At 30.9% G+C, this 144,179-nt stretch overlaps 2 protein-coding genes across 3 annotated transcripts; both read left to right on the forward strand.

Annotated features, from left to right (window-relative positions):
* Positions 1-12,639: 12,639 nt before the first annotated feature.
* Positions 12,640-116,962, forward strand: LOC103570362 (retinal homeobox protein Rx1). 2 transcript variants are annotated; one of them, XM_014439827.2, is made up of 5 exons: positions 12,640-12,917; positions 51,443-51,672; positions 115,823-115,920; positions 116,202-116,380; positions 116,461-116,962. In XM_014439827.2, exons 1-5 carry the CDS (start codon positions 12,734-12,736, stop codon positions 116,622-116,624), a joined length of 855 nt encoding a protein of 284 aa, XP_014295313.1. In that variant the 5' UTR covers positions 12,640-12,733; the 3' UTR covers positions 116,625-116,962. The 2 variants fall into 2 exon arrangements, with proteins under 2 accessions (XP_014295313.1, XP_014295314.1); XM_014439828.2 differs by having other exon boundaries at positions 116,441-116,536.
* Positions 116,963-132,057: 15,095 nt separating this feature from the next.
* LOC103570361 (uncharacterized) lies at positions 132,058-133,074 on the forward strand. Its single transcript, XM_008548071.1, has one exon. It carries the CDS (start codon positions 132,058-132,060, stop codon positions 133,072-133,074), a length of 1,017 nt encoding a protein of 338 aa, XP_008546293.1.
* The last annotated feature ends 11,105 nt before the right edge of the window (positions 133,075-144,179 follow it).

Consider the following 144,179-nt stretch of genomic DNA (forward strand, 5'->3'; position numbering starts at 1 on the left):
TTAGAAAAACCAGCGATAAAAAATTTTCAAATTTTTTTCGATTGATTTTTTTGGGTCTGCGGGTGTGGGAAAAATTTTTTTTGCTTAACAACTAAAAGGATTGGATACCTTCGTTATTCAGCTTTAATTTCATTTTTTATGGACCTTTATACGTCCACTTCTCGCCGAGATATCGGTCTTCAAATGGAAAAGGATCCTTCTGTCTTTGATTATCGATTGGGAATTGGTGTTTTGAATTCCCTAAAGTTATTCAAAAAAAAAAAATTTTTTTGGAAAAAAATTTTTTTTTTGGAAAAATCTTTTTTTCTTTTTGGAAAATTTAAGCACTGTCTGCAATAAAAATGTTAACAAAGCTCAGAAAAAACTTTGTTTTCTTATTTCGTTAAAGATTATAATCTTTTCAGAGCAAAAAACGTGATCCTTTAATTTTTTCAAAAATTTGATCGAGTAAATTAAAAAAATGGCTGGTTGGATTAATCTGGCTCTTAGTAGGGTTTTTGTAGACATATTGAACTGTAAAATTCACACTCAATATTATCGATTTCCACAATATTTTCGTTTCAGCGCTTGATTTTACAAAAATCCCTAAAAGCCCTTCTTATGTTGCATTTTAAAATTAATGTGACGATAGGAAAAAATTTTTTTCTTCGAGTAAGCAATGGCTAATCGTTGAAGGAAATTTATTCAATCTTTTGAAACCCACCATCAACTTTCCGTGCGATCATTGGTTGCTGAGATATCGATAATCAAAGACAGAAGGATCCTTTTCCATTTGAAGACCGATATCTCGGCGAGAAGTGGATGTATAAAGGTCCATAAAAAATGAAATTAAAGCTGAATAACGAAGGTATCCGATCCTTTTAGTGGTTAAGCAAAAAAAATTTTTCTCACGTCCGCAGACCAAAAAAAAACAAATGAAAAGAATTTGAAAATTTTTTGTCGATGGTTTTCCTAAGATTACTCAAAAACCGCTGACGCTACAAAATTTTTAAGTTCTAATCCAAAAAGTAGATACTTGGAGCTACAATTTCCTTTTTTTTGTATTTCTCTCGAAGTTACGGCCTGAGTAGTGTAACACAGAAAACTTTACTTTAAATGTATTACAAATATAATGATAGTAAATTGATTTGAATATATTAGAACTATGATAATAATATTTCTTATTATAAAACTAAGGAATGATACTTCTATTCTATTTAAATCAAAGTTATTTTTAATTAATAATTCTGTCATTAATCTTTATTCTTTCGGTCCTTTTTTTTGACTAACTACCGGCAGTCAGCGATTGCAGGTGATGCTACAACTGATATTATTACGCTCTGAGAAAAAATAAACAATAAGAAGTTATGCGGCCGATAGCGAGCGTAAGAACATAACTGTCAGCACTTTTCGAAGTCGCCGTGAAAATAATGTACGGAGGTATAACACCATATATGCCCATTAGGGTGTCTATTATTTCCCAAATTAGTTTTTTTTTACTCGGTCATGATATAAGTCATGTATTTGTCATCAAAAACAAAAAAAAAAAGTAAGAAAGTTTATTCTAATGCCGTTTAATTCTGCCTAGAAGTACTCGCTTAGAAGTAATTAATTACTGCTCAATTGAACAGCTATAACTAATCATGTTTCAGTAGGAAATTTACCCTTCTTCGAGAAAGGTCTTTCGTGTTTTTTTCGTGAGTGCAACAATTTAAGAGATATTAATGCTCACAGTCAGATTAGTTTAAGGGCGGGGGGGGGAGTATGGGCTAAAAATCAATTTTTTTTCCATTTTCTTATAGCTACACAATTTAAGAATATAGTCTCCAAATTTGAAATCGATCAGAGCAAAACTCTCGAAGTTATTAACTAATCGGTCTACTCAAAAACTAGAGGCTGAAGACATCGAAGCTGCTGCCGGAACTCTACTTTATAGAGCTGGAATCAATGATACAGTGTAAGTTAAAAAAAAAAAAAATTTTTTTTTTTTTACTTTTTTAGCATCTAAAATTTTAAACTCATTTTTTTCGAAACTACTTTTTCAAAGTCCGTGAGCACTGCTATTCAAAAACTACATTACCGATTCATTTCAAACTTGGTACACACTTTTTACGTATAAAAAACCTCCCCCCAACGTTGAGTTTTAGAATTTCTTTTTACATATAGGGGGTTTCCCACCCTCAAAATGACGCAAACTTTCATAAAAAAATGGTAGTTTTTATTTAAAATGACCACAAAAAATAAAAAAAAAAACTATCAGGGAACGTTGGGGGGAGGTTTTAATAATGCTTTGATTAAATTTCAATGGTTTTTCTTTTGAGATAATTTCCAGCTGAGATACACTGCTCACCGCAAATCATGTTTTTTTAAAGAAGTTCTGGAAAAAGCTTCATCACCGGCTTGTTTGCGGATACTATTACCTAAAAAAATTACCTAATGTTGTTGAATATAAACTTAATAATGTTCAAAAGGTTTTAATAAAGTGACTCAATCCATACGCCTAAAAAAAATTCATGAAAAAAGCGTTTTTTTTTCACGATTTAGCCCGTACCCCCCCCCCTTAAATAAAACTACATTTCACCTCATCTTCATGATCTAATGTTCTGAATTAAATTGTGTTTAAGTAATTAACAAGCAAAAAACCATGAGTATCTGATTATCAGATTTAGCACAGTGGATAGCGTCCTGGCCTAGTAATCAGAAAGATCTCGAACCCCGGTAGCGCCCAAATAATTTTATTCGTTATTTTCTATTAATTCAGTAATTAGTTAATTACATTCCGATGTAATGCCGATAAAAGTGTAATCAAACTTTTTTCAATTATATTTATTAATTTAAATGATAATATTTTAGATCGAGCATTGGGTGAGCCTTAGATTTTTTGATCCCCGAGGTTTGACCGAAGCTTGATTTTTTGTTTCCCTTCCTTGTTATCATCCTTGGCTTAATGTTTAGCCAAAGCTTGCGCCAAGGCTCGGAACTCGGGCATGATGACTAGCCAATGCCTGGTCCGAGCCTTGTCCAATGGTCCCTTTCTACCAGGGTAGTGACGAGTAAATGTTTATCGTTTTCAAGCTGATTCGACTAATAGTTTCGGAGATACAGTCTTAACAATTATCGGCAACGAACACTCTTTCATCGTTCAAACACGATTATACTCAATTACCAGATGATGTTTCGATTGCAATAAAACCTATTTATAAAGATCTGAGTAAGGATGAGCTTTTCGAGCGGTGTGTTGGTGGGGTGTTTGATTGCGGTGGTTTGAGCTCGAAAACAGCGGGGAGTTTTGGGGCTTGTCCGCAGGGCCAACCGACGCCCAGATTTTTTTTTAGTTTCTGTAATTAATTTTTAAATCTGTATCTTCAAGACAGTAAAAAGTTCAAATTAAATCTTTTATTTTTTAGATTAAAAAAAAAAATTATTTACAATAGGTTTTTTCACGGAGGAAACCCATGTAACCCCATAAATAAAATTTTCGTTAATAATTTAATTAAAATATTAATATTCTACATTCTTTTATTTACTGTGTACTCTTGAAGAAATTTAAATTATTAGTCTTTCTGATTGCACCGTAAAAGTGATTAGTTAATGTTATTTCATCCATATTAAGTGTATGGGAGATTTGTTAATTTTCTTTCCGAACACTTTTGTTATCAAGAATATAAAAAAGTATTAACTTATAATTATTATAGTTTCTGCTTACCCAATAAAAAATGTTTAGATCCAGGCATATATGATTGGATCCAAACAGTTAGATATGCTTGGATCCAAATTTTGGCGCGATCCAAGCGGATCCAAACAGATCTGACGATATCCAAAAAGATCTCACTATATTTAAATATATCCAAACAGATCTCACTATATCCACATATATCTAAAGAAGTTTCACTATATTCTAATGAATGTATATATATATACATACATACTAAAATATAATATATTTATAAATATATTATATTTTAGACCATTCTAAAACTAATACCTACTCACATCTTGGATCTTATTGCTATTACCTCGTAATGCTTTTGATGAACCTATGTATAGCATATATCAAAAGTCAATTGATATTTAAGTTAAAAAGAATAGATAAATACTTCAGAAACATTGATGAAACTGATTTATTTTATTTATTCATTACAATATCAAGTATATGATTTAAATAACTTGTATATCAAAATCAGTGAGAAAAAAAAATTTTTTAATTTTCGTATATAACTTAGATATTCATGTATAATTAGACAAAAAAAAACTCTTTATTTTATGTCTTATTCGCAGTAGAACCCTAACAGTTTGACGATTCAGGAGCCTTACCTGTATCTAAATATTATTGGATCTGACCAAATATGACTACATATAGACACACATTTTTGGATATAGTCATAAATTCTTGGATATACGTATATCAGCATGGATATGAATTATTTTTGCATCTATATACCCACATACATACAGTTGGGTCTGAGCAGATATATCTATGTACTTATATATGCTGGGATATAAGTATATCTGCTTGGATATAAATCTTTATATCTGCTTATATATAGTTGGATCTGAGCAGATATAACTATATATACTTGTATATGCTTGGATATAAGCATATCTGCATGGATCAATTTTTATATCTGCTTATATATAGTTGCATCTCAGCAGATATACTTATATATGTTTGGATATGCGTATATCTACTTGGATATCAATCTTAATACATTTCTATATCTGCTTACATATGATTGGATCTGGGTAGATATAATTATATATGCTTATATCTAGCAAGATCAAATATTTAGATGTATTTGGATATAAACAGATATAACGAGATCCAGACATATCTGGTTGGATCCAAACGTTTTTTATCGGATAATCTCCTCAATAAAATATTCTTTATAAATTATTCATACACCGTGAAAAGAGCGGTGTTCAAAATGGACTCATTTTAACTCCACCCGGTGTAAAAATGAAATTACACCAGTGGAGGAGGAGTAATTCACCGGTGTTAAAAATACCGGTGTAAAAGCGGGGTAACCGTTGTAAAAGCGGAGTATTACCGGTGTAAAAGCGAGATAAACTGCGCCCGCTATAATTATTAACTTTAAAGATTATAAAACACAAAAAATGTCAGTTCTTTTTGAAAATTAATCAAAAATCTCATTCATTTACAAGTTCCTATGGAATCATGGTAACCGTTACCATGTAACTATAATAATGGTTACCATAATATTATAGTAATGGTTACCATAATATTATGATAACGATTACCATAATTTTATGGTAATGGTTACCATAATATTATGGCAATGGTTATCATAATATTATGGTAATGGTTACCATGATATTATAGTAACCATTACCATAATACTATAGTGACCATTACCATAATATTATGGTAATTGTTATCATAATATTTAGAAATTATAATAAATTTTTTTTTGTAATACGCGTTCTTTTTATATACTTAAAATTTTGTAATATACAAAAAAAAAACGCTTCTTACAAAAAAAAAAAAAATTATTATAATTTCTAAATATTATGGGAATTATTACCATGATATTATGGTAACCATTCCCATGATATGATGGTTATATTTACCATAATATATAGGGCTTATTTCCATACACAGGAACCATTACAATGTGGTTATAGGATCGGTTACTATTTGCTTGTGGGAACTATTCCTATGAGTATGGTAATCATTACCATGATTACCATGCGATATGGAAACTGTTAACATAATAATAGGAATTGTCCCCATACCTATAGAAACTTTTCCCAGAAAGTATGGGTCTATATCCCATAATCCCAAGTAATCATTGCCATAACGGTATGGGATGATATTTCATAAACGTACTAGGAGCAGTTACCATAATTTTCTCTCCGTGTGCAAAAAATTATATGGCATGAAGACGAGTACTGAGTATATAGTCAAACGGGAAACTAAACGCATCTAAACCCAATTGGTCATGAGTCAATCTGCTAGTGTTCCTAACATAATTTTAACATCTGCGATGGAATCTTACAACAATATTTTTCCAATAGTCGACAATAAGGATCGTTTTGTGAAATTCGAAGCAGAGTTGGCCATAGATGATAATAAGAATAAACTAAAAAATTTATTTTAGATCTTAATTTATGGCGAGACAAATACGATGGTTCTAGTCCGGATAACTATTTCAGAGGTAATTACTCCAAAAGTACAATTATTTTACTCAGGCACCGGAAGAATTGTATTGGGAAAGGGTAAACTAAATTTTGGTTCGACCAACGCGTTTAATTGCTAAAGGTTAGTTGAATTTGTTAAAATCCTAGATTTAATTAAATTGATCTATTTAACAATAATAATTTTCTATTCCAGAAGTCGTTCACTAAAAATTTGGAGACTCTGAACAAATTAAGAGCTTACTAACTAAACTGAGTACTTTTTTGGCTAACGCAGGAGATAGAAATGGAGGTCGGGCGTAACGCGCAAAAAATTAACTTATGAGGACATTAATTTAAATGATTAGCGCTTACTATTCTATTACTTATAATTACGATTGTTACATACTATCATTACTATATACTAATATTAGGTGCTATTATTTCTTATAACTATTATTACGTACTCTATATTGCTACTTATTGTTTTGTTGCAATATTATTTTTAATTATTGTGTTCTTGTAACAGGGTAAATTTATGAATGTAAATAATTAATTAATTTGAATTTGAATTTCGTTCCCGCCAATAACCGGCCAACGACCTCGTAAGTTGCGAGTTAGTGATACGACTAGTCACCGGGTGTCGCATGGATCACTAAGGCCCGTCCGTTCGTCATTTCCTTAGGTTAAGAAAGTGGGAATAGGTTTCCGGGGAAGTGAACTGAAAGTGAGACGATATAAGGGACTGCGGAACGTGAAATCGAGGGAGTTGTCCAGACGACGACATTCGCAGAACGCAAAAAGGATAACCAAGGTAAATATATAAGTCTACGTCTGCTTCACGTGGAACGAGGCGATTGATTAAATAAAATCTAACTGTCTAATTAATTATCAGGCCTTTGGGCCGATGATTAAAATAATTAATAATTTTATAAAATACTAATGCGTACTGATCATTGACAGGTTATCATTTGCTAAAATTCATTGTTAAGCGAGAGAGTACGGTGAAATTTCGAGCGGCGAAGCAAAAGAAAAAAAACCTAGTTATTTTCGAGAGAAGCCGAACGACCGAGTACCAGCTACGACTTATCTTTGGCTGTTGGAGTTTTCCTCAAGGTAAAATTTATAATTAATTAAGGCCTCTAAATTAATTATTAGAGGGCCGAATTAATTATAAATAAATGACTTAATATCTTTCTGCTGGTTTCATGAAATTAGGTCGGTAGCTCAAGGCCCGTCGGCCGGTTCAACCACGCGTCTCGAAATTTCCGTCAAGTCTTTTGCCGCGTATTCGCCATCTTGTCGTAACTCTAAATTTATTCTATTCGAGGCCTCTCGGCTGGAATAAAATAATTTTTCGCGGAAATTGTCCGATAAATAAATTTAATTAATCTCAATATCAATTACAAAAGTATCTCAGGCCTGTCGGCCACTCTAGATACATTTTTCCGTGTTATAAAATCGTAATTTCAGGCCTTGCGACGCCAATTCACCGGCCGAATGTTCTAGTCAATTTTAAACGTAATTCTAGTCGTAAATTTAGTCATAAAATATTTTTAAAATAATTTTAAATAATTCTAATTAAAATTATAAAATCGGAAAAATCAGAATTTTAAAATACTAGAAAATTTACGGTAAAATTGTGTCGAGTGAAATTTAAGAACGGATTATTTTGTCAGTAAATTGAGTTGAGTATTGAAGTACGTAGTAAGAATATTTATCAGAAAAGATTGAGTAAATTAACTATATAAATTTTGGAAGTAAATGTTAATGGGAAATTTATCAGTGAAAATTAATTAATTAATAATTAAATTAACACCAAAATGAATTAATTAATAAATACAAAATGAATTAAATAAATCAGTGGAAATTAATAAGAATTAAATAATGGTGGAAAATTTTATATTGGAAATTTTATTAGTGAAATTTTTATATTAAATTATCAAGTTTAGTAACTGAGTAAAAGAAAGTGACGTCATGAAATAAAATAGAGTCCAAAGTAGAGTCAGTTATTTTAAGTAAAGGAAAACTGTGTCTGTGATTTAAGTCCGGTGGACAGGTTAAGTTGTTTTAAATAATTATACATCCAGGATGATTTTTAAATTAATAGTAAGGTTTACCGTCCAGGGGACGAGACAATTATTGTGGGTGTGTGGGTGTGGAAAAACGTCCAGGGGACGCGAATATTAGTTTGTCATAAGTAACCGTCCGGGAGACGAGATAAATATTAGTTTGTCATAAGGAAATTTAGTTTGTCATAAGGAAAATTAGTTTGTCATAAGGAACATTAGTTTGTCATAAGTATCTTAGTTTGTCATAAGGTTAATACAATAAAGCAAGGTGCTTAAATTAATTAAAATTTGGAGTAACATTATTTCAGCCTATTCTACAATTCCTCTTCTCACTCACAAAATATTACAAACGACCCTGAGTAATAAATAAATCTAATTTAATTAAAATAAAATTTTACATCCGGTTCTGGAAGGCCGAGTCCATCTTCCAGTGGCGCCTTATCATTCGACTATAATACTAGGTGCGACCAGACTTGGCAAGAATAATCTCTCTGTCATATTCTTATAATTTTAAACTTTGAATATTATAATTTTATAATACCAATTATTTCATGCTTACAATAAATAATAACATTTCTGTTTAAAATAATTATTAATGTGAATAATTGAGACCGAGATAGACTAATTATAATCGATGCAATAACAAGTGTTTTCCGAACACTCACAACGATTAAGATGGATGTCAACAACGTTTATGCTAGTGAGTCATCAAAGGTTTTAGATTCCAAAATTTCCAATTAGTGCTTGGTTAGCACGCAGCTACTATGTATGGCCGATATTCAGTTACTACATTCGGTTGAGTTCCGTTTATTACGCTTGGTCGATCTCCACTTTTTACGCTTGGTCGAAACTTGGATACTATGCTTGGCTGATGTCCAGTTTTTAAGCTTGGCCCTGAATCGTATACTATGCTTGGCCGATGGTTAGTCACCTATATCGGCATAACGTTAACATTCGATGCTCACCCAGTCTTGGCCCAACGATATTTCCTGGTCCTTGGCCGATGCTTAACGATAAGTGGCCAGTCTCGGCCTAAAACTGGGCCGATCCTCATTTCTCGTATGGGGTACTTTGGAGATTGAGAACTGTGTGGAAAGTAATTCCAGTTTAGGCCTCAATGTTGTAGTTATGGGCGATTTTACATAATGGAGAGCTAAACTGGTATAAAAAAAAATTTTGCGTGGACCTCAAAATCCTCATAATATAAAAAAAAATACTGCTCCAGATGTAGGCCGCAATTTCTCAAATGACGTAGGTTCCCTCACTTTTTTTCGTAAGAAATAAATACTTTAGACCGAGAATCTCAAAAAATTGACCAAAAAATAAATGATTCATTACAAATTTGCAGAAAAATTATCGGAATCTCTATAAAGTATAACAAATGAAAATGAATATTTATTTTTATTTATATCCATTCAAAAAAAATATAATGGTTACTATGAGAAAATAGTTAACCAAAAGAAAATTTAGTATACATTTTTTCAATCAAAATACAAAAATTTATTGAGGACAAAATGTTTGATATTGTATTTTATATTACTTTGGAAGTTTAAAAAAAATTTTTTCTGAGACCTCTTACAATTTTGTCCAAAAATATATAGAAACGAATAATAATAATAATAATAATAATAATAAATTAATTAATTTATTTTATTTGATATATAAATTTTTGTATGTATACTCAGATTTTTTTTTCAACTCAAAAATTTTCTAAGTCCAGAAAACGATAATTTATTTTTTGAAGGTTTTGAGAGCTTCGTCAGAATTAAAAACCGATGAAGAGTTTGCATTTAGACCTCATAATTCTCACTGGAGATTTAGAGTGCCCATATCGTATCATTTTTCGTCCGGTAAATAAAAGATCAAAGGAATTTAATTTTTTGAAGTCCAAACTAGAATTTGTTTTTTGACTCGGGTTAATAGTAATAATTTTTTGGGACTATGTATACAGTAAATATTCACTGATTAGAGTTATTTCTTCTGATTCATTTTAAAAAAATCGAAGATATATCATACATTGAATTCAATAAAGCCCAGAGGTGTCTTGATTTAAATATTTAATATAATATGAAGGGTTACTCTTAGTTTAATACGTTCTCTCTAAAGATGAATAAGTGGAATCAGTGAATATTCACGGAAAAAAAAATATTGCGCTCATCGCTCACCAACGGAGAGTGACAGTTGTATCGTGATTAGTTTTAAATTGTTACTTGATTTTCACAACATATATATCGGTACGAATGAAACACTAGATACTTATTATAATGATCCTATAGGATCATCCGTATACGGATTGTGAATATACTTAAATGTATAGTGATCGTCAGTTAACGTATCCATATCGTACCAAAACGGATCGTGATTATCGCGATCTAATTCTCAAGCGCCACCTCTCATAATCAAGTTATTAAACTATATAACGCATTTCTTGCAAGGAACAAATGCGAAATTGTTATAAAGTGTTTATTTATAAAATTATTAATTATTTAAAGCGCACACAACGACGATGGAAAAATACGAATTATATATTTAATGCAAGAATTTCTTTTTTTTTATCGATTAATTTTTTAATTTATCTTTGAACAAAAAAAAGACTCTAAAAAATTTACATCATATGATTAAATATTTAATTACGTATATTCTATTACTTTACATTTCGTGATATTAAATAATAGTTTTTTATTGCACTTATTAAAATTATAACATGTAATTATTAATTCCAACTAAAAATAAAATTATAATGAAATTAAAGTTAAAAATTAATCTATTTTAACCTCAAATTTTTTATGGTCATTTGCCTATATAAATTATTTAGATTTTTGGCGTATCGTTGACAGAATAGTTTAAAAGATAGTTATTATAACAGAACGGATCGTTACTATAGCAACACGATCTTATGATTTCGGGATCCGCCTGGATCGCGATAATCACGATCCAATAGACCAACACTTTCCGTATACAAAGTATAACCAACCGAGGAGAGTGAATATCACGATACCGTTGAGTGGTGAGCGCAATATTTTTTTCTCCGTGTTCACTAATTCTGAGTCTCAACCAAACCACTTTTTAAAATTAGTGATTTGATTTGCACTTGGAATTAGTAAATATTCACTTATTTTCACTTATTCATGTTTAGAGAGTTCTTTTTATTATTTATATACTTGAAATTATGATAAACAAACTAATTTATCTCAAAAACAAAAAAAAATAGTAATAATAATATTTTTCTTTGAATACCCTTAATTCAATTGAGTATAATATAATATAGGGATAAAAACAGTATATATAGTATAATTGAAAGAGCTAAAAATGTAACCATAAGTAGGATAAAAAGTCTAAAAACATTTTAGTGTTTATTGTTGAGGAAACAACGGGAGTATAACAGTGTACAAGCGGTAAGCTTCACCTCGTTTCTGGCAATTACAGGGGATGCCAGAATCCGCCACAAGAATCGTCATCTCACACCGACAAAGTTGTAGCCGCAGGCTTGCGTGCATCTTCCTCCCTTAGTATACTCTATTTCCTTGTTTATCTCTATAAACATGGTATTCTACTCTCTTTATTCCACTTGGCACACACTAATGTGGTATCACAGAAGCCCAAACACCCGGACAACTTTGACTCCGTCGCGCTCATTCGTACATACTTGCCCATGCAATCGTACCCTCTCGCACCACAAAATTAACCCCTCCCTTTAGTACAAAGAGCTTCGGGACTCGTGGATCAATTGGTGCAAGAGAGAAATCTAAACTTTGAGGTAGTTAACAAAGATAGTGATAACAGACACTCCCTTTAAGAGAGTGAAATTGAGCACCACTGACTCGCCATGTTCGCCGCGAAATTACGCCATTGGCTGACAGCTAATTCACTTCTATCACCATTGGCTAAACCCAGATACGCCTACTAACAAACAATTCCAGTACTGCCTTTCAGGTTTTCCCTCTCTTTTTTAATTCACACGACTCGTACGGCTTTGCTCTTGGCATACTCTTAGTTTTCCCCTCGAAACCTCTGCTATCAACCGGCTAGTAGTGCACGCTCGCAAACAACATACGGATCATCACAATTACGATTTAATAATCTTTAATTCATAAATCATAAGTGGGTCATAATTTGTTTGCTCTAAAAATATAAAAAATATTTGATAGATGGATTATTTCGAAAATAGTTATCACAATAAATTTTTGCATTACTAATTAATAATCAAATAGCTTTTATTAAAAATGTGGAATTTGTTATTACTTATAGAAATTTTTAATTAATGTACGTAAATTTTAATTATTTACAGTGTGACCAAAATTATAAAAAAGTTTTAAGGCATATGAAAATATTTTGTGACAGATTCTTTTATGTGATGTGTGTCATTTCATGCTTGTTTTACAATGTGCATTTAAGTTAAGTTTTAAATAATCAAATTTATTCAAAACAATGTATGTAGCTAAAAAATAAAATCTTAAAAAGTACAAAAATTATATGTTGGTGATTTAATGTACTACTAGTGAATTAGTTTAATTAAAAAAATATTAGTTAACTGATTGATTGATGCGATGGAGTCGCAGCCACTGATCGAGACTTCGTCGCAAAATAGCCAAGACATGGTTTTACCAAAGCCTGCAACGAGTATTCCGAGACATAGCATCGATTATATTTTGAAACGAGCCGGACAAAAAAGGACTCATCAAGAGAGTGAAGAAATTTCACTAACATCGAGGGACACACAAGAAAGCACTGGTACTCAATGATTTATTTTTATTTACTTGAAATAAAAAAATTATAATTTGTTTTTTCTTTATACAAAACTAAATTTTTCATGTTGAAAATATATTAAATTAATTAAAATGTTGATAAATATCATTTTAATAATTAATGAATAATTCATAAATCGTGTTTCTATAAGTTAATTAATTCGTGATAATTGCATGAGAAAATTAATTTTGAGGGGTTACGTAACATAATATAAAAGAAGGTATATAAAAAAATTGTGCTTGAAAATATATAATTACCGAGCGCTTGGTTAAGCGAGTGCATGGCATTACATACACACGAATACTTTGTATTGTATATCATACAGTATACAATGTGTATAGGGAGTAAATAAGCGTCCGACGGCGACTAAAATGTTCGTCTGCAATCTAACCCTCTCCTACACAACACGCGTATGCTTTCAACCCACACCCAAAAGGGGCGCGCGACGCAATTAATCACGACGATAATCAGAATTAGGAGTCCAACCGCGAGACTAGATTGCTGTATGCGGTGAATCGAGACTAAAACAATCGGACAACCACTTGTAAATAATTCATTTTCAATTAAGGCATACAATTTTTCTAATTTATTTAATAATTACATTCATTGTTATTTGTGGTGGCTATTATTACTTATTCTAACAACAATCTATATATATATATATATATATATATATATATATATATATATATATATATATATACATATATATATATATATATATATATATATATATACATGTATATATATATTACTCTATCGAATTATTAAGTGTAATTCAAAGAGTAATTTTTTAAAATTAAAAGTGAATTAATTAATGAAAAAAAGAATGTAAAATAGTAGGATATATAAACATACAATATATATACGAAACACGTGATGTAAACTTAAACACACGGTAATGTCAACGTATAATTGGAAAATCGTTACTATCGTATAATAGTGATCTCTAATGTAAAACCCGCGTCTGTTACCACACGACTAATTTGTTGTCAGTGTGCTATATAGGTATACGAGTAAAGCGATATACCTTCAACAAACGAATCGTCAGTACGTGCAAGACCATTAAAAAAAATTACCGTCATTTTATCATTACTTCACTCATTTAAAACTAATTATAATTATATATTTATACATGTACACACATATATATATATATATATATATATATATATATATATATATGTACGCGTTTATATACATCGTAATTTAAAACTTTGTTATTAAATTCAATGTAACTGATTGAAAAATTAATGTTTAAAAAAAAAAAAATTCTTACGTTTTTTATCTTTCCGTAATTAAATCATTAAATATTTTACTTCAATTTTATAAATATTGATTATTATTTACATTTCATCTTTTATTTTTTTCTGCAATTTAATCACTTAAATAAATGATAAAACTACACGTGAAAGCAATTATTAACGCATATTTAATTCAGTGCTTTAATAACTAAATAAGGCCTCACGTTATACCGCGATCAATATAAATATAAATATGTGATTTCTCAGGAACGAGTTGAACAATCGACTTCAAAATCTAATCAGCTCTAGAACTTCATAAAACGCATCGATTGCCGCCTCAACCATCAAAACCATCAATTAATTCGTTCGCGAGATATCGTGGGAGGAAGAAATGCTAAAAACGGTTTTTTTCAAAAACAATGATATACAAAAGTATTTTCGAGCTCGAAAATGTATTCACAACAATGTTTTCGAGCTCAAGGAGCTCGAAAACCGCGGGAAATTTTGGAACTGGCCCGCAGGGTCAACCGATAGACCGATTTTTTTACTACATGATACTAATAAAAATATTAATATTTCATTGTACTCACGAAAATGCGATTAGTACATAATTCTTTACGATTTTATATTACTCTTTCCACTTACACCTCAATTATCAACGCATATAATCTACTTTAACGCGTGTATTTTAATATAAAATTATAATACATTTAATACAGAATAAAAATAAAATAATAAAATTTTTAATTTAAACATTAATAAGCTAATAAGCGAGTACACGAGTTAAAGAATAAAATTATGCAAAAAAATAAGTTCGAATAGCCAAGAATCCAATCTTGTTTCACTAATCGAATTATCATTAATTATGATACCGCGCACGAGAATAAAAGAGAAGCTAAAGGCCTGTATACTTGCTAATAAGGATTATAAAAAAATAATAAAAATTGAAAAAAATAAAAAAAAACGAATGAAGAGACAAGACCGCACTTTAAGAGCTGAATTGACGTGTCTACTAATGGATCGCGTTTCTCCCTATATCTCCCTTATACTTTTTTCTTTCTTCATCATCATCCTTATTTGCTTCTCCTTCTTTTCTTGACCTGTATAATCTTAAAACCACGCACCGTCACTTAGCTCGATAAGTCTTTTAGGATAGCAGAGAATTATTGGTAGCAAGAAGCATTCGAGGAATTTAACTAAAAAGTATACATACATATAGATAAGTGAATATATATATATATATATATATATATATTGAAAAAAAAAGAAAAAAAAATATAAAATAAAAACCTAAGAAAATTTTAGGAAGGGATAATGTCTGTATTGCAGATGATAGTATGAAACACAAGTTCCACGAGATTAGCTAGGGTTGCACCATGAGGAATAAGTGGTAAAAGTACAGGCAACGCTCTTAAAACTCTTTGTTAGGGGTAATTCCGATCGCGTGACAGTACCACAGGGCCACTGAGCAATTACGTGTAATTTCATACCTGTTTATATTGCGAATACCTTGTTTTTCGGCCGTAAGTCACACTCCCGATGCAAGCACCCAAGCTAAAAAACGAAAAACATTTAAAAAAAAACAAATGCAAATGAAATAAGGATAACAGGCGGGTAAACTGGTTGGCTGGCAGACAGGCAACGTTGTGTTCAACGACTTATAATGCGATCAAACTTCTCGAAGTAAATTAATCCGATCGCTTTCAACCCTTTTACTCTAAATTCATTGCGGCTGTTCATTAAACTGCTATTGTATTTTTAAATTTCTCCATTGTTTTACGTTCAAACTATAATATTATGTTTTGTTATTAATTAAATCTAACCAATTATCCATACTTATAATTTAATGAGGAAATATTTTTTTTATTCAATAGAATTTTTTATAAATTTAAATAAAAATAAAAAATTCTCTACTTTTTTCCATATCTTTCTACTCTACCGATGATGAAATAATAATATTTTTATTTCAAGATTTTAGTTAACAAAAAATTTACTTATTCTCACTATAATTTTAAATTAAAATTTCTTGTATAATGGATAATAAAATATATATAAAACGTAAACACTATGTACACATACTGCAGTAATACTTGAGCACTTGTAATAGAATAACTTCCTCTTCGTTGCTAGGACACGTGGCGAAACGGAAGCAAATCGGTAGGTTCTACTCGTGCATGGTTGTGAAGGTGGTACGGCGTGCCAATGAAATCGATTAATTTATTAACTCTATACTTTGTACATATCTTTCGTAAAATCCAAATAAGTTGATAAATTTATACAAACATTATTAAAATGGTTAAATTTAATTTGGCAATTAGATATCATCTATTATTACAATGTTGATAAATAAATACATAAATTGATGCAATGTGTGTTTAATAACCCGACAAATTGATTTCCGTTTTATTTGTTAAATTGTCTTCGTTATCTCGACGATCTCGCGAACGATTTAAGTGAATTATCGTCTCGATCAACTCTCCCAGGTGAGGATGTATAGTTACATCATCATATGTATGTACACTATCTTTCTCTCTATAAAGTATATTTACGGTATGTAACATATATGTAATAGTATATATAAACATACATAGAAGACCATCAATCGGCACAATTATCGTGTATATCGCAATGCACTGCTAGCCGTGAGTATTGGAGTAAGTGGTTTATTAATGTACGACTTCGATCTAAATTGGCTTTATATACTTTGTTTTGATCGTATGCTTGATATATTCGATCATATTGTATATGTATATGCATATATATATATATATATATATATATATATATATATATATATTTATATATATATATACTGAAGAGAGTTAGAAAATCGAGTAAACTCGACACATCGTCGGCAGCCTGATGCCGCTAGAGATATCCCAATAAAGCTCGCACGCCACCAAACAATTAAATTATTAACCAACAGCGATAACGAGGCACGGTAGCGCTGATTACTATTATAATGAACGTCGCTTGTACCTTTATGTTATTTCTTTCCTTTATATTATATTCACTCTCTTTACACTTTAGTATATTTATTTACTCTGAATAAAAAAAAAAACAATTATGAATCAATTATCAGTTTGATTAAAAGTAGAACTTCTTTGTTTTTAAATGATAAAATAATTAAATTTTTTAAATCAAGATGAAATTGTATTTGACATTCAATAAATACATGTATATTTTTACAAACAGAAAAAATGGGTAAAGGTCGAAAAAAATGTAATAGTTCATGAAAAACGAAAAGAATTTCTGAAGAAAAAGATATATTCTTTGAAATTCAGAGGTATATATATTCAATTTTGTATAAGGAAATCGAGACGCATGCCATGAAAGATTGTTTGTCTGTGACAGTTTGATTTTTGTTGGGGACACATGTTTTATGTTAAAGAAAATAACTCAAGTTCGAAAAGAGAAAATATTATCAGAAAAAAACTAAAATTTGTTTTTGTGATAAAAATGATAGTCTTATTTTTGATAATCTAAGAAATATATTGAATACACCGAAAAAAAAATATAAATAAATAAATAATGCTGATGACAGCTTAAGAGCCTTTTCACAAATGTATCTGATATCAGCATTATAGCCACACTCTAATTATATCTAATAGTTTATTAAACCTGTTTAAAGTAATATTCGATGATGAAAACAAAAAATAAATAATCAAATTTGTTAAACACTTTTATTAAGATTACCTTCCTGGAAGATTGGCTGTTGCTTTTAGCAAGATTGTGAATAAATAAAAAAAACTAAAGAAATATATAAAAAAAAATTTTAAAAATCACTAAATTCCATATAATCCTCTTTGGTCTTTGATGACGGCAAGTCCCGCTCACTGTTCGACGGCATATGCTTTTTGTACACTTCAATTTAATTTTTTTTTAATTTTAATCTCTTTCGATACTAGTTTTGAATGCTGCAAAAAATTATACGATCGCTTGAAACGCAAAGGAAATGTTGTATAAAGAAAATTATAGATTGAATGATATAGACGGTTGAATATTACTTGAAAGGAAGTTGGGTACAGTACACAAACATGTCGATAGGTGTTTTCCTCCTGCGGGAAACTCTGCAATTACACGCGATAAAGCGATGGTAGATAGTTACTGTTAGTCGATCGCTAATGAACCTTCAATTAATAAGCCGCGAGTCGACTTTAATATGATTAGCTCACAGACATCAATTTACTCGAAAGTGAGAAGTGTGTTGTTGAGGAACACACTTTCGTATGTTACTCAATATCATCACATCCGATCATGTATAATAAGGAGTAATAAAGTCTCATAAATTTATAAATACATAAGTAGAAAAAAAATTTAACTGAATCAAGAATTATTTTTCTTAGATATGGAATTCTTGTTTCGACTCATTCGATTTTTTCAATTTCTCAAAATTGTTAAGTTGTTTCAATAACAAAAAAAATCTTCTTCAAGTACCCATACAAAGTCGCCGTTCATGGAAAAAATGCCGTAGATCGGCCGATGTCTGACTGCCGTCACTCGGCCAAGCATTGGCAATTAGTAATGGCCCAAGCATGGTTAATTACCAGCAGCCGTTTAATATTTTAAACAACACTGCCGATGGCTGGCCAATTAATGGCTACATATGACTGGCCGATTATCGTTTCGCAACGTTGGGATACTGTTAGTGAATCAGTGGTCCATGACTTTGTCAAATAAAAAAATCTACTAATCAATTATTAATTATACAAATATTATATAATAATTTATTATTATAATTTTCTTCAACTAATAATTATTTTTTTTTTGGATTTAAATTAATTTTTAATCAACAATATATTTTAATTTTCCGATTAAAGTTATTTACACCTAACAATTAAAATATTTTTTAGTTCGTTATTATTTGCAACCAACAACCGCAATTTTATAACTTTACTTATAAAAATTAATTGAATAAAAAAATAATACATACATTTTTATAATACATGTCATTTTTAATAATGGTGGTAGAGCAAGATAATTCAACTGGGTTCTTGATAAATAATCAATTTAATTTAATAAGTTTTATTTTAAAAAATTATGTAATTATAATAAAATAGTACGAAATTCTTATTTTTATTTATTTTTAAATAATCGAAAATATTAATTAAATTGCTCTTTATGTTTTATAAAATCGAGTTGTTGTACTAAAATAAATATCTAGATTATTCAAAAGTGTCAGTTCAACATAAGCAGTTTCGTCCAGTAGCCATCATTCGGACCCAGTAATCAGAAGGACGGCAGTTCGCGCCCAGAGCCCAGCAGAATTTTCACCGAGTTTTTTTCACATCATTTACCCCACTTAAATAATTTAAATGTTAATGATCATAAATTCTATTAGGTTAATAAAAAAAAACTCTTTTTAAATTACATTCATTTGCATGCTTGGCTGATTGCCGGCTGTCATTAATCGGCCGATAATCGAGCGCCATTAATGGGCTGGGGTTATCATTTGAATATTCAGCCGTTCATGGGCCATTAGAAATTGTCAATGACCGGCCGTTAATTATCATACTTCGACCGGCGATGGGCCATCCAAGGGCCGGTTTTCAAACTTTGTATGGATATTTTAATCTCAGTGAATGGAAATTTATTCTTTGATAATAAATTTTTTAATATAATCTATAATATAATATAATCATATAACATTTTAAACTAAATTATTTTATTCTTTTAACAATAGCGCGATATTCTTGTCCGAAAAATAGCATTCTCTTGGTTTAAGACACTATCGACTTGATTCAAGACGGCACTTTCTCATGCTATACATACACTGAGAAAAAAATTTTCTTCTAACAACTAAATTTTAGTTATGACAACAAAATGATTTGATTGTCCATTGCCAATCATATATTTAGTTGTTTTAACTAAATATTTGATAATCCACCAACAAAACAAATTATTAGAAACTAAAAAATATTTAGTAAAGATAATTACGTGCTAAGTAGCAAGCATAAAATCAAATTGATTACCTGTAGAGCTTATAAAGTAGTCACAATGGTGGCACGTGGCTCTATCAGGACGATAGCCAAAAAGGAACCAAAAAAAAGTAGTCACAATGAAATATATTAGTGAAGCTCAGAGAATGAGTTATTAATAAGAATTAAATATTATATTTAAAATGATTTATCATATTTAAAAAAATAATTTATTTCCTTGGCACGTACTTTTTCTTGTACTATCACAAAAATTGTTCTGGGAAACATTAATATTAAACATTACCCTGGTTGGAAGGAACCATTGGCCAAAGCTTGGACCAAGCCTTGGCCCGTCGTCAGCCAATGCTCCCCGGCTTAGCGCAAGGCTTGAGTCGAGCCTTGGCTGACCATTGGGCGAGCCATGGTTCAAGCCTTGGGAAATAAAATATCAAGCCTCGGCCGAGCCTTGGGAAACGAAAAATTGAGCCTTGGCCAAGGCTTGGGAAACAAAAAATCAAGCGTCGGCCAAACCTCGGGGAGCAAAAAATCTAAGGCTCACCCAATGCTCAATCTATAATATTGTCATTTAAATTAATAAACATAATTAAAAAACAGTTTGATCACACTTTTATCGACATTACGTTGGAGTGTAATTAACTAATTACTGAATTAATAGAAAATAACGAATAAAATTATTTGGGTGCTACCGGGGTTCGAACTGAGATCCTTCTGATTACTAGGCCGGGACGCTATCCACTGTGCTAAATCTGATGTTTAGATAATCATGATTTTTTGCTTGTCAATTATTTAAATACAATTTAATTCAGAAATATTACAACGTAAAGATGAGGTGAAATGTAGTTTTATTTAATGAACTTAAAATTGTCTGATGAGTAATGACATATATATATAGATATATGTATATATATATATTTGTAATTTTATGATTTGATATAAATGAATAAATTAAGAGTAAGATCAAGTAGCACTACTATATTGTTTATTGAACTTTAACATTTATGTTAACTAAAGATTTGTACATAGCAATAACTAATCAAATAAAAATTATTGTACATAAAATAATTTTACTTTTTAGAAATTTTTAACTCTTGATATTAATCGTATACTTGATGGACCGTTGTACCCTGGTCTTCTTTATATACATATATATAGATACATGTAAAGTTGCTAATTTTAATATTAAATAAAAAGTTAATCGAGGCTGAGGCATTGGCCAATGGTCAGATGCCAAGGCTTGGCTTGACTAAAATTAAACCATAGGGTCTAAGCTTGGACCAGGTCTGGCCCCATGGTCATTTCCAAGGCTTGGAAGATTACAACTGGCCCAAGACTCGGCCAATTGATACCGTTGGTGATTCCTTCCTGGGTGATGTCATAGCATAATACAGGATACCCCTACACTGTAAAAAAAGATTCCTGACGTCAAACCAGATTCGTTTGGCTGAAGTACTCCGTGCGTTTGGATACAGCCAAGCGCGTCAAGCGATTGAGTCTACCGCTCTCTACGTTTGACAGTATATTTTGCTCCAACTGAGAGTTTCTTGAGGAAAGGTATCGATTCGTTTGAACTAACTCTATAGTATTTGATGTAACTCAGTAATTTTTTTCCTTTAAAAAAAATAGAAATTAGTTCAAGTCATTAATGCTATCGATACAATAATGATTTTTGTTTAATATAAAATAATTAAAAATTTCACTTAAAGTAAAGTGTAAGGTGATTGAAGGTATGAATTTTCAGTTAAGTCTAAATTTTATTAAAGCAAATGAATCTTAGTGTTAAAAGTAATACTTTTTAAGGTCCATAGAAACTGCCTTTGCAATTGATTCAATAAAAAATCGAGTTATTTAAAATTGCTGTATTGATTGATCCAAAAAAAACAGTAATCTGAATCAAGTGAATATTGCCTTTAACTATTTCATTAATAATTAATTAAAAAAAAAATTTATTTTTCTTATGTATTTATTTATTTTTAATTTTATTTTATTTTAATTATTATTGTTTTTTTTTTGTTATTCAGTATTGAGACAATTACATTATATTATATCTATTACACTCTAGAAATCATCCTGACATAGTCACAATTTTTAGTGAAAAATTAAATAATTTTAATATGGGTATCCGGAGGATTCGAACCCAGCACCCTACGCGCGAGAGTTAGGCGCTTTGCCGCTATGCTACGGAACCAGTGGGAAAGTTTTAGTTTAGTTGTGCTTCTAGTACTTTGTTTTCATATTGAATGGATACATACAATCAATTGCTTATACATTAATCTAATCGAAAAAAATATGTGACTGGTTTTATAAATAGATTTTTTTATCGAATCGATAATACAAAGACTTTCATTCAAATGTACTTCGATATTTTGTAACGAATGCATTTATATTCTTATCGAATATTTTTCAGTTTTAATGTGAGTGCGTGAGATTATCCCTCCAACTTCATCGGATTCTCTCCCCAAGAAACTCGTCGGTTGACACGACACGTTCGGTATTATAGGAAACTATTTTTGTTTCAATGAAATATGTAAAGTTGTCAAACCAAACGGTTCAAAGAGTTTCAGTTAAATTTCTAAAAATTTTAAAGTTCACTTCAACAAGTTTTTATTTTTAAGTCAAGTACATCCAAACTTTAATTAAAATATATTGTACTATTTAATCAAATGTTAGCTTAATTATGGCCAAACTTAAAAACTTTAATATAAACGCTTAAGCAATTTCTCATAATCGAGTAGAGATTTTCATTCAATAAAAATGATTTTCTTGAGACAAACTAGTTTTCGTTGGTTCAAACGAATTTGGCTTCACCGAAGAGGAAATTTGTCAAACTCACACTGAGAAAAAAAAAACTGTTCTCAAGTATATAAATGGTTGTATCGTACCGAGTAAATATTTGTTTAATTTTAGTAAAAATGTACTCCAATCAACTATATTTTCTTAAAATAAGTATCGAAATTCTTAAATCAAGAAAATATTACTCGGTTGAAGTACATATTTACTATGATTAAGAATATTATTTGGTTGTATAGTACTGAGTAAATATGTTTTAAATGGAGTATTTATACTTGGGAAAAGTTTTTTTTTTCAGTGATAGGGAGTTTGATGTCAGGACCTTATTTTTTACAGTGTATATTACAATCAAAAGTGGGTTATCGTCACTCTGCTAATTTACAGCGAATAACCCGTCCCATAAATGCTTCAATTTGGGAATATAATAATTCTGAAATTATTTTCTTACCAGGGACACTACAAATGGTGGGCGCGATCTAGTGGCGAGCACCGAACTACTCCCGCTGTTGCTGCCTACCACCATAACTTTTTAAATCAATAATCATTAGGTTTAAATATATATTTATTAAGAACGTTTCCACCGAAATCACTTTTCTTATAATCTTCCTGAAATTTTGAATATACATACACGAAAAGAAAATTCTACCACAATTTACGATGTTAACATCGTAATCGTAGACTAGACTTTTATTAACGTCACTTTTGAAATGTCTTATTTCAAAATTTACTATGTGGGTTGTATTTTTTACTATTTAACATCGTAATTTTAACAAAGACTTTTAGAATTAAAAATTACTTAAAAAATTACAATTTAACACCGTAAAAAAAAAAATAAAAAAAAAAATTACACTTTAAAAACTATATTTATTCGTATATTCAATATTTCTATTTACTTTTTAATAAAGTAAATATTATAGTGCTGCCTCTGTTATAATACGATGGAAGTTATAAAAAGTACGATGTTACATCTTAATTTATAAATAGTAACTGCGTTCTCCGCAAGAGGCGCTCTCGTGACTTGACTGTTTATTCAAATCGTTTATATGGATCTTAAGGTAGTTCACTCACGACATTCGTAGCCAAAAGTATAGCGTTATCGTAACTACAAAAAGTTAGAGATACTCAATGCGAGAATATTTTATTTTTGTGAGAGACTGTATCCAATACATTTTAGTTTTAAATATACAGATACACACTAATACAATCACCTTGATGAGTACAATAAATGTGGCGAAGCTGCAAATATTTATATTGAGTAGTCTATAGATTAAACGTATAGGTAGCAATCTTTAGATAGTGTGAGTTTAGTATACATGTAGTTTGTTATTATTGACAATCACAAATTTTTATGCATATTTTCATAATTTTTTTTTTAACTTACAAGAAAATCGCAATTAAAAAGAAAAAAATTGTTCGATGTGTGCTACTTTTAATATCATAATTTTTAATAATTCTAAAACTATTAGAAAAACTCGGCTGACCAATTTCAAAACACAGTAACTGACATAAATAAAATTTTTGAAATATGTATAGAATCATGTTCACAAAACTCCATTGGAACTAAAAAGACTAAAAAATCGATTTTGAAAAATTTGTCACTTACTGTGTTTTGGAATTGGGCAGCCGAGCTATCATTAATATAAGTTAATATCAAAAAACAATTTTTTTGTTTGTTTAAAATCATTGAATACATGTTTAACATTCATGAAAATTATTTCGAAAAATTTTCCAAAAATTTTTTGACCTCCAATACTTTCATGCTCCAAAATTAATCTAGCTAAGTGACATTTGAATTTCCGCGGATTAAGTATGACGACTGCAACGTTGCCGAGTTGTGATTGCTGTGCCCCACCACACGTCAAGTATTTTAAAATTATTTATATTTTAAAAATCAATATTTTTTAAACAAATCGGTCAAGGAATTCAGAGTTTTTTTTTAAAAATTTCTAATTTTTTCATTTAACATTGGATAAGTTTTTTAAAAAAATGGTAAGAACCGTTTCCAAGATATTCAGGAAACTACATGTTTTTCTTATACTTGGTAGGTTTTCAGCATGTTAATTATGCACATTTTGATTGTTAATATCTCGTTTTACAATCAGTGAAAAAATTTCGTTTTTTTTTCATTGAATATTAGACATTTTTGTTAATCTCATGTTTTCAAAATAGAAATTTTCTTACGATTGTTTGAAGAAACTAAAAATCATTAATAGAAGATATGACGAATATATTTCTGTGAAAATAAGAAAAACAAGCAGTATTTATTTTGTTGTAAAAAATGCTAGAAGTTAGCTACTCTTAACAGTTTTTGAATTTTCTGTCGTTGCTTGAACCGTGAGATATAGCGACTTCGCAACGTTACACTGGGCGGGAAGTTTGAAATCTAGAATTTCACGTTGAGCTGTTTCATGAATTTCTTCTTGATTTTTTTTTGTTTTTAGCCTGACATACTTGCTAAGGTTTTGATTATATTAGCACCCATTTTTTTTTTAATAAGTATTTATTTACAATCACTAATATAAAAGTAACCTCTAAAAATTTTTCAAAACATTTAAATTCTACAACACGCGTCTTCACATAAATATAAACAGAGAAAAGAAAACCACGTTGCTAGATCGGAAAATCGATGCAATGAGAATATTTTTGGACTTCTGCGCATGTGAGAGTAAGTGAAAAAATGTACCGTACCTTAACTGGTTTTGATTTTATTAATAGTACTTAACATAGGGAGAATTGTCTTTAAAGTTGAGCAAGACTGCTCGGTGGGAACGCCCTTAAATAAATATTTTCTTAACTTTACGAAATGAATTTATTATCTTAGAGAGAGAAATATTAAGGTCAATCAAATAGAGTATTAAATCATTTGTTAACAATGACAAAATAGATTATGTTAACGTAATAAAATTTAGTTGTCCCAAATAAATTATCGTTTAACAGAATTTAACAAAACCAATTTAATTGTTCGAAGATAAATTTTTTCTCAGTGTGTACTTTTTTTTAACGTTTCGCGAAGAAAATCGAAGATTCTCGAAAAATTCGGGAAGTTAGTGTTTTCACTCCGATTATTAAAAATTGAATTTTCACCAGATGTCGACGTTTTGATGTCCTAGAAAGTTATTCTGACTATGTGTGTGTATGTTTGTGAACGCTCTATAACTGTTTAGCTAATTAACCGATTTGGATAGTTCTTGCGGCAGTCAAAAGAGCTTGTTAGCTATCAACTTTCCTGTAAATTTCCTGAAAAAATACGGAAAAAAAATCGTTCTTTTTTTTTTTATTTCTTAAAAAAAAACCTGATCAATCAATTTCAGAATCAAGTCAGCTCTAGAACTCAATGAAGCGCGTAGATTGCCGCAAGAATCATCTCAATCGGGTAATTTATTCAAGAGATATCGTTGTAGAACGGAATGGTGAAAAACGGTTTTTCGTAATATCAAAAAAATTGGATCGATCGATTTTCAATTCTAAACAGCTCTGAAACTCAGTAAGCCGCACCAATTGCCACAAGAACCTTTTCAACTGGTTAATTGGTTCGAGAAATTTCATTGAAACAAAAAATGGTAAAAAGCGTTTTTTCCCGAATATCTTTGAAAAGATCAAGTTGATCGACTTTTAAATTTGATTAGCTTTAAATCTTAATAAAACCCGTCGAATGCTATCTTAACCTTTGACATCGGAACGTTTCTTCACGGGCTATCGTTGCCGAGAAAAATTTTAGAAAAGTGTTTTTTTCTAATAAATTGAAAATCGCTGAACTGATTGATTCCAAATATTTTTGTGAGTTGAAGGCTGAAAAACTGAATCGAAAAATGCCTCGAACTTTAAAATCGGTTAACGCATAATATAATTTCCCTTGTAGGAAATTGAGAAGGGCTCAAGATTGGTTGAGAACTTATGGCTGTTTGAAATTTCCCCGATTTTTCGAAAAATATAGTTTCTATCCACTTTCAAGTTCACATAATTTTAAAACTAATATTCATAGACAATTTCTGTGAAAAGTACTTAAAAGCTTGACTAATAAACTTTACTTTATGATCTTGATTTTTTTACATTTACAGCTATTTTACTTTTCTAAAGTATTTCGTTTATTACTTATGATGCTTCAAACGTTATCAGAACATTTTTTTGAATTAGGATATCCTGATGAGGTCCTGACAAACAGCTTGTCAGGTTGACCCGACAGCGAATAACTTTTTTTTTAATAAAAATTTGCTGACGAGGTCCTGATAAGAAACTCGACAGGTCCACTTGATGGCAAATAACTTTTATTGGAATAAGGATATCCTGACGAGGCCCTGATCAGGAACTCGTCGGGTTGACCAGATGGTGAATGACTTTTTTTTAAATAAGGATTTCCGAACGACATCCTGATGAGGAACTCGTCAGGTTGACCCTGTGGCAAATAACTTTTTTTGGAATAAGGATATCTTGAGGAGGTCCTGATAAGGAATTCGACAGGTTGACCCGATGGCAAATGACTTTTTTTTGAATAAGGATATCTCGATGAGGTTTTGATAAGGAACTTGTCAGGTTTGCCTTAAAAAGGCAAACCTTCTATTAACCTGACAAGGTCCTTATGGTACTTCAGGCAAATCAGGAAATAATTCTAGTCAGGATTAATTAATAAAAAAACACATTTTATTTGAACCTACAGTTGCACACTAACTGCAAGAAATTGATATTTTCTCTTAAAACGATCAATCGGTTTTCAATAGTTTATAAAAAACTATAATAGTTACATTTTATACCGGATTGTTGCGGTTGTTGATTTCATTCTTGAAATATTCAATTCATTGTTGGATTTTATTTAAATTACAAAAAATATGTGTCATTCATTTATAATATAATGAAAAAAATCCACAGTAATACAATCGCGGTAATACCCACACTTACCCTAGTCCACGATGTCCTTGATTACGATGTTAACATCCTTAATTTTAGTGGAATTTTCTTTCCGTGTAGCATAATAATAATTCCGACGTTAACATAGCGAGATTTCTTATGTCAATATTAAAAAAATACCTGTGTGGAATTAGAGAAGATAGTTTTTTTTGTCTCCTTATAGAATACGTTTCGTGTACAATATACTCCATATACACCCTCATTTCAAAAATCTTAAGTCTAGGCGCTGTAAAACTCTTCTTCTATATATAGGTTTTGTAAAGTATTCAAATTTGCTATACACGTTAATTGACAATACAAAGTCTAATTTATAACTGATAAATAAAATAAGAATATTAATAAATATTTAAGGTATCTTCAAAGTAAAGAAATTTGTAAAGTTATGTCAATTTTTGAAATTACATTTCATCGCGTTTTAATGTTGACTTTGATTTTTAACTTCCCGCTAAGAAAATCGACGATTTTCAAAAATTTCGGGAAGTTATTGTTTTTCTCCGATTTTTGAAAATCGAGTTTTCATCAGATGTCGACGTGTGTGTGTGTGTGTGTGTGTGTGTGTGTGTGTGTGTGTGTGAATGGTCTATAACTTTTTAACTAATGAATCGATTTGGATGTTTAAGGCGGCAATTGAAGGAGCTTGTTGGCCATCAACTTTCCTGAAAGTTTCAGATCATTTGATCAAGTTGACTCAAAAATATTTGCGAATTTCGAAAAAAAAAAAAAATTTTTTTAGTTTTTTAGTGATTTCTCAGAAGTAACTTGAACGATCGACTTTAAAATCTAATCAGCTCTAGAATTTGATAAAACGCGTCGATTGCTGCCTTTGCCATCTTAATCGGTTAATTTGTTCATAAGATATCGTTGGAGAAAGAAATGGTAACGAACGGGTTTTTCCAAATATCTTTAAGACGGCTGAATCGATCGCTTTCACATTCTAATCAGCTCTAGAATTCAATAAAGCGCGTCTATTTTCACCTCAAATGTCAAAATCGGTTAATTAGTTCAAAAGATATCAGCGTTGAAAAGTTAAAAAAATAACATTCTATGTTATTTTTTCCAGATAAATCATAACATGATGTACTAAAATGTGTCTATGTGTAAAATCATACCAACTCTTCCTCTTTATGATTTTCTTTATCATCATATAATGTCATCTAACTTGTTTTTTAGTTTAAATCATATTATCAACAAAAAATTGGAAAAAACGCAATTTTTCGCGATATTTCATATTTTATTGTTTCTGACATAAGTCAAAATTTATTTAAATTTTGATTTTGATCCCTGACATTGATTTTTGCCTCAATACACTGATTTTATTGAACATAATCGGGAATTAAATTTTAAAAACCGCTCCTTTTTTAATGATTTTCGATTCTTAAATTTTCAAACTTTAGCATAAAACGTAACTTACGTTACGTAAAACGTTAGAGCTTGAAAAGATCATAAAAAACAACCGCATGTAATAGCATTTTCGAGCTCGAAAATACATCCGTACTAATGTTTTCAAGTTCCTTGAGCTCGAAAACAGCGGGAAGTTTTGGGGCTGGCCCGCAGGGCCAACCGACGCCCAGATTTTTTTAAATATGATGCATTCTTCGGAGTGATAAAAAAAATCCTTTATAAATTTATTATCAAGTATTAAAAAGCACTATCTGTAAGACACAAATTTTTTCAAAAGTTACGCGTGTCCTTTATTGACGTATAACTCGATTAAGACGAAAAAAAATCACGATAAATTTAAAGGCGTTCCGAATTTGTAAATCAAGAATCAGTGTGTTGACCCATTGGATTCGCTTCGACAAGAGTATTTCAGTAGAGGAGACTGTGGTCCTAAGTGTTCGTCCATTACGTTATCTCCACGTGTCAATCTCTTAAGTAGCTAGAGAACTCAACTAAGACCCCCTTCACATACTACCGTTGATACAATCTTTCGTTTCTCTTTCTTCACGCTCACTGTATATATCATAATGTATAGCCTTGAAAAAGAAAAAAAACCAAGTCATAAAGGGAAATATTTCTTTGATGTTATCTAAATTATTTCACAAATTGTTAAATATATTAGACATATAACAGTCAAAGGAATTTAATAAAACATTGGAATTAATGGGATTTACATCTAATGAATAATTTAATGAGAAAATATTTTATCGAAAATTGATTAATTAAATTACAATGAATATAGCACGTAATGTAAATATTACAGCAATTAATATGCATATATTACTGTGTACTGTAACTATTGATACTAGGAGTATTATGCCACATTATTGACTATTTTGCTGATAATTATCAGACACTCAAGCGTCTATCAACATCGCCATGGAAGGTTAAATTATTAGCTTGTTGGTTAACTAACGTGGCTTTGGGAAGTGAACCATAGGATGCTATATAACCTCTACTCGGTAGCTGTTTATAACCCCACAATTCGATACGATGCACGATGAGAGAAGGTTAATTGTGCAGTTAACGAGATCCCGGTAATTTGTCCTCACTACATAAATCTTCCCTGTAACTGCAATTATGGTAGAATTAAGAAAATTAACATTTTGGAATATCTATAATAGTCAATTTTCTCGATTACACTTTACTTATGATATTTAATTTAAAAATATAACATCATATCATTTCATTGTGGATAAAATATAATCTTGATAATTATTATAATTATATAGCTACCAAAATTATTATACTACAGAAAAGTAAAAGCAAACGAGAGAGATCCAAAGATGTATATACTTAATTTCGTTTATGAAAATATTTTTTGTTTGTTAATATATGGATCATTCCACCAAATAAAGTTATTTTTAACGGGTGGCCCTCATCGATTTGGTTTAAACTTTGTGGAGCTGTTCTATACATCCAAAAAAAAAAGTTCTCTGAAAATTTGAGCCCTTAGTATGCAACTGTTTCAAAGTTATGATTTTTTTAAATTATTTAAAAGTTTTGTTATTAAGTTTTTCACTAATTTTTTTGAAGGAAAAATTGTTTTAAAAAAAATGAGCACATGAAAGTTTTTTGTAGAAAAAATTCTCAGCTTTCCTATGAATATATTCATTTATCATTTTAAGTTACAGAAGACCCTTTAAAATTCGATTAAAGTAACAAAAACTATTTTTAAACAAGTTAAAAATAATTAAAGCTAAAAAAAAAAAAAATTTTCCCGTTGTAACGGTGTAAAATTTAATTTATCATCAAGGAAAATCGTGATTTTCCACGGCTGGTCAGTTACCCGAGCTGAAACCCTAAATAAGTACCCATTAGAGTTTTTCGACTTGTCGCCGGGTGCGCTAATTGAAGAAGCTCGGACTTCTGTCCCAAAATTAATTAAGTGGGGAGGCCATTTTCCGGAAGTTGCCAAAAATGGCCGAGCTAAAAATATATAACCACAGGACCGCAGCAAAAATCGCAGAGAGTCGGTCGAGCCGACAAGCCTAACGGACGTCCATCTGCCGTGAGCTTTATCCAGAAGACCGGAAACCAAGGAAAGACCAAGGGAAGCTAGATAGACACCAATGGTATCATCCGGTGAACAGGTGCAAAGTTGAGTGTTAACATCGTACTGCTGTGCGTAAATCAATTCTCGGCAGGTAAGCCAGAATTAATAAACTAATTAATATCGAGTATGAATCCATCGAAAGTATTAGTAAACCAGCGTCTCCGATAGAATAAATTCTCGGCGGGGGAAGCCAGAATTTATTGTAAAGAAATAAAATAATAATTAACCACGTGGTTGATCAAAGAATTCTCGGCAGCGAGGCCAGAACTTATGAATCATTAATTGTAAATTAAGGAGTGAAATTTCTCCGCAGGAGGCCAGAAATTACAATAGTTATTTAGTCATTGTAATATAATAAATTAATCGGTATTTAATAAGATAAGATTTACAAGACTGAAAATCAAGTGCTGTGAAAATCGGGATAACGATTGAGATTTTAATTAATTAAATTTGAGTAATAAGTTGATGTCCGTAAATTGTTAAAAGAAATTTAAATTGAATGCGAAGAAAGAAAGACACGAAATAGAGAGAGATAGACTGAGACGCGTGAAGTAGAGAGAGATAGCATCGGTCGCTCGAGTCAGTGAAATCTATCATTTGATGGAAAAAATATTAAATACTGGGAAATTTTATGAATTAAAGTAAATGATTATAAACAAAGGAAAAATTAATAGTCACTAAAATTAACTCTTAAAATCGGAATTTGTAATTAGGAAAATTTAAATTGTGTGTGTGTGTGTGTGTGAGTTAAGTCCAGTGGACAGTAGATTGATAAAATAAAACGTGTGTGTGCGATATAAAATGATTCCAGGGGAATTTTTAATTAATTATTTTGAAATAATTAGATCCAGGGGATCTGACAAGTTGCCAAAATTGCATAAGTCCAGAGGACTCAGTTTTAAATAGATCCAGGGGATCAGGCAGGTTGCCAAAATTGTATAAGACCAGGGGACTCAATTTCATATAGATCCAGGGGATCAGGCCGGGGGCCAAATTTACGTTAATAAAGTCCAGGGGACAGTTTTATTAAAAGATCGAGGGGATCAGGCCAGTGGCCAATTAAATATTTTAATTCATAAAGTCCAGGGGACTAATTAATCAGTGTAATAAAGTCCGGTGGACTTCGTTAGTTGATAAAATAATTATAAGTGAAACAAAACCCGGTGGGTAAAATTGTTTTGTGATAAATAAAATTGTTAATTATATTAATTAAAATATTGTGTAGTAAATTTAAGTCCTCATCCTTCCTCACTCTTGTAAAATTCGACGACCCTGATTTCAGAATTACATCTCCGGTTCTGGAAGACCGAGGTTTAGCTTCCAGTGGCGCCCTAATTAAGACCTATTAATTAAGGGGCCAAATTTAGCAAGGTTGAAAAAATACCCTGTTACACCGTGTTATTTAAATAGGAAAATCGAATTTTTTAATGAGCTAGGTCTGTAATCGACATAGAATTTTTTTTCTTGCGCGAAAATTTTTTTTTTGTGTTGAACTATGGTTTTTTCCACATGCACTTAAAAAAAAAAATCGGTCTGTCGGTTGACCCTGCGGGCAAGCCCCAAAACTTCCCGCCGATTTCGAGCTCCTTGAGCTCGAAAAATTGTCGTAGATACATTTTCGAGCTCGAAAACACGTTTGTATGCCTTTTTGACTGATCAGATTTTGAAATTGATTTATCGAGTCGTTTTTGAGAAATTTCCAAAATACTAAAAAAAATTTTTTTTTTCAATTCTTTCGACAACGGTTTCTCTTGAAAGAATTAACCGATTTTGATAGTTGAGGTGGCATTCGACTCGGCTTATAAAGCTTCAGAACCCAGTTGATTTTGGAATCGATCCATGAAGAACATAAAAAGTTATCCGGAAAAAAACATTTTTGAAAAAAGTTTATTTTTGGAATATCTCTGAATGAACCCTACCGATCAAGCTTAATTTTTTTCAGCTTTAAGATTTTCGCAAGCCGCGTCGAATGACACCTTGACAATCAAAATCGGTTCATCCGTTCAAAAGTTGTAGATATTTACATACGTACGTACGTACATACATACATACACTAGGACATCATCGTGAAATCAGTCCGAATAGCTTTCTAGAACCTCAAAACGTCAAGATCTCTTGGAAATTGGATTTACGAAAATCGGACTGAAACCAATAACTTCTCCAATTTTTGAAAATTTGCAATTTTCTTAGCGGGAAGTTAAAAATGTTGCTCCGAAGTGACGTACCCTAATATATGTATATGGGTTATTCCATGTCAAATCGACCAATGGTTTTTCCAGTTTTTCAACTTTATTCTTTCAATATCTCGAACACTATGATAGTTACAATAACGATCCAAAGTTTTTTTTGAAAGGGATACTTGAGGCTATGAAAAAAAAATATTCCAAAAAAAACATTTTGAAAAATGACTAATTTGTCGAATTTTCAATTCTTGGAATTCGTCAAAAATTACGATCGACATAAAATTTTTGGCTCAGTTTTTTTTGTATAACACCTTGTACTTATTTTGAAAAGATTCTGAAATTTTCAGAACTTTTTTTTTTGTTTTTGCAAAAATATGAATTTTTGAATTTTATTAAAAAAATTTTTTTTTTTCCTGATTTTTTAGTAAGTAAAATTAAGCAATTACGTAATTGAGTAAATTTCAGCAGTAAAAATTTCACTTATTGTCATAATGTGAAAAAGACCATCATTGACGGTTATATTCTTATTTATTTGATATCTATCGATTGTATTTTTCGATTATTAAAAAATATGAATTTTCGAACTTTATTAAATAACTTTTTTTTATTTTTTATTTTTAGTTAAGTCAAGTTGAGAAATCGATTAATTTTGTGAATTTCAGCAGTAAAAATTTCGCTTATTGACATAATAATGTGGAAAAAGACCATTGCTGACGGTTATATCCTAATTTATTTGATATTTTATCAAATATAATTATTATATTTCATATAATAATATAAAAAAAGACCATAAGTGACAGTTATATTCTTCTTTCTTGACATCTATCAAATAAATAAGAATATAACCGTCAATGATGGTCTTTTTCACATTATTATGACAATAAGTGAAATTTTTACTGCTGAAATTTACTCAATTACGTAATTGCTTAATTTTACTTACTAAAAAATCAGGAAAAAAAAAAAATTTTTTAATAAAATTCAAAAATTCATGTTTTTGAAACAACAAAAAACACAGTTCTGAAAATTTCAGAATCTTTTAAAATAAGTACAAGATGTTATACAAAGAAAATTGAGCCAAAAATTTTATATCGATCGTAATTTTTGACGAATTTCAAGAATTTAAAATTCGACGAATTAGTCATTTTTCAAAATATTTTTTTGGAATATTTTTTTTTCATAGCTTCAAGTATCCGTTTTAAAAAAAGCTTTGGATCGTTAATGTCACTATCATAGATTTTGAGATATTGAAAGAATAAAAACTGGAAAAATCGCAAAATTTTGGATTTTGCATAACTTTTGAAGAAAAATTTTCAATATTTTTTCCTTTGGCAGAATTGCGTTATATGGTAGTAGAAAACTTTTGACCACAATTCGTCCAAATCAAAAGGGGTCAATTCCAACCATTAGTCGATTTGACATGGAATGACCCATATATATATATATATATATATATATATATATGTAATATAACGCGCCATGTTGCGACGATAGCGGCCATATTTTTTAATGGGTCTTAATGAAACTTGGCACACTATTCTATGAACGATTAGCTCGGTTAAGTTCGAAGATGAGCAATATTCGTCAATTAGTTTAGAAATGGTGGACATTTGAAATTCTAAAAATAACGAAAAATGCGACTTTTTTGGCATTTTCATGAGTAACTTTTTAACGGACATCTCTATCTTTACTATAGAAAAGAAAACTTGATAGCTGATAAAATAAGCTATATTTTGCATTTTTATATCTCGTTTTACAATAATTTTTCCAGTTTCAATAAGGGTTCGAAGTTTCATAATTCACTCTTGCGTTATGGTGAAAAGGTCATTAACTTATCATTATAATACCTTTGAAAGTATTCGACGGATGATTATAAAATTTTGAATACTGATTATTCAGGAAATTATAATGATTAAGATCAAAAATTTAAATGATTGGTTCAGTATTTGGGAAATGGTGGCAATTCAAAGTTTTCAAGTTAATGAAAAATGTTGTTTCGATGGTTTTTTGCTTTAGTATCTTTCTAACGGGAACTTATATTTTTATTATGTATACAGAATGTCGAAGCTGGGAAAAAAAAGCTTTTTTTTTTCCTTTTTATACTTCATGTTTCAGGTTAATTTTTAGATTTTTGATAAAGGCCTACAGTTACATGACTGAGTACTGTTTTGTGGTTGAAATTCCAATGTTCCATCTTTGACAGTTCTCGACCCCGAAATTCATTAAAAATGTCAATAAAAAATTAATTTATTTTTCAATTTTATCTACCAATGCTCGGTCGAGCGTCGGTGTTCTATTATCTGCCTATGGCTGGCACACCATCGGTCACCCAACTATATTCATAACAATGAAATATGATCATCAGCCTATTCTCGGTCCATGATATGAAAAATTTTCTTTTGCGCATGCGCACTAAATGTCACATCCGCCTTTTTAAGCATTATTTACATGTACACGGAAAAAAAATATTGTTACTCGAACGATCTAAAGTATAGCGACTCGTAGATTGTTACCACAACGATACGATACGTATCCTTCGAAAGTTATTCAGGTTATTTAAGTCGTTTTTACTCAACTTCAACCTTGAATAACTTTTGAAGGAGTGAATCTAGCAAAAAATATTAAGAGGCCTTTTTTGTAGAGCATTAAATTTCCTTCAAAAATATGTATCTTAACGAGAAAAAATTTTAATGTTTTTAGTAGTTACAAAAATCTAAAATAAAAACAAAGAATTTAAAATATAAATCAATATTTAAGGCACGATTACAAGGAAACGGCTCGTTTTACGTCAATTTACTAAGAGAGATTTTTCGTAGGGAATTCAATTTCCTTTGAGAATATGCATTGCTCAAATTTTTCAGATAGATGATTTACGAGTTTTGGGTAAAAAATGAAATTTCTGTCAAAAAAAGAATATTCGTAACGATACACCTCTTAATATCAATATAAAGGGCTCAAACTTGCACGATAATTTTTTTTGGTCGTTAGGAATAATATTTTTACAGTATCGAAAGAAAAAAAAATAGTCGATTTTTTTTGGCCAGTCTAATATATATATATATATATATAACCTCAAAAATTAAAAAATATAGTTATATTTTAAATTTATTCAGACTGCAAATGATAAATCAGTTTCATAAATTATTTTATTTAATCAAAATTATTTATTAATGATAAAGATTTCCAAACGTGTGTTAGATAGGGCTCAGAACGATATGGTATAGGTCTCAGCTATCTACCGTATATTTGTCAGAACGATACAATAGATTGTTCCAATAACAATCTAGTAGATAACTATTGCGTATTGTTACTGTAACTATACAGTATACTTCTCAGAACAATATTTGTTTCTCCGTGTATATACTTTTTATTAGACAGAAACAATCCTTACTGAATAACAGAAAATAAATATATCGTTGTTATTAAAAAAAATTTTGTAATTTATAAAATCATGTCTGACCGTATAAAAAAACATCGGGCGTTAAAAAAAACATGTATAAGATCCCAATCACCTAATACACCCTCACTGTTAATTTTTAATGATCATATTACAAGTGATCGTGATCATGATAATTTACACAGTGAAACAATTGTAAGTAATGTTCTAAATAAAGAAATTAATTATAGTGTATTTAATAGTAATAATGAAAGTAATGAGAATAGTTTTAGTGATTGTTTACACTGAGAAAACATTTCTCTTCGGACAATTAAATTGATTTTGTTAAATTCTGTTAAACTAAATTTTATCACGTCAACATAATCTATTTTGTCATTTTTAACAAATGATTTAATAGACTCTATTTGGTTGACATTAATATTTCTCTCTCTAAGATAAGAAAATTATATGGTAAAGTTAAGAAAATATTTATTTAATGGACAACTAAACTATTTTATAGTGCCAACAAATTCAAATATTGAAGCAAAATATTATTATATTAACTCTAATAAATATTACTTACACACAAAAAAATATATTCATTTAGAATAAATATATATATTTGGTCGAGGTTAATAAATATATAATTAAGCCTAATGATTATTGATTTAAAAAGTTATGGTGCTAGGCAGCAGCAGCGGAAGTAGTGCGGTGCTTGCCACTAAATCGCGCCCACCAGTTGTAGTGTGTCCCTGGTAAGAAACTTATTTCAGAATTATTATACTCTCAACTTGAAGCATATATGGGACTGATTACCTGCTGTAAATCAGCAGAGTGACGACTACCTATTTTTGATAGTAAAATAGAGGTATTCTGTATTACACTATGACATTAATGTTTCCCTGAACATTTTTGTCATAGTATTAAAAAAAGTACGGGTAAAGGAAATAAATTATTCCCGACGAGAAATTTCAGTTCGTTTTTTATTAGTTCCGGATTAGGCATGCCGAATTCCAAGTTAGCGCCGAATGAGGCAACCGCATAAGGCTCGCATCACGAAAATAACGCACTTCCGGATCTCTGCATAATTAGGAAAGCCGAATTCGGCGCCAATTCAGAAACCGAAGTCACCCCGAAAAACCGTAATCTATCTGTGAAAAATGATTCTACATAGAAATTGGCAATATATGGTCATGTATGACTGTAATAATCTAATTTTGTTTTACTAAATTAAAGAAAAATTTTCTTTTTTTTTTTTTCGTTTAAAATTATTTCGCGGAGCAGCTTATCATCAGATGTTTTAATTTAATGTTACTTTAATTTCTAATCGAATTAGAAATTTTTAATTTAAGGAAAAACGAGAAACTTATTACACTGATAGAAGGATTTCTTAGTATTAAAAAAGATTTGTTAATATTTAACAAATTATTTCTTAACGGAGCTTTATTTAAGAAATATTTATTAATATTTAACAAATCATTTCTTAAACATCATTTTTTTGTATTTAATAAATATTTCTTAGCATCTAATAAACGATTTGTTAATATTTAATAAACGATTTCTTTCCATTTAAAAAATGATTTATTAGTATTTAATAAATCACTTTTTAACATTTAATGAATCACTTTTTAATGATTAATAAATGAATATTTTATATTTAATATATTTTTTATTATTTGAACAAATTTTTTTTTTATATTTAAGAAATTATCTATTAACTTATTTATTAAAATTTAATTCATAAAATCACACAGTTCAAGAATATATATCTATATATGTTTTTGCATGCAGCTACACACATTCATTAATATTTGTATTTATAAACAAAAATAACTAAAACAACCATCGTATAAAATTTTCTGTTCTTTTAATTTCAAAATACAATTTCATAGTAATTAACACTATAACTAGAATAAACAAATTAAAATTTCTTATATTAAACTACGCTGAGAAATAACATAAAATCCGTTTGATAGTACATGTGTTTTTAATGGTTTTATATTTGATTAAAATTGAACTGAATAAAATTAACAAGGCTTCCATATTTTCATAGTTATAATATGGATGACAATTTACAAAAAACTTCTGATATAAATATTATTTAAGTATATGAGAGCTTCAGTTGTAGGTTACGTTTAACCAACAATGCAAGCTAGAACGGAGTAAACAATATGACGTCGCAACGACACACACATATAGCTTTTTTAATACTTGTACACCACTACAGGCTCGTGTGTAGCCCTCTACCGACAAATTCGTCTAAGAAATATTTATTAAATATTAACAAGCCTTGTTTGGTGCTAACAAATATTTCTTTTATGTTAATAAGGCTTTGTTAGCATTAAAAATATTTCTTAATAATAAAGAAGTTACTTATTTCATTATAATAAATATTGTTAATAATTACTAAATATTTGTTAAATCCAAAAAAGTCAGTTGAGAAAAATTTAATAAATCAATTTATTACTCCTAAACAAATCCTTCTATCAGTGTAACGACCGCTGTGATGCGATTCGAACCCGGAACCTTACGCACGAAAGACCGACGCTTTGACTACTAGGCTACTCTACCGATTGTGGCTCCTAAGTTTAGTTATGGTATTCAAATATTATTCGTTACCAGTCAGGAATTCTAAAGATATACCTAACTTAGGCAATGACGAAGACTTTCCTTATAGTAGCCGAATTTGGCGTACCTTACTTTAGCAAACCTTCAGTCATCCCGATTCGATTTTAGTCAGGAATTCCAAAGATAAACTGAACTTTTACGCCCTTCCGAAACTCCTAATGACAAACAAATTTGGAAAAGTTTTGGTATATCGAGTTTCGGTTTTCCTCATAAAGACGGGACAAGTGTTAAATTAGGCTTGTTGTTTTTCGAAAAGCCTCATTCGTCCCGAATTGGTATTTTGGCATGCCACACTGGAATTCTAGTCGAGGCGCTGGTTTGGCATATCAAACTTCGGCAAACTTTTGGTAAACACCATAAGGCAGCCGTATCAATTTCCGAAGATACGCCGAAGTTAACTTTACCAATAACTTTCCTAATAACTACCTGATTTGGCATACCGAAATTTGGCAAGCATTTGGTCATTACTATTAAATATCAGTCCAGAATTCCAAAGGTATTCCTAACTAACGCCATGCCACACCTTTTCCCAAAAACAACCAAGTTTGGAATGTTTTTGGCATTCCGAGCTTTAGTTTTCCTCATGGAAATACCATAAGATTCAAATTCAGCTTGCCGTATTTTGGTTTTTATTATGAGGCTGGAAGAAGGTCCGAATCGGGCTTGTCGTATTTCGGAAAGCCTCATTCGGTCCGAACTGGTCTTTCGGCAAGCCTGACTGGAATTTCTAGCCGGGTATTTGTCTAATATGCATTTATTTAATTGTTAAATAAATATTCTGTGATATTTAAATAATATTTAATTATTGTTAATAACTCATTCTCTAAGGCTCACTAATATATTTCATTATATCAAAAATTAGTTGTTAGAAGAAAATGTCGGTTACTTTCCTTGGCCGATGCTCGGTTACTATCCTCAGCCGATGCTCAATTAGCAGTCTTGCGCTGATGTTAACATCCGATGCCCAGCGAGCCTTGATCCTATACATATTCCGATCATCAGCCGGTGCTCGAGGATTGGACGGCGATCATAGCCCGATGATCGACAGATCAACGTTCTTTGTATGGGTTATAACTTAAAAATAAAGGGAGGATGAGAAATCTACTTCCATTTCGGATGCCTAATGGCCATTTTTAAACATTCCAAAATCACTTTTGTAAATATAGTTGAGTATTATTTTGAATTTTTTGTGTCAAACTTTTTCAAAAATTGAGTGTCAGTCGAAAAATGTTAAGGACTTTGGTTTTATGATAAACGCTATCAAAAAATTTATCTTCTTCCTCTGTATCCAATAATCATGTAAAATATAATTTTTATTTTGTAAATTACTTTTAAAAAAATTTAATTCAATCAAATTTATTTTACATCCAGAAATTTTTTTTCACCTTTTTTAGGGGGTAACCCATTTTGCCTGCAAAAATGCAATTTTTATTTTTAACGGCAACTGAAATTTTTTCTATTTACTTTGAATATCATTAAAAAGAAAGATTTAATGTATTTGAGTCCTCGAAAACTTAATATTTTCTTAAGTACTCTGTCTTACCACCCCCCCCCCTATCCTTATATGTCCCATAATCGGTAGGAGTTTCGCTCCAGTACGTTAACGGACATCAACAAGGCTATGTACTAAAGTAATCTTGCCTTGGACTATACACCTTATACTAGTGCAAATCTAGTTAAAATCACTAGTTACTATAATCGTAGAGAGAGGCGGATACCGCCCGAACTACTTACAACTCTATGTTAGGTGAGCTGTTCCCGACTAGAAATTTTGGTGAGGCTTGCCGAAGAATCAGTTTGGCCCGAATTAGGCTTGCCTAACTAAGGCCAGCCTAATTCGTATCTTATCTGATCTTTATGAGGCAAAACGAACATTGGCATGCCGAAAAAATTCCAGATTCAGCTGTGATCATGAAACACTATGGCATTGCCGAAGTACGGCATACTATTGGAATTCCTGACTGGTAGATAGCAATGGTGACCTAAGCTTTGCCGATGTTTGGTATGCCAAAGTCAGACAAAACTAGAAAAGTCTGTGGCAAGGCCGCACTCAGGTCTAACATTGGGATTCCCAACTAGTCGGTAGCAATGATAACCTAAGATTTGCCGATGTTTGGTATGCCAAAGTCAGACGAAACTAGGAATGTCTGTGGCAAGTCACACTCAGGCCCAATATTGGAATTTCTGACTAAAATCGGATTGGGATGACCAAAGGTTTGCCGAAGTAAGGTATGTAAAATTTGGCTATTATTAGGAAAGTCTTCGTCATTGCCTAAGTTAGGTATATCTTTGGAATTCCTGACTGATACCGAATAATATTTAAATAGCATAAATAAACTTGGGAGCCACAATCGGTAGTGTAGCGTAGTAGTTAAAGCGTCAGTCTTTCGTGCGTAGGGTCTTGGATTCGAATCCCACAATGTCGGTCCTTCATAAGTTTTGCGTTTTTCCTTGAATTAAAAATTTCTCATTTGATTGGAAATTAAAATAACATTAAATTAGAACATCCGATGATAACTGCCGTGCAAAAATAATTTTAAGCGAAAAAAAAAAAAAAAAAAACAAAACAAATTTTTTGATTTAGTTAAACAAAATTATATGATCATTACAGTCATACAAGACTATATATTGCCGATTTCTATGTATAAGCGTAAAGCTCGTATGCGAAGTATGGTTTCTAAACAACTGCCTAAGAATGAAGCTAAATCAGGCAGGGTCTCGAAACTGCGTTATTTTCGGAATTTCAACCTAATTTGGTTGCCTCATTTGGCGTGAACTCGGCTTAAGCTATTACCAGCAAGTATGGTTTCCAAACCACTGCCTAAGTAGGCAGCCAAATTAGGCAGGGCCTCGCAACTGCGTTACTTTCGGGATCTCGACCTAGTTTGGTTGCCTCATTTGGCGCAAGTCTGGAATTCGGCATGCCTTATTCGGGCCACACCACTGCCTAACTAAAATTTCTAGTCGGGTTATTAGTAAAAGTTACAAACTAATAGAAGTATGACTATTTTCAAGTATTACAAGAGCTCCCTAATTATTGTAGCTGTTAGATCGTTCTTTAAATCTCCGCCGATCATCTTATGGCTTTATATAAAAATTATAATTAATAATTAAAAATCTATTTTGGAAAATTTGTAAGATTTCATGTTATTTTCATCAATTTTTTCCGCTTGAGATGCAAGGCCCGGGTAGGTATCATGTTAGAAACAATGTTAATCAGATTCAATCGGAAATATGTTTTAAAAAATTATTATTTTCCGATTGAATATGATTAAAACTGATTAAAATATTTCAATCAGATTCAATCGGAATATAATCGAGTAATAAATTATTATTTTTCGATTGAATCTGATTAAATTCAATTGAACTTTTTTTAATCAGTTTTAATTGGTTTCAATCGAAAAATAATTTTTAAAAAATTATTATTTTCTGATTGAATCCGATTAAAACTGATTGAATAATTTCAATCAGATTCAATCAGAAAATAAAAAATATTTTTTTCCGATTGAATCTGATTGAAATTCAATCGGAGACCTCGAACGCTCCCGACCATTTCTGATTGAAAATTTGTTTCCGATTGAAACTGATAGAATTCTGATTGAGTTTCAATCTGATTTAATCGGATTCAATCGGAGTTTTTAATCAGGGTATAATAACTTCACATGAGACACTCGTGAAACAGAAGACTCTTATTGCTATAACCTCTAATATTGAGGCAACGGTCTTGGCTAAATGCAATGTGCACTCATATATACTATTTCAAAAATATTTACTGAATTTTTATTTTATGTTTACATTTTAAATAGTAAAAGTTCGTGATTGCTAAGGCATTTATGATCCTTGACAAAGAAATTTTTAAAATTACAGTGTGAGATGTAATAGTTCCATTTTCTACATTAAGGTTCATAATTGAATGCCCATACTGTAAATCGTCTCGAACCACTCAACAAATTTTCTTATTTGATATTTTAATTTTTACACAACGGCTAAACTGTAATTTTTACAGTTTTGAAGAGAAATAAATGAGTTTTAAAGAAACAAACTTTCTGTGAGCAAAAGGTAATAATTATTTTACATTTTGTTGTGTACGATTTACATTTTCAAACTGTAAATATTACTGCTTAAATTGCAACTTTTATTTTTACAGGATAAAATTTGAAAATTACAGTATACACTTTAACTTTTGTAATTTTTAATATGACGGGCTGGTTTTTATATTTTATTCTGTAACTATTCCAGTTTTCTTTTTTCCGTGTATTAATATTACTTTCATTATCAACAGCATCCCATTCATCACAAGATATATTATTGCTCACAAAGCATGAATTATTTTCTACTGTTTCACTTTCATCACTAGATGAATTTTCAAAATTATGTAATTTATTTAAAAAACAACGTATTCGTTTATTTTTTTGATCTTTACACAAATTTTAAAAATTTTTTCTTTTCCACATTTTGCTATTGTATTTATAATAACTAATTATATGTAATTACTTTAGAGCAGAATCAATAAATAATGTTTATAATCATTGGTACTTATAGGTTCCAATGACATTAGCTAACGAAAGTTGAGGTTATAATAGTCTCATAGGAAAGTTATTTTTTTTTATGTTCTAGAGACATCCATAAATAATTATCATTTTTCTAACTTTATTTATTTATTTATTCATTTAATTTTATTTTCAATCGTAAGGTTTGACCTCTTTCGATCATATACAAAATAATTAGTACATGTAGTGAAGTAGCTTAAATTTATAACTCATAACACATAACCCAGACTCAACTTTAATCAGTTCAACATATTTTTAACAGTTCCATAATTATTAATATCTATAAATCATTTGATTCTTCCAAATCGATTAAATAATTAAAGCATCTTTGACGAAATAAGTCTAGTGATTCTGATGACGTAATCTCAAACGGAAGTGAGTTCCAAAAAGTACAACCTACTATAATAAAAGACTTTTGATAGCAAGCTGTATGTGCAAAAGGGACATGGAGTGTATCCGTTCGCAATGGATTTCTACGTGAGACTACATTAGATCTAAGTTTTAGTTGATGATTAAATAAACTAGGTCTCCTAAGACACAAAACTTTATAAAACTCACATGCAATGAGGTATAATCTTCGATTCCTCAACTTTAGCCATCCCAAATTATGTCTGTGGTGTGATAGATGTTCATTGCGTCTCAGACGCAAAATAAAACGCACACAATTATTAAATGACACTAAAAGTGATCTTTCAAGATCATACGTTAAATTAGTAAACACACTCGTACAGTAATCATATATTGGGAGGATCAGACTGACTATAAGTCTACGCTTTAAATCTAAGTTTAAATTTGCATCATTCATCCTAATTCTATATAAAGAATATGCAGCACGCTTTTTAATATACGCTACTTGAGCACACCATGACAATGTGTTATCAAGAATCACTCCAAGATATTTGTATGATTGAACGAACTCAATCCAATTATCATTTAAAAATAATTTGAACATAAAATCATTCTCATCTGATTTCAAAATATTCAGTTTACATAAATTAATAGAGCTTCCAAAAAGCATTGCCTTAGTTTTAGAATAATTTGATGTTAATTTATTCCGTGTACACCAATAATAAATATTATTAATGTCTCTATTAATACGCTGAGTACACTCTCCAACATCTTGTAGTTTACAGCTTATATAAATTACCAGATCATCTGCATATAATAAGTATGAACAATGATTAAGGCATTCTGAAAGATTATTTATAAACAGACAAAATAATAATGGGCTCAAAACACTACCCTGAGGAACACCTGCATCTAAATGAATACAATCAGAGTATACATTATTACCATATACAGATTGTAAACGACCTTGAATATACGAGTAGAGCCATTTTACAGTGTTTGATGATATTCCAAGCTTTAATCATTTTCTAATAAGTATTAAATGATCAACTGAATCAAACGCTTTGGCCAAATCAAAAAATACTGCTACCGTAATTTCTGCTGAGTCTATTCCAAGTCGTATATCATCTGTAAACCTAATTATCGCAGATTGAGTTCCTAAACTTTTCCTAAAACCTGTTTGATTAGGGTCAAAAAGGTTGTTACTATTCAAATAACATAATATTTGATTGTACACAACTCTTTCTAAAACCTTTGACAATGCACATAGTAATGCAATCGGGCGATATTCAGAAACAGAAGTCGGATGTTTCACCTTTGGCAGTGGCTTAATAGTAGCAAATTTCCATAGCGACGGAAAAGTGCAATCATTTATTGACTGATTAAATATATCAATAATATAAGGCAGTAAATAATTAATAAATTTCTTATAAATCTGAATCGATATATTATCAATACCACAAGCGTTGGTGATTATACGCCCGATCGCACTTTTGACACTTACTGCATCCGTATTACACAAACTGAATTGATCTTGGTAATTAACTGGACAATCAATTGGCAAACACTCACTGAAACTTAGTAAAGGTTCTCTTGCTGAAATACTGGCAAAAAATTTATTTAACTCCAGAGGCGATGCTGCAATTGATTGAAAACATTGCATGCCCTTCCTTGTTAGTCCAAGCGTATCAAACACCTTCCAAAACTGCTTCGTTGTTCGAAATACATTAAATTTGTTCTGACTATAGTCATTTTTGACTAAAGATAAACGACGTCTAAATTCTCGACGCAATTCAACATATCTATTAATCAAATTAGCAGACCCATAGCGTTTTGAAGCCCGATAACAAACGTCTCGTTCTTTTTTTAGCAGCTTTAAGTTCAATGAAAACCAAGGGATCGATTGACAACGCAACTTGATTGTCTTTAATGGAGCTACTTTGTCTAAAAGCTCATTAACCATTAAATTGAAGACCATTTACTTTGAGTCAGTATTATGCTGTTTGTTAAATATAGTACTATCAAAAGAATTCATATAATTATCAGCCTTTTCAAAGTCGACATTATTTAGCTGTCTGAATGTAGCAGTTCTTTGTGTAGACTTAACAATTTCATAATTAATAGTTAAATAAATCAAATCATGGCCCGATTAAAACGGCTGGGCAAAGTGTCCCCACTTGGAAACTACTGTAGTGTTACTAACAGCACAAATATCAAGCCACATATCTGATGCTTTAGTGTGATGTGTTGCACCCAGTTGTAAAACTTTAAGCCCATGAAGTAGAAACAGCTCATTAAAGTCAGAAGACTCAATTGATGGGCTTAGTAAATTAACATTGAAATCGCCAAGAATGCAAGCAAACTTGTACTGCTTAACACATGCAAGTTCATTACGTAGAATATCTAAAAAGTTGACTTTTGGAGGCCGATAGATTACCGCAATTAAAATTTTTGGTTGTTGAGTGCTCCACACTTCAACAAAGGTGAATTCTGGAACTCCTCTGTTTGGTAGTGCCATCAACGACGAGAGAACATTTGACTTAAGGTCTTCACTAATAAATAAAGCAACTCCCCCACCTATTCGTCCCTGTCTATCTATACGACGCACATAATAATGCAGTAACGGTATTTAATCATCATCTATTTCTGTGTTTAACCAAGATTCTGTAACTGCAATAATATCGTATTTATTACAATAAAAATATTGTCGGAATTCATCAATATGAGTAGATGTTGCTAATGATTGAGCATTAAGACAGCAATTATTAATGTAAGGTCGCCGTAGTAGCAAGTCAAATTCTATGTTGACTTCCGAAGTTGATAAAGGTGATGAACAAGAACTGTGGGGCTGAGTGAGTGAGTCTGAAAGTGGTTATAAATCAACCTTTGATAAATCCGATGCAGACAGAATCTTGATGGGTTTTGAGGCTGCATCTTTACGAACTAACACCGCTTCATTAGAGATCCAAATAAATTTTGAGCTAATATGCGGAAACTTTTTACAAACATCAGATCGAAGACGGTATAGCTCAGTTGGAACTTTGCGATTGATATTAACCGTACATCCACGAAGAGCCTTGTCAATATCTGAAGCAAGTAACACTGGCTTTGACTTTTTTCCTTCGATAAACTTGCTACAACTACTAGTGGATACTATTTCAATAACAATTGCTCTTGATCTAATTATACTACTGTTAGTAGTTGACACAGAATTACTTGCAGGCACTTTTCCTAAACGTTGAGCACGAATGACATCTCCATTTGCCAGAGAGACTCCCAAAGATGAAGCTAATTTTGGTACAAAGACAGATGCAAGCGTACGTGGATTAACAGTGCGCTTTCAACTTCAGGAACCCCAGTAACAATCAATTGATTTGACACGCGATCGCAGACATTACGCAAAAGCATTAATCGATCAGATGCTGACAAACTTTCTAATGGTGTGTCTGAAAGTTTCTTTTCAACAAACAAAAATCGAGAATCGTGTGATTTAACTGTTGCTTTAAGAGATTTTAATCCCGATGTGTTTGTCGAAATTTTATTGGTCATATCCTTGATGTCTTGTTTCACTTCAATAACTTCTGTTTTTAGATCATTAATCGCTGACGAAAAACTGTTAATTTTTTCAACAACTTGATTCAATGTTGACGTAATATTTGACAGTTCATCAAGCTTACCTAATTTTTGACTAACAATGTCCAAAATTTTTGTTGTTTCATCAGCAATTGAGCACAAAGGGTACTTGTTTTTTAAATAAGATGAAACGTTATCCGTGAGATCTAAAGAGCATCTTAATACAATACAATTTGCATGAAATTGATGATTACATGTCAATCGCGAGGTAACGCAATCAATCTGCTTTTGTATTTCGGTATAACGGAATGCACAAGTCGGTTTCGGCATTTTGCAGCAGTCGATAAATTAGTAAGCAAATCAATAAACTTGACGAGCAATCGATAATCACAGAATTGATAAGCAACAAAATAACCACAATATATGACCGCTACAAAGTATGTGGTCTATGACTAACTATCAAGTATAAATAACCTTATGCACAAAAAATTGAACACTAAAATAATTATTTAGCAAAATTCACTCTGATAAACATTGCAAATTTATGATTAACGAAAGCAAACAAACTTTATGCATAAAATGTAAAGTACCAGAATAGTTCTTTAGTAAAATTCACTTTAGATAGATACTTCTGTTAAGAGCGAACGTAAACGCGTCTTCACTACACGATGGCCATCGATGATAATTCTATTTTCAGATTTCTTTTAAATGACCTCAACACAAAGTTATCAAAACGATAAATTTTTCTGAGCTCGTAAAGGTAGCATTTTTTGAGTAACATTATGCCATCTCTTTGACATTGATGCCAGACGGGTTGCTATAGTAATTTTTTAAACATGGTTATTTCAATTTGCGTAAGGTCACCAACATATATGTCCGGCGTCATTATGATACCGTAGCAATTCAAATGAAAATAATTGTATCGTATGGTTTATTTATTCCTTAAATTGATCTAAGATTTGGAGATTAGAATTTGTTTCAATAATTAAATATGTCATTGAATAGTAAATTTCAATATAATAACAAAATACCAGAAAATTACAAGGTAAATATAATTCTAAGCCAAAATCCGCCCTTCCAAAGTGGAAAAAGACCAAAGTACGCGACCGGACAGACAAGTAAACAAACAGACGTTCCGAATGACTTAATTAAAAGATATATATATATATATATATATATATATATATATATATATATATATAGATATATTTATATATATATATATATATATATATATATATAGATATATATATATATATAGATATATTTATATATACATATTAGGGTGCGTAATTTCGGAGCAACATTTTTTTTTAAGTGCATATGGAAAAAACCATAATTCAACACAAAAAAAAAAACAATTTTCGGGTAAGAAAAAAAATTATATGTCGATTACAGACCTAGCTCATGGAAAAATTCGATTTTCCCATTGAAATAACACGGGAAAATTTTTATTTTTAGCTTTAAGTATTTTTTACTCGTTAACAAATCAATAGATCGAATAAACTAATACATGTTTTTGTAGGAAATTGAACGCTCTACAAAAAAGTTCTATCATTTTTCGATAAATCCAAACATTCAAAAGTTATTAGAGCTCAAAGTAAAGTTCGAGATCTTTTTACTTTTCCGGCGAAACTATTAGACTTATCATAAAATGTTGTAGAGTCTTTTTTTGTTGACAGTTTTATTCTCTACAAATTATTATAAGTATAGTTTTTTCAAATTCCGCATTGTTTTCTAGTTATTTTAATTTTAATTTTAAGCTCTTAAAAAAGCGGTTCTGATCGATTTTCAAGAGCTCGCCATTGAAATGAAAATAACTAGAAAACAATGCGGAATTTGGAAAAACTTTACAAATAATAATTTGTAGAGAATAAAATTGTCAACAAAAAAGATCCCACAACATTTTATGATAAGTCTGATAGTTTTGCCGGAGAAGTAAAAAGATCTCCAACTTTACGAGCTCTAATAACTTTTGAGCAGGTGGATTTATCAAAAAATGATAAGATACCTTCTTTATAGAGTGTTCAATTTTCTACAAAAATATGTATTAGTCTATTCTATCTATTTATTTGTTAACGAGTTAAAAATACTTAAAGAAAAAAAAATGGTCTATCAGTTGACCCTGCGGGCCTGCCTTAAAACTTCCCGCTGTTTTTGACTGGTTATCCGTTGAGCACTAGATTTGTTGACATCTATGATGAAAATTTGGACTTTGATCGAGGTATCGATCGAACGCATGATAGACTCAGATCCGGTTGCCCATACAAAATCACCGAGCTTCGAAATTTTCCCATACATTAGCCGATGCCTGGTTTGCAATGATTGGCCAATGAATGGCTAATTATACTGGCCCGTGCATGGTGAGTTATTGGCAGCCGTCTTTTTGCTAATAAAAACGGCGCACAATTAACCGCTGTTCATTGGCCAACGGTTTGATCGAGTGCTGTTGATATCAAGCTTTGGCCGATGATTGATTGCTACGATTGGCCTTAATAAGGCAATCCTTACATTAACCTGACAAGGTCCTTATGGTACTTCAGGCAAATCAGTAAAAAATTCTAGCAGGAGACAGCTGAGTCTTCGCCGCGTAAGGTACTCTGACGTCACCTCTCAAGTATATTTTTTTTGTCAAGACGTGCAGTGTATGTGTGTGTCGGAGAACTAAAATAATAGTTTATTTCTTTTGTCAACCAAAATATTCGTATCGAGTTGACGCAACTGACTTTAAAATTTAGATCAAGTATGATTATCATATACTCAAGAATTACCAAGCGTGCGGATTCCGATTTATATCGATTCGTTGGATGGATTGTACGTTAAATGATAGCTGAATCGTACCAATGATTAAGTAACTTTTTTTTTGGGGTGTTGACTTGTGTTTATATCGAGTCTTAAGCTGAGTTCCGGCAACTTTTATTTTTTTTGCTTTGTAAACTGACTGTGGTTATTTGTTATATCGATCAATTTAGTATTTTGTGTTGAATATACGATAATTTTATTTTTTTGTTGAAACTGAACAATTATTTAATCGTAACTGTAAGTGCCTGACCTTTCCCCGATCTGCCACCCTGAGTCGTGTTATAGAACAATTGTTTATTGGTGGTTATTAAATCACCTGGCGCCATACTAATAATAATTGGAATAAGGCTGCCAAATAGTACGTGTACTCGGACCACTCCGGTAGATCCCCGGTATTGAAAAATCCGTTACAATATGTACTACTGTATATAATATTATATAAAATCGGCCAAAATCTCTGTATGATTTTTTATAATATACAATATAATATACAATAATATACAATATAATATACAATACAATATATCATATATTTTGTTGTTCCAAACATATATAATTTTATATATTTCAACCATATATGGTTATTATTTCAACTATATATAGTTTTTTCATACGGGAAGGTATTCGTGGACAAAATGAATCTTATTAGTGTTTAAATAATTATAAAAACATTTTTTATTAACAGGAGAAAACAGTTGTAATTCGACGGGCGGTGGAAGTGATGAAGAACTTGGAACTGGATGTGATGATGCTAATGGTACAAATAGTAAAAAGAAACATCGACGTAATCGAACGACTTTTACAACTTACCAGTTACACGAACTTGAACGAGCTTTTGAAAAGTCACACTATCCTGATGTTTATTCTCGAGAAGAACTTGCGATGAAAGTTAGCTTACCAGAAGTTAGAGTTCAGGTGAGTTTGATCGGTGCGGTAATTATTAGGTTATACAGTATATATAAATAATATATATAATGGTTAGATCAGAAGGATTATATAACAAGCTCGGTTAATCAAAGAAAATTTAATTAATTATATCTGGTGACAGTGATAAAACCACGCAATCGCGTGTATTTCAACATATATCGATCAAAGTTATATTAAATAAAACTCTCTACCACATTCTATCGTAAATTTTTTTTGTCCATTGATTGATTATACAAAATGCAAAATACTATTTGTAAACAATCATAAATTTTATTATAATATATTCATTGTATGAAAGCATACTTCATTCTATAAATAAACTTACCACAAAATATCACAATTAATTAACCAGATTGAGTAACCACAGGAACCGGTAGCTGACAAACCAAATTTTCCAAAGTAAAGAGAGAAAGATAAAGTGAAAAAGAGCGAGAAAAAATATTAACGACAAAAAAAAAAATAAAGTAGTGCGTCTGTTACGAGGAAAAGAATAGTAATTAAAATTTTTAATTGCATTTAGAAGCTGCCGTTGAGTTCATCCTATCCTCCTTCACTATTTTTTTTACTTTAGTCTTTCTGTTTTACCTGCCACTCTATACTTGGTTCCAGTCATTGTGTGCCCGTGCCATACTCACCAACAACGATGAGACTTTTTCCAATTTTCACTAAGTGGAGACCAACTTTTTTACTGGTTTATTTTGTCCGTTCGCCGATGCAAGCGCGGGTACTCTTGATCTCTTAAGCTTATTACCAAAGAGAGTAAGATAGATTTAGAGCTGAGAATGAGTAAGAGAGAAATAAAAAATAAAAATAACACATGAGTTTTATCATTTTTAATTGACAACATGCTCATGTCACTCATTGTCAGATTTATTCCCATAATAACGTCCAACCAAATTACTAATTCCCAAAGGAAACAATTATCCGTCTTTAACAATTGCACGTGACATTCAGCCAATATCGTATAACACAGTAATCTACCAATGCAATATCACCAGAAACTAATATAGATGATTACGGATATATATCTCGAGGTTAAATGGCTATCTATGCTCGCCTAAATTCAGCTCAGTGATTGCGTACACTATCGACTATAGTATAGTCATCAAGACCATTAAATCGCCGCGCGATCACCACGCTAATTTATTCAGAGTCGGCGGCTGTGATAAAACCCCTCTATAACTTGTGTATTGGCCGTTCAAATGGAATCCACTCTGTGCGCACGTTCATCTCATCTCAATAAATATATATATATATATATATATATATATATATATATATATATATATACATATATATATTCCACGATCAGTTGTCTGCAAGCCCCGCCCCTTCTATCACGCCTGACGTACTCAATTGTTCTCGTGGTAAATCTATTTTAGAATTTGTCTGATCACATTTTACCATAACTAATAACAACCTGTTATATGTAATGTCAGCAAGTACACTATTATGAACAATAATCACGAATTGGTGGAAGCTTTATGACTTAATGCACCAAGTACATGTAGTAAAGTATAGCAATATATTAATAAAACGTAACAATGATGATTTCTGCATAAAGTAAGAACCATTAAATGGCATTTCTCTGTCATCGTGATGCGCGAGAGATGGCATTATATAATATAAAATAAGCTTTTCTACTTGTATTGGAACTACCTCGACGCCGTTACATTATATTATGAGCCTATTGTCGAGGCCACGTACTACCCTTCCTGTCACGCGATCACTTATTCTGACTTTCCCTTTTTCTCGTTTGCTTTTACTAATATACTTTCTCTCTTTTCTGTTCATCGTATTACAGAGGGAATATACAAAAGATAGTAGATATCCCATGTAACTAATTTGACGATTTCGTTCCTTGACTCTCGTAATCGATACGTCGTTCATGTTCGTGAACATTTTTTTTTTTTTATTTTTTTTTATTTGCACGGAATCATTATTTTATGATAGTTTAGTTTATATACAACACTGAATAAATTTAAATAACTTTATGCTGTATAAAAATTATCAAGATTCAAAATTATTAGTTGTAAAAATAAATTTTATTTGTTTTTCGGAGTTCGTTACGAAAATACGATAAATAAATTTATTATATATATATATATATATATGAACATGTATTCATCAGTTAAATTATACTTGTTATTTTATTTTTGATTTTTATCTGTACTGAGAATCTATATTGAAATCGAATCGTTCAGAGAATGCGGAAATTAAAAGGTATTTCCTCCATCGTGAACAAACTATTTTCAGAGTGGACCTCTTTTATTTTGGTCAATGTAAAATTGGCAATGACAGGTCTGACGGGTTCGGGAACGCTCGGAAAAGAGCCATGAGGAATGAGAGAGAAAAAAAAAGGGAGATTGATTTTTCGCGGTATCCCAACTAATTTGGCGTCCAATCGTTTAGCTTTTCCTTCTCTATACTCTTCTATTTCTACCCTATTTGGTCTTTTTTTGTGATTTAGCAAGGCACAATCGACAATTGGAATACATCCGATTGCCTGAAACACTCGATCACTAACTTATATATATATATATATATATATATATATATATATATATATATATATATATATATATATATATATATATATATATATATATATATATATATATAAGGCTGACCCAAAAAACCCGACTATTTTTTTTTCGAGTCTCTTATGAAAATTTTCTGGTTTACGATGTTTTAAGAAGTCTCTCCATTATAAAATAATATTTTTTAAAAAAGTAAACAATGTTGTCTTGTAACTTTATGCTTTTCGTCATGATATATACATTGACTCAATAGCCAAACAATAATACAACATTCTCATTTGAAGTTTTACTCTTCTTAACTCGCGACATACCATTGAGGAATCACGCAAAGTTATAGCTCGAGACATCGTGCGATAATAGTATACAAAAAAAAAATAAAATAAAATCAACACAAAAAAACCAAAAAGATCGTTGGTAACAAGAATAGATATTTATATTATTTACCAGACAGTTGGCACGGTAACGTTACGCCCGAATTTATATTAAACCCATACGAAAAAAATGTATATACGGGCAAACTACATACATGAGACATACATGAGGCTCATATATGTCTCATATATGAAATTTGCCCGCATATATACTTTTTTCGTACGGGAAGTAGTCTAACATTATACATACTGACTTTCTTAATAATGACATTAGAAGATCATTAACCATGACGATTGTTTATAAACTAATCAAATTACTAAAATATACACAGTAAAAAAAGATTCGTCAAAATTGACACTTGCCGCATGTAAAACGGTAGGTTTACACTTATTAATATGTTATTTTAACATACGTCGTTTGTATAGAAAAAGTTACATTCATGAATATTAAAATTAAAACATATGAGTGTCAACATTCTCGAAGATCTAACCTTCAATTTCTAAACACTCATATGTTATTTGTAACACTTAAAGAGTATCAAATTTGATAATCGATGTTGTGTTACTTGAACAGTTCTTAAATATATTTTTTACATTATTTAATTATAATATTAAAGTTGAAATCAATGAAACACATGTACACGGAGAAATAGTATATTAGGTTACTAGGGAGGGAAGTAAGACATTGCAACCCGCGTTGTATGTCACCCGAGCGATGTCGGCTCGGGTGACAAAAACGCGGGTTGCGATGTCTAACTACCTTCTTGTGTAACGTATACCATTTTTCATCCCACCAGGATCGAAAGTCCGATTATGATGAAAATAATATACTGTTAATAAAATTAACAAAATCACCACAAAACAATGGGGGACCGGCGGCGGAGCTCCCGACCTAAAAAAATTAATTTTTAATGTTTTAAAAATCGATTATTGAAATTTTAATTTTTTTGTACTTATCGGAATGGTTATTTTATATAATTGTGTTTTTAAAAGCCGAAAAAAAAAAATTATCACATACTGAAAAATGATGCAAAGGTTAATTTAACTCAAGATTTCTTTATTTAATTCAATTTTGATACATTAGGATTAAGAATTGAATATTCTACTATCATTTTACTACTACCAATTTAATATATAGTGGAAACCTAAAACATGCAAACCTTCTCAATAAGACAATTTATAGATAAATTGAGAAAAATATAGATAGCCCGAACTGGGAATCGAACCCAGACCATGTCGGTAACGCGCCGAGTGCTCTACCAGTTGAGCTATCCGGCACTATACTATATTCTGTTCAATTTGATCTATAACTTACTGAGCCACACCGTCCATTGTACGGTATTACACCAATTTAATATATAGTGGAAACCTAAAACATGCAAACCTTCTCAATAAGACTAATCAACTACTAAAAATTATAAACAATAAAATCTAAAAATAATTAAAATTATTACCAACTAACGTTTATCGTATTTTTTTTTTTTGGTCTTAATTTTGTTATTTTTTTTTTATTGTCATTGGCATAAGTATTATTTATGATTATTTGATGAATTTTCAATCTTTTCAATTTTAGTAATCCAGAACTGAAATCAAATAAGTCGATAGAGTCATTGCGTACATGATTTTTCTTAGAACGTTTGTGAGCTTTTATTTTTGTAGATCTAATACGTATTTCATTTTCAGTCGCTAAATTTTGAATTTGTTTGAAAGGCTCGTGATCAGGTCCAAGTGATTGCGGAACATAGTATTCATCGGTTTTCGGAGTGGATGTAAATCTGAATCTTGTGTTTCAGGAATGTAAAATGGTGATTCTTCTGGTTGATTAATTGCTAATATCCCGGTTATCTCGAATGTTGACGTTGATGGTAAATCTGACGTTGCGTCGGATGGTATTAATTTTTTAAGTGATGCTGTGTTTAGTAAATCCAACGTCGAAGATGATGGCAAGTTGGTCGTTATCTTGGCTGAAATTAATTGTTGGTAAATTTTATTCCGATTAGCCAAAGAATTTTCAATGTAGCCTTTGGCTACAGAACGTGACTTTCAGCCCCCAAGTTGTTATACAGCTGTTAAATTTGCTCCTGAATTAGCCAGCAATGTCACGGATGTTCGGCGGAAGCAATGACCAGTATAATTATCAGGTTCAGTTAAATTTAAATAAACCGCAATGATCTTTGGGACCTCACCGATTTTATTCTTCCCAATAACTTGCCTCGTGCATTTTCCTCGTTGGTAATTTAAAAAAAGTCGTTTACTCTCAAGGTCGCTGGGTCTCAATAAAATATATTATTTTACTTTATCGTAAAATTCCTTGCCAATGACAAAATTACGCGGATAATAATTTTTTGTATCTTTTATTAATACAATAAATTGAGATCCTGTATTTTCTACATCTTCAAGATAAATATTTGTTATTTCTATTGTCCGTCAAGCGGCGCAAATCCCACAAGTAAGAATTACCTAATAAAAAAAAAATGGTAAATATAAAAATCAATTTTTTATAATTTATTTATTTGTATATATATATATATATATATATATATATATATATATATATATATAAATGTTGTAAATAAATTTTTTGATTGTAAATATTATACAGAAAACTGTTGTAAATGAGTATATATTAGACTTACTTTTTTATCAAGATAAATAAAATCGTCAGATTCGTTTAAGAAGGCGTTGATTTGACTCAATGTCAATACTCGCGCTTTCTTTGACTTGTATCCTTTTGCGTCATTTTTCATTAGATTTTTTAAATTGTGATAGTCATTGATATTAATACCATGTCTCAAATTCAATGTTGTTCTGAGCATAGACCAACAACTCCATAAAGATGAGGATTTTTTTATTTCTGTTAATTCTTTAAAATAAACAAGAAGTACATTTTCATTTAGCGAATCTATTTTTTTTTTTGCTTCCATTTAATAAATTCATCATAGCATTGATTATAACAAGCAGCAGATTTTGGCGGAAGCAAATTATTTTTTATGACTTCTGCTTGAGCATCAAAACTTTCAATATTAATAATTTTAGTGTTACTGATTTCACTATCATCCGAATCTTCAGATGACATTTTTGGTGTAGATAGGTTGTATTAATTATCAAAAAATTATTTGACTTATTTTTTATTTTTTTTTTTTATTTATTTATTTATTATTAAATTTTTCGAAATGTATTTTATTATTATAGTAAATTTTATTTGTTAAGAATTTTTAATAATTTATTTTATTTTTTCACTTTATTTTTTATAATAAGATATATTTTAAATGGTTTAACAACTTATTTATAATTTTACAATTAATACTTTTAATTAAAATGTCATTTAAAAAAGTCACCGTCATATTTAAATGATAAACACCCGGGAAAAAAAATTTTTATATAATTATATAAAATTTTATATAGATGCTTAGATAAAATTAGATATGAGTTTTGGTTTGATCTAATTTTATATAGTTATATATAATTTTATACAATTATATATTACTTTATAAAGTAATATATACAATAATTGTCATGAAAAAAAAATCCCGCCGGCTCATAGACTCGAACCCGGATCCTTCTAGTACGAAGTCTCAGTTGTTTTCCACAATGCTGTATCTCGCACTTGACATTATTAGTTAATTGTATTTATTTAAATTCAAATGAACTTAAGAAAATTAAAGACATCAATTAATGATTGATTTTGTTATTAGCATATTGTAGTAAAATATATCATTGTTCATAGAGTAAAGAAAAAATTAGCGGTATACCCACTAATAGCGGGTCAATAATGAGTTCTTTTAGTAAATTAAAAAAAAAATAAGGAGTTAAAATTTTTTAAACTTAACTAAAATTTTTTAAATTTTATATCTTAGTTTTTTATAACTTAATTCATTGTTAAAACTTCAAAATTTTTTTGGTGTCATACTATTTTTGGTTTTGTTAATGTATTTCTACAAAATTTAAAAAAAGTTTGTATACTTTATAACATTTATGAATGCCATAAATTAAAACAATTTTATAGACTTTATAAGATGTTATAAATCATTGTTAAATCAGTTCTTCCGAATAATCTTACATTATTTGATCATATCTAAATTATTTCAAAAAATGTTATGATTCTACCCGCACATCTTAATATTATTCACTCAGAAATTCCCATTAAATAGAATTTCTTAGACCTCAAGTATAAAAAATTTGATATAATTACATAAAATTATATAAAAAATTACAGACCGAATGTATAAATATATACGATTATATATAAAATAATATAATTATTTATATTTATATAAAATTGTATACAAAAATATATAATTGTACATACTTTTATATAATTAAATTAGAAAGATTTATATAATTATACATAAATATATATAGTTATATAAGACTATATATGAATTTATATAATTATATATAGTTATATATAATTTTATATTTTTATATACAATTAAAAATACAAATTTTTAAAAAATTAGATATAATCATATAAAATTATACAGAATTATATAATGCATAATTCTGTAAAGTTATAAATAAAAATATCGAATAGTTTTTTTTTTTATTTAACAAAATGCAATCACGTAACTAGTGAAAACATGTCATACGCAACCTCGTATCTCAAAAATATCAGATAGCGAATAACTAAGTTTGCTCGTAGCAATGTGATTCAATTTGCTGTTGTAATTAAAAATTTTAATATTTAGTTAGTTAAATTATCATTCAAAGTGAATAAACAATAGTTAAACAATATACTTTTTCATTGTGATTGTACACTGAGAGAAAAAACTGGTACTCTGAACTATGAAAAATGTAGTTCAATGAAGCCTCGACTATTACCTTCAATTCAGATAACTATCATATAGTTGTAAAATGTATGATGATATTATAGTTGTTTTAACTGTGTTATAGTTCAATGAACAATGATAATAGCAAACGTAACTATAAGTAAAAAGTGGTATTCTTATAATAAAAAAATTATCAAGAAAAATCCTTAATTATATTCGTCGACAACTTAAATGATGCTAAATTAATGAAATTATAATCGTACAATTGCTGAAACATTTGTAATTCTGCTAAAGTATCAGTTCTCAGAAATAATATTAAATAGTTACCACAACAAAACAAATGCTTAGTTAAAACTACTACTTTCAAATAGTTTCGGGCACTATGATATAGTTCAAGAAACTAAAATATTAGCTAAGATGACAGTTTTTTATTACCATTTTATTTTTTCATTCCCATCTTTTTCTAGTTCCCACAACCATGCACTTTTCTCTCAGTGTAGGAAACAATATCACGGTAAGTAATAAACATAATCGAATATGAATTATAACCTATCACTGTCATAATTGTGTTCAATCCACATTTAATTTTATATATTTCAGAGAATGATATCAAACAATGTAGTTATCCCTATCAAAAACATTCATATGAGAATCCAGCGTAGATTCCTCTACGGGTTCGAAAAAATCCCCATGCCGAATCCATATGAGAAATCTAGTATGGATTCCCATGTGGATTCTTGCGTCGCTTTCTCATTGAAATCTGATGCACCATATCACAGTCCATATTGAAATCTTGTATGGATTAGGAATTAGAAAAATTTACATAAAACATCACGTTATTGATACAAATATCATAAGCAGAGTATGTGTTTTTATAAATTTTCCTGGAGTACAATGCCTTTGTGCCATTCCTAATTTAGTGTTTGATGAAAAATAATCGTAATTTCTAGAAAGATGTACAACTTCTTGAGTTAATTAATAAATTAATAACTTATTACAAATACTGATATAAACAACATCAATTACTCAATTTCTTGTTTAAAGATTTCCTGCCATTAGAATACTAATCTGTTCATCTATTTAAATACGCGTATCAATAGACAGTAGACATAAAAATCCCGATATACACGGAGAGAAAAGTATCGTAAGAATGACTATCCAATGTATCCTCAAATGACGTATCGTCAACATAACGATTCGTATACCTAATTTAAGAATACTCACATATTAATTTAACAATCTATAGTATCGTTAATTTAAAGATATTCATTTAGGTTAGGATGAGTATTTATTTATTCAATTTAAAAATACGACGAATAGCCTTAGTAACGATTTTGAGTTTCGTTGATATAGGTATCTGTATCGCCAGCGTGAGGATCCGTACAGCTAAATTGGCTATACGTTTCATCGTTCTCGGTTGCCGTATGCCTAAATACAGAGTTTATGCAATAGTCATGTCAGAGATACATAAAATGCCTAAAATAAGGATGCGGATCGTCATTTTGATGATCCACTATGAGAATACTTTGTATAGTTGAATTGGCTATACGGTGTACCTTTAAGTAAGGACTATACAGCGTATAGCCAAAATGACGATACGTATACCCATTCTGACGATATTTTTCTCTCAGTGTAACCCGGATTCTATAGAAATTACTGAGATAGAAACCCAAATTCCTATAAAAATTTTCCCCAAAGAAATCCATTTATACAAGTTCCTATGCCAATTTCCCATATAAGTATCCAGGTACTCACAATTTTTGTTATCGGGAATCCAGATACCTATGATTTCCTACGTGGATTCTTATATAAATCCATACACTGTATTCATTTTTATTGATTCTTACATAAATCCGTATTTTCCTATATGGATTCCTACGTTTTCCAATGCCATTCCTCAAGGATTTTTTTGATACGGTAGTCAAAAGTACAAGGACCTTTTGTCTTTGAAATCTTTGATACCCAAATATTATAATGCTTTTTATGATAATTTAAATTATTCTTTCAGAAAAAAAAAACCGTCTATAAAGCACCCTCAGCGCTTTCGCCCTTGAGGTGTGCAAAAATTTCCGAAAAACGAGATAAAACGAGAATTTTTTTACTTTTTTTTTAAGTTTTACTAGATTTTTTTTCTTTTTCGTTTTTTGGAAATTTTTTTTTTCTTGTCTCTTTACCTTACATTTACTGAGTAACTAACGCAAAAATGAAAGGAAATCCAAAAAAAATTAAATTTTTCATTTTGGTAATGATTACACAAATTAAGGAACAAAACTTGTTCCTTCAATTGTTTTGTAAAACTTCCAGCAATCGCCCCGGACAAACGGTTCAATGGATCAAGTTGAAAATTGCTAGGGTTTTTGGGGATGTATTATGCTGTAAAATCACCTGGCAACATGAACGTTTTCATCAATATTTGCCAAGTAGTGATGAATTAACTAAAAAATCATAAAATGCCCATTTTTTGTGGGTTTTTCAAATTAATATTAAGGATGTAAAAAAATTTTTTTTTTTTTAAATAGAAAATGGAGCTTGTGGGGAATTTATTCATGTTTCTCAAACTGCCCTTTGACTTACTGGGCGACCATTAGTTGCTGAGATATCGATAATCCAAGACAAAAGGATCCTTTTTCATTTGAAGGCTGTTATTTCAGCAGCAAATTTTTGTACAGAGAAACAAAAAAAAAACGAATAGTAGCTGAATAAATTTCCTAAACGACCCATGGATTGGTTTTTCGGAAAAAAATTTTCACCGCCCCGTAAACTCAAAAAACAAAACCAAAAAATTTAGAATAATTTGGTCTCGAGCTATTTCTTATGATTCTGCAAAAACCGTGGCTCTAATAATTATTTTGCTGGAAGATCTTTGAACTAGAGATTTCAAGCTTCAATTGCGTTTTTTTATTTTCTCGATACGATCATTTTTTACGATGTACAGTCTTCCAAAAATCATTAAGAAATTTATGAAATTTTCTTGTTCCTTTAATTTTTTCAATAAGTGTACGGTAAATGTCCCAATATCGGAACGACGATGGGTATACGACTGATTTTTATCGATTTAAAAATATTCAAATAAATTATAAACCATAATAATTTATTACATCATATAGAATAGATATTTATCTATTTAAAAATAACTAAATTGGTTCATTTTTTAGAAATTTAATACTAAAAAAAATTTTTTTCTGACACCCAAAAGACCCAATACCGGAACGCTGAAATAGCCTTGTTCCAATACGGGAATTCGGTTGTCCTAATACCGGAACCGTAAATAAAATGAGTTATTTTTTGCATTTATTCATAGTGAAAATATTAATCATTATTAAATAATATTAATGTAAAACGAGTATGAATGTAGCAAACATCAGACAATTTTAAAAACATAAATAATTAAAAAAATAATATTTACAAAAAAAGCACTATTAATTTCAAAATTTTTTGAACTCGCCTTATTTAAAATTTTATATTATTAATTATTTACTCAATTTATTAATAATTTTAAATTTGTCTGAGATCTGCTATATTACACCCATAATGTAGAATGTATTTAAAATTTTTGAACGATCACATATTCAATGAAAATAAATATTTTGAACTAAAGAATAGAAACAAAATAAATTATTTGAGGTTATACTATAAAAATAAAAAAAAAAATACTGAAGACAAAAATTTATTTTTTATAATATAAATTAGAGTTTATCTATATTTAATGTATTTTTTATAACAATCATACATACTGCATTAAATATTAGGGCTCCAGTAATAATTAATATTGTACTTGATTTAGCCAGTCAATAAAACTCACCGTAAATGTCTATCGATAACATTAATATGATTGGCTGTTCCGGTGGTGGGCACGGGTTCACTTTGGTGTACCAACCCTGCTTAAAAAATCCGATAGATTCTCATAAAAAAATTTTTATGAGAATGAATCGGTAAAGTGTCCCATCGAAAAATGATAGTCCATATTAGAACCTATGAGAATATTCAAACCCGAGCATAATCCGATAGAAACTTACCAAATCCTTCAACTTATGTCTCATTCATTCTTATATAAAATTTGTTGTACATGTTCACATTTTTATCAGAATGATTAGGAATGCGTCGTACTTATACATTTCGTAAAAGAATCAATTGGAAATATAGACGTCTTGTTTCTTCTTGTTGTGAAAGAATGAATGGGAATAGTTTTATTTTTTCACGTGAATTCGTAAGCGACATTCTTATGGGAATCTATGAGATAATAATTTGCAATGCGTCAATTTCTTATAAGATTCTATGAGTACAAGTTTATATCACTCTTACCGCTGTATAAGAATGAATGAGAAAATAGTTTTATTATTTTTACGTTAATTCGTAGGCGACATACTTATGGGTCTCTATGAGATAATAATAAAAAAAATAAGAGAAATATCGTATATTTTTGTTTCCTAAGATAATTAAAAATTATTTGGAGTAATTTAAATTTTGAAATTATTTTCAGTTGAATTGAATAAGAAAACAAAATCATTTATTTCTTTGTTTAAAAAAATAATTAATTAGTAGTTGACAACTCATTTTAACCCACTGAGAGTTATACAGTAGACTCTGGTTATAAGTTACATCGGACGCTCTACTCACTCTCACGTCAATTTCATTATTTCCTGTAAGTAAAAGTATAGACAGAAATATAACTTATAACCACCAGAGTCTACTGTATATTATTTATCAACTTCGGTAAAGAAGAAATCTTTAATTATTTTCCAACATGTGATGGGACTCGAACTGATGACCCTTCGATTGAAGCTCTGAAAAACAGTTCAAGTTAAGAACGGTTTTCAGATAATTTTGTCCCAGCTTTTCTCTGAAATAAAAGCTCTAAACGCAAAATAAAGACACAGACCCGATGCTTTACTCTACGAAATAGCGAAGTGCACTTGAATTTTTTGATAACTTCCATTTGTTTACGAGAAAAGCTTGGACAAAGTTCCTATTTAATGTACAAGTGTAACAGAGATAGTACCGTTTATCCAGTTGAGTGCGAATAGAGAAACAAATGAAAACGCGTCTTAAGTGCTTTAGCCCGCTCGGCCACCACATGCATTTGGAAATCGAAATTTATTCTTTTACTTAAAGCTATCCAGTACTATATATGGCCAAGACTAAGCTTAAAAAAAATTATTTTTATTCATTATTGAAATTTTGATAATATGATGTTCTCTTTATTTTTTGTAATAGTTTTAAATTCATTAAATGCATTTTTTTTAAAGAAAGTTACTCAATTGTTTCTTTTCTTTTTTCATAATCTTGAAAAATGTCAGTTTTAAACTTTATTAAATTGATTAAATTACACGAAAAAACAGATCAAATTCGACTTAAATATTCCTAAAATGTTTTCCGATAAAAAAAACACATGGTTGTTTTTAGTATTTTTTTTAGTATTTAAAAAAAAATATAGCGTAAAAATTCATTTGTTTACAACAAATTGTTTGTTTAATAAACAAATGAACAATTATTAGAAAATTATTTTTTTATAAAACAAGAGAACATGATAAATTATGTTTTAAAAAAAAATTGTTCATTAATATTAATACTAAGCAACAAAAAAAAATTGTTAATTAGCAAATGCGCTTTTTAGCAATAAAAACATTTTTCTAAGGGACGATTTTCTTCTTAAAAATCATTATTTTCATCAAGCATCTTATTCCCAAAAAAAAATTTTTTTTAAATCTTATTAACAATGCATTTGTTTATAATAATTATTTGAACGATGTAAGTAAAAATTTTTTTAAAATTATGGTTAAGTAGCTTTTAGCAATAAAAAAACAAAATAATCAAAAAAATAAAATTCCTTGATTGCTTTATTTACATTTTTAATTTTTCAATTCCTTAGATCGTAAATAAAAAGTGAAAAATCGAAATTTTTTAATTTTTCCAACGGCGATTTTTTCTAAACCCTTTCAAGAACAGCTCTACGAAGTGAAAAAAATCCTGGATTCTTAGTTTAGAAATAATCAGGGTTTTTATATAAACTTTGAACGAGTAACAATGAACTAAATAACAAAAGCATAGTTAATTGAGGTAAAATTTTTTTTTCGGTGGATTATTATTAATCCATGTGTTTAGAAAGAACCAAATTTTTTTTATTTCTTAATATTTATATTTAATCGGTTAAAATAATTTTTTTCGATTATGCTATTGATTCTATTAACGCGCATGCATGCGCTGCTACCCGTTTTTAGTCCCATTTTCACCGCGAAATTACAATTATAAATATTGCTGGTACAGTTCGGGGAGACAGGACTTTTTTTTGGAAATTTCCTGCTCTTTCAGGATCTTTTTATAGATTTTGGATATCTCAAATAGTTGTTGAACCATTTGTAAAAAACCAAACCACTTTTTTTTTTTTTTTACTAAATTGTTATATAACTTACAATTTTTGCCAGGCCCAAATTTCCACTTTAATTTTTTTTTATAGATGCCATTTCGAATCAAATCAGACCTTAATCATAATTTTCGGTGATCTAGGACAGATTTTCGTCAGAAAGGCACTTGTTCACTAGACTAATATGTTTATATGCGTAAATACCGTAACTTACATGAGACAACAAGTCATTGAACATACAAACAGGAATATGAAGAATTTTATTATTTTCTCATAAAATTCAATTATTAATGACAGGATCATTTTCTCATGCGTTCTTATTAAAACAGAAATTTTGTAAATTTTATTGTTTTCTTTTAGAATCCAATTGTGACTGATAAAAATATTTTCGGATATGTTCTCATCCAAACGGGAAGTTTATAAATTTTATTATATTCTCATAGGATCTAATTGTTAGTGACAGGATCATTTCCTCATACATTCTCATTAAAACAAAAATTTTGCTAATTTTATTAATTTCTCATAGATTCCAGTTGTAAGTGACAAGATCATTTCCTTATACATTCTCATCCAAATAGAAATTTTGTCAATTTTATTATTTTCTCATAGAATCTCATCATCACTGATGGAATGATTTCCTCATACGTTCTCATTGAAACAAAAATTTTGCTAGTTTTATTATTTTCTCATAGATTCCAGTTGTTAGTGACTAAATCATTTCCTCATACATTCTCAACTGAATAGAAATTTCGTAAATTTTATTATTTTCTTATAGATCCTTATAAATCCCGTGAATATTTCATCCCATCCAACCTTATAAAAACTCATTTTTTATAAACATTTGTATTTTCCGATAGATTCTTATAAAGAATCCCTTATCGGAATCTATGAGAAAATAATTTTTTAAATACCCCCTATACAATCTTATAAAATTCAGTAAGTTCTATGAGAAGAGGACTCCCGCTTCCCATAGAACTCATTGATTCTCATAAAATTCTTATGAGAATTTATAAGAAGCTATCGGATCTTATGAGATTTTTTAAGCAGGGAACTGACGATTAGTAAAATTAATATAATAGTACTATTTTTTTCATATTTTTAATATGTTTTCTTGAATTTTTCGTCATTCAAGATGCATGTACAAAAAAAAAATTATTGAAAAGTAATTCTATACATTTTCTATAAGCTTAAGACCATTGACTGATTTCTTAGCAAAACCATTAAGAGACATGAAAAAGTCATGAATCCGAGGCTATTGCTCTAATTAACATTTTTTTTTTTTTTTCATATTTTGAATATATTCTAAAATCTATTTTATATATCCTATTTTGTAACTAAAAGATTAAGGTTTTAAATAAAGAAAGTTTCATTTAATTTCATCGTGTACGAGTTAAAATATAATATAATGATTATCAAATCGTTCCGGTATTGGGACATTTACCTTAGTAGACTGTGTCAAAAAAAAAAAATTATTTTTTATTTTAATTAAATAATCTCAAAACTTACTTTGATAAGAAAAAAAAATTCTCCTAAAATTTCATCTCTATATCTCAAAAATTGAGCTGGCGCACGGGGGGAGGGGGTCCCTTTCCTATGTAAAATACATTGATGAAAATTTGTTTTTTCTATTTTGTAAATAACTATGTCAAAAAATTTTTTTTCCGATTTTTAAATTCATCAGTCTTACAGGAAATTAAATTCTCTACAAAAAAAGTCTCTTGAGTCATACGCTTAAAGTTGATAGAAAAAAAGTTATGGAAGTTGAAACTTAAGGGAAAAAAAAATGAATTTTTAGGATAAAAAAATTTTTGTTTTTTATTCGTTAACTAGCAGGATTTTCAACCGATAATTTTTATAGAATTCGGGAAGTTATTGTTTTTACCCCGGTTTCGGAAATCGAATTTTCATCAGATGTCGACACGGAAAAAAATGAACTATATAAATTAAGAAGTGACAAATAATATAATAATAAAGTGATCAGTAAATACTATCATTCTAAATAGTAATTCTTTAATTTATATATTAAAACGTAAATAATTATAGAATGAATATTAAAATTTAATGTATATGCAAAAAAAGTTACTATTTCAACTTTAAAAATCATAAGTGAAACTTAGAAAATTGACGACACGTATTATAAAATTTATTATTTAGAATGTTAAAATTCCCCATATTGACATCCGGGTTCCGGGTTATAATTTTAAACATTACTTTTTAAAGTTTATTTTTTTCCGTGGACGTTTTGAGTTTATAGGAAGCTATTTTGACTATTTTCAGAATGATGCCCGAGTATCTGTATGGATGTGTGTGCGCGCACGCGCGCGCGCGCGTGTGTGTGTATGTGTGTGAATGGTCTATAACTTTTTAACTAATGAACTGCTTTAGATAGTTAAGTTGGCAATCGAAAGAGTATGTTGGCCATCAACTTTCCTGAAAGTTTCAGTTGATTTGATCAAGTAGACTCGAAAATATTGGCAAATTACGGAAAAAAAAATTTTTCTTTTTTTAGTTTTTTTAGTAATTTCTCAGAAAAGACTAATACGATCGACTTCAAAATTCAATCAGCTCTATATCTCAATAAAACGCGTCGATTGCCGCCTTAGCTATCTTGATCGGATAATTTGTTCCAGAGTTATCGCAGGAGAAAGAAATGTTAAAAAACGGTTTTTTGCTAATATCTTTGAAACAACTTAACCAAACAATTCCAAAATCTGATCAGCTTTAGAACTCAATCCATCGATTGCCGCCTCATCCATCAATATCGGTTAATTCGTTCCTGAGATATCGTAAGAGAAAGAAATGCTCCTATTGAGTTCCAAAGCTGATCAGATTTTGAAATTGATTGATCTAGTCATTTTTGAGAAATTTCAGAAAAACAGGATCTTCCTATTAAAATTAAGTGCTCATATTTGTTGAGAGTTTTTTTTAAGGTGTCTAGCAACCCGTTTTTCCGTGTCACTTGTAAAAAAAAAAAAAATAATTACTTTTTTTGACCCACCCTAACTGATACATTTATATGATCTACTTATTAAACCATAAGTATAGCCAAACTTGGGTAATTCTACCTTGACCCAAGTCTAGGTTGCCACTGGACGGCCGAGGCAGGGACACTCAGTCTTGGCCTGAGCCCGGGTAATCATTGTAACGGCCAAGGCTGTTACCCACTACCCAGTCCTGGCCCAAGCCTGAGCTGCCATTGAATGGCCCAGGCTAGGTTACCTAGTCTTGGCCCAAACCTGGGTAATGATTGGGATGGCCAGGACTGAGTACCTAATTTTGAGCCAAGCATGGGCCAATATAGGTGTGCCAAAGCTAGGGTCCCCAATACTGGGCCAAGTACGGCCCCGTCATTCGACTCTGGCAGCTCCTGCATGGGCTCCTTGTTTCTGAGATAACTCAGAATGTAATTTATGAAATGGTCCAAAAATCCCATCAGCTTTTCGTCTTCATAGTCTTTTTCGATCACCACGTCATGTAATGCAACTTGATCTTCAGTTTAAATAAGATTATCATCGAAAAAATTGAACAAACCGCTTTTAAAATTTTTTTCGGACATTTTATACATTAACGCTCTGTTCTGAATCAAAACTCGTTTAAATTCTTTATTTTGGTCACTTTCACTGGTTTCTGACTGAATACATCTATTTTATTGAACATCATCGTAAATAAAAATTTGAAGAATGCTTGTTTATTAATTATTTTCGATTCTTAAATTTTCAAAATTTCACATATAACGTAACTTATTTGAACTGCAAAAGTTCATAAAAACAAGTGGATCCAAGAGTATTTTCGAGCTCAAAAATGTCAAAGTGCTTCAAGTTTATTTCAGCAATCAATTTCACAGTATATACAATTTTCATAATTTTGAAATTAAATTAAATTTCAATAATTATTTAATCTATTATTTAGAATTATATACGATTGCCTTTTTAAAAATATCTTTTTTGAAATTAAAGCTAACTTAAACCTTTTACTTTCAAGTTAATAAAAAATAATGATTAACAAATAAAAATTTAAAAACGTAAAGTAGGTAATTGAGCTTTTTCAACAATCTAAAGCCTAAGTCGAAAAATGTTAATGAGTTTTGTTTTATGAAAAAAAATGATTAAAAATTTGTTTGTCTTCCTGTACATCCAATGATTATATAAATGCCCTGCTTTCTTATGTAAATTACTTATAAGAAAATTTACTTTGATTAAATTTATTTAATTTCCAGAAATTTATTTTTCTTTTTCACCTTTTGTAGGGGCTACCCCATTATGTCCGCAAAAAATGAAAATTTTTTTCCATAGCAGCTGAAAATTTTTTTCGTTCGCTTTGAATATCATAAAAAAAAAATTTAACGTATTTCAGTCTCCGAAAACTAAGCATTTTCTTTAGTACCCCGTTTTGACCCCTCATCTATTTGATTATTGTTTTGTAAAGAGGAATAAAAAAAATAAATTGTGAAAATATTATTGTCGAAAAAGAACATAAGTCTTCATCACCTCGGAAATCAACTTAATCTTCGTAGCTTTATATCGATGATGAACTCCAGACGTTGTTGTCCAACCATGAACGATAAGCTTCATGCTTTAGCAATAATAATGATGCCAGTACATACACGATAAATCCGTTTAGGTTGGAGAAATCGGTGAGAACAGGCGCACTCGACGCGTCTAAATTCTTACCCCGATGCGGTTATGCATGCTATGAGTATATGAGACGGGTGGAAAGCGTGTATAAATCAAATTAACGTTCGAACAATGAATTGTCGTATACATTTATGCATTACATAAGTAGTGAAACATAATAAATGTCACGGAAAGTAATTTTTCTTATGTTTTTTTTTTTTTTTTTTTTTTTTTTTTCTTACAAGCAAAAAATATTATGAATTACTTGGATGCTGAGCTAATTGTTCGGGTACTTTTTTTTTTATAACGTTAGATCCACGCAATTGTTATATATTTTTATGTTTTTTAATTACTATGACCAGAGCGATAAGAAAAATTATTGCATACAATATGTTATAAAGTTCACCGAGTATATATTTATAAATTTTTAAAGTTTGTTTTAACACTTGCTGTTTATAGTATCTTCAGCATAAATTTAAGTAAGTAAAAAAAAAAAAAATATTGTCATAAGCACATTATGATATTATGAGAATATGAATATATATGTTTATAAGTATCACACTAAAAATTAAATTTTTATATTTTATAAGTGACGTATATGAATTTATAAAAATGTTTTTTTTACTATTAGAACGCGTGGGTGAACAATGTTTTCATGCGTAAAATAAGATAATGGCCGTGTATAGTAACAGGCGCGAAAGTTTGGGGTGAGACGTTAGAATGTGCCATGGTGTGGCGTATTATAGAACGAAGGGCGTGAGGGTACGCAGTCGAAAAACAGCAAAGACCGTGAGACGACTGACACCTGTCTGGTCGAAGGGTGAGCAGAAAAAAATATAACGAAAAACGGAGATATCTACTCAACGAATAGGGGTTGTCTCCAGGAAACTGTGAGCAAAAATATTTATCAAAGTAAAGAAATAAATTATTTCAATAAGAACGAAGAATGAGCTAATCGCCAATAATATTTTTTTTTTTATCATCTTTTATTAATATGATCTTCAATCTAAATTGTAACTGAATTCCAAAAGATTAATAGCTATTTTGTCATTCAATAAATGGTCTGTATTATATCAAATATTATGAGTTTGTTTTATCAAACACGGAAAGAAAATTCCACTATAATTTACGATGTTAACATCGTAATCGAGGACTAGACTTTCATTGGCGTCAATTTTTAAATGTCTTATTCCAAAATTTACTATATTTTTTGTTAAAATTATGATGTAGGTTATATTCTTTACTATTTAACATCGTTATTTTAACAAAGATTATAGTAAAGTTCCAAATGAAACATTTAAAAATTGACGCCAGTGAAAGTCTAGGCTACGATTACGATGTTAACATCGTAAATTTTAGTGGAATTTTCTTTCCGTGTACGTTGTCTAAAGTTGCATTATCAATGATATATATTTTATCTAAAAATGTGAATTTTCTAGCTTATCGAACTTTACAATAATTGTTAATCATAAAAATAAGAGGAACTGAAAAATTCAAATCATATTAAAATAAACCCAATTTTTAACTTCCCACTAAGAAAATTGTAAATTTCCAAAATTCGGGAAGTTATTGTTTTCACCCCGATTTTCGAAAATCGAATTTTCATCAGATGTCAACGTTTTGATATCCTAGGAAGCCATTCTGACTATTTTCAGGATGATGTCCGATTACCTGTGCGTGCGCGCGCGCGCGTGTGTGTGTGTGTGTGTGTGTGTGTTTGAGTATGTGTGTATATATGGATGTAAACTCTTCATATATTTTTAATGAATTTACCGATTGAGATGGTTCTTGCGGCAATCGAAAGAGTTTGTTGGCTGTCAACTTTCGTGAAACTTTCAGATCGATCGACAAGAGAGACTCAAAGATATTAAAGAAATACAAGAAAAAAAAAAATTTTTAACTACTTGATAAGAAAATTGAAAATTATTAAAAATTCGGGAAGTTATAGGTTTTGATCCGATTTTTAAAAACCGAGCTTTTATCAGATGTCGATGTTTTCAGGTACTAAGAAGCTATTCTGACTAATTTCAAGATGATGTCCGAGTGTATGTATGTAAATATTCTGTAACTTTTAAACGGACCAACCGATTTTGATCTCCAAGGTGGCATTCGACGCAGCTTATTAATTCCTACGAACTGTAAAAAAATGAGCGTGATCGGTAGAGTACGTTCGGAGATATTTCAAGAGTAAAATTTTTTCAAAATGTTTTTTTTTTTTGGATAACTTCACAGAAAAAAAATTTTTAAATTTACTCGAATTCTCAATATTTTTGATTATTTCAAATATTACTGCGGCATCCGGGTGTGATTTTGTTGTATGTTATAAGGTTCAAGGTTAAAATATATGAGTGATCTATCAAAATATACTTATGGTCAAAGATGAAGAATTTAGACTGACTATGGTAAAAATTAAAACTTAGACCTTAAATGTTAAAAGTTTAAAACAATAAAAATCTCCAAGTCGATATGTATAATTTCATAGTCGGTCGCTATTTTATCTTGGGCAACCATACAAATATTTTTTGTTCTAAACCCTTATTTTTATTATTTGAAATAATAAAAATATATATATTATATATATATATACTATTATTATTATTTATATATTATATATATATGTATACATATATATATTTTTTTTTTCGTTTTATTTTATATTTGTTTATTTGGAATTATTTACTTCTGGCTTTTACCGTTGCTCTCGTGGTACAAGGTTACATTCGGGTTTCTGATTTCACTTCCTCCCTCCCCCTTCTTCCATTATCTGTTTTTTTTATCGTCGTACATCTAATTGATTGCATCCTTGTCTATATTATGAATAACTCATTAAGTCGGTACATTATATAGTTGTTCGAATTTTTACATGAAAAATCATCAGAAAAATTTCAGCCGAACCACCGAGCCTTTTGTGAACAGAGTCCAGTCCCTGGCACTTGGAGCGCCCGGCCACCGCATGCGTTTGAAAGTCGAAAGTTATTTTAGTACTCAAATAGATGATGGTAGTGCATGAAATTTTACTACATCAAACAATAAAATTTGCTGATGCTGATACATACTTTTTACAAATTGATAAAGTATAATATACAGTTTCACGTAATCAATATTCATTGATTTCAGTGGGAATGCTTATTATTTGCTTTAATAATAAATATCCGTGAAAATTTATTTATTTCCGTTTATCCCATGCAGGAGCTGCCGGAGTTGAACGAAGGGGCCATCCTTGGCTCAGCACTGGGGAACCTAGCTTTGGCACGTCTATATTGGCCCATGCTTGGGTCAAGAATGGTTACTCAATCCTGGCCATTCCAATCATTACCCAAGTCTAGGCCAGGACTGGGTTCCCCTATCTTGGCCATTCAATAGCGATCTAGGCTTGGGCTAGGACTGAAGAAACACCGTTTTTAAAATCTTTCTCATATACTTTATATATTAATGCTTTGATCTGAGTCAAAACTCATTTGAATCCTTATTTTGATCACTTCCATTGATTTTCGCCTGAATACATTGATTTTGTTGAACATAATCGTGAATGAAATTTAAAAAAAAGCTTGTTCATTAATTATTTTCATTTTTAAATTTTCAAGCTTGAACATATAACGGGAATTGATCGAACTTGAAAAGCTTATCATAACCAATTTTATGCAAGAGTATTTTCGAACTCGAAGAGTTCGAAATTTCAGGTTCCGCATTGAGATTAAGGACGATTCATGACGATTAAAAATTTCAAATCATCTTGAATCGTAAAATAATATTCCGATTTCGAGTTCCACATGAAGATTAAAGACGATTCATGAAGATTAAAAAATTTTGCTTGTCATGAATTGTCTTTAATCGTAAAATAATATTACGATTTCGGATTCCACATGAAGATTATAGACGATTCATGACGATTGGAAAGGATTAAAACAGTTTTAATCGTCATTAATCGTGTTTTTTTAATCAGGGATCGTAATGCCAAGAGCAGTAATGATCATAGGACGTAGAGGTACATTTGAAACATCATAAGTTATGAGGAATGAAAACCCTACTTTCAAAATTTTTTAATTCTATTCAAACTTTCAAGACTAACAAATTATTGGAAGAAACGGTCAAAACATAAAGTTTTAAGTCTAAAGTAAAGCTTATTAGACAAGCTTTCAGATAACTTTTACAGAAATTATCTAAGAGTTGAAAGTTGTAAAATCTATAATTAAAATTAGCTTCTTATACAATTTTATTAATTGCCACAAGACTCGACTTAATCAGTTAATTAATTTGGAAGACGTGGATTATACCCAGAGATAATAAAAACTCAGTCATCCTAAAAGTAGGCTTCCCGGAAAAAAATTTTTTCATGAAATTTTATGCTGAAAATGGCCTAATAACATTTCATAAAAATTTATAGTTTTATAAATTTTTATGCTGAAAATGGCCTGATAAAATTCTATGAAAATTTATAAAATTTTACAAAATTTCATGAAATTTCATAAAATTCTACAGTCACCATTAATTTTTCGAAAACAATATTCGATCACGAAAAAAAAACTGCAATTAGATCTTACACATTGATCTAATGGATGAAGGCATTACTGAAACATACTAATTATATTTTTTATTGACGAAAAAATCTTGGCGACTACTGGGCTTGAACCTACGTCCTTTCGATCTGAAGTCTTTGCTGCTACTCACTCAGCCGATCCTCGTACATGATCGCGAATGAATAAGTAGAATATTTATTGAGATATGGAGTTTTGATCTTTCATACGGAATTTGATATAATTTTATAAGATTTTATTAAATTTTATATAATTTTGGAGGAACTGATAATTTCATAATGCGGTATATAAGATATCGCGTTACAGATGCCATAAGGGCGTATAATATTTTTAACTTCCCGCTAAGAAAATCGACGATTTTCAAAAATTTCGGGAAGTTATTGTTTTCACCCCGATTTTCGAAAATCGAGTTTTCATCAGATGTCGACGTTTGACGTTGAGGTTCTAGGAAGCTATTCTGACTATTTTCAGAATGATGTCCGAGTGTGTGTATGTGTATGTGTGTGTGCGCGCGTGTGTGTGTGTGTGTGTGTGTGTGTGTGTGTGTGTGTGTGTGTGTGTGTGTGTGTGTGTGTGTGTGTGTGTGTGTGTGTGTGTGTGTGTGTGTGTGTGTGTGTGTGTGTGTGTGTGTGTGTGTGTGTGTGTGTGTGTGTATGTATGTAAACTCTTTGTAACTTTTTAACTAATTAATCGATTTGGATGGTTGAGGTGGCAATCGAAAGAGCTTGTTGGCCGTCAACTTTCCTAAAAATTTCAGATCATTTGATCGAATAGACTCGAAAATATTTGCGAATTACGATAAAAAAAAAATTTTTTTTTTAGTTTTTTATTGATTTCTCAGAAACGACTTATACGATCGACTTTAAAATCTAATCAGCTCTAGAATTCAATAAAACGCGCCGATTGCTGCGTCAACTATCAAAATCGATTGATTAGTTCAAAAGATATCGGCGTTGAAAAGCTAAAAAAATAACATTTTATGTTATTTTTTCCGGATAAATCATAATATAACGTACTGAAATGTGCCTGATATCATACCAACTCATCTTTTTTATGGTTTCTTTTGATCATATAATGTCATCGAACTTGGTTTTTAGTTTAAATCATATTATCAACAAAAAAATCGATGAAACGTAGTTTTTAATATTTTTATCGGATATTTTATATTTTATTGTTTCTTACATGAGTCAAAACTTATTTAAATCTTGATTTTGATCTCTGACATTGATTTCTGCCTCAATACATTTATTTTACTGGACATAATCAGGAACTAAATTTTAAAAACCGCTTCATTGATGATTTTCGATTCTTAAATTATCAAACTTCAGCATAACAGGTAACTTGTTAGAGCTTGAAAAGATCGTAAACAAACAATTGCATGTGATAGCATTTTCGAGCTCGAAGAGCTCGAAAATATATCTACACTAATGTTTTCGAGCTCTTTGAGGTCGAAAACAGCGGGAAGTTTTGGGGCTGGCCCGCAGGGTCAACCGACGCCCAGATTTTTTTTTTCAGGAATTGACGCAATTATACTTTAGAAGTATAACAGAGACAAAAACAAAATTGTTTCCAAAAATTAAATTTTTTTTATACGCCTTTATGGCTCCCGGCGTTGGTACCGGGAGCCGTGAGGCCGTATAAAAAGATTATTTTTCGGGAATCGACGTAATTATGTTCTAAAAATATTATGCTAAAAAAAAAAAAAAAAATAATTTTCAATATTTCGTTTTTTTCTCATACTTAGAAAAGAATTTTTTTTTATTTAAAATTAAAACTTTTATTTAATTAACGAAAATAATTTTCTTAAGTTCAAACGTTTGCTATCATTCTTATACGGCTGCCCAATTTCAAAACACAGTAACTGAAAAATTTTTCAAAATCGATTTTTTAGTATTTTTAGTTTAAATGGAGTCTCGTGAACTTGATTCAATAGATATTTAAAAAAATTTTTTTTTGTCAGTTACTGTGTTTTGAAATTGGGCAGCCATATACTGTAAGGTCACAATCACGTTGGTTCCGGGCACTAAATTTTTTTCTTCTCTATTATACTTATAGAACATAATTACGTGAATTTCCGAAAAAAAAAATTTTATCCGCCCTTATGGCTTATCAGCGGTATATTTTACAGGTATATGTCCTTAGGGCATCTGTAACGTGATATAATAACCCGGAAAAGAATATTTTCATGAAATTTCATAAAATTATACTATAGAAATTTTATAGAATTTTAAAAAATTTTATAAAAACTTATCAAATTTTAAAACATTTCATGAAATTATATTGGAAACGACAAGATAATTTTATAATATTTTATGTGATTTGATCAAATTTTGTAAAAGGAGCCAAAATCTCGAAAAATTTCATAAGTTTGACATAATTGTTATCAAGATTTCACAGAATTATTGGTATAAACTTTCATAAATTTTTTTTAAATTTCATCAAATCTTATAAAATTCTGTAAATTTATAAAATTATGTAAAATATCATAAAATTTTTAGATATTTATAACCAAGATCTAAAGAAGTATTGGTAAATATTTTTCTAAAATATTCTGAAATTATGTAGTTTCATCGAACTGTGGAAATGTAAAAATACACTAGTCCCAAAAATTAAGGGATAGAAAAAAATTTGAAATGTTTGGGTGATTTTCAACATGCTGTGACTCGGTAAAAAATGATCGTAGAATAAAGATAAAAAAAGCAAATTGTAGCCTCAAGTTTCTAGTTTTCAGGCCTGGACTTTAAATTTTTCTATCATGCACGGTTCCGGAGTAATCTGAAGAAAACCGACGAAAAAAAAATTTTTTAATTTTTGCTCGCCTTTCAACAAGTCTATGGGTTTCAATAAATTGTTTCGGATAATCTGACCTTATGACTTTTTTAGGAAATTTTATGCCTTTTAATTTGGCGACCTCAAAAAGTCTCTACAACGATTTGGCGCCGAGTTATCATTGATTAAAACAAAAAAAGTCCATTTTGGCTTTGATAATCAATAACTCTAGACGTATTGGTCGTACACAGGATGGAAGTAGGGTTTTGAAAACTGGAAACTATTCTCTGTAAGACAAAATCAGTGACTTTTGATGGAAAAATTTGTTTTGAAGCGATAATGTTTATTAAAAAACAGGTAAAAATTCGCATAATTAAAGATATTCGGAAATCTTGCTATAACTTGCTATAAAAACAGAAAGTTTCCAAAAAATGTAAAAAAAAATAAAAGAAATAAAAAAAATTGAAACTTGCTTTTTTAAGGTCAAAAATTTTTTTTTGACGTTTTTTGGAAATTCTTCGTTTTTTTTCTCTTTCCCTCATATTTACTAAGTTACCAATGCAAAAATGAAAGAAAAGTAGAAAAAAAATTATTTTTTCATTTTGATTATGATTACATAATCAAAGAAACGAAAAATTGTTCTTTTAATTGTTTAGCAAAACTTTGATCGATCACCCCCAAAAAGCGGCTCGATAGATCAATTAAAAAACTTATGGGGTTATTGGGGGTACATTAAGCTAAAAAAGTCTCTGGCAACAATATTTTTTTTATCGATATTTGCAGAGTAGCGGTTGATTTACTAAAAAACCAAAAAAAGTCATTTTTTTTTACTTCATCTAAAGGATGTTAACAATGAGAAAAATTGTTTTTTCCAGAAAATGATGAACGCGTCTTGTAGAAAATTTATTGAAGTTTTAAACGCCGCCCTCAAATTTATTGTGGAATTATTGGTACCTGAAATATCGATGATCAAAGCCAAAAGGATCATTTTTTGTTTGAAGGCTGATATCTGTGCGACAAATTATCCTACGAGGTTAAATAAAAAAGCCAAATTTAAGCTGAATAAATTTGCCAAATGACCTATGCATTGGTTTAGTTGACAAAATTTTTCCACGGTCCGTGGGCTCTTTGGAAAAAAAAAACAAATTAGAAATTTATTGTCTCGCGGTATTTCTCATGTTAGCGTAATAACCAGACCTTTTAAACAATTTTGATAAAAGTGCACCGAAACTAGAGGTTTCAAGCTATAAAATGCTTTTTTCAAAATCTCGATATGATTTATTTTCACAAAGATACAGCCTTCCAAAAATTACTAAAAAATTTATAAAATTTTTCTGTTCCTTTAATTTTTTGCGTTAGTGTATATGGTGAATATGTGATAAATATACAGCGGCAAAAATATCTATATTGAAAAATATATGTTTTTTACATATATTGGATTATATATTTATAATAATATATTTACCCATTCATAATGTTTTGTATTTTTCTATATATATTATCTCCTATAATGTTCAATATATTCTTGCCATATATGGATAGTATATATATAATTTATACGTATAATATAATAATCTTGATGTATACTTCCATATATTTTGACCAATATAATTAGTGATATATGGTCCCTATATAATTGATTATATATGAAAGAGTTTATATGTTTAAATATATGGTTCACAGTATATTGGAATTATATTTTTCCAATATATTAAAACTTATATTTTTCGCAATGTATTGAAAATTTTATTTTTTCAATTTCTACACAATTCCACAAAAAAAAGTCAAGTTTATTATTTTTTTTTTCCTTTTCATTGAACTTACATTTACTGAATAACTAACGCAATAACCTAAGAAAAGTAAAAAAAGTGCCATATATATTTTACAATATACTGGAAACCATATATTATGCAATATACTGGAGAATATATATCAAAAATACAAAATTACTATATACTAATTAATATACTACTTTCAATATAATATATCAATATAAAAAAAGATATATTAAAATATATATGTAAAACTTACATAAAAAAGTCATATGTTAATAAATATATTGGTAATATATTCTAGCAATACAAATATTTTTATTCAATATATTATCATATATTGATACGGCAAAAATATTAATATTATTTTATATATTGTACAATATATCACATTATAATAGTCATATATTTTATCATATATGTTTTCACATATAAAGCTTTTTCATGCTGGTATTGCCAATTTCCATATATGGCCATATATGTCGCTTTTATATATGGCCGTATATAATTCGTTTTTCCTGGGTACTGAGTCCCATGCTGAATAGCGTGAAAACAGTTTCATATTAAGTGCTGTTATATAGTATATATGTCCAATATAACCTGCACATTTATTAATCTTAATTACTACTTATATCAGTGAATATTGTTTTAATGAAAATTATTAACCATACGAAACTCAAGTATTATTTGACAAAATATTATTGTCTATTGTATTCTGATTTATAATGTTGTTGACTGATTTAATATATTTTTAGATAATTCATGTTCTCAGGTCTAAGCATTATCAGATTTCAAATACTAAATCAGGATATAGTAGACCAAAATAATTTTTTTTTTTTTTTATTTCAGTTTACGACGTTTCGTCAGCATAATTCTGACTTCTTCAGGAACCTGAAAAGGTCAGAATTATGCTGACGAAACGTAAATTGAAATAAAAAAAAAAATAAATTTATTTTGGTCTACTATACCCTGATTTAGTATTTAGATAATTGTTAACTTCCTCTGCATTAATAATTCATAATTTATAATTTTACTTACAATAAAATATTGATTAAATGTATTTTCGATAAATAATGAAATTATTATAATATTTTTCTATTAAAAATAACCCATGTTAAAATATGTTAATGTTAATATTTATCATTTTATTTAAAAATTTTTTAAATCAGTTAAAAATTTATTCATTACTTATTAAATAACCTAATTTTTTAATTATAAAACCTTATTTTAATATTAACCTTTTTCTACCTTCAATTGAAAGCAGCTTCATCGAAATTGTAATAATTCCAATGTAGCATAGGAATGATTCCAATGTAGCATGGTAATCATTTCCATGCTAGCATAGGAATGACTACCATGCTAGCGTTACTATTCAATATCGAATAATTAATATGTCAAATAAATAATACGGCTAAAAAACTTGCGTTACCAAGCTACATAGTAATAATTACCATGCTACATTGGAGAATATACCATTCATTTCTCTTCGTGCAACATGTAATATTTTTTTTTGTGTTAAGCTAACAAAAATAATATGTGATAAATCCTCGCCTCATACTGTATAAATTCTTGGAATTTAGTCAACCGTTATTTTGTGTTAAATTTGAGTTAACACAAAAAATGTGTTGTATTGATTATTTATAAAGTTATTAACACAAAAAACTTGTTAACCGTAGGAAACACATTCAATTTTAGTTAAATTTACACTCGACGGTGTAAAATAATTGCCACAAAATATTCAACCATTGAATTTTTATACACAAAATTTTCAACTGTGTACAATTCGAAGGTTCTAATGATATTTTAAATAAGAAATTCTGATTTAATCGAAATATTTTTATAAATAATCATAGATCATTTATAGTTATTGCTATTATTACTTTACCCAACACGAACAATAAAAAAAATATTTTTATGATCCAAATATTTTTTTCAGTGTAGCAGTCAGATTTATGAATTTAACTGTTTTTCCAAGGTGATATACAAATATGGTTCTTGTACGGTCATATAAAAAATTTCTGTAGTAGCATAAGCGGATACCGATCCATTTACAGATTTTTATGAATCTCTATGGGATCCAGTATGGGGTCCCACTTAGATTTCTATTTGAAGTTTTCGATATAAAATTTTTTTCCTATGGATTTTAGTAGATCCTTATGAGATTCCATACATTATTGTATAGATTTCCCTAGAATTTCATGGAAATCCATGGATTCTCATATGGATTTTTGAGACAGTGTCGTTATAACAGTTTTATCCTACTGTCACAATACTTGTTTAACTACTAATAGTTTAGTTTAATTAGGAATACTGCTTATAGCCAACATCGGAATTCACTCACCAGGGAATCGCTATATAGAGTGATTATATTTGAGATCACTGTCTTTAACTAAGCGTGCTTGATCAAACGGTGAATCGCTGCAATGGCAATATTTTTTTCTGTATATTCCCCATAGATATCATTTTTATAATAAATATTTATAAGATCCTGTTTCTTACTGAAGCAATTTTAATTGTTGCAGACTTTCAATCCAATAGTATTTAGGTCTACGTAAATTTAAATTCTTCGCAGGCAACAATATTGCATTTTTAATTAATTATATATTTGTAAATAATACTTTTTAATTTTCACTGTATTATTACATTCTAACAAAATTTGCAATAAACGGTTAACATAAATAAGGGAGCTGTATTTATCCTTATTCTGATAAACAACACATATCATAGAATTGATAATAACCGGAAAATAAAAAATCAACATTATTGAAAAATTCTAAACTTCAGTTATATTGAAGCCATTAGCTAAATTAACAAGTGTTCAATTATAATCTTATTAAAAACCGCATTAATAATCTTCAAGAGGACACAATAATTTCAAAATATAGTTTAGTATATAGAAGCACACGAGCGTATACCAGGCTTAACTTTATGCAGTGTCGTCTAACGAGTATTATAATCACTGTCGCGTAACTCAATATTGCCCCCTCGATATGCTAAACTTGGTGGAATATAGTGTTAATAGGTGTGGAATAGTGCAGGACAACACTCCCCCGCACCTATTAATTGCGCTTCACCCCAAATGCAAATTGTTCGAAATTGAGCAAGGGCTCCTCGAATATTTGGAAACTCCATTACCAGGCCAGTGTTCACTCGTCCTTTCGTAAAGTTACCCAGACCACGTAGTAGGTACTTTCCAGACTACTAACATCCTGTGGACGTTAAGACTAAATTAACGTTTTAGGTATAACATTAACATCATGTTTCCTTTCATTATCCACTATTACACTACATACCCACATGTTGAATATAAAAATTTTAATAAACTTGAGTTATTTTTAGTAAAGTTTTCAATAATATTCGACTTTCAATAAATTTAATATATCAGCAAGCGATTAGAAAATAAGTAAACAAGTGGCTAACAACTTGAAAATAAGCTCATTTCACTTGGCAACCCATGAAATACAAGAAACAGGATAAGAAATTAAGCCAAAAGAAAATATACGAATACCGGAAGATTAGCTGTCCATCAAAGTGAAGAACTGTGGCTCAATTAAGTGCTTCGTTCAGCGCTTGGCTAAAAAGGGTTGGTCATGGACTATTCAAACCCCTTCAATCCTCTACGCTCGTTCTCTCTCGCAGTCTCGATGCCGCTATATAGCCCTTCAAGCATCAATCATGTCGGCAACCCTTTACCCAGAGCGGTTTTACTCTTCATTCAAACGGAGTGTTGTGCTCAAACACAAAAACACTTCATTTGGCAGATTAGCTGTTAAACACTGTTGGGCATTGGTACACGTGTCGTAAAAGAGCTCTAATATACCTCTCGACTGTTGCCATTTTCTTAGACTTTTTTTATTATTTTTTATTGCACTTCATTTACAACTTGTTCTGTTTGAATTAAATTAAAATAAGTTAATTTGACTTGTTTTTTGGTAGATAACCCACAAAATTAAACAATGCTGTAAAAAATGAGAATCGCTGTGATAAAATCATCATTGACTGTATTTGTAAGAGAGACCAAACTCTCGTTTTAATATTTTTGACAGTTTACAGAGCAAACGTTGCTCAAATGTACTTTGTCGGTGTCTACGTACATATAATCTGGGCCGGCAATTAACAATTAGCTGGCGGTTCTTGTAATCGAATTACGAGCACCATTGTCGGTATCCCAGGTACAAACGTATTCAATTCCATTCGACCCTAGACTTGGTTCCTTTTTTTTTCATCTTTTTTTATTTTTTTGTTCACTCCTCTTGTTTGTCTCTCTACCATCCTCGTTTAAGATCAAATTTCTTGCCGCTGATCGCAATGCAAGACGAGCCTGGCACTTTTAACCAAGAGTAATATATATAGGGACGTAAACGTAATGCAAGCGAACTGCATTTATAGGCCGGTGCGATCTTGAGAAGGATCTTTTACAAAGGCAAGACCCGCTCATCTCAGGAGTCCCTGAATGAATGTCACTTTGTGAAAATATATCCGTTTCAAAGTTCGAGGTTTTTCGGGTCGTTGATACCCTTGTGTGTAATAAAACATCTATAATATTCACTACATACTGTGTATACCTGGACATAGATATATATATTCGCCTATGTAACCTTCATTATTACCCTTGACATTGCGTCTTCACTCTGTAGTTCTATACTAATAATTCGAGAGGATTAGTAATGCAATGGGTATTTTCTCCTTGAGAGAGTTATCGGACTCCATCAAGAAAACCGATCATTTAATTTACAGCTAATTATTAGAATTTCAACCAACAAGTTTTCACATTTCTTCCTTTCTCAATCTCCCTTTTAGCCAGTTTATAGTCTATCAAGGTAATAATTAGTATAAGAAATCATGGAAATATACGACTGTTGAGGACGTTGGGATGTTGTCAAGTGCAGAGAGAACCTTGTGGATGGCAAACATCGAATTATAAGATATCCTACGGTCACAACTATTAATTTGGTTCCCAGGCCGCCAGGAAATCGACGGGAGAGCAAGTAAAGAGGAAAGAGACAGCCTCCGGGTCTAACAGATTACTGTCTACAGCTTACTAGTATACTACTGTACCCTCTCTAGTTCTTTCTCGCTTTATATGTATATATACACTCGTGCTGTATGCTATACTGCCAAGTTAATAATCATCAAAAGTCACAGTGTTTGCCGAGGGCGGGCGCCCTTTGTGCCCGCACGCGTGCTCCTGACGCTAATATGACTCCGTTGGGATTTATTACGAGTTATTATAGCGACATTACATCCTCGGATTTCACGCTGATAAAATACACAATGTGCAATATATATATATATATATATATATATATATATATATATATATATATATATATATATATATATGTTCTCGTTCTGGCCTCTTTGTCATTGTGCTAAATTAAATAAATCAATGTAACGCAGACAAATATATGAGTTATGAATTTTGAAATAACCACAACTAAAATTTAATAGACAAACCATTTAAATTATCATTACCATATGTATTTTCCATTATATATATTTATATATAATCGTTTTTATAATATACATGATTCTATAAACAGCATTATATAATTAAAAACTATAATCTAAAAGCTATGACCTAGGGTAACTGTTAAGTGGGCACCCTCTATTCCGTGACTGGGGCATACATTGTCTTGACGTTTAACAAAGGGTGCATTGAGTCAAGTCTTTGTAGAAAATGCACGAGCGCGGTGTCAAAATACGTGGGCCATACGGCTAATTTAGTGGGATTAACCGCGAAAGCCACCAAGGTCTTTTATTTTATTTATTGTCTTTTTTTCTTATTTTTGTTTTGTCAACTAACATTATATCAAAAATTTTTCCAATACGAGTAGTAATGCAATGTATATGTATAAACACATTGGGAAAAAAAGAACAATGGATACCCGTTAGTAAACATTCGGGTGAGATTATCCGCCCTTAAACATAAGGCATACTTGAGAGTTTTATTATTATTTTCCAGTACTATGCATTTTATCCTCATTGTAAAAGCGCAAAAACGTATCCTGTTTGAGATGTCATTTGTAGCACATTAGTATTGTATCGCGGACGTTATACAAGACCGGGTTAGAACGCAGGGCGTTGAAGTGTTTAAGGGTGATTACACCCATTGATAGGGGTGGCTTTATATTGCAATAGTTTTGTACCAGTGATTCTCAATTGTACGTTATACTAATATTAACCATTGACATTACTTTGAATTTATACAGCGGCATTAATATCGTCATAAATACGATTTTTGTATAGGATATTAAGTACAATATAATTTAGTTGACGATACGATGTCCGTTAGGCTTCAAAATCACATTGTACAAAAAAAAATTCGGTAAACATTATAAACAGGAAACATACGAGAAGATAAAATCTTATCAATTATATTATTAATGTCACATACAGCTTATCTTCATACAGGCAACACAAACCCTGAGTTGACGCGCGACTACATGAAAAATAAATTGTGTAGATTGAAGTATCTCAAATATTGCTATACACTAAACAAAAAATTAGCTTTTACAAAAACAATATTTTTTTAAGTATTAAATCAATAAAAATTATTACATTATTAATTCTAGACTTACCTTGAAGAATAATTTTCATGATAGAAGAAAGTCGAAATTAATTTACCAGTGCTCGAAAAAAAAAGATCAGCATGAGGTTAGATTTCTTCGATTAAGAAAATGTCTTCGAATGAAGCCATCAAATTTTTGCACTAAAAATATATTAGATTAAAAATTTTCAATAGCATAATTTCTTATAAGAAAAAAATACAATATTTCTAAAAGTTATTATTTCTTTCAGTGTGTTGGTTTCATTAAGGTATGAGTGATCTATATAGATACCGTAAAAAGTCATTCTAGTCACATTCACAATATTATTGCCACCATTACTATACTGTATACCTAACTTAACTTACCTGCGTAAACTTACGTTTAAAAGTGTTAAGGCGTATCGTAACAGTCAAAAAGTAGTATGGTGCTGGTCACAAAATTTTTTTTATGTTTACGCAAATATTTATGCATAGTAATCATTGTATATCCTATTGATAACAATTCATCGAAAAAGTTCTTGTTAACTAGCTTAAATTTTCATTCAAGTTAATTAGTCCAATATATTGGTGTCATGTTTAAAATGAAATTCTATTATGATAACACTGAGACTAGAAGTTGATGAAAGGCACGTGTCAACAAATTAAAAATTCCAACCCATTTACTATCACTATTCAAATAATTTTTATCACTTTTATATTTCTAATTTTCTTTAAATGAAATTTTAATTTGTATTGAATTTAAAATAAATTAACTCTACCTGCTTAAATATATATATATATATATATATATATATATATATATATATATATATATATATATATATGCATTATATATTAGCAATTACCCACCCGCTTCGCTGGGCATTTTATATTGTTAGATGAGTCTATACAGTAGATGCTCAATAAATTTACGCTTTCAGAAGTTACCTTCCCGTTAAATGAGGCCCCCACTCTATGTTGTTTTTTGAAGGAATTAAGGAAAAAATTAGTGATGGGCGATCTTTTTTTAAATTGTGTGGTGAATGTATGTAAGTTGATAAGCTAGAAGTCTGACATGGATAGTAAATAAAAGCATAGCCTAACTTTTATTAAAAATTAAAATGCGATATAACTGTAGAACGTAGTTAATACTTGTTTTTATTAATTATTGGTAATAATTAGTCATATCATATGATTGTTATAATAACAAATATATTCTAATTTAACGTTTCCTTCTTTGTTATTTTTTCATACACTTTCAAATTTCGCGGGAATAAGCACATATACAAGTTTTATTTAGGTGTGTTAGTGAATGCAGAGGTTATCGCTGGCTATTGGCCACAAAATCGTTTGCCACGCCTCTCAAGATCCGCTTTGAAAAGTTACACTACTCCCGAGAGTGTAAACTTTATTGAGCGTCTACTGTATTTTGTTTTGATTATTGATATCAATATCCTAGTATTAACCGTTCAAACATCCGTAAATATACTTATTCTCTCACACTTTTCTATGTTAAAAAAAGTTTTAAGTGGTAAAATAGGTAGGAGTAAATTTTCAATTGACTGCCTCCTGTTGCAGCAACAGTAAATTTTTTTCCGTGTAGGACTCTTGGTCATAAAACTTGAAAATTTTTTTTTGTAACTCCTGCTTCCAAAGTTCAATATTCGAGCCTTGTCTAGGAACCGGAAAGTCGCATATTCCCGTGATGGTTGTATACACTATAGTAGCGTGCGGGAAAGTAGGCGGAGTCAAACTTCCCAACTGATTGACCGTGCGGGAATGAAAATTAACTACAAGAAATGTATACGATTCATAGAATGTACGTGTTCACCATTACCATTACATTCAAACCATCAAATGTACTGAGACTAATTCTAGCGCCTGCGTATACTTCCTGATTACAAGATTCGATTCGAAATGATTTGCAATATTAAATGCTCATAAGAAGGGTGATTCATAAGTATTCGAAGTATTCAAAAGCATTAAAAAGTATTAAAATTTTTTTTTTCCTAATCGTCTTAAATCCTTTTTTTTATTAAGGGCTAAATAAACACTCATAAAAAGCAGTCTGTCGATCATATGTTCAACTCTATGCAATTCCTAACCATAACTGCGTGTATTATTTATATTATTTATAGTAATCTATCACTTAAATTAAAATTAAAAAAAAAGTTGTTCAAAATCTACGTGAACAATGAATGAATTAAGGAGACATTGCATGCCTCCAGACCGAGTATCTGCTGCTCAAAATGTTACGCATAATTTATCATCGGCAAAATCTGGACTAAAATACAAAAATGAATGAATATGATAAATTTGTGACCTGGCAAAAATTAAATAAAACAACATCTTTCTTTACATTTAATAACTGGACGGTTAATTTTCATTTTGACGCTAAACAATAATATTATTTTTGTTCTATTATCAGTAATTAAGATCTAAATTTGAAATAATGAAAATAAAATTATATGACAATTAATTAAAAACTTTATTGAAAATGTAACCCTATCATGGATTGATTAAAATTTTTTGATAACTAATATAGTTAAGCAAATTACAATATTTATTTGTAAATGAATAATTTCTCTCTATTGAACTTTGAAAGCAGTCGTTACAAAAAATATTGTTCGATACATATGTCCCAAATGAGATATTCACAGGTCTTAATTGAGACACTCGCCAAAAGAAACGGCGCGCTTACAACGAGACCGAGTACGCTTACCCCCACTCGCCTAACGACTCGTGGGGGCAATCTGCGTACTTGGCCCCGCTTTACACGCGCCGTTCCTTAGGCTCGTGTCTCAATTTTTAAGCCCTGGGAATGCCTCACTTCGCATATATGTATCGAAAATATCTATTTTCGTACGCCCCCTCGAACTCCTATAACAATCGATTTTTTAAAAAATAATTGAGCTTTCGATTTTTTTCTATCATTGGTAATACCCAGGTAGGAAAAAATAGCAGGTCCAAGCTTGCGCCAAGCCTCACGAGGCTTGGGCCTAGCCCGGCAACCAAGATTGGCACAAGCTTGGTTAAAATATGCGATGATGGCCTCGGGTCAAGCCTGGCAGCCAGTCCTGGGCTAATCCTGACAACCAAGCCTGCGCCAAGCATGGGGAAAAAAAATTACCAAGCGTCAACCAAGGCATTATTTAAAATAATATTAAAAATTAAAAAATAAAATAATTTAAACAATAATACCGATGCATTAATATTTGAATTAGTTAGAAACAAATTAGTGAACATTATAATTTTTTTATAATTAAAAAATCTTTGATTGTCGTCGGGTTCAAACCCACCCATGTAGGAACTTACAAGCTCTGACAACGGGGCTAAGCACGGACCAGGACTGGGCAACCTAGCTCTGGCTTCCCAATGTCGGCCCTAGCTTAGGTCCAGTCGTGGGAAACCTAGCGCTGGCTTTCCATCCTTGGCCCGAGATTAAACCAGAACTAGTAAGCCCAGCTCTGGCTTCCTAGTGTCGGCCCTAGCTAAGGCCCAGTCGTGGGCAACCTAGCTCTGGCTTCCCAATGTCGGCCCTAGCTTAGGTCTAGTCGTGGGCAACCTAGCGCTGGCTTTCCATCCTTGGCCCGAGATTAAACCAGAACTAGTAAGCCCAGCTCTGGCTTCCTAGTGTCGGCCCTAACTAAGGCCCAGTCGTGGGCAACCTAGCGCTGGCTTTCCGCTGTTGGCCCCAAACGAGACCCAGTCATGGGTAACCCTGCTCTAGCTCTTCAATATTGGCCCAACCTTGAACCAGAACTAGTTCACCGAGCTCTGGGTTTCCACGGTAGACCCTAGCTAGGACCCAGCTATGAATAACTTCTACCCATACAGGAAGCCCCCGAGTTGAACGACGGGGCCATGCCTGGGACATTATTGGGAAGCCCGTCTTGGCAAACCTATACTGTCCCATGCCTGGGCCATAACTGGTTAATTAGTATTGGCCATTCTAATGATTACCCAGGCTTGGGCCAAGACTGAATACCCTAGCTTTGGCCAACCCTAGAGTCACCCTAATATGGGCCAAGATTGAATAACCTAGCCTCGGCCGTTGGATGGTTACCCTAACATCGGCCAACACTAGATAACCTAGCCTTGGCCAAGCCGAGAGTCACCCTAACTTGGGAATTATGGTGGTAGAGTAAGATAATTAAGCTGGGTTCTTGATAAATAATCAATTAAATTTAATAAATTTTATTTAAAAAAATTATGTAATTATAATATAAATAATACGAAATTATTTTTTTCTTTCTTAATCGAAAATATAAATTAAATTGCTCTTCATATTTCATAAAACCGAGTGGTTGTAGTAAAATGAACAAGTAGAACATATAAAAGTTTCAATTGAACGTTAGTAGGTTCGTCCAGTAGCCAGCGTTCAAACCCAGCAATCAGAAGGACGGCAGTTCGCGCCCAGAGCCCAGCAGAATTTTCACCGAGTTTTTTTCACGTTATTTACTTCACTTAAATAGTTTAAACGTTAATGATCACAAACTCTAGTACTTTAATAATAATAAATTTTTTTTTGAATTGAATTTATGTGTTTTTTCGATGCATGGGCCAAGTCTGGCAACCAAGCATGGGCCAGGCCTGGCAAGCAAGCATGGGTCAGGGCTGGCAACCAGGCTTGGCACCCAGTTATCATTCCAGACTTCTACCAAGGCTGGAACAAGGCTGGCTTACAAGCTTAGCCCAGAGTTTAACATAGTTGAACCAAGCCTGAGCCAAGCCTGGGCCCGTCGTACTTTCCTATCTGGGCAGGTCCATAAAATTACTAGACTAGACTACTGACCACTGCCCTGACTTAGGTGGCTTGAAACTAATATTTTGAAACTGCTAACTTATTCATAGGGTCACGACCAATTGATTATTTTAGGTAATACATTAATATTCAATTAATAAATTGATTAATATTAATAAATTAATATTAAGTTGTTTTTTGAATATTTCTACACGCGCAGCAACGGACACGATAGAATAATTTAATACTAGACTAAAAGTAAATCCTCGATTAAAAATACTAATTTTTAAATTTTCTTGGACTAGTAATAATGAGCTATTTTTAATCTGAAAGAAAGAAAATAAACACCTAATAGGGGAAACTAGTGTGTATGGACTAAGGTACGGACCATCGGGCACTACGGACCCCCCAAAAAATTTGGAAAAAGTAAAAATTTTTTTTTTCCATTATGTAGATTTATGAGTTTGATGTTATTTGCAAATTTCCTTTTCAAAATAAAAATATTTTGTGATAAAAAAGTAATAAAATTTTTGTCATTCAGATTTTAGAAGCAATTTACGAACGAAACTCATAGTATCTTTAGTTGGTGTAAAATGAAATACTTTAAGTTTTACTAAAAATAAACGTATTTTTTTTATTTAACACAGCAATACAACCTATTGTAATTATTCTAATGAAACATAATAATAGAGATATATTAATGATATAAAAACAGGTTAATAAATTATAATTTATATCGTTGGGCCCTGGCTATTGCGTGTCTAATAACCACGAACCACAGTTAAAGAATTTTCCCGAATAAATTAATTTAATTAATAATAAATTATTAAATATGATTATAAATTAAAGATTATTTTATTGCTGGTTCAGAAAACGGGAAAATAGATGTCAGGATGTAGGTAGACTTGTTCTGACCGGACACGCGGCTGAAATATAACTTATTCTAAGTGACGCTGGTGATAAGAAAATTTGACCAAAGAGACTCAATTAAATTATAGAAAACAAACTTTATTTAACCAAATCCCAAATTTTATATACACAATAGTTTCCCCTTTTATTAATTTTATTTTATAATTTATTAGTTGGGAAAGGAGCGTCCAGCAGTAAATTAATTTATTAATTGAATGTGCAAATATTTCTTGGACGTAGTTGGGATTAAATTAATCAGTAATAAAATTTCGAGCTACGTTGAAGAGAGAGAAAAGGTTTGTGAATAATTTTCCGTAACTTATCTGGTTGTACGTGGGTTACTGGTGATATCTGTCTCCGATTCGTTGCAGGCTTCTAGGACTCGACGTCGATCCTCTTCGGTAAGTCTTCACGGGCTCGTTGGACTCGAGGTCGATCCTCTTCGGGTAGACGTTGCACACCAAATCACCACACTCACTTAGCAATCAAATTTGGTTTACTTTAACCAGAAGAAGGAGTCGCAAAATCTCCTTATTTAATTAATTCGAATGAACACAAAAATCACTTATAATAAAATTAATAATTTTGTTTAATATAAAAGAAAAGTCTCAATAAATAAAATTATTCAGGTAACAGACTGACCGAAATAAAACTGAGTGTTGGACTAAATGACTAGATATAACAAACTAATAGACTAGGTATCGTTAGGCCGACTTAAATAAATTGTTATGAGTCCTGGTGCTAGAGTAGGGACCTCGCTAAGCGTCCTTAGTCCACTCTAGGTGATGGCCAGGGCCTAAGTCTTCGAGCAAGTGTTTGCTGGCCCTTTTATATGTTCCTTTTGGAGATGTGGAACTACCCCACTGTCGTCTAAATTCAAATAGAATTTGATCTAGGTGGCCTCTAACATGGCCCCGACTGAGAAGTGTTAATTGATGAACAAATATCAAAATAGATGACTTTAGAATCAGTGAGATTTTGCGCTCGATTTTCAAGTCGTAAAATCAGAAACGCACGTTTACAAATTTTATTTGAAAAACTGAAATAAATTATACGATATGTAACACTAAGAAAATATTTTATTTTACACGGAAAATAAAAGATTTTCTTGTCAAAATTATTGTTTTGGGAGTAATGACAGAAGCCCTCCTGTCAGAAATAAATTGTTTATTTTAAATTTGATATAGATAAAACTGAGAGATGCAAAGTTATTTAAAAAAAAAAAAAAAAATTTCCAAAATTTATTTTATCGGAATTTTTCAGAAATAGTCCGTCGTGCTCCAAAATTTTACTTTTTTTTTTTTTTTGTACAAAACTTATAATGAACGACATGGTTATAGCTTGGTATTGCTACAGAACCAATCTTCGGCCAGGCTTGTTTACCGAAGCTTGGTTCTAGCTTGGGTTTACAATAGGGCCAAGCTTTAGCCATGCTTGGCTATCGAGACTTGGCAGATTAAAAAAGGGCCAACGCTGGCCCACTTGTCATCATTGGCAGTACCTGGGTATTAATTTTAAATTTCAAATCTGTTGGTCCCTTCGCCAAAAAAGTGAAAATTTTTATTTTTAACGCCCCCGCAAACCCATAGAACAATAGATTTTATAAAATAAATAGAGCTATCGATTTTCTCGTATCGTAGGTAATATTTATTTCAAGTATGTAGGTCTCTTGGGCAAAAAACGTGAAAATTTTCAACTCTTACGCTCCCGCAAAGCCCTACGGGAGTCGATTTTTGGAAAAGAATTTACATCATTTATTTCCTCGTATCGTGGGTAATTTCTATTAAAATTTCGGGTCTGCAGGCCTTTCTTTGTAGAAACGTGAAAATTTCCATTTTTTACGCCCCCGCAAGGCCCCATCAGAATCAATTTAATAAAAAAAATTTGCTCCATTTACTCCATCTTATTGTATGTAATGTTTGTAACTAGTTTTATGTCTGTAGGACTTTTGACCAAAAAACGTAAAAATTTTTATTTTGTATGCCCCGCAGAGCCCCCCGTGTTAATTAAAAAAAAAGTACACCATCAATTTTCTCAGTTCACCAGTAATTTTTAATTTGCTACGGCAACGGTTGCTATGACATTTAGTAATAGCCAATCAGAGAAGCGCATTTGATAGCCAGCCAATGAGAAGAGAGGAATCGATAAATTGCTAAAAAGTAAACTTTGAGTAGGAGTTTCATAAATCCCGTTCCTTGTGAGCGTTTACGTTGAGAAAGGAATATGTATGCTAAATTTCAAGTCAATAGGACAGAAAGTATAGGAGATCTCGTGATGACTGAGTCAGTGGTATTTCGCTTATGTATATATATATATATATATATATATATATATATATATATATATATATATATATAAATATTTATATGTATGTATATATATATTAGGGTGTTTTGTTTCCGGCGAAAGTATTTTTTTTGTTGCTCATCAAGCAAAATATTGTTTTCATGATATCAGTATCGAAACTTGAAGTTTTAGTGTCTCTACGGCCAGTCGAAACAAGCTAATTTCAAGTTGATGCTGCAAACAACTGCTAGCAAATTCGTAATTCATAAATCCCTCCACAGCGAGCAGAAACATGCGTGTTTCTTCCCTTGGAAATAGCCAGAGTATTTTAAATTGTCTTTATCCTCCGGTTTCACTACTTAAAACTATTTTTTACATAGAAAAGTACAAGAAAATAAGTATATTTACGAAAGTTTAAACGGTAAATGTTAAGTTATCGCAATCAATAATCAACAAATAAAATAAAGAGTCATCCAACATTACGGAATGCCCAGCGAATCTAGCGGATAACAGGTAGTATGTATGGGCATTCCGTGCCAACTCGTCCTACCAATGGATTTTGCATCTCCGATTTCGCTGAAATTGGGGTACTTTTTTGTACCCTTAGAATAGGTATTTATGAATTTTTTCAAATTTTTTCATCCAGCCAATCGGGAGATATGAATTTTTCAAGATTTCGGGGAATTTTTTTTTAAATAGCCATAACTTAGTATAAAATTGTCCGATTTGAGTCTTTTTTTTTCAAAATTCGTATTTTTTGATGAATTTTATAGAAAATTCATGCAAAAAATTATTCATTGTAAATTTGATTGATTTTATTTTATTTCAAACTTAAAACGGCGATTTTAAGATTGTTTGTATCCTTCGATTTTTTTGAAAAAATTTTTAAAAATATTACTCCCCAAAACACGAATTTTGAGCCTAGTCTCGTAATGGGATAATGATGGCTTATAATTTTTTTTTTTTTAACTTTTCGCTAAGAAAATTGAAAATTTTCAAAGATTCGGAGAGTTATTGGTTTCGGTCTGATTTTCGAAAACCGCATTTCTAAGAGATCTTGACGTTTTGAGGTTCTACAAAGCTATTCTGACTAATTTCACGATGATGTCCGAATGTACATATGTGTGTATGTACGTCCATATTTAAATATCAGCAACTTTTGAACGGATGAACCAATTTTGATCGTTAACGTGTTATTCGGCGCGTCTTGTTGATATCTAGAATCTGTGGAAATTTGAGATTATTCAGTAAGGTGCGTTCGGAGATATTTCAAAAATAAAATTTTTTTAAAAATGTTTTTTATAGAACTTTTAATTTGCTTAATAGATTGATTTCAAAATCTAATCAGCTCTAAAACTTTATAAGCCGCATCGAGTGACACCTTAACGATCAAAATCGGTTCATCCGTTCAAAAGTTACTGATATTTACATACGGACGTACATACACACATACATACACAGGCATTATCGTGAAATTAATCAGAATAGCTTCCTAGAACCTTAAAACATCAAGATCTAACAGAAATTTGGTTTTCGAAAATCAGACCGAAACCCTGATTAAATAACTGAGTTCAGCCGAATTCAAAATTTTAATTCTGTTATTTTCTGTCGAATTCTGCAAAACAGAATTCAAAAGATATCGGCGTTGAAATGTTAAAAAATAACATTTCAAGTCATTTTTCTCAAGTATATTATAATGTAAGGTACTAAAATATATTTAAAATCATACCAACACTTTATCTTTATGGTATTTTTCAATCACCACGTAATGTAATCTAACTCTTTCTTCAGTTTAAATAATATTATCATCAAAAAACACCGTGTTCAATATTTTTCTTGGATGATGTTTCATGTATTAACGCTATGATATGAGTCAGAACTCATTCAAATCCTTACTTTCATCACTTATATTGAATCCTGCCTGAATATACTTTTCTTTCTTTATTGATCATAATTTTGGATAAATATTTAAAAAACGCTCACTCATTAATTATTTTCGATTCTAAAAGCCGCAATTTTAACATAAAACGTATCCCTTTTAAGCTTGAAAAGCTCATAAAGAAAGGGGAGCAAGGGTATTTTCGAGCTCGAAAATCCATTTACACTAGTGTTTTGAAGCTCCGTAAACTCAAAAACAGCAAGAAGTTTTGGGGCTGGCCCACAGCGCCAATTGATGCCCAGATTTTTTTTAAATCAATACTGGTGGGGCTGCCCGAGGGTGTTGTAAATGAAAAATTCTAAGTTTCTTGGCCAAAAGACCTACATACTTGAAATTTTAAATGAATATTACCTACGATACAAGGAAATAGGTTAATTTTTTTTTTAGAAGATCCATTTTTACAGGGGTTTGTGAGGGCATCAAAAATTAACTCTGTCTAATTTTTGGAATGAAAGGAATATATATAGTCATTTAACATAACAAAAGGCCCGGCGAAGCGGGCTAGTAACAGCTAGTAAATAAATATATATAAGCTTTTATTTTCTGCAAATTAAAACCGTCAAAATTTAGATCCTCACGAGGTACTGCTAAGACCTACGTATAGTTGAACTTACAAATACTTATTCAAAACCTAATGCATAAATGTTAACAAAACAAAATTGTAAAAACAAAGAAATTAATCATTATTATTCAACTCATATAAATTATATATTCTTTGATTATTGAATAAATAAAATTAAATATATTTTTTGTAACAATGTAATAGTGAATGAGAACAACTGCAGAAGATTGAATTTAGTCGACAATTTGACATGGGGTGTATAAAAAGAGTGGTGAATAATAGACTCCAACCCTCTACAAACATCTCCCTCTTCGAGGCGCATACCATTCATACTTTTTTTTCTCCCTCTATTTGATGCAACTACGGAATCTTACTTTAGGCTTATTTTAGCATCTACCTCTATTGACAACATCGATAGCTATTTAATGGGTTCATGATAATTACATGTTAGAATGGGTTATGCCTCTGTGGACTTTCGCACATTAACAGCCATTTTAAATTTCTTAGGCATTTACCGTTTTATTATAAACTGAAGATAAGCTAGATGCTTATAAAAGCTTAAAAACACATTCCAACAACTCTTTCAAGAACCCATTTTGTTATATACGACATATATTCTACAATATTAATGGTAAGTGTGTCTAACAATAAAGAAAATCGGGTAATACATCGCGGTCAGGACAAAAGCTTGTCTCTGCATGCAGTTGTTACGAATACCTTTTACCGTCGCTAATCCAGATACGATGAGGCCACGCGAGCTATAAACATAATGTGATCGGTGTCCTGGAAACAACGTGAGAAAAAAGGATTTAGGAATCGAAGCAGAAGAAACAAAATAAAAGTAAACTGATTTTTCGCGCGATATCAAACAACGTGTAGCTCTTGAAATGAATCTATCAAGGACCGTATGTCGTATGTTAAAATATTTTCAATGACTTGATGAACCCTGCGCAATAAAAATATGTCATCTATATAATAAAAATTATTTGTTTGGTACTCAGAGGCATAAAATCTACTCAATATGAATAATTTGAAAATTTTTTTTTAAATTAGTATTTTTTAGTCATCATTCACGCTTGTTTCACTTTAACTAATTAAGTGAACAAATTAAAATTGATCAAATATCTTGTTCACATCACCTAATAATAGAAATAATATTAAATATTTACCATAACAAAACAAAAAATCTTAGTCATGCTTAGTTGATATTACTACTTTCATATAGATTTTGGCACTATGATATAGTATAAGAAATTATAAATATTAGTTCATATTACTATTTTTTCATGCTCATCCCACATGCACGTACACATTCGCTCACGCGCACACGCACATTCGCACACACGCACACATTCGCACACACACAAACGCACAGTCTCCACCACACGCACGTACCTATCTATACACGCGCACACACACGCACGCATACATTCGCGCGCGTGACACACATACCCGAACGCACACATTCGCACACGTGCACACACCCTCACATACACACGCACACACTCTCTCGCACACAAACACACTCCCGGGTAAAAAAAATTACATATAATTCAATATAATCATATATAATTCTATATAATTATATATAACGTTGAAAAAAATCACAGTTGATTATATATAATTATATACAACTATATATAATTTTACAAAATTAGATATAATTATATATGATCATCTGTGATTTTTTCACAGCGTTATATATAATTATATATAATTCTATATGAATCATATCTTAATCTATACAAAAATAGAAAAGAAAGAAAAATAACTTGGGAGTGAAGATATATATGTAAATATGGGTGTTTCAAAAAAAAATTTTTGTTTGTGGTATCCAAAAATTGAAAGTATAAATAAAAATAAAAATTTTAGTACCAATCTGGGCTCTTAATAATGATATTAAGGTTAGCATCAATCCATTTTTCTATTCTATGTTTAAGTATCACGGGAAAAAAAAATAATTTTTTTTTTAAATTTCCTAGCTCACAAACTAATCAACGAATTTTATGTACAATTTATGTTTTCGTAGGAAATTGAACGCTCTACAAAAAAAGTATCTTATCATTTTTTGATAAATCCCACTGTTCAAAAGTTATTTAGTACATTAATTGTGCATAAAAATCCGTTGATTGGTTTGTGAGCTTGAAAATTTAAAAAAAAAAAATTTTTTTTTTCTGTGTTATTTAAACGGAAAATAGAAAAATGAATTGAGGCAAACCTTAATATCATTACTAAGAGCCCGGATTGGTACCAAAATTTTTATTTTTATTTATACTTTCAATTTTTGGATACCACAAACGAAAAAAAATTTGTTATTTTTTTTTTAACCTCTTATGAGCTCAAAAGTTACTTTATATTACTAAAAAAATTCTCACTAAATTTCAGCCAGATATCTTCTAAATTGAGCTATCACAAATGGGGGCCCCCTTTCCCATTTAAAATACACGCGAAAATTTTTCATTATTAAGACTGTGAAAAAAATTTTTTTTTAAATTCAACCTGGTATCATTTTCTCGGAAATTAATTCTCTGCAAAAGTGCTTATGCGTTATGTATGTCAAACCAACTGGGAAAAAGTTACGGGGCTTCAAAGATCGACAGAAATTTAGTCTCCTTAGTGTTAAATTATTTTTTGTTATTTTTCATTTTTATTCTTTTAAAAAAATTTTTTTCAAATAATGACAAGCACAGACTTGTAGGAAATTTAATTTCCTACAAAAAGTATTTGATATCATACATACGTTAAATAAATGAAAAAACAGTTACAGAGATATTTAAATATTAACGAAAAATTAATTTTTAAAAATATTAATTTTCTGAACTTAAATGTCAATGAAAAGTGAACTTGATTTTTCGTTGATATTTAAAACCCATTAACTTTTTTCACATTCATTTGACGTATATATGATATCGAATACTTTTTGTAGAAAATTAAATTTCTTACAAGACCGTGTTTGTCATTATTTGAAAAAAAAAATTTTTTCGATAAAATAAAAATGAAAAATAACAAAAAGTAATTTAACACTGAGGAAACTAAATTTTTGTCGATGTTTGACGCCCCGTAACTTTTTCCCAGTTTGTTTGACGTACATATTGCATCAGCACTTTTTGTAGAGAATTTGATTTCATACGAAATTATACCAGGCGGAATTAAAAAAAAATTTTTCATAGTCTTAATAACGAAAAAATTAAATGAAAAATTTTCGTGTGTATTTTAAATGGGAAAGTGGTCCCCCATTTGAGATAGCTCAAGTCTAAAGATATCTGGCTAAAATTTGGTGAAGCTTTTTTTTATAATATAAAGTTACTTTTGGGCTCATAAGAGTTTAAAAACAAAGTATTCGTTTTTTTTTGGGACACCCCAATATATATGTACGTAGGAGAAGGAAATCACCGGTGCTATAAGCAACAGCGGAAGTAGTTCGGTGCTCGCCACGAGATCGCGCCCACCACTTGTAGTGTCCCTGGTAAGAAACTTATTTCAGAATTGTTAAATTCCAAACTTGAGACTATTCCGGCCCGGGTATTCCTCCGTTATTTGACAGAGTGAAAAGTACCTTTTGTGATGGTAAGATAGCACATTCTATATTACATAATGACAAAAATATTTATTATCAATGTTTCCATATATAATTTTTCTTAGAAATTAAACTTAGACATTAAAAAAAAAAATTTTAATAAAAAGTATAGAGCCTTTACTATATAAAAATTCACAATTTATTTAACAAATTGCATAGGAATTCACTTATATATAGTTCTACATATTTATATGTAATTATATAGGGCCATTTTTCATATAATACATAATTATATATAATTATATATAATTTTTTTTACCCAGGCTGTTTAACAGTTTAATATAAATTCATTTTAATGTTAACACTTTGGACTGGAGTGAATTGGGCGTGAAATAAAATTCGCGTTACTCCGCAATCACTCCGCTAAAAAAAACTCCCAATTCACTCTGTATGTGGAGTGATTTTTTTTAAAACTCCGGAACTCCGAGTGGTAGAGTGAATTCGGATTTAATTTTATTCCGAATTCATTCTGGATTTTTTGCAGTGTAGTACATCCCTAATACTTAAACTTAAAAAAACATTTATTATTTAAAAAAAAACACATAAATTACATTAAATTGTTTAATTATAGTAATCAAGATGAAATATATTCAGTTATTGATTCATGTAAGAGAAGTCTTATTGCGTTAGAAAAAGTTCTCGATAATTTTAGTTACCACAACCATGCACTTTTTTATCAGTGTGCTTTCTACATTGGTTTCTGAGTTTATTTTAACTCCATCTATCATATTTTTCAAAATTAAATATTATTCGATTATTATTTAACATTGAAAAAATTATGCTACCGCTGAGAGAAACGTTAGAAAAACCTGTGGCTGCAACTGGAATTAGTCCTGTGGACACGATAGTCCAGTTTCCTCAGATTGCGACAGGAATGGTCTTGATGTAGCAGGATTATCTAACAGAACTTAGACCAGTTGCAGCAACAGATTTCTTTTTCAGCACAAAAATAACAGACGTATAATCTCAATTATTGACTAAGATACCAAGAAGTTTCCACTCACCGTTAAAGTTAAAAGAATTTTAGCTGCCAAAGTACAATCCTCGTCTTTTTGAGTTTCAGGAATTTAAGGTTTTAATTTGTCTATAGTTTTTGTGGAAAAATTTAAGCAAACATTTTGTTTTTATATTATTAAGCTTAATTAATTTTTTACGAAAAGGCCCTGGAACGATAAGAATACCGATTCGGCCCCAGAAAGGAATCGGGCTCATAACTTCAGGAAATATTCATATCCATGAAATACTTCGATACAGCAAGTTTCAGATTTTTATCTATTACCACGTCTTAATAAATCGAAAAATACTGAAAATTAGTAAAAATTGTTATTCTCTGCGTTTTGTTAGTCAAAAATTTCCCTGAGGCAAGAAGGCCCCCCTCAAAATTTGATTAAAAAAAATTTTTTTTTTAACTTAGGGAAGGGTAACACGAGGGTTGCTCTGATTGACTTGAAATTTTAGGACAATATTCTTGGAATGTTTAACTATAAGAAAAGCAAAATAAACAAAAAACCGATTTTTCAAAAATGCTAACCTTTAACCCCCCCCCCCTCCCCTTAACTGCTCTAAATTATTTGTCAGTAATGAGTATCAAATCGATTAAGTTCAACTCACTTGAAAAAGTTATTATTTTTATCATCACTTGACGTTTCTGACTGGAATTAGTCTAATGTTACTTAATATTACATAAAAAATTACTAACATTTAATATTACTAAATATTAGACAATTTTAGTCTGATCGGAATCTATTTGATATTCAATAAATTATTTATGATTGAATTCAAGTAATAATTGCATTTTATAATTAAAATTATCTAATTCGTTTAATAATAATTATAAAACATTCAAAATTTCGCGCTATTTTGCCTCAGATGCGCGCACATGACAGTAGGTATCGATACTTGTAATATCGATACTTTTTTCGACTTGATTGTTTTTTCGACTATTTTCACTAATTTCAAGATAATGTCCCAGTGTATGTATGTGTGTATATTTGCATATGTACGTACGTACATATGTAAAAACATGTAACTTTTGAACGCATGAGCCGATTTTGATCGTCCAATGTTTTTTTTGGATAACTTTTAGTGTGCAAGGTGGATTGATTTTACAATCTAATCAGCTCTGAAACTTCATAAGCCGCTTCGAATGCCACCTCAACTATAAAAATCGCTTCATTTATTCAAGAGAAACCATTAACGAAAAAATTAAGAAAAAAATTTTTTTTTAGTTTTTTTAAAATTTCTCAAAAACGGCTAGATAAATTAATTTTAAAATCTGATCAGCTCTAGAACTCAATAAAACGCATCGATTGTTACTTTAACCGTCTCAATCGCTCAATTCGTTTGACAGATATCGTTGGAGAAAAAATGGTAAAAGACGTTTTTAAGTTCCCGCTAAGAAAATTGCAAACTTTCAAAAATTCGGGAAGTTATTGGTTTCAGTCTGATTCGTGGAAATCGAAATTCCAACCGATGTAGACGTTTTGAGGTTTTAGGAAGCTATTCTGACTAAATTCAAGATGATGTCCGAGTGTATGTATGTACGTACGTACGTATGTAAATATTTTGTCACTTTTGAACGGATGAACCGATTTTGATTTTTGAGGTGTCATTCGATGCAGCTTGTTATTTACCGTAAACACTGGAAATTTGAGCTTGATCGGTAGTGTACGTTCGGAGATATTTTAAAAATAAAATTTTTTCAAAAATGTTTTTTTTTGAATAACTTTTAAATCGCCCGATGGATTGATTCCAAAATTTAATCAGCTAGACTTTGTAAGCCGCGTCGAATGCCGCCTCAACAATTGGCGTCACAAGGCCTGAATTTAGGATTTTATAACGCGGACAAATTTTGTCTAAAGCGGCCGACAGGTCTGGAATAATTTTATAATTAATATTGAATTTAATTTAAATTTTTTACTGGACGATTTACGCGGAAATTTATTTTATTCCGGCCGAGAGGCCTCGAATAGAATAATTTTAGAGTAACAGACAATATGGCGGGACCGAAAGTGAGACGCGATCAAATTTTCTAGAACATTACACGAGAACCTACACGTGGTTGTAACGGCTGACGGTTCTGAGACTTCCAATTGATACACGAGACCAATACAAGTAATAACTTACAATTCATTCGGCCAATTAATTATTTATTCCGGGGCCTTAAATTATTGTGATTTACCTCGATACCATACTTTGCAATCAACCGATGAGCTGCTAGCTGATGTTCTGCCTTTCTTCTCTATAAGCTGATGGTTGACTGGATTTAGCTGGTGGTCTGCTTTTCTGAACTTAGTTGGTCTCGTCTCGTTCTCTCGTCTCGTTCTCTCGTCTTGTTCTCTCGTCTCGTTTCAATTAATTTATCCTTAGTGTTATAATCTGTCAATAATCAGTACAAATTAGTAATTATAATTTATTAGAGGTATCGGCCAAAGAGGGCCTGATAAACAAAGTTAATATTAAAATTTTATCGCCTCGTTCCACGTGAAGCGGACATAGACTACAATAATTACCTGATCTTAATTTATGCATCCATCATCTTCAGTTGTCCGACTCACTCTCTCGATTTTTGGTTCCGCACACACTGATATCCTCTTCGATTCGGGTCTCTTCGATTCATCCCTGGAAAACTCATCCCCACTAATTAATTAGCCAAGGAGAGGGACAGATGTTCGGGTCTCACTGATTAGCGACACCCGGTAACACATCGAATCACTTATTTTATTAGACCGACTCGAAGAGCTCGAAAATGTATCCACAACAGTTTTTCGAGCTCAGGAGCTCGAAATGGGCTGGAAGTTTTGGGGCTGGCCCACAGGGTCAACCGACAGACCTTTTGTTTTTTTTTCGAAAACAACGACATACAAAAGTCGTTTCGAGCTCAAAGAGCTCAAAAATGTTTTCACAGCAATTTTTTCGAGCTCAACGAGCTCGAAAACAGCAGAAAGTTTTGGGGCTGGCCTGCAGGGTCAACTGATAGACCGATTTTTTGATCTGAAACGGATTTTTTTGTTTTTTTATTTCGTGCAAAATTATTCAAGTGAGCATTATTATTAAATATGAATATCATAATGTATTGTATAATATATTATAATCTAAAAAGGTACTTGTCACTCTGTAAAATGACAGAGAAGTGCTCGAACAAAATCATGTCCAAATTCGGAATATAAGAATTCTAAAATACTTATCTTACCAGGGACACTACAAGTGGCTGGGCGCGGTCTCGTGGCGAGCACCGAACTATTTCCGCTGCTGCTGCCTAGCACCAGTGACTTTTCCCTTCTCCATATCAATCTTTTCTCCCAAGAAATTTTTTCTCTTTGCTTAAGCAACTTTTGTTTTCTTGATCGGAGAATGCAAAAATACTTGCGTGAAAAGTATAAGTACTTGTTCCAAGAAATTTTATTTTTTTAAACAAAAAAATGCAATATTGCTTCAAAAGAAATATGTGTTACTTTAGAAATATGAACTCTTGAAACGATTGATAATTTTTTTATTTAAGCGTAAAAATATGTTGAGATAAGAGAAAAAATTTTGATTCAAGATAAAAACTTGTTAATGTTTATTTGTTAATCACAATTTATTATTAACTTCAGAGTAAAAGGTTTAAGTTTGTTTTAATTCTAAACAAGACATTTTTAAAAATTGTAAATATTTTCAAGTTGATTTTAGACTTTTCTTTTATAAAAATAAAAGTTTTCGAAAATAATAAAAAAAAATCGGTCTGTCGGTTGACCCTGCGGGCCAGCCCCCAAACTTCCCGCTGTTTTCGACCTCAAAGAGCTCGAAAACATTAGTGTAGATATATTTTCGAGCTCTTCGAGCTCGAAAATGCTATCACATGCAATTGTTTTTTTATGATCTTTTCAAGCTCTAACAAGTTACCTGTTATGCTGAAGTTTGAAAATTTAAGAATCGAAAATCATCAATGAAGCGGTTTTTAAAATTTAGTTCCTGATTTTGTTCAGTAAAATAAGTGTATTGAGGCAGAAATCAATGTTGGGGATCAAAATCAAGATTTAAATAAATTTTGACTCATGCAAGAAACAATAAAATATGAAATATCCGATAAAAATATTAAAAACTACGTTTTATCGATTTTTTTGTTGATAATATGATTTAAACTAAAAACCAAGTTCGATAACATTATATGATCGAAAGAGACCATAAAAAAGATGAGTTGGTATGATATCAGGCACATTTTAGTACGTTATATTCTGATTTATCCGGAAAAAATAACATAAAATGTTATTTTTTTAACTTTTCAACGCCGATATCTTTTGAACTAATCAATCGATTTTGATAGTTGACGTAGCAATCGGCGCGTTTTATTGAGTTCTAGAGCTGATTAAAATTTGAAATCGATCGCGTCAGTCGTTTCGAAAAAATTTAGAAAAAACCGTTTTTCACTATTTCTTTCTCTCACGATAACTCTCGAACGAATTATCCGATTTTGATGTTTGAGGTGGCAATCGACGCGTTTTATTGAGTACTAGAGCTGATTAGATTTTGAAGTCGATCGTATAAATCGTTTTTGAGAAATCAATAAAAAACTAAAAAAAAAAATTTTTTTTTTTTCGTAATTCGCAAATATTTTCGAGTCTATTCGATCAAATAATCTGAAATTTTCAGAAAAGTTGAAGGCCAACAAGCTCTTTCGATTGCCACCTCAACCATCCAAATCGATTCATTAGTTCAAAAGTTACAAAGAGTTTACATACATACATACACACACACACACACACACACACACACACACACACACACACACACACACACACACACACACCCACACACACACACCCACACACACACAGTCGGACATCATTCTGAAAATAGTCAGAATAGCTTCCTAGGACCTCAAAACGTCGACATCTGATGAAAACTCGATTTTCGAAAATCGGGGTGAAAACAATAACTTTCCGAAATTTTCGAAAATCGTCAATCTTCTTAGCGGGAAGTTAAACATCTGGGCAACGGTTGGCCCTGCAAGCCAGCCACAACACTTCCCGTTGTTTTCGAGCTCCTTAAGCCTTGAAACGAATTGATTGATCAAGTCATTTCAGAAATATTCGAAAAAAACCGTTTTTTACTATTTCTTTCTTCAACGATTTCTTTCGAACGAATAAACTGATTAAGATCGTTTTTGCAGCAATCGACTGGTTATATAAAGTTCTAGAGCAAAGTTGCTTTTTCCTTCGTATTTTTTAACTATCTCAAAGTCTATTTGATCGAATGATCTAGAATTTTTAGGAAAGTTGACGGCTAAAAAGTTTTTTTGATTGTCGCAAGAACCATCTGGATTGGTTCATTCATTAAAAAGTTATAAAAAGTTTACACCCCCCCACACACACACATACATACATACAGACACTCGGACATTTTTGTGAAAATAGTCAGAATAGCTTCCTAGGACCTCAAAACGTCAACATCTGATAAAATTTCGATTTTCTAAAATCGGGGTGAAATAGGGCTGCACTCAAGATCGAGATTATCTTGATCTTGTCTCGATCTCATCTCAACTTATCAAGACGATACTATAGATGGCAGTATCGAGACCTAGACCAAAACCATTAAAAATCTTGCAATGTCTTGATAAGAACCAATCTAATATAATAAAGATATGTGAAATAGATTTATTAAGATTTTGTGTTTACACATGACTTTAATTCGTGAAGTTAATCGTTGTTGTTTACGACAGTGTAATAGAGCTCTATTAGAAAAAAAAATTGTGCACGGAAAAAAACGGAGCTCAAAATTAGATGATATTTATAGTCGTCAAATAAAAATTACTTTCCGAAGAGAAATTTACAATCCAAGCCAAAAATTACTATTAATAATGGAAAGTTGCAATTTTTTGTTAATTCTTACAATCAGTATTGTAAATTTTACGATTTATAAAAATTATAATGCAGATTAGTAAAAATTAAATAAAGAACGGTAACAATCCATAATTATTTCACAACGATCATTCTGGAAATAACAATATTCAAAAATCTCTTTGATAATATTACAATTCTGAGTTAAAAAGATTTGTAAGCGTAGAAGTTGAATATTACAATTCATTAACAATAAATTACTGTAAAATTTATATTTATTTTTATCTATTCTGTAAAATTCAGTAGATAAAATAAAAAATATTAGTATAGAGTAGATAGTGATTTTTTCTGGAAACAACAGAAAAGTCACACGTGATTCAAGTTGTTTTTTTATGAATTTCGCAAAAATTATTCATTTATATCCCGATTAGTACAATTTGTAAGATTATTAATTTTACTTCATAACATTTTAGAACTATTATTGAAAACATTGTAAAAAGAACTAGAGTATTCTGAAATTTATAATATCAAATAGAATTTTCTTGAGGTATTGTAGTTTTTAAAACGTTAGTAATGTGAATCGCCACTTAGCGGGAAAAAATTACTATTTGACAATGTAACTTTCAATCCGTGAGATATAATCTCGAGTTCATTGTATTTTATTTATATTTGGCCCCTTACCCTCTTCGCCGTTTTGTCCCTCCCTCCCCTATATCATAAAAAGTTCCCATTCTCTACATTATTTACAATACCAAACTTTTCGGAAATACTTCAAAAATAAAAAAAATTCTTTTTTTATTAGGTTCAAAATCAAAAACTTGCTCTTAGTTTCACACGTTTAAAAAAAAATCATCTAAACTTTATCTTACTTTAAAGATATCCTTAAATTTTCTAAAAATCACTAAAATCTATGATAATTTACTCTGTATTTGAACCAATTCCGACAAAATTAAAACTCAACTGAAATAAGTTTATTCCACAATATCATTGGGAACGGAGAACTTATACTAAGGGAAGTACTCACTTAAACTGATTTATCGCATAAAAAGGTTAAGCTGCGTTTGTCCGGTTCTTTATATTTCCGCAAAAAGACGAAAACGACAACCTCCACCGGCTGCTTGATATAATTCTCTTTTTTTTTCTGGATTCTATCTATATTTTCAGTACTCGCGTGTCTATCAACTCCTTGTCAGCAAGCAAAAAGCATTGAAAAAAATGGTATCGATGTATATATATAGATAAATATGATATAAATAAGCGACGACAGTTACTTCTCATTCTATCCATCGCAATCTCCCGACGCCCACCGCTGTCATACCGTCGAGAAGATAAGAGAATAAAGTAAAATTTACTTATTTTCTCATCATTTCAGCGTGGCATCTTGTCCGTAGTCTTTTCTCATTTGCTGAACGCTGAAAGAAAATTGCCTCTCGTCATAAATAGAATATCATCCTGATGAGCTCGGGAATGTCGTCTCCAGGAACATCCTCCTTTATTTTTTTATAATCTCTCATTTTTTTTATCTATTATTCTCTCTTTTCTCTTTTAAACTCTTGCACTCATAATAAACAAGGTATATATTCAATTTGCTCCAAGTTGTTATATAAAAATAATATTTTATCTTCATATGCTATTAAAAATTATCCATTTTTTACCATTTTAATTAAAAAAAAAAAATTCATTCATGATGTTATTAGAATAAAATATGAATATTTTTAGATCGAAATTTCTAACATGTTGACTTTTTGAGAATTCGACTACTACTTCCAGTCGTCTGTTGAGAAACGCGCATCGAGACTTTGACGCTGTGGCAGCCTGCCAACAGCAGCAGCCATGTTACAATGAAGAAATCAACATGGCCGACTTACAACCCCTCCTGCTAAACGTCCAAGACCCTCTTTTGATCTCTCGCTCACTTTCGATTTCACCCTCGAGCTCGTTACCCTCCTGATCTCGAAGGAAGGGTGGACCGACGTGATCCCCTTGCTTTTCTTACAAGCTAGTTTAGGGGTGGATCAACCCGCTCCGCCCAGGCGCTTTGCCTCGAGCTTTCTACTTTTCTCGCCCATCGGCTTTCTTCAGCTGTGTTCTTCACACTCAAGAGAAGAAAATAAAGGACTCTTCACTTATATTACATATATACCTTATTTCTCGCGGCCCCTAACTGTCTCGTTATCCTACCGGTTTCCTCACTTATTCTTTTAATAATCAAATATTCATAACATTTTTCATTATACTTTGTGAAGAACTCTTCCGAAAATTTTAATGACTATATAAACCTTATAACTAAGTCTTAATAGCACGTTTTTACTAGCAATTACTCAGCAAATTTCATTCTAGTTATATGAGCATCAAATGCAGTAGTCGGTTTTAAACTATCAATTAAAAGATAGAAAAGAGATGCCGAGATATATTAATATTAATATTTCAAGATATTATTTAATGCATTACCTCATTTCAAAGTGCTACCGTATCTAATTCACATATTTTATAATAAGTTTACCATCCAACATTTTACCGCTTGCTTTTTATGAGTCATTTTTTTTTTCTTTTTTTGTATAAGCGTAATTAAAAAAATTTTTAACTTATCACCCGTTCGGCAGAAAGATGACATACAGAGCTCTTAAAGATAACATTTTTCTGATCTGACATCCGAAATAGTTATCCCGAAGATAACAGAAAGATATCAGAAAAGTCTCTTACGCGCCATCTGAAGATATCTTTAAGAGCTCATCGGTTGGACGTCGAAAAGATAATATTTTTTAGAGATCTTAAAGAAATCAGTTTACGGAGATCATAATGACAACACTTTGGGTCTTTCATATCCATGATATCTCCTAATTACAAACGCTGAGAAACTCCGGGATGAATTTGCGCAAGAATGGGATAAAGTAGACTCATCGAACTTTTAGCAATCGGCAGCCCATCGATATTAATATTAATGACAATCAAATCCGGTAGAGTATAATAATCAATAATTCTCAATTGATCAGTCAAGGCATTTTTTAACCCGTAATGAAAATATTGACGAGGAAAATATTGAAATCAGTCACCCACTGAGTTAGTTTCGATGATAAACTTGTTTCATTGATAGCTAGCTACCAAAGCATTCTTTTTCAATTGATTACAGATCGATAATGTACGTGAGTCAGAATAGCCACTAATTTCACTGTCAGAACTGTAATTACTTATTCTGTAATTTCCTTTTCATTAAGTTTTTCGCTATCATTATTATTGTCCTTATTAATATTTCTTTCATTATCAACATCATTCGATTCATCACAAGATTTATTATTACTCACAAACCATGAATTATTTTCTACTGTTTCACGTTCATCACTAGATGAATTTTCAAAATCATGTAATTTGTTTAAAAAACAACGTATATTCGTTTATTTTTTTGACCTTTACATGAATTTTTAAAATTTTTTCTCTTCGACATTTTGCTATTGTATTCATAATAACTAATTATATGTAATTACTTAAGAGCAGAATCAATAAATAATGTTTATAATCATTGGTACTTATAGGTTACAATGACATTAGCTGACGAAAGTTGAGGTTACAATAGTCTCATAAGAAAGTTATTTTTTTGATGTTCTAGAGGCATCCATAAATAGTTATCATTTTGCTAACTTTCAGGTTTCTTTTAAGTGACCTCAACATACAGTTATCAAAACGATAACATTTTTCTGAGCTCTCAAAGGTAACATTTTTTGGATAACATTATGTCATCTTTTTGACATTGATGCCGGACGGGCAAAAGCATGTATGGAAATGATAATAAATTAATGGCCATTGTTCTTAAAAATTTGTAATAAATATTGAACAAAAAATTTTTTTAAATACTATATTGAAGAAACAAAATATTTTACGTCGTTTACATTTCACTTTTACAAATGTATCACACATCTTTTAGTATGTTATAATGAACACCGTTTTTGTTAAATCTACATTATACGTCAAATTTGCCACTGTTGTATCTGAAACTATTTATAATTTTTCTAATTAGACCATTTTTCAAAATCATAGTTTTGAAATATTGATATTTCTTTCGATAATAACTATTTATGCAATAGGTTGAAGAAGGATCAATTTATGAAATGCGTTATTTCCTAAATAAGACGTTAGAGTGTATTGTGTTATAAAGAGATCGAGTGTAGGTTATTCCCAAACGAAGTGAAGGTGATAATAAACACGAGTTCTCTTATAATGCAACACAACAATCAGTCGTTGAATTACTCATACCCAATTCGCCATTTTGGAGACCTATTACTCACAATATATTATGCAAACCATGATTTGACTGTTCAACTTCAAACTTAATGTACAATTTAAAATTACGTATATTTTGATCTTATTTTTGTCAAAAATATATGTATCGGTGTGTCAAGTGAAAACAGATATCGTATTCAAGGATACCAAATAATGTCACTGCCGTACCAACATTTCACTTTAGATCTACACTTTACAATACTCTCTAACAATGAATTTGTGAAATTTAATGCGAATTAGTGAATAGTCAATTTTGCCTTCAGCTATAAGTATACCACTAATTTAACCAGTGGTATGCTACTTATAGTCGATTTCTAGTGCATATTTACTAATTCACAGTGAATTTCACTATTTCATTTTAAGCTCCAGCTCTGTACGTTTTGATATGTTCTGGAATCTTAATCTTTAGGCCCTTAGGGGTTTCTATGATATTATCCATCTTGATCACCGCTAGCGTTTAGATTCAATGGGCTGCACCTAGAGCCAGGAGCAATACCAGTTTCTTAGATAACTTTTCAGACTAAGGGTTTCAATGCCATTTTTCCGGTGTTAATTGCTCCATGACTGGCCGCCTCCTGAAATCTTTTCGTTAAAAAGATCAGGGCCTTAACAGCTGAGATTTCAAGAGGATCCGCGCCTGACTCCTGATTAAACTTCCATCAGAGTTCGTAAGTGGGATGATATTGTTTTAACGTTGAAGCCTCTAATGATGACACCATGATCTCGATGGTCTCCTCTGGTGTGCCTTGTTTTAGCAGCGCCTGTCGGATAACTTTGCGACCACCATGATAAGATTTTAATTGAGTGGGTATTGAGTAGAGCTGGAAGAGATTAAAAGGTTAGTGTTTGGTTTAAGAGTGATCCAGTAGCCTGAGATCAACTTTTTTAAGACCGGGAACCAGTTTTGGTTTAGCCACAGGGGTAGAACTGGAATTCCTACAGCTATAACAACTTTTATTTTTTGTATAACTTCAGAAATTATCGCGGTGGAAACGCGTAGAAAACCCAAGGACTCTAATTTATTGTAAACACGTCTATAGCGAAAGCTCTTGCATCCTTGTCCCATGAACAGTAGCGTGCGCTTTTTTGATTTTGTTTAGATGTGAAGAGATTAATGTTTGGGGTACTGAATTCCTTTGTTACCTTCTTGTATGCGTATTTTGCCTATTGCTATTCTGTGTCGTGGTTAGTCAGTCGTGAAAGCGCATCCACTTCGATGTTGTCCTTGGATGCAATATATGTGGCTTGAACCCGCAAATCTCGATTCTTGCATTATTCCTATAAGTCCCTGGCGTTTATGCAGTTCTTCTGATCTTGTTACACCTAGTTTATTGATAGAAGCTATGGTAGTAGTATTATCTACTCTCTGTAGAATCTCAGAGGAGCATAAGTTTTTCACAAACAACTTTAGTGCCAAAAAAAAAAGCCGCTTTCAGCTCAAATGGTTAATGTGGAGAGACTTTTCCTCCTTGGACCATTCTCCATGAGCTTCCTCGCCTTCACGAAAGACACCCCAACCCGTCAGACTGGTGCCGAAAAATTTACTTTCCGGAACCGAAACTTTCTGGTTTTTCTGACCACCGTCGTTAATTTCTTCTGCCACCAGCTGAAGTCATTGGCTGTGTAGCTTGGGATGGTCACGCTGCTATCGTAGTTCATATTATTACGCTATAAAGCTTCTGTGTTAGGTTTTCTAAGAGTTTGCAATCTAGCATGCCGTAGTTGACCTCCAGACAGCTGGCTACCCGCGTACCTGTCACCTGAGCGATCGTTCTTATTTCACAAGTCTATTTGCTCCTGAGAGATTTTACATGTGTGGTCACCGAACTGGTCTGCTTCGTTGCACTCTTTTAAGAAACCGACGTCTGTGGGTATTTGAACTTGTGGCCCGGTAAGGTGATCGGTATTCTCGCCATCAATGGGCTGTTCATGTTTTCCGAACTGGTCGGATTGTTTTTCTTCGCGGTCTGGATTTTTAAGTCCTGACCTAGCTTGTCCATGTCCTTTAACTTCTTGATTTTTTCTGCGAAGTTGTTCCCAGAGAGGTACATATCGATTTCCCTCTCATCTAGATTTCCCTCTATCTGGGTTGTTTTCGTCCGTGGCTAATTTCTCCAAAGATTGAGCCTGTGTTATTTCATCGCTGAACTCTGTTTCTTGTCCCGAGTTCCCCGACAGATCCATCCAATCATTTTCGACCAGTGGCTCCGGAGTAGAAGGCTTTAGCGAGTTCTCTTGTCTGTTTTCTACGGGTTTCGTAGTGTTTTCTCGCAAGAGGTTTTCTGTAATAGATTGAGATGAGCCTGGATTAGTATCAGTTAAATAATCGACCTTTTATCAATCATATAAAAATTTATATGTATATATGTAAACATAAATGTATAAATTTACATACGTGTATTTGTCTGAGGGGTTCGAAATGTTGGGCAAAAATATTTCGCTGCACTAGTTTCCCAGTATATATAGTTTATACAAACAATATATATATATATATATATATATATATATATATATATATATATATATATATATATATATATAGCCGTGTATTTAAAAAAAATTGTTTTCCCTTCTCGTGTGAACTTTAATTTTTTGGGATCTTTGTCCTAATCCTGCCCCTCGTGTAGACTTACAAAAATATTAAGGATGTGACTCGTCTCTTGTACAAACTCTCCTATTTCTCTCTGATTTAATGTTAGTAGAAATTTTTATTTATCTTGATTATTGTTTAGGCTCGCAGCCATGTTTGGCTGTACCACCAGACACTTCACGACTAGCTCCTTCATTTCCCGATGCAGTCTTTTCGAATCTTCATCTCTGTCTTTGCTATGGGATCTCTTCTTTCTTTCGTATCTTTTAAAGAATTTTTCAACTAAAAAAAAACTTTTAAAATCTAATTAACGTGGAGACGTTTGCTCTGTATGTGCAATTTGATTGACACACAAATAACTAATGACGTAAGTGAATACCTGGTGGCGCTAGGAGCAGCCGCGCGGGAGATTTTTAATTTTTTAAAGCTCTAAACGAGTGGTTTGTAGACATGAAGTAGCTGTACTAAATCAGTAATCTCAAAGGGAGAGAAATAAAGTATAATCAGTTTCTTCAAACTAAGTTTATTCGAAATAAGTTTTATAACTAAATAATATCTTTAGCATTTGCTGTTGGTCCTTGCCTATAATAAATAAAAAATAATATTTGACTCACATTAGTTTGTTATCAAATAATACACTGAGAAAACTCTGGAGTGAATATGAATTTTATTTTAATCTGAATTCACTCCGTCTCTCGGAGTTCCGGAGTTTAAAAAAAAAATCTGGGCATCGGTTGGCTTTGTGGGAGTGTTTTTTGTATATTTATTCATAACTATGATTTATAAAAAAAAAGTATATCTAGGCAAAAATCGATATGAATGTTCGAAGTATGGATTTGAATGAGTTCTGATACATATTAGAGCGTTAATGTATGAACTATCCAAGAAAAATACTGAAAAACGCTGTTTTTTCAATTTTTTTGTTGGTAATATTATTTAAACGGAAGAATAAGTTACATTACATTACGTGGTGATCGAAAGAGATCGTATGATAAAGAGTTCTTATGATTTTGAATACATTTTAGTACATTATATTATGATTTACTTAAGAAAAATAACATAAAATGTTATTTTCTTAACTTTTTGACGCCGATATTTTTTAAGCTCATAAATAATTTTTTATCTTTAACAAGGTAATCAACGTGTTCCATTGGGTTTCAAAGCTGATTAGATTTTGGAATTGATCGATTCGATAGTTTCCGAAATATTCACGAAAAACGAAAAAAAAAAAAACAATTTTTTTTCATTCTTTCGTCGACGACATCTTTCGAACGGATTATCCGATTGAGACGCTCTTGGCAGAAATCGAAAGCTTTTATCGAGATCTCAAGCTGATTAGATTTTGGAATGGATCGATCCGACAGTATTCAAAATATCCAAAAAAACGGGAAATTTTTTTTTTCTCGTATTTCTTCAATATTTCAGAGTCTATTTGATTGAATGACCTACAATTTTCTTGAAATCTTAGTTCAGGAAGGATCTTTGAAATGTCACAACAACCATCTAAATCGGTTTTATTCATTAAAAAGATATGAGAGATTAACATCCACACACACACGCACGTGCACGCACGCACACGCACACACACGAACACAGACACACATCTCGCTCTGGAACTGTCAGAATAGCATCTTAGCAACTTTAAACGTCGACATATGATGAAAACTCGATTTTTGAAAATCGGGGTGAAACCAATAATTTTCTGAATTTTTTGAACTGTCGATTTTCTTAGCGGGAAGTTAAAAATTACTCTACCTACAGAGTGAATAAGAATTTTTTTTATTAGTGGAGTAATTTTGGAGGGATGGGTATTTTATTCCAATTAGTATCCAATTTGGAGTTTTAATGTTCTAATAATCTCCCCTCCAGAGAGAATTTCACTCCGAGGGGATGACATAGATTAAATACGATCCATTCCGCATTCACTCCGAATTTAATCCGTATTAGCTCTGCAAATTTTTTGATTTCATAAATATATTAACTACACAATTAGTAAAATTGATCGTTTCAATTATAGTTTATAATTCTTTATTGAACAGATTCACTTCTGATCACTAATAATACTGATAATCCGTATCAAAATTATAAAATATTAACACTAAAATAATTAACTTCAATATAATTTGAAAATAAAAAAATAAATATATATCATAATAAATTAACTGATCTTACATTTCAGGTATGGTTTCAAAATAGAAGAGCCAAGTGGCGTAGACAAGAAAAAATGGAAGCTGCGAGGCTTGGTATTACCGACTATCACCATCCATCTGGCATGCGGTAATTATTTTAATATTTATCATATTACCTATAAATTATTAGTTAAATAAATATTGAATATTTATCTAAAGAAATTTTTTTACTATTAATTTTTAAAAAGTCGCAACACAATCAAATAAATACTCGATCTATAATCATACAAAAAATTTTATAGATCAAAGTAAGCTACAAAATCTATCTAGTCCTGAAAAATACAACTTAAAAATTTTAATTCAACTATGAAATATGTTATTTTCATTTCATTTCTATTATCTATAATTACGATGATAATTTTTTTTCAGAAATGTTGGAGGTTCAGCGTTAGGCCTACCTGGAGATCCATGGCTTACACCACCTGGACTACTGACAGCACTTCCTGGATTTTTAGCAGCACCACACACAGGTTACCCAAGCTATCTAACGTCTCCGAGACGACTACCATCACCTCCAAATGTATCAGCAATTGGAAACGCTGTTCCAAGTGAGGACTAAACAAATGAATATTATTTATTTATGAAGCGGGATTATTCAGTAATTTTAGTTCGTTTCTATTGTCCGTAGGTACAATGAACGGGGGAATCCCCGGAATTAATACAGTTGGGCATACACAGCCGTCACCAAGTCCACCAGGTCACGATCCAAGAACATCTAGCATTCAGGCCTTAAGGATGAGAGCTAAAGAACATGTTGAGAGTATCACTAAAAGTTTACAAATGGCAGGATGAAATTACTATGCTGTTTATAATAAAATACAAGACCATGTACCTCCAGATAAAACAAAAGGATGTCTTTAGATTATATATTAATCACCGTATATAAAAGTGTCAAAATAAAGTTATCTTATCGTCGCTGTGAACAAAAATCCCGAATGAGAGTTGCAAAGATGTGCAATATATATAAAAGCGACAATTACTTAAAACAAAAGACTACTAAATTTTTTTTAAGCTTCCCGCTTTGAAAATCAACAATTTTTGGGAGTTATTTTTTAAGGAAATAATATCTTTGTAAAGACACAAGTGAGATTGAAAAAAGACATTGAGTGATTTATAAAAAAAAATTTTTTTTTGATCAACTAAGTACATGCTACAAACTGATTTACATTCAATTACTATTAATTAGACATAACCTATAAAAATAATATACATAGATTTATGAAATTATAAACAAATTTATATGTAGAGTATGTGTGAAGCGATAATTAATATACTGGTTAAATTAATTTATTAATTATACCGGTCTATGCGAATAATTCTAAATAATTTCTAGTATAGATATACATAATAATTAAAATAAAAAGAAATGAACAAAACATGCAAAGAATAATTGATAAATAATGGTGAATATTGATTGATTATATAAGTAATATGATGCAGTATTAATAAGTTGTAAGACCGCGAAGTGTGCATAATAATTGCGTAGCTAATGAGTAATGAGAATGAAAACTTTGTGCGAAAATCAGCTTTGTAAATTAAAGACTATTTTGCTTGTAATTTGCTCTCACGTAAGTGGTTAGGCACCATTTTAGCATAGACATAACTTTGTGATGACGCGCAATGGACAGAAGATGATATATATTCTATATCTGAAATTGTTGTCGGAGAATAATAATTTTTTTTCTTTACCCTACTTCATTAAAACAACATTTCTTCTGTTTCTCCCAACATCACAAAAAAAAAACCCCTATTTGTATATAATCTCGTGATGTAATAAAATTCGATGTACATATTTAATTATTTGTTTTAATTTATACAACCTATCTCATAAATTAATCAACTATTTATTTACATAATTTAAATATGTGTGCATACATTTAAATAAGTATTAAAATAAAAAATTAATATATGTATGAATAAAAAAGAAAATGAGAAAAAAATAATGAATATATACTTATTAAACTCGAAGAAAATCAAATATCCATAGAATAGACAGAGGCGGCTTATGTTTGTTAACGAATTAGCATTTCAAAGGGTGACTTTAATTAAGTCTCAATTAATTTCACCCGGAGTATCTCGGGCATTTAATTATTCAACTTTCTTTTAGCTTAATTGCAGTCACGAAAACCGTTGAGTTAAATAAAAAATATTAGTTTGCCCAGCCAGTCAATAATTATAATCTAAAGGCTTCATTCCGTCTATTACGTAAAAGTCAATTGAATAAAAAATAAAGCAAGTGGAAAAAAAATTTCAATTTAAGGGAATAACATTGGTGAAATTCCTATTGTCCGATAGCTAACATTGCACCATATATATATATATATATATATATATATATATATATATATATATATATATATATATATATATATATAGTCTTGAACAATTGATTCCAAATAGTTGCGAGAATGATTAGGTATTCTCATCACCACTACACGTTTAGGGGTCGCCGTAAAGTGTAAGAGGGTGAGATACTAAAGTACGAATGAGAACTAGAGGAGAGAGGAGAAAGAGGATGGAGTGTAACGCTTAATAGAAACGCTAGAACTCGCCCAATAAAATGGTAATTTCTGTTTGGCCAAGTTAATCATGCGAACGAGCCTGGAAATTCGAATCCATACGTACTCTCTAACTTCTAAGACCAATATAACGAGAACCGGGGGCTTCTGCACTTGACAGTGATATCGTTTATCCAATGTGAAAAGCGATTCGATATGTATACAGCAATATACATGTGTGAATGGCTTTTCTTTCATAAGATTGGCTTGTCATTCCTTTTACTATTCATAGTTATCAAGAATAAAGAAAAAAAAACTCACTATTATGTTTTCCTCAAATACATGTTTTTATAATTCTGATATAGATACAATGTTATTTTTATTTTGATTTAATATTTTCATTCGATTAATTTTTTTGTTTGCGTCATTAAAGTAATATTGAAATTAAATGTGTAATATAATATGAGAATTATTGATCGAGTAAGATTCAACAGACGGTGATTTTAAAGTTGGAATTGGAACGGAAATCTCAAAAGCTTATTAAATTTGTTTAAGGAGCAGGCGAAGTTCTACCCGTTAGATTCATCGATTCCAATGTCCTTCGTGGAATGTATATAATAGTATATGAATATAAATGAAAAGCTTATCCTTGTCTTACTTTTATTACATCATTCTGACATCAGAAAAAAAATAGCAAACAGGAAGAGGCAAAGAACATACAAGTTTTCATCTGGAATCAATTTTACTTCGATAAAATTACTGTCAAAAGTAAATAACATGATTTTAACAGAATTTCAATTTTAAAATTTTAACATCAAATATTTGTGTGTAGTTATCCATATTTAAGTTATATATATGTCTTCATAGTTATAGACATATCAGTTACTAGAGTTATGATAATAAAACAGTTAAACAATTATTTTTATTAAGTTAAGTTAATGTATATATTTAATCGGTTGAAGTAGTACTTAAGTAATACCGAGAAACAACCGTAGAGGTAATATTTAACATTATCAATTAAGTTGAAAGATAAACTAGGTTTACTGGTAATACATATATGCAGACATAATATTTACTCAACGTTTATTAAAGGATTCTCGAGGGGTTAACATCAAAACACGGTATCTCAAACGAATAAAATTTTCATTAAAATAACTACTGGATTTTTCTCTCAACCGATTGACAATAAAAGTAACATTAGAAAACGAAATTGCATTTATTAAATTTTTATTTAAATAACTGGATATTTTTAAATCTTATTGAATTATTTTAATACCTTTACGAACTACAAGGAAAGAAAATTATGAAAAATTTTGCTATGCATTATGAAAATAGTTATTATAATGATATAGGAACTGTACCCATACTATTATAGGAATGGTTCCCATAATATATAGGTATAGTTACCATAACAGTATGGGAAAAGTTCCCATACCATTATGGGAACTATTTCAGTAATGATATGAGAACTATTCCTATAATATTATCCCGGCAAAAGACGATCAGACCTGATTAGACATGAACAGGCATGAGTCTTCAGGCCTGATCAGACATGAAAAATGACCATGCCTGGCCAGACATGTTCAGGTCTGATCATGTATGTTCAAATCAGTTCAGGCCCATCCGGGTAAAAAAATTATAGATAAAAAATGGCCGTAGATAATTATATATAATTATGGATAACTATATTATACAATTATATATAACTATTTCTATAAAAATAAAAATATATAAAAAAATCAAGGGTGTACAGGATTCGAACCGTGGACCTTGCACTCGGAAGTTTAGCCCACTACCCGTTGACCTAAGAGATTGACTTGAAATGATAGTTTCATATGAACTTCAAGTAATAAAAAACTTATACGTGATGGATTTTTAGTCAACAAAGTTTTATATCTAATTTATGAATTATTGATTAATAGTTATATGAAATTCTATATAAGTTATATATAATTATAACTACGTTAGCTGTATGTAAATATAACTAAGGTAGTTATATTTAATCCCATATATCAGGCATGATCAGACATGAACAGGTATGATCAGGTCTGAGCGGATTCAACGCTTCAGACATGAACAGGCATGGTCAGGTCTGATCATTTTTTCCCGGGATGGGAACTATTCCCACAAGGTTATGGGAACCATTCCTATAATATCATAACTTTTTTTTTGCAAGATAGTGTAGAAATTTTTTTTAAAATTTAAGATTTTATCGAGATTTAAATTTATATTTCCAAAATTCAATTTTCTTGAATTTTCTGTGCTGACAAAAATTTTTGATGTTCTTGCCAAACATGATTTTTTTTTCAATTTTTTTTTCAATATTTGAATTTTTGTTTTAATACTCAATAATATTTCTGTGTATGGTAGAAGAGATTTCCACCCTTTTCTTTAAATTAATATTTTCATGATAGTATGGGAACCATTTCCATAATATTAGAGGAATGGTTTCTACAATAGTATGGGAACTATTTCCATTATATTATGGGAATGATTCCCATAATGGTATAGGAACTATTCCAATTTCATTATGAGATGCATTCCTATAATATTATGGAAATAGTTCCCATACTACTACAAGAATGCATTCTATAATGAAATTAGAATAGTTCCTATACCATTATGGGAATGATTCCTATAATACATAGGGTTCATTGCTATAAATTATTGGAATGCTTCTCTATATTGGAAATTATTGGATATTATTGGAAACCATTTCTATAATTAGAGGAACCGTTCCTATAGTGTTATGGGTATCATTCCTATAACTATAGGAACTATTTCTATAATTATTGAAAACATTCCTATTATTATAAGAACTACTCCCATACCCATACGAAGAAAACGAATCGCCGGCCCATTACTGGGTCGTGAATGGCTGCCAATTTTCAAGCATCGGCCGAAGATCGGCAAAATACCGGATGATAACGGTATGCCAAGCATGGCAGTCGTAAGCATTGGCTAATCGTGACAATCAATCGTCGGCCAAAGCTTGGTATCAAGATCACTCGATCAAAACGTTGGCGAACGAATAGCGGTTAATTGTGCGCCGTTTTTATGAGTAAAAAGATGGCTGCTAATGATTTACCATACTCGGGCCCGTATTGTTAGCCGTTTATTGGCCAATCATTGCAAACCAGGCATCGGCCGATCTATGGAAAAATTTCGAAGTTCGGCGACTTTGTATGGGTAACTTATGGTTATAGTTCCTATGATAGTACAGGAAATAATTTCACAGAATTATGGGAACCGTTTCCATAATTTTTTTTCCGTGTATAGTGTAAAAATGTTATTCACTTTGTATATATGTACTATACTCTGTAGAAATGAATTGAAGTAATATTATTAAAATAAGTCAATTACATACAGACGAATTTGCAAAATCCACAATTAATTTTATCTACTATAATTGCCATCGTTATTGTTCAGAAATAATAAAAAAAAATTGTTCCAAAACGTAGGGCGTATAGTACTGTATACTATCGATCACGAAAAAAATATATACACTTTTATATATATACATATATATATATGTGTGTATCGAACAAATACGCCACGTCTGTGTTTTTGCCGTTAATTGCATGCTTTTTCATAGTATACTCCGTACCAAATGAATAATTTGCATTTCAAAGCCATTCTTTTGATTAATTAAAAATAAAACAGCAGTTAAAAGTTGACCATCAATACGCTTTTATATCAGTAATATTTTACATCATGTAGATTGATCATATACTGAATCAACAAAATTTATTTTTCTCTCAATTTTTTTTCAATTTCGCAATCAATTCCCCGTGAATTAAAATTAAATCACTAAGTCATCAAAAAAATAATATAAAATAAAAATATGATAATTAAAAAAAAAAAGTTTATATATATAAGTAATGAAATATAAATCAATTATTTTATTATTACTATTTTGACAATCAATCAAATGCTGAAAAATAAGTATCTTAAATTTCGATTGGTTTGTTAAAAATTTAGTGAAACTGGAGGGCAAATTGAGTAGAGATACGAAATAGAAATAATATAGGTAACAATGATTGAGGGGAAGAGGAGGAACAAAAGCGAGACAACGCATTGAATGTTTCACTTCCTGAACCGGAGTGGCCTGTATTTGATTTTATGCAGTACGCATTCGGTTTCCGCTAACGTTAATTATCACTGACCACCTACAGCCCCATTACGTTTCGATCGACCTCTTAATCAACGCATGATTGGTATACTAATTGATTGCTACTCCGTAATTATAACAGTGCGCTGTCGGGTACGATATCGTGGCGCGGTAAATTAGAAAATTTTAACACCTTTACTGCATATAAACTTACCTTTATAAATATATCAAATTCCTTTTTATAAAAAAAAAAAAATTATAAATCTATACTCATAAAATTCTCTAAAAAATACTTAAATTTATTTTAACAATGAGAAAAATTGATAAAAACTATATAAAAACGTATAACGTATTCAATTTATCATCAGGTGATTACATTTAATTATTTTTAATAAACTCTAATAGACAGATGTAATTAGCTCAATAATTGAACTGTTCAAATACTGAAATTTAGCATCAAAGAATTGATTACAAATTTTGGCAATTACTGTAGAAACTAATTAACTAGAATAATTAAAATACAATTACAAATATTTGAGACAATTCAATTACATAATAATTAAATATATTTCTTAAATTCTGTATGATTATAAATTAATAGATATTAGTTTTTTTTTCTTCTCTTTCATTATACTATTATAGCACAAGTAGACCTATTTATCATCAAAAGAAATAAATGTATGAAGAAAAATGAAAATCTATCGATATTTTACCGAACATTTGGCTGAGAGTAAGCTTCTTTTTATTGCAAAGGGTAAGTGCTGCCATAGAACGTTGTATGCTGAAACTCACAATGCAACCCCTGTGAACACTGCCGGCAACAAATCTACCTAGAAGTTTACTTAGAGGGTAAAAGGATTTTTATTCAATTTAATTCGAAATAAATAATAACTTTTTATTTTATAACTTAATAATTTTATAAAAAAACAACTCAAAATTAAAATAATACTTGAACAATTCGAAAAAAATTTTAATTTGCAAGTACTTAACAAATGAAAACACAATTTATTTTTTATTTACCGTGATACAAACAAAAATCGAAATTTTTTTTTATTTTCTCTAGTTGTATTTTTATTATACTCACATTAGTTGCAGTAAAATAAGTACTCAAAATCCATTTCTCAAATAAATTTGTTTTTCATTACATCATACACAATTATTTGATTATGTAACTAATGGAAATAATTAAATAGTAACGAAGGATTTCCCATGACAAATAGCAATACGATTAGTCACAATACCATTAAATATTAACGTTCAATTGTTATAAAACAGAGATATACAAACTGCAATATTTTTTTATTATTTATAGTTTATTTTAACAAAAAAAATTAGATGCAAAATGGTACTCCCCAAAATTTTTAGCATAAAAAAATTTTTGGACAGAAGAAAATAGACCCCCGAGAAAAAAATAGTCCCCTACAAATTAAGTTATAGATTTCTAAGAAAGTTCGATATTTCCAAAACTTTATCGATAAATTGTAGCAGTTGTAGAAAAATTCGATATTTTCAGAATTTTCTCGATAATTTTCATCACAGAATGGTTCGAAATTTTTCGGATGATTTTCATAAAAGAAGTTCTGAAAAAGTTGAATATTTTTAGTTCTTTCGATATTTTTAAGAGTAGAAATTTTTAGAAAGTTCGATATTTTCAGAACTTTTTCGATAATTTTTATCACCGAAGTTCGAATGGTTCAGAACTTTTTCAATAATTTTTATCCCCGAAGTTCGATATTTTCAGAACTTTCCGATATTTTTAATCGTAAAAATTCTAAAAAAGTTCGATATTTTCAGAACTTTTCCGATGATTTTAGTCTATAAGTTCGAAAAAGTTCGATATTTTCAGAATTTTTTAAATAATTTTTACGCTTAAAAATATCGAAAAAGTTTTGAAAATATCGAACTTCGGTGATAAAAATCATTGAAAAAGTTCTGAACCATTCGAATTTCGGTGATAAAAATTATCAAAAGTTCTGAAAATATCGAACTTTTTTAAGCGTCTACACTAAAATTATCGAAAAAGTTCTGAAATTATCAAACTTTCTTAGAATTTCCACACTTAAAAATGTCGAAAGAGTTCTGAAAATATCGTACTTTTTAGAAATTCTCTAATAAAAATCATTAAAAAAGTTCTGAACCATTCGAACTTCGGTGATAAAAATTATCGAAAAAGTTCTCAATATATCGAACTTTTTCAGAACTTTTTTAATGAAAATCATCATAAAAATTCTGAATCATTCGAATTTCCGTGGTAAAAATTATCAAAAAAGTTCTGAAAATATCGAACTTTCTTAGAATTTCTATATTTAAAAATATCGAAAAAACTAAAAATATCGAACGTTTTCAGAACTTCTTTTATGAAAATCATCCAAAAAATTTCGAACCATTCTGTGATGAAAATTATCGAGAAAATTCTAAAAAATCAAGTGCTGCTGCTAGTAAATGATGGGGAGAAATAAAGAAAAAAAAATTTACTTTTGTAATAATAACAATAGTAAAAATAAAAATGACCGCTCAACTTTTCGTGAATAACCAGTTTTACGTTTTTAATTAATTAAAATTTAACTAAAAGGATTTACACAGTAATTTTCAATAGGGTTCTTGTGATCAAGAATACGAAGATAATCAAAAAAAAATTAGGCCGATTTATTGTGTCTATCGAGAGTTATTTGGTTTACTAAGTTTCATACATGACAATTGATGACTCGTGTCACTGGGATTAAAATAATTTATATTTAATTAATGGAATAATTAGTCGACTTAATGTTGAGTCGAAATTAATCTTTAATAAAAATGTCTTTGTGTTGGTATATAATTTGACCCATTTTAGTGTAATCGAAAAAGTCTAGAGATAATTCAATGTGAGTGAATGAGTCAAAAAATTTAGAGCTATCATAAAGTACCCTCAGCGCTTTCGCGCTTGAGGTGTGCAATAAAGATATTCACTTACAACGATGATTATAAAAGCTAAGAAAAAATGTATATATGTAAACTATGTATGAAAATTATTATAAAATATGTAAAAGATTTCGGGTGTATAATACTTTATTCATTTTCAAATTACAATAGCGATTATAGTAAATGATCCAATAGAAAAGATTACACCATGTCACTTATGATAAGTTATTTATACTCTAGTCGATTTATGAGTCATATATAATTGAAAAGGCGCGAGTTTTGACGACGTCATTTCATGAACCATTGTATGAGCATATACTCACATACTGACCGCTTGTATACATATACCAGGAAGCAATGCATATTCAAAATCCAGCCTGCGGGCCGAAGACCGAGTCCCTTGTTTTTGAGTGGGCGCACACGAGTCCACAAATTTAGTTACTTCATTTGAGCCCCTCGTACTCTACGTTTTAACCCGTCAGTGTATGTCCGGCGTTATGAATTTTAATAGCTTTAGCCGGGGTTCAACGAGTGAGAGGGTATATACTATATATGTATATATAAAATAGTACATCAAAAATACTATAGAGAGGAGAGACATGAAGGGAGTACGCGTAATCCGCGAGTGCAAAAATGGCAACGCATTTTTCACCCAACGTCAAATTGTCGATAGATTAATTTAACGATAAAAACAAACAACGTATTCAGGCATGGCGTCGAGACCCGTTAGTTCTGAATATGTTGTATACTCACAATTTTTAACTCTCGTTTCAGTAAAAAACAAAAACATTATTTCTCGTCACGCGGCCATCACGTTTTACTTCTACACGTTTCACGTACTTTGTCACATCTAATTTTCATTTACTAAAATCATATGGTATTTAAATTATATCATGAGTACATAATTCTTGTATTCAAATTTACATTCTGTATTGTATCAATTGTATATGTATTTTATTTATTTAATATTTTTTTATTATTAAGTACTAATTAGATATTCAAGCGTTAATTTATTCTGAAACAGGAAATTACATTTTGTTATTGAGTATGGTAAAATGATCAGGAATGCTTTGTGATATGCTTCCCTAAAGTATATATATATGCGGACATGTTCACATACATAGAGACATAAACTACATGAACATAACACTAAAAGAGGGAATAAAATAATTTTTCAATCTTTTTCATCATTTATAAAATGATTATTGCATACAAAACTCACAGATGGCTAAGCGTTTTGTGGTCGCCTTGATGCCCCATTCGCGACTCGTAATGAACTTTCGTTTTGTTGGGAAAATTTCATTGGCCCGTTATGAAACTCATTAAACTGGCAAACATCGTCCAGCAATTCTCTCATCGTCTCTACCACTCGACGTATTTGATCTCACAAAACATAACTTCATTCAATTTTCCCACAACAAATAGACTAAATTGTAATAAATTTTTCTCTGATTATATCTTTATATATGTTGCTCAATTTGTTGTTGTTGTTGTTGTTGTTCATCTTCTTCTTCTTCTTCTTCTTCTTTTTCTTCTTCTTCTTCTTCTTCTTCTTCTTCTTCTTCTTCTTATTATTATTATTATTATTATTATTATTATTATTATTATTATTATTATTATTATTATTATTATTATTATTATTATTATTATTATTATTATTATTATTATTATTATTATTATTATTATTATTATCATTATTATTATTATTATTATCCCGGGAAAAAAAGTTTTTATATAATCATATATAAACATATATTCATATACAATTTATATATGATCATATAAGAAATATATAAAAATCATATATGATTACATAAAATCTTATATGATCTTATAAAATTCTTATAAGAATTCATATACTCTTATAAGGACTTTATAAAAATTGATATGATTTTATATAAAGTTGTATATAACTTTATTACCTTACTAGATAAAATTTGATATGTTTATATAAAATCATATATGATCATATAATAGTTTATATGATCTTATAAAAATCTTATAAGAGTTTATATAGTTTTATGAGGATTTTATAAAAATTGATGTAATTTTATATAAACCCAGGAAAAAGTTCTTATATAATCATATATAAACATATATGCTTATATATGATCTGTAAGAAATATATAAAAATCATATATGATTATATGGAAGATTACATAATCTTATAAAATTCTTGTAAGGATTCATATACTCTTATAAGGATTTTATAAAAATTGATGTGATTATATATAAAATTATATATTATTTTATAACATTACAAAAAAAAAGTTTCATATGCTTATTAGGGTGGCGCAAAAAAACCGACTATTTTTTTTTTCGAGTCTCTTATGAAAATTTGTTGGTTTACGATGTTTTAAGAAACCTCTCCAAAAATCAGCTCGATAAAAAATTTTTGAGAGGTCGCTCACGAATTTTGAAAATATCAAAAATGATTGAAATTCGAATTTTTAATTTCTAAATTTTTTCTCGTGGCAGCAATAGTTTATATTTGTAAAATCATGACTATGCTGAAAATTTGAGCTCAAAATTCAAATATTAAAACGGCGCTCAAGAATTTTGAATATTAACTAATAATATGTAACTAATATTTTGAATTGGTTTTTGTATTTTTTTATAACTCAATTATTGTCACTTCATTAAAATATAACATTTTCATAACCAAAATATACAGGACAGTCTTAAGTAATAAAATTTGGTAAGTTCTGAGTAAGCCAAAAAACTTACAAATTGAATTAAAAAATAAAAACGCATGTAAATAACTTATTATTTCTATTTCTCGGGTTATATTTTTATTCATTGTCATGAAAATTGATGGTGAAAAAATCGAGAAGCTTTATTTTAAATATTCAAAGGTCGCTCGAAAACGTCCAAAAAACAGTACTCGGAAACATTCTAAATTCTTGAGCAAGGTTTAAATATTTCAATTTTGGGTTTAAATTTTCAGCGTGGCCATGATTTCACAAATATAAACTATTGCTGCTACGAGAAAGAAAAAATTTTGAAATAAAAAATTCAAATTTCGATCATTTTTGATATTTTCAAAATTCGTGAGCGATCTCTTGAAAATTTTTTATCGAGCTGATTTTTGGAGAGGCTTCTTAAAACATCGTAAACCAACAAATTTTCATAAGAGACTCAAAAAAAAAAAAATAGTCGGTTTTTTTGCGCCACTCTAATGCTTATATATAATCATATATGATCATATAAGAGCTCATATGATCTTATAAAATTCTTGTAACAATTTATATAATCTTATAAAAGTTGATGTGATTTTTTATAAAGTTATATATGAGTTTATAACATTACCAGATAGAATTTTATAACATATATAAAGTTATACATGATTATATAAAAACTCTTATAAAATTCTTATAAAAATTCGTATAATCTTATAAAATTTTTATGAATTTAAATTTCATGTTACCATATATTAAAATATATATAACATTATGAAATTACAAGAGCACGTTCTCGATGGTTATACATAACCATGTATGATCATATATGATCATATGAATTCTTATATGACTTTATAAAATTCTTATAAGAATTCCGATAATTCATAAAAATTTATGTGATTTTATTTAAAGTTATAAATAAATTTGTATAATTACAAAAGAATTTAATAAGGTTATATAAAATCATATATGATTATATGAAAGTTTACATAGTTTCATAATTATGATATAAATTTCTATGGTCTTATGAGCAGGTTATCTTAAAAAAAATTAAAATTTTATATAAAACACAAATGTGATGAAATTTAATCATATTTGGTGCATTACTTATGTAGGATGTATCAATTTGATTATTTGATTTAAGTCATATGCTATGGTTTGAAAATATTGATAAGTGTAAAGCAGACTAGAGAAGCAGACGACGGACGTGCGATATTGAAAGTTGAACAGCATCGAGGTAGTACATAAGTTGGATGGGTGACCCCTTAGCAAAATAGCAGTTAACCAATACTATATTTTTTTTTCAAATTCGTTCATGCATGATTATATATAATTACATGTCATCAGATCCTGCCAATTTTTAGATCTAATCATATATAGGTTATTATATGCGTAATTAGACAAAATCATTTTTTTCCGGGTATACATATCTTTATATGATTATATAAGACTTTAAATGATATTATAAGATTTTATATGATTATATAAAATTTTATAAAGCCATATAAGTTTTTATAGGACCAATTTTATTATAAAACTTTATATGATTTTATATGAGCCACTTTTATATGATTTATATATGATCATATAAGAACTTTTTTTCTCGGGATTTTTATTATTATTATTATTATTATTATTATTATTATTATTATTATTATTATTATTATTATTATTATTATTATTATTATTATTATTATTATTATTATTATTATTATTATTATTATTATTATTATTATTATTATTTTTATTATTATTATTATTATTATTATTATTATTATTATTATTATTATTATTATTATTATTATTATTATTATTATTATTATTATTATTATTATTATTATTATTATTATTATTATTATTATTATTAATATTATTATTATTATTATTATTATTATTATTATTATTATTATTATTATTATTATTATTATTATTATTATTATTATTATTATTATTATTATTATTATTAATATTATTATTATTATTATTATTATTATTATTATTATTATTATTATTATTATTATTATTATTATTATTATTATTATTATTATTATCATTATTATTATTATTATTATTATTATTATTATTATTATTATTATTATTATTATTATTATTATTATTATCATTATTATTATTATTATTATTATTATTATTATTATTATTATTATTATTATTATTATTATTATTATTATTATTATTATTATTATTATTATTATTATTATTATTATTATTATTATTATTATTATTATTATTATTATTATTATTATTATTATTATTATTATTATTATTATTATTATTATTATTATTATTATTATTATTATTATTATTATTATTATTATTATTATTATTATTATTATTATTATTATTATTATTATTATTATTATTATTATTATTATTATTATTATTATTATTATTATTATTATTATTATTATTATTATTATTATTATTATTATTATTATTATTATTATTATTATTATTATTATTATTATTATTATTATTATTATTATTATTATTATTATTATTATTATTATTATAATTATTATTATTATTATTGTTCCCGGGTTGTCTAACCTCCGTAAAAGAGAGCGGGCAACATGGTTGAGTTCCTACCAGGCGCGTCTTCAGGTGGCGGATAGGGGGACGACCAAGGAAAGGGACGACCAGGGGGACCAAGGCCATGTCGCCGACCAACTTCCCAAGCCAAGGTGTAAGCGATCGTGCCGCGGGCTGGATGTCACAGGGGGACTGTGTCGTGCACCTTGGGGCACCAGGTGCAACCCCATTGTATCTATGCACCTTCCGCATGTCAACAGGCTCTGCCGGCGGTGACCTATATTTCCTGATTAGTCGTGGGACGAATAATGGAAAAATCAACGAACAAAACCTCAGGATTGGAGGCTTCAAACGAAGACTCCAATCTTCCTAATGTCCTCATTGACGTCGTGGAGGACACGGGAGGCTCAGCTAACGCCGGGACTTTTGTGACCCTTACTGATGAAGGGAAGAAGAAGAATCGCAGTGGAGTTGCTAAAAAGAGGGCCTGGAAAGCCAAACTGGCTGCACGGAAACCATTTTCGGCGGTGAGCGGCGGGGAATTTTCTCCTGCTACTTATGTGACCTCGGTGGGGGATGGCTTTTCGGCAGAGGGTTGCCCTAAAAGGCCCAGGCCGCAGGACCAAACCCCGTCAGAGGTGAAAAAGGTTGTAAATCGCGGCAAGGTGACCTACAAGTCAACTGGTTTCGGCGACGCTGTTAGGGCTGACAGGAAGGTAGCCATAGTACCTTCCGGTTACCCTGGCACGATGCTGAGCAAGGAGACGAGTGATCTGGTTACACAGGCGTTAGTCATGGCACTGCATGCTGTCCCCACAGGACAGTCTGTTCTGTGCTTTGATGGTTGCCGGTGGGATCAGGGAGCTCTGTGGGTTACCTGTGCCGATGACAAAGCCAAAAAGTGGTTGCTAGGGACTTTCCCGGCTATTGAGGTTGGGGAGAGGGGGGCTCCTTCTTCGGGCTCTGGCGAATGAGAAACTCCCTAGACTCAAGAAGCTGACGGCGGTTCTTGGCACCACTGAGGAAACCAAGGTCATCCTGATCAGGCTGGCACGACCAAATCCTGGGTTCAGCACTCAATTGTGGCGGGTCTGGGATTGTCGGGTAGTAGGCAAAGCCGTCCACCTTGTTCTTGGAGTGGACCAGCAGTCGCTGGCGGTGCTCTCGGGGTGCAACTACTCTCTCCACTTCGGTCTGGGTAAGGCCTGTTTTTACAAGGCCTCCACCAAGAGCGTGGCTGGGACGGGTGGGGGCGTTTCGGGAGGGGTTGCTAGAACGGCAAAGAAGTCCACTTCCGGAGCAATGCCTCCAGCATAGGCAAATGTAGGGAAGCAGGGCCAGCAGACTGAAGCGGCTGATGCTGCTCAGGAAACTGGCACTGAACTCATACTCCCAGAGATTGTGGTCGTTCCACCTGCACCTTCTCCAGCAGAGGAGCCTACCGGATCCCTCAGTGGTGGGGAGGGGGAGAAGGAGTACCCCAGTTCATGGACCTCAATGGTAGGGCCATTGGACACAGGAGAAGCCATATCAGGAAGCAGGCTCAGAAAGCTACTGCCACTTTTTGGGCCTGTAGAAGAGTATTTGGCACATCGTGGGGTCTCAAACCAAAGTTAGTCAAGTGGATTTGCACGGCTATTTTGATACCCCAGTTAACTTTCGCCTCTGTTGTTTGGTGGCCCGCGATACGAAGGGACGCTAACATCAAGGTACTAAATAAGGTTTATCGGCTTGCAATGCTAGGTATAACAGGAGCGTTTAAAACAACTTCCACCCTAGCAATCGGGGCACTTCTGAATGTAGTTTCTCCAAATATAACTATTGAATCTCTGTTTGTGAAAACAGCATTGAGACTTCATTTTGTTAGCCTGTGGTCGAGTGCTAGGACGGGACATGAGTCCATCCTGCGGAACAGAGATCTCGGGGAGATTCTGTCCCAGGGAGGGGACTATGGCTCTCGTAGCTACCACTTCAGGTCCAACTACAAGGTCCTGTTTCCGAGCAGGCAGGAATGGAAGGAAGGGGGCAACGATCTCCTGTCCCCCAAGGGGCTGGTCTGGTTTACGGACGGGTCTAAAAGGTTGGAGGGAACAGGAGCAGGAATTTATAGCGTCGGACCCAAAACTGAGATATCTCTCAGGCTAGGGCACACCGCCTCTATTTCTCAAGCAGAGGTATATGCGATCTGGTCCTGTGTTAAGCACGTTTCAGAGCTGAATCACAGGAACAAACACATAAACATATGCAGTGATAGCCGGGCAGCTCTAAAGTCACTCACATCTGCCGTGGTGACTTCAAAGCTGGTACGGGAATGCATTGAGCTTGTTAGCAAATTAGCGAGTGTTAACTATGTCAATCTCGTTTGGGTACCGGGTCATAGCGGTATTAAAGGAAATGACATTGCAAATGAACTGGCAAGAGCAGAAGCGTGTAAGACGGATCCTGAGCCAGCCTGTTCAATCCCGGTGCCTCTGTGGTTCATCAAAAACCACTTGGCTCAATGAACCTATAACAGGTTCTTAGACCTGTAGCTCGAGGCCGGAGGCATGCAACATACGAAGGCACTATTTCATGGGCCATCAAAGATACTAGGTTCCAGTCTATTGGAGCTCGACAGATACAAACTGACAGTTATTGTCGGGCTTGTCACAGGACATTGGTTCACCGGGAAGCATCTGAAGCTTATAGGCATCACCGAGGATTCGGTGTGCCCCAGATGTAATATAGAGGAAGAAACTCCTCTTCATCTGCTGAGTCGGTGCAGAGCCTTAACGGATGTTAGTAAAAACGTCCTGGGGATCTGTGATGGAACAGCCCACTTTCTTGGAGGTTGGTATGGGCGGATTTCTACGATTTTCAAAATCTATTAAGCTGCCCATCCAACCTTCAATTTAACGAGTTTGATCAAGTAGGGCCGAGTACAATGGTTCAAAAGAACTGAGTGCTTGGCCCTATATCTAAAAAGGGGTCGAATCTCTCCTCATTTCATTCATTTCATTATTATTATTATTCCTATTATTAATAATTTTGAGATATCAAATTTATAACATGAAATACTTGGTTACTTGTGTAAGAAGGACACTTCAATATATTTTACATGCTAGTAGATAAAACCAAATATTTATTTAACAATTAAACTTAGGGCTGTGTGAATCTTGTTCGAATCGAATCGAGTCGAATAGTTGGATTCGATTCGATATTCGAGTCGAATATCGAATAGTTCAAAAGATTCTAATAGTTCGAAAGATTCGTATAGTTCGAAATATTTGAATAGTTCGGAAGATTCGAATAGTTCGAAATTTTTTCGAATCTTCGGCAAATATTATTGCATCTAAGAAATGTAGTATTTATGGCTTCATTAATTCAAAAAACTATTAGAGGAACCTGGGGCACGAGGGCCCCCTTCAAAACTCAGGCAAATTTTTTTTTTCATTTTCCGTCAAGTTATGATCTCTAATGTTTTTATCATATTTTAGACTAATATGTGGGGTAAAATAGACCACTCAAAAAAATTGCTATGAAAAAATTATTTTTTTTATTTTCCGTTTAATTAATTTTTTCGTTACGATTTTTTTAAGTGGTCCATTTTACCCCACATATTAGCCTAAAATATGATAAAAACTTTATAGAGGTCATAACTTGACAGAAAATAAAAAAAATGTTTTTTTTTATAGGCTTATAGGGAGTTCTTTCGAGCTATTCGAATTTTTCGAACTATTCGAATCCTTAGAACTATTCGAATCCTTAGAACTATTCGGACCTTTCGAACTATTCGAACATCCCGAATATTCGAGGCGAATCTCGAATCGAATTGTTCGATTCGATTCGCCTCGAATAATTCGAAGTTTCGAGTATTCGCAAACCCCTAAGTTAAACATTATTAAACCCGACAACTAATCGTATAATATGGACAGTTGATGATAAGTAATATAATAAGGGTAAGAGTGAGAACAGTTAGATGACGTCACGTTGGGTCCTCTCGGAGGGTCCCGTTGGAATGTCCCGTCTTCGAACGCCTCAATGTCCAACTTGCCCTTTTCTAGTGGGGGTGAACCTCGTCACGGGCTGGGGGTAGCTTCTGACGTCAGAGGCTATAGGCCTCAAGATGCCTACCGAACAAACTCTCGGTATTCAGGAAAAAGTAGCTTTCACTTGTAATTGCCATAAAAAACATTTATGGGTTTTGTACTGATATATATATATATATATATATATATATATATACATAACAAATAAATCAAATTTTCTGGTGTATATTCTTAATGAACTCTTGATGAAACAGTCCCGATTGTTTTGAGAGATGTCTACACTAGCAGAGCAGTGCCAGTAGAATCTGTCGAATCAGCATCGCAAGCAAATAGGTATTATGAGAGAGACGATAAGTGAAATCTTTTTCTCTTGACACATTGAATAGTGTTAGTTCTAACGCCTAAGGCGACCATGTGGTGCCACTGCATCAGTTGTTGAAAGGCTGCAGCTCATTCGACCATCAGTAGAATTCAGAGTTTCGCAAATTCGGTTCATTTGCCGCATTGTCAACGGCTTAAAAAGAAATGAGACCCTCTTGAGAAAAATCGCAGCAAAGACGCTTGAAGTTTACCGACGCGCCAAGAGTGTCGAGATAGAAGAGAAAAACCAAAAGAAAAAGAAAAATAAAAGAAGAATAAGAATAAGAAGAGGACAACGATTTGATCCTTCCGCTGCAGAAATACATCACGCTTTCACAAGCAATGTCTTATAAATATACATCAATCCACATAATTTATTTCGCCTCACCAATTGAAAAATTTACTTATAATGATATTTTGTATTTTATTATCGATAATAGTAATAACCATAATAACATGATATTTTTTAACTTCCCGCTAAAAAAATTGAAAATTTTCAAAATCCGGGAAGTTATTGGCTTCAGTCCGATTTTCGAAAATCAAATTTCTATCAGATCTTGACGTTATGAGGTTCTAGGAAGCTATTCTGACTTTGTTAATTTCGAAAAGTTGTGAAAAATTGAGCTTGATCGGTAGGTTGGGACCGGAGATATTCAAAAACAAAAGTTTGCCAAAAATTTTTTTTCTGGATAACTTTTAATGTGCATGGTGAATCGAATCTAAAATCAGCTGTAAAACTTCATAAGCCGCGTCGAATGCTACCCCAACTATCAAAATCGGTTCATTCCTTCAAGAGAAACCTTGAACGGAAGAATTAAAAACAAAATTCTTTTTTTGAAATTTCTCAAAAACGACTAGATAAATCAATTCCAAAATCTGATCAGCTCTAGAATTCAATAAAATGCGTCAATTGCGACCTCAACCATCTCAATCAGTCAATTCGTTTGAGAGATATCGTCGGAGAAAAAATCGTAAAAAACGTTTTTTTTCTTTTTCGAAAACAAGGGCATACAAAAGTATTTTTGAGCTCGAAGAGCTTGAAAATGTATTCACAACAATATTTTCAAGCTCAACGAGAAGTTTCAGCAGCAAGTTTTCGGGCTGGCCAGCAGGGTCAACCGATAGACCGATTTTTTTTTAAAACACGACTTTATTGTTTTCAAACAATGCTTACACTATTTTTGAATTGTTACATTTTTAGGAAGTTGATCTCGACGATGAATCATTGCCGCGAATCAGTCTTGCTCTTCAATAACTAAAAAAATTTCATAAGTTGTTTGTAATCACATGAAATAAAAACTATAATAATAGCAATAATAAAGTTGAAATGTATGTATAACTATCTAAATATATACTCAGAAATATAAATTAAATAAAACCAAGTTAATTAACAATTTAGTAATTTAATCAAGTATCAAGCCTCAGGCTTGACCAAACAACGCCTCCAATACGGTGACAGATATATTAGAAACGGCTGAATAGAGCTGTCGGCATTACATTATTCGACTGATAGATCTCCAGAGCAAACACACCACCAACTTTTCCCATGCACCCCTTCCAGTTTCCAGGGGTTCTCAGGCCAAAATGTCATTATGACATACTGCAATGACTTTCAATCACTAATCTCGATATATATTTTATTTCTACCATTTTAAGAAATATTTTATCTAGTTTTGATTTTTTAATTTGAATTTAGTTATTCAATCGTATAACGACAATAAATATGTATTAAAATATAATAAAATACTTGAGAGGTTTAACGAAAGAATAAGAGTAAAGTAAAAATGATGTAGGAAGATAAACAGACGAAACGAAAATGGGAAGCGCTGAACTGGTATAAACAAGGGTCGCTATGCAATATTAGGAGCATTAAATCGCCATAAAGAACGCATTAAGGGTGCCGGATGCCCTTGAGGGGTAGTTTAACGTTTAATTGTCCTACTATGTTATATAAGTTTCCATTTGTACCTATACATCATTTTAAAATCCATGTACCCAAAACGTATTCACTTTTCAATTGTCTACTGTGACTTAAATTTATAACATGTATATTATGTATACATAACAGATAAACCAGTTTAAATTTTCAAAGGTATCAAAAAGAAATCAATCCTTTCTGTACAATATTTTATAATGCGTATGTTGCATAACAAACATATAGCTGTCAAGTTATTTATATATTATTTCATTTTAACACGCTAATTGTAATTGTGTAAAAATATAATAAATGTAATTTGTATAAAAGGTATAATATTTTTTTATTTATTTCTTTTTTTCCAGTAAATATAATACATGGATGTATATTTCAAAGCGTAATAGCTCGTATTGCGGATAGCTGGTTATCAGTAAACAAAACTATCTCCCAACAAATAACGTGATGCAAGTTGAACGTGAGCATTGGTTTGCGGTAACTAGAGAAAACTTACTGTAAGAGATAGTTTATAGAACAGTTTGATGTGAAATGTATAAGATACGAATAGATTCTAGTACCCAAGTTGCTATTGAACCGATTTTGAGCAAATATCACTTGAAGCAGCTTGGCGAGACGAAATTTACCGCGGGGAGGACAAGAAGTATTGGTGGGGAGTAGCGACAGTGAGAAGCATGAGATGAGAGGATGAGTGAGAGAGAAAGAGTGGGAGAAGGCTGCCAACGTTCGTCACAAGCCCTTCGGCAAATTTCATAACCGAACTTGTCGTATTTACCGAGATTATTTCAATATATTCGACTCAACCTAGCAATCTGTTTGCGAGTCTGGTGTATGCGTGAATGGAACTTTGCGCAGCGAGTTGCTCTCTCTCTTTCTCTCTTTCTATATATATATATATATATATGTTATGATTAAAATAAATGATAAAACTTCAAACTATGTTTAAAAACATAATGTATCACTAGACTAACCCCGGAGACAATCATTTACAGGACATGTAAACATTAGATATATTTCTGAGCTCAGCTGGTGAAAAAGTTGTCTCCAAAATACTCTTCTTTTATTGCAGATTTCAAGTGCAAACGTGTTGGGAGTACTTCATGATCATACACTGCAAAAAATTTCGGTGTAAAAATTGGACCCGGAGGGCTTCACACGGCCGTGTAGTATGAAATGTTGGTGTTAAAATTCTCTCGGTGTAAATTTTCCCTCCGCGTAATTTTAAGACGGCATAATCTACCTTTTTTACAACGTTCCGTGTTACTCGGTGTATTTTTAGTTACTTAAATATGACCCTTAGTTAATAAGTATATTAATATTATAAGTGATTATATATACGTACATATATATATATATATATATATATATATATATATATATATATATATATATAGGGGTAGGGGGAGGGAAAAAATGGGCCCCCTAAAATTTTTAAAATGAAAAGTGTTTGGACAGGGGGAGGGGCAAAATGGGACGCTGAGGCAAAAAAGGCCACTGAGACAAAATGAGCTACTGAGGTAAAATGGTCCCCCCAAAATTTTGGATGCCTCGAAATATTTGGGGGCAAAATGGGCCCCCCTCAAAAAATTTGTATAATATGAGTTTTTCAGCTTGTTTCACTTTTTTTTCCTTCTGCTGAAATTTAATGTTAATTTGCTGTGTCTATCAAAATTAAAAAATCCTGAAAAGTTGGATAGAACGGGCACCCAACGAAACTCAATGTATGTTTCTCGATTGTTTTATGTTTTGAAGCTTTTTGCTATATAGAATACACGCTGGTTATCAGTTATACTTCTGTCTATACTCTTACTTACAGGAGAAAAAGATATTGACGTGAGAGTGAGTAGAGCGTCCGACGTAACTTATAACCAGAGTCTACTGTATTTAGTATAAAAAAGAGTTGATAGTCAAGATTTGGACCTTAAAATAACTTAATTCAGAGTTTTCTGTTGAATTACTATTCGATTATTTTACAAAAATTAAATTTTCACGCCAAAACATATAATGTTTCAAATAAACCCCCCTTCAATAAACCCCTTATCATAATTCTTTAATCATTTGTGTTAAAAAAATTTTAGGAACCCGTTTGGCTAAAAGATATTCATAGGTTATCAAAGTCTAGGCAGCCCATTTACCCCCCCCCTCCCAACACTTTTCATGTTAAAATTTGGGGGAGGGGACATTTTTCCTTAGTGGCCCATTTTGCTTCAGTGTCCTATTTTACCTCTCCCCACGTCCCAAACACTTTCCATGTTAAAAATAGTGGGGAGCCCATTTTGCCCCCAAATATTTCAAGGTATCCAAAAGTTTAGGGGCCCATTTGTCCCTCCCCCCCCCACACTTCCCCTACATTTATACATTTACACGTTTATTTATTATACATTTATACATTTACACGTTTGGCGGTGTAAAAAATAAAAATTCACACCACCTAAATTTTACACGGGATTCGGTGTAATTTTCACACCAAAATTTTTACACCGAGGCATTTTACACTACACGAGTCCATCAAATTTTTTACATTGTATGAACCCCAATATATTATCCTACAAATAGTTTAACGACTATAATGCCGATCAGGAAAACGTCTTAAGCTGCTCACAAAAATTTTTTTTCTGTGTATTTTTTTCACACCCAATCATTTCAACACTCTTATGAATACTCTCAAATAGAATGAATTGTAAGCTATCATTTAAATAATTTATCAATCATTAATTCAAACATAACTTTAGGCCAATTCCATTACACGAAAAAAAAAAATTCTTATAATTGGAAGCATCTAAAGTATCGCAACGTGGGTTTGCATTAAGAGAACGATCTATATATCTCCTCGCGGCAGTCTGTATAGATATCGTATAGCAGTCTGAAGAGCAACCGTAGTGATATATTCTGGCCCCGTTCGCGATATTGTTAATGTCATCGCGATACCTTATATCTAACCTAATTAACCTTCAAATAGCTATAGAGCATTACGACAGTATCCAAACTGTATAGCGCTAGTCACAAGATTTTTTTCTTGATCCTCGACCCGAAAATACGTACTTTCGTGCCGCGTTTCGCGCCAGAAACTACGACTTTTGTGGCTCGTTTGGATTACAGCGTGCTCTGGTGGACTACGTGTTTTTTGTGGCTCTGTAGAGCAATAGCTATATTGACAAGCACGCTGTTTGCAATACCAGCAACTAACTCGTACGTCTCTACATAACCTCTTGCATTTCATTCGTTTATCACACATTGAATATTTCATAATATTGTTAATAGAAAGTTGAATGTCAAGATTGTGTGATGTAAAATAATAGATTAATTAATTCAATTTAAATCATTTTTGTTTTTGTGGTTATGAAAGTGTTAACGGCCAACTGTGTTTTAATAAAAAAATTTATAAATCAAGTTTGATCTGACTGACTGCTAATAATATTGATATGGATGATTCATCATCTGATGGTTCTTTGGACGAGGACGAGGTTTTTAAGAATTTTGATGAAGAAGCTCACGAGATTGTACGCACTAAAACAATTGCAAAAAAATCTGCCGATTGGTATTTACTAGTTTACAACACCTACAAAACATGGTGGGAGGAACATGAAAAATCTTTATGAAGGTCCGAAGAAAACAATCTAATTGTTTACTTTGAAGGCCTAAAAGCAAAACTCAAACCGCCAACTTTATGGAGTGTGTGAAGTATGCTGAAGAAGACTTTGAGCGTAAATGACGACATTAACATTAGTCATTTTTTAAATTTAAAAAGTTTGATAAAAAATAATGCTAAAGGTTACAGACCTAGGAAAACTTCTGTACTAAGATGGCCACAAATAATTCAATTCATGAACGATGCTCCAGATAATGTTTATTTAGCTATAAAGGTAATAATTATTTACAATATTATTTTATTAAGATGATACTTTTTTTTTGTCACTGAAATTTGATACAGATTATTAAAATTTTTCAGGTTATACTCATCTTTGGAATTTTTGGCTGTATGAGGTGCAGTGAAATCTCAGAAATGCTTTTTGAAGACGTGGAAGATTTAGAAGACAAATATTTAGTATCTATCACTGAAAATAAAAATGATTATCCTGGTCAATTTGTCATATGAAGCATGTTTTATAAGACAGTAAAAAAATACATCTCTCTAAGACCACCAGACAAATTCTCAGAAAAATTTTTTATTCGATTTTCGGTGAGAAAGTGCTATCGACAGAACATTGGTAGACATAAAATCGGAGGAGTTCTAGAAAAAATCCCGACTTTTCTGCAGTTGCCAAATTCACAAAGATTTACTGGTCATTGTTTCCGGAGAACATCAGCTACACTTCTTTCCGACTCAGGTGCAAATGTGCAGATGATTAAACAACTGGGTAGATGGTGATCTGATGCTACAGCACAAGGTTCTGTTGAAAACTCGATACACAACTGACAAATGATTTATGACATCATTAAACAATCACAAAAAAGTAATCTAACAAAACCATTTATGAGTACAGCATCAACGAGTTCAGCAGTACCCAGCGCCGTATCAATGAACAAACCATCAATAAGTATACATCAAAATACTAACAAACCTCGAACAGACTTGCCAAAAGATCCACTAACAATGGAAAGAGTAATCAACGAACCTCAAGCCAACCTTCAAGAAAACTTTTCAGTGAGTGCACAAGTGACTGATGACACTAGCATTGATGATCCCGATTTAGCTGTGAATTAGTCAGATTTCGATGATGATTTTACTGTTGATAATGTAAATTCCATTCCACAAGGTAAAATTATCTATTTAATTCCTAAAATTTACACTTTGATTCTACCTTACAATAATAATATTCATCTTTTCAGGTTTAAGTTTGGATAGTGGTTTTACAACTGCAAGAAATAATCCAATACCTATACCAGTCAAGAATGGTACTGATCTCAATTATAAAAAGAAACAATTGTTTATAGAAAAGCCAGCACTGAAGCGATGTTTTGGGAATAAACCAGTGATTCAATCGACTCTGCCAAAAAAAATTAAGAGAACTGAAGTTCCTAAAAATAATAAAGACGTGACTTCCATGTTCAAGGAACGTGAATTCGTGTTGGAAAACTGTACTTTAAATAATTGCGTATTCAATTTGACTTCATGCACGTGCAATAAGGAAAATAACGCATGAAAATACTATGTCAATGATTTATTATTCATTATTATTGATAATTATTATAAACGAGTATTATTTGATACGTCATATTAAAATATCACTAAAAAAAAAGGATTACCATTGCGTGATATTATAGTTATGGATTCTATACCTCAATATAGATAAACTATTTAATAAAAAGTTCATTATGTTTGGCAATTAATAATTTATTTTCATTTATTTATGTTCTTTTTATTCTTAATTTTTAGTGCTAGAATTTAGTTACTGTGCAATTAATTGTATTTTCTTTATGATATATTTTTTTAAGCCCGCCCCGACCAGCAAAACCTCGGCTTTGTCTCGGCTCTGCAAAAGTCGGGTGGCGCCCCCCCCCTCCTGTGATTCCGTATTTTCGGATGGGGATCAAGAAAAATAGTATACAGTTCCGCCCCCATGTATTTAATATTGCGATATTGCCAAGTATCATAACTATGATTTTTCAAAATTAAAACTACACAAGCTTATATGACTAAATTTAAAAAAAAATTTTTAATAAAATAAAAACTTTGTATTGAATAAAAATATTAGAGAAAGAGATAAATTGAATGAGCTGGAAATGAGTCGTTGGTGGTAACTGGCGACACTGCGCAGAAAATCCGAATAAATTCAACGCCCGAGCTTACTCGTGTCGTATTTTTTTTAATATTTATAATATCGAAAAAATAATTATCATTCATTCATTCGATACTAAAAAGTACAGTGTGTTATGTCCGGATTTAATTAATTAATAATAATCAATTATTGGAAATCGTCGCGTGGGCCTCAAGTGGGAGGCACCGGGCAAACAGGGTGATTTTCCTAAAGGATAAGCTCTAGGTTTTATTTTTAGGGTGAGCACACGAACGATAAACCCCGCAGGGGCCTTTCTGTGTATCGATGCAGAATTTGGATTTTATACGTTAGAGAAATTGGTAATTTTACCTACCTTTCGTTGCTCGCTGCTTACTTGCAAGTTGGTCTTTGTGATCTTTGGACTGCAAACTCCCATTGACGGCTTCTGTTGGTCTCTGATCGAAAGGTAATTTAGTCCAGGAAGAAGAGATGTGGTTCTTAATATTAGAAATAATCTAATATTCAGATTTTCCCAATGATAGATGTTTATTGAATAATTTCCCTATGGGCTCGCCGTGCTCAGTTCACAAGATGTTAAATTGTTCTTAACACTCAGGTTCTTTTCACTTAAGTCTCTAAGATTTGCACTTAACTATTGAAGTTAAACTTAAAGTTTTACACTTTGAATTTATTGAGTCTTATCCCACTTGAGTTCGGTATGAATCTGGCCTCGACTCCAGCAATTCACTCGGACGAGAATCGCTGTTTACACTATTAACAATTATTATAAAATCACCCACGCCTCCTCGTGTTTTGCACGAGCGGTACATCCCGTGTCGTGATTTTCGGAAAAGAAAGTATAATTTTGAAAAGACAATTTTGAATAGAATTTTAACAGTAACAAGCAACTTGCCACGCCTCCTCAAGTGCAATATCGAGACGATCTTCCCGTGGGATTTTATAGTAACTTGACTGCTTAGAGTTTATTGATGAATATGAACGAATCGGTTTAAGAGAGATAGAAAATAGAAAAAGAGGGTCGCCTAAACGTAACACGGTTTAGAACTCACGCAGGCCAGCTAAGAAGATACATTAACTTTTCAAGCGTCATAGGTTGCTGCACCTTGGTGTTCGTTGTTTTTATTACCTCGGTTCGCGGCTCTGGAGGGAATAATTTAGGATATATAATTGGATGAATTCAGAATACAGTCAAGTGTAATTTCCTGATTGGAGGAAACATTGACAACGTCCCACGAGGTGTTGGCCGAAGTTGCTGTCCTTAAAATTGTTAACGCTACACTTTACAACGAGCGCAGCAAAGAGGCCCCTTTAAATATACGGCAAGCCGGATATAACATTGATCATATGATATTTTTATGTTTTGGACTCATAAGAATTAGGAAAAAAATCATCATTGATTAATTCCGAATTTTACTATAAAAATAAAGAAATTTCGAAAAAACAGGTTTTTTTGAAATTCTCGAACACCGTTAAAGTTAAAGAGCTAAAAATTGAGGTGAATTACTTTCATTCGACACCAAATCGACCCCCTATGTATGAGTCAAAAAAGC

The sequence above is a fragment of the Microplitis demolitor genome, chromosome 7 (assembly GCF_026212275.2).
Source record: "Microplitis demolitor isolate Queensland-Clemson2020A chromosome 7, iyMicDemo2.1a, whole genome shotgun sequence".
NCBI lineage: Eukaryota > Metazoa > Arthropoda > Insecta > Hymenoptera > Braconidae > Microplitis > Microplitis demolitor.

Coding starts and splice junctions, on each gene's coding strand:
- LOC103570361 (XM_008548071.1), top strand. CDS start 132,058: ATGGACCTCAATGGTAGGGCCATTGGACACAGGAGAAGCCATATCAGG.
- LOC103570362 (XM_014439827.2), top strand. CDS start 12,734: ATGGAGTCGCAGCCACTGATCGAGACTTCGTCGCAAAATAGCCAAGAC. Junction 115,921..116,201: donor CACCATCCATCTGGCATGCG/GTAATTATTTTA, acceptor ATTTTTTTTCAG/AAATGTTGGAGGTTCAGCGT. Junction 116,381..116,460: donor AATTGGAAACGCTGTTCCAA/GTGAGGACTAAA, acceptor TATTGTCCGTAG/GTACAATGAACGGGGGAATC.